Source organism: Maylandia zebra, linkage group LG6 (genome assembly GCF_041146795.1).
Source record: "Maylandia zebra isolate NMK-2024a linkage group LG6, Mzebra_GT3a, whole genome shotgun sequence".
In the NCBI taxonomy this organism is placed as follows: Eukaryota; Metazoa; Chordata; class Actinopteri; order Cichliformes; family Cichlidae; genus Maylandia; species Maylandia zebra.
In genome coordinates this window covers 34,825,034-34,966,409 of record NC_135172.1, presented here as the reverse complement: position 1 = coordinate 34,966,409, position 141,376 = coordinate 34,825,034, and the positions used below count along the sequence as shown (strand labels likewise).

The 141,376-nt window shown below is 39.3% G+C and overlaps 10 protein-coding genes and 1 long non-coding RNA gene across 23 annotated transcripts in view; 8 read left to right on the top strand and 3 right to left on the bottom strand.

Moving 5' to 3' along the window:
- Window positions 1-7,711, top strand: part of LOC101470450 (somatostatin-like receptor F_48D10.1) — a 9,214-nt gene extending 1,503 nt beyond the window's left edge. Inside the window, exons 2-5 of the mRNA XM_004539043.3 lie at window positions 1,795-1,935; window positions 2,061-2,333; window positions 4,281-4,427; window positions 5,635-7,711. Coding sequence (XP_004539100.3) covers window positions 1,795-1,935; window positions 2,061-2,333; window positions 4,281-4,427; window positions 5,635-5,835 — 762 coding nt within the window. The 3' untranslated portion in view covers window positions 5,836-7,711. The remainder of the gene's footprint in view (window positions 1-1,794; window positions 1,936-2,060; window positions 2,334-4,280; window positions 4,428-5,634) is intronic.
- A 22,474-nt stretch (window positions 7,712-30,185) lies between these two features.
- LOC101470745 (lipopolysaccharide-induced tumor necrosis factor-alpha factor homolog) lies at window positions 30,186-36,259 on the top strand. Its single transcript, XM_004539044.5, has 6 exons — window positions 30,186-30,232; window positions 32,517-32,582; window positions 34,060-34,212; window positions 34,362-34,415; window positions 34,561-34,711; window positions 35,496-36,259. Exons 3-6 carry the CDS (start codon window positions 34,065-34,067, stop codon window positions 35,599-35,601), a joined length of 459 nt encoding a protein of 152 aa, XP_004539101.2. The 5' UTR covers window positions 30,186-30,232; window positions 32,517-32,582; window positions 34,060-34,064; the 3' UTR covers window positions 35,602-36,259.
- Window positions 36,260-58,349: 22,090 nt separating this feature from the next.
- On the top strand, window positions 58,350-68,248 carry LOC143419044 (uncharacterized). Of its 3 annotated transcripts, none has more exons than XM_076885125.1 (4): window positions 58,350-58,354; window positions 65,073-65,432; window positions 65,641-65,788; window positions 67,355-68,248. In XM_076885125.1, the coding sequence occupies exons 2-4, from the start codon at window positions 65,078-65,080 to the stop codon at window positions 67,458-67,460; spliced, it is 609 nt and encodes a 202-aa protein (XP_076741240.1). In that variant the 5' UTR covers window positions 58,350-58,354; window positions 65,073-65,077; the 3' UTR covers window positions 67,461-68,248. The 3 variants fall into 3 exon arrangements, with proteins under 3 accessions (XP_076741240.1, XP_076741238.1, XP_076741239.1); XM_076885123.1 differs by lacking the exon at window positions 58,350-58,354 and adding an exon at window positions 63,719-63,957 and having other exon boundaries at window positions 65,069-65,432; XM_076885124.1 differs by lacking the exon at window positions 58,350-58,354 and adding an exon at window positions 63,732-63,957.
- A 6,021-nt stretch (window positions 68,249-74,269) lies between these two features.
- gprc5bb (G protein-coupled receptor, class C, group 5, member Bb) lies at window positions 74,270-85,339 on the top strand. Of its 4 annotated transcripts, none has more exons than XM_076885119.1 (5): window positions 74,270-74,359; window positions 74,462-75,012; window positions 75,789-76,899; window positions 81,981-82,093; window positions 82,217-85,339. In XM_076885119.1, the coding sequence occupies exons 3-5, from the start codon at window positions 75,789-75,791 to the stop codon at window positions 82,259-82,261; spliced, it is 1,269 nt and encodes a 422-aa protein (XP_076741234.1). In that variant the 5' UTR covers window positions 74,270-74,359; window positions 74,462-75,012; the 3' UTR covers window positions 82,262-85,339. The 4 variants fall into 4 exon arrangements, with proteins under 4 accessions (XP_076741234.1, XP_076741237.1, XP_076741236.1 ...); XM_076885121.1 differs by having other exon boundaries at window positions 74,283-74,359; window positions 74,555-75,012; XM_076885122.1 differs by lacking the exons at window positions 81,981-82,093; window positions 82,217-85,339 and adding an exon at window positions 77,570-80,089.
- A 1,615-nt stretch (window positions 85,340-86,954) lies between these two features.
- Window positions 86,955-92,167, top strand: knop1 (lysine-rich nucleolar protein 1). The gene is made up of 7 exons (XM_004539047.3): window positions 86,955-87,058; window positions 87,444-87,518; window positions 87,683-87,751; window positions 87,834-89,234; window positions 89,323-89,400; window positions 90,452-90,520; window positions 91,656-92,167. The coding sequence occupies exons 4-7, from the start codon at window positions 87,876-87,878 to the stop codon at window positions 91,959-91,961; spliced, it is 1,812 nt and encodes a 603-aa protein (XP_004539104.3). The 5' UTR covers window positions 86,955-87,058; window positions 87,444-87,518; window positions 87,683-87,751; window positions 87,834-87,875; the 3' UTR covers window positions 91,962-92,167.
- Window positions 92,168-93,312: 1,145 nt separating this feature from the next.
- exosc1 (exosome component 1) lies at window positions 93,313-98,868 on the bottom strand. Its single transcript, XM_004539049.5, has 8 exons — window positions 98,742-98,868; window positions 97,449-97,564; window positions 97,189-97,263; window positions 97,002-97,090; window positions 95,444-95,477; window positions 95,276-95,326; window positions 94,743-94,827; window positions 93,313-94,386 (listed from the first exon to the last, which is right to left on the bottom strand). The coding sequence occupies exons 1-8, from the start codon at window positions 98,767-98,769 to the stop codon at window positions 94,280-94,282; spliced, it is 585 nt and encodes a 194-aa protein (XP_004539106.1). The 5' UTR covers window positions 98,770-98,868; the 3' UTR covers window positions 93,313-94,279.
- A 1,885-nt stretch (window positions 98,869-100,753) lies between these two features.
- On the bottom strand, window positions 100,754-103,916 carry pgam1b (phosphoglycerate mutase 1b). Its single transcript, XM_004539050.4, has 4 exons — window positions 103,534-103,916; window positions 102,451-102,725; window positions 102,159-102,339; window positions 100,754-101,410 (listed from the first exon to the last, which is right to left on the bottom strand). The coding sequence occupies exons 1-4, from the start codon at window positions 103,670-103,672 to the stop codon at window positions 101,241-101,243; spliced, it is 765 nt and encodes a 254-aa protein (XP_004539107.1). The 5' UTR covers window positions 103,673-103,916; the 3' UTR covers window positions 100,754-101,240.
- Window positions 103,917-107,178: 3,262 nt separating this feature from the next.
- pi4k2a (phosphatidylinositol 4-kinase type 2 alpha) lies at window positions 107,179-113,916 on the top strand. The gene is made up of 9 exons (XM_004539051.3): window positions 107,179-107,683; window positions 109,486-109,686; window positions 109,774-109,905; window positions 110,291-110,444; window positions 110,590-110,651; window positions 111,888-111,987; window positions 112,226-112,359; window positions 112,476-112,535; window positions 112,664-113,916. The coding sequence occupies exons 1-9, from the start codon at window positions 107,345-107,347 to the stop codon at window positions 112,823-112,825; spliced, it is 1,344 nt and encodes a 447-aa protein (XP_004539108.1). The 5' UTR covers window positions 107,179-107,344; the 3' UTR covers window positions 112,826-113,916.
- A 2,104-nt stretch (window positions 113,917-116,020) lies between these two features.
- Window positions 116,021-119,528, bottom strand: LOC143419043 (uncharacterized). Of its 2 annotated transcripts, none has more exons than XR_013099013.1 (4): window positions 119,514-119,528; window positions 118,733-118,963; window positions 117,431-117,877; window positions 116,021-116,538 (listed from the first exon to the last, which is right to left on the bottom strand). It is a non-coding gene; the product is annotated as an uncharacterized LOC143419043 (long non-coding RNA). The 2 variants fall into 2 exon arrangements; XR_013099012.1 differs by lacking the exon at window positions 119,514-119,528 and adding an exon at window positions 119,371-119,474.
- An 863-nt stretch (window positions 119,529-120,391) lies between these two features.
- Window positions 120,392-126,930, top strand: si:ch211-284e13.5 (uncharacterized). 2 transcript variants are annotated; one of them, XM_012917725.4, is made up of 3 exons: window positions 120,392-121,281; window positions 122,358-122,696; window positions 125,504-126,930. In XM_012917725.4, the coding sequence occupies exons 1-3, from the start codon at window positions 120,720-120,722 to the stop codon at window positions 126,091-126,093; spliced, it is 1,491 nt and encodes a 496-aa protein (XP_012773179.3). In that variant the 5' UTR covers window positions 120,392-120,719; the 3' UTR covers window positions 126,094-126,930. The 2 variants fall into 2 exon arrangements, with proteins under 2 accessions (XP_012773179.3, XP_012773176.3); XM_012917722.4 differs by having other exon boundaries at window positions 125,501-126,930.
- A 1,413-nt stretch (window positions 126,931-128,343) lies between these two features.
- Window positions 128,344-138,516, top strand: zfyve27 (zinc finger, FYVE domain containing 27). Of its 6 annotated transcripts, XM_076885117.1 has the most exons (15): window positions 128,344-128,451; window positions 128,537-128,715; window positions 130,115-130,352; window positions 130,473-130,543; window positions 130,640-130,826; window positions 131,861-131,956; window positions 132,264-132,376; window positions 132,656-132,774; window positions 133,175-133,246; window positions 134,215-134,235; window positions 134,404-134,424; window positions 135,814-135,955; window positions 136,068-136,114; window positions 136,238-136,319; window positions 136,434-138,516. In XM_076885117.1, the coding sequence occupies exons 3-15, from the start codon at window positions 130,117-130,119 to the stop codon at window positions 136,502-136,504; spliced, it is 1,278 nt and encodes a 425-aa protein (XP_076741232.1). In that variant the 5' UTR covers window positions 128,344-128,451; window positions 128,537-128,715; window positions 130,115-130,116; the 3' UTR covers window positions 136,505-138,516. The 6 variants fall into 6 exon arrangements, with proteins under 6 accessions (XP_076741232.1, XP_076741233.1, XP_004539114.1 ...); XM_076885118.1 differs by having other exon boundaries at window positions 128,378-128,715; window positions 135,817-135,955; XM_004539057.4 differs by lacking the exon at window positions 134,215-134,235 and having other exon boundaries at window positions 128,379-128,715; window positions 135,817-135,955.
- Window positions 138,517-141,376: the final 2,860 nt, after the last annotated feature.

The window sequence follows — 141,376 nt, the reverse complement described above, 5'->3', positions numbered from 1 at the left end:
ACCGAAGCATGGTAATATGACCGCTCCTAAAGCGAGAATTAAGCACTGGTTTAATGGCCATATTGGTAGTTGTTACAGATTAATAACTACGTTCCTCTACAATCTTTGAACAAAGGTATTTTTTTAAAAGAAGGAACAACTATAAACGACAAATGTTACCAGTAAAACAAAAACTGTAAATAATAATAAGAAGAAAAAGAAATAATAATAGTTACAAAAATCCAAGCTAAATGTCACAAGAGGGTTTTTGTGAAACATGTTAAAAACACTGAATTTTCAGCACTGTTAATGGTACTATTTTTTATTTCTTTTTATAAAGTGTGTTTGACCTTCACGACTGTTTGCTAAAGTAAAAAAAAACATTTGACAATAATATGTTCGACTGTTCTTTTGGAGACTACTTGGAGTTCTAGCTCACTCCCTGGTATTTCTGTATTTGTGTTAAGCTAAGCTAAACATAATTCCCCATTCTTTGAAATATTCATTCACATAATGCAGTGCAATGCATTTCGCTTTAGCAATGATTCTAATTGCAGTATAACAAAACAAACAAAAAAAGCAGGAATTTGATGGAGGTACTCAAATCAAGTGGTTCCCAAATAGTGCAACCAGTGCACCATGAGGCACCATCATATTTTTTCAAAACCATATGTTATGATTATGCAATATACAACTGCACTTCAAGTTGAATGAGTTGTTATATTATCATGTCAATCTTTTCTGTACACTCACTGAGAGGTAAATATAATATCCTAAAAATTCTTTGAACGAACGTGTCTGTCGGTGCACCTTGGATGAATTACCAGATAATGAGAAGCATTACAGTCTAAATATGCCCTGAAAGCACGGAGGTCAACAAATAAGAAAACTAATTCCTTTCCAGTATGGTCCAAACCACCACATAATATCTCAAATGTAAGATGTCTTACTGCTTCTGCTGAAACAATGGTGTCAACAGTCTACATGTGTTATCTGTCATGAGAATCTGGCTAATGCACATTTGGTTCCATGCAAGATAAAGAGCTACGTGCCAACTTAACCTCCTTTCCGAGAAAATCTTTTCCTACTTCAATCAATATTAACTGAAGGCACAAAGAACATTTGTTTATGGTCTGGTAAAGTATCCAGTGAGTCAAGACAGCTAAGTCAAATGCTAGTCAAGTGGTACCACCACACCGAAAGTGTGATGCTAGGTCTAAGTGCTGGAAATTGGCAGTCAAAAGTGCCTTTATTTGATGATTCAATGTGAAATAAAACACTATCAAAATGCCAGCTGACATGGAAGCTGTTTATTCCACAGACATGAATACAAGTGTATTTGCAAAGATGCACTTGTGTAAAGTTTATGAAAAAGAAAAGTGTTTCTGCAACAACAATTTAAACGAGCAGACATTGTTAAGCTCAAAGACAGACAAAGCTGAAATGGCTTGGTATGTGCAAAGGAGGGATAGTGGATATATCGGACAAAGGATGTTAAACAGGCAGCAGTCATGCAGGAAGAAAAGAGGAAGACTAAAAGATAAGATTCATGGATATAGTGAAGGAGAACGTGCAGAGGGTTGGTGTAGCAGAGGAATAGGGTGAAATGTGGGCAGGTGATTTGCTGTAGTGACCCCTAAAGGAGGAGGAGGATGAACAAGAAGAAGTAGAAGATGAAGATGATGATTGACATTTAAAATTAATGGATGTGATGGAAAGCAGTGGATTAACTTCCAGATTTTGTTGTTGACTGTCTGTCAGATTCCGATTCAATTCTGAATTTACTTTATTTGTTCAATATTCATTTTTCTTTAGGATACATTTAACTCCTGCAACATGATCTGGCCAGAGCCGAAGGATGTGTGGTCAACAGCCTTCATTCTCTACACTGCCACAGTGGGTTTCTTTGGACCACTGCTCATCATTTGCCTCTGTTACCTTCTTATTGTCATCAAGGTAGATATTTCATGAAGCTCATTAAAAAGCACATTTTTAAGTTGATATTCTTTTCTCAGTCAACAGAAAGGCACGATTTCCATCCTCGTCATTATAATTCAAATCTTTTTATTGTTATTTTGCAGGTGAAGTCCTCTGGGGCACGGGTTGGTTTCTCTAAACGCCGACGCTCAGAGCGCAAAGTGACCCGAATGGTGGTGGTGATTGTGGTGGTGTTTGTGCTCTGCTGGCTGCCGTTCTTCATCATCAATATGGTCAATCTGGTGGTCATCATCCCGGAGTCCAGTGCCACTGCTGGCATCTACTTCTTTGCTGTCATCTTGTCTTATGCCAACTCATGTGCCAATCCGTTTCTCTATGGTTTCCTATCAGACAACTTTAAACAGAGCTTCAGAAAAGTACGTTGAATTTCTTCTCACCATAGCAGTGCTGTTAAAGCCCGCTAATTAGCATCTTACATCTTGTTTATCTGATCTCAACTCATTGTGTTTGTTAACTGTTGAACTGTTGTGAGCAGTGATTTTTTAGAAGGTAACATCAATTTCTACAAACTGCATCAGTTTGACAGTGCTGTATAAGAATAGGAATATAATCATAGTTTAGGGCTCTATCTATTGCAGCTTCGTTTTACTTTAAATTATGTTTTCATATCATTTTTCATCTACCAATCACAGCAGGTGATTCAACACTGCTCAAAACTGTGGTTACTAAAACATGTCCACATTTTTTTTTAAAGAAAAGAGATGTTTGCCTTTAATTTAAATGTCATTAAATTCATAAGAAATGTTTCTCCCACATTTTGTGAAAAACAATCATTTAAAAATTATTAATTTTTTATTAAAATAGTTTTTTCAGCAACCATCAGTCTGGAGCAAAGCTGGCATGTATTGTGGTATCCAGTTTAGATGTCCTGATAAATGTCTATCATCAGAAAAATATATATATCAAAGTTAAAGTCAAAATATCCAATAAATTAGAGTTCAGCAATAATAAAGAATAAATCTACAATATGATTTTTTGTCATTTTTTGGATGCTGTCATATTGTCAATAAATTTCCCAAAGCTGATCCAAGTGCAGAGAGAACATGCCAGACTGATAACAAGAGAAACAAAATCACTCGCTAAATTAAAAGACCAACTCCAAAAACGCTAAAAAGCAACACATAGAAATCCCTGGGAACTAAGGGAGAAAAAACAACAACTTGAAAAAGTGTGAAGCAAAATAGGCTGAATTTATACATGCTGGAGAAAGTGGCGATAAGACAGAGGTGAACCGTATTAAGATCAAAACAATACTGAGCGTGTGAAAAGGAATAAAAGAGCTAACCTTCAAATTTAAAAAGGAAGGTAATCAGAAAATGTCAAGAAAACAAAGCAGTGAAGAATAAACTCACACAGCTGGGTGAACACAGAAACACAAAAGAAAAAGCGGAAAACGAGCAACTTGACAGACACATGCCTGTCAGCTATGATTATTATACACCCCTCCTCTAAAACCTTAAAGAAATGAAAGAATATACATGACTAATTTCACATAACTAGAATGAGTTTGATGGTTCAGACTATCAGCACAAAATAACAACGTTATTAATAAAAGTATTGCTTTAATTTAGAAACAAAAATAAGAAAAAATTTGGTTTAATATCAGTGTTTTCACTTTGTTCTCCTTCGTTTGGGCTTGGAAAAGGATAAAGGCTTAGTTTGACACTCCCTACTGAGTGTCTGTGTCTGCAGTTGGTATGGACACCTGTATGTACAAGAAGAGGTTTACTGTTCTGCTTTTTGTCTCTCTGTTTCCTAACAGTTGCTGCCACTGAGGAAATGTTGTTGTTTTTCACTATTACCTTGCTTATTGCAATTCTCTTTCTCACTGCCTCGGAAGCCTAGACTACAAATTATGTGACCATGTTGTTAAAATGTTTTGTTGCAGGATTAGTTAAACTCTGTCTCCCACAGTTATTAAACAGTGAAGCCATGAAGCTAAACTCAGTATTAATATTTTTCGAATACAGAAAACATGAAAAAATATGTTTTAGTGAAATATGTGTAAGTAGAAAAAAAATCAGTGATATGGTTTCACTTTTTGGTTCCAGTGCTGCTATCTAGGATTGTTTTACCCCTATGGTTGACTCATCTTTAGCAGTATTATTATTCTGGTTATAGAGTGCAACATTTTTATTTCAAGTGTATTACAATCCTTTTTTTCTGAAAAAACAAACCTGGATCCAGAATACTGTTATTTTCTAGTCTGTACACCTTCAACAGTATGTTATGTTGCAGAGAAGGCTGATGTGTAGCAACCCTCTAAAGATAATAACAGCACTAATATTGTCATGACCCTTCAGGTGCTGTGTGTGAGGACCATGAGGTGCGTTGCCAATGATGTAGATGATGGTGACCCCAGTGTCCCGCGCACTGAGAAAACCACAGCACAAGACTGCATCCTGCTGTCCCCGCGTAACCAGGTCTATCACGATCCCCAGAGCAGCCAGGTAACCAGTGTGTGTGCTCATGTGGAGCTGAGGTGATGGTATGTATTGCATAATGGGAATTAAAGGGATTTGGAAAAATAAAAAAGAACAGAGATTTAAATCAATTTAGTGCAGCACTAGATCAAAAGAAAGGCATGTGTTATTTTTGTTTCACTAATATTAGAAGAACAGTGGAGACTCTCTGCATCATAAGTGCGTCACTTCTGTATTAATCAACAGGCAGGTGTGTGCATTTGTGTGTGAGAGCAGCTAATTGAAGGTTTGTGAATTAATGCTGCTGCAGAGGCAATGATTAGAAAAAATTCTGAAAGTGCCAGCGAAAGTGATTAGGTTTAGAGGAGGGAAAGAGGGAAGAAAAAGCTCTGACTCAGTCTGTGCAGTGTGGCGCTTCATGGTGTCCATTTAGATAACTAGTACAAGAGCAGTGAGGTGCATTAGATGACAGAGTGGCTCTGATGAGGCTCTTCCAGTGCTTAATCAGCTTTTCAAGGTTATATAATGCCAACTTTCTCCAAAAGTTACAGAAATTATGGATGCGCTTTGTGTAGGTCCCTTTGATCCAAAAGAGGAGAAAACATGAGACTAATAGGTATGACAGGAAAATACACGCAGGCAAAATAAAGGGAGACGTGGAAAAGAAAACATAAGAAACAAAAGTAAACGGTTAAAACTGGAAAACAAAAGAAAAAATGTTATTTAAATCACACCAGGGACCAAATACATAACAGAGTGCCTCTGACTGAAAGGTGGTGTTTATAGATTTTTATGCCTCATACAGATGATGATGATGATGAAAACAGCAGATCTAGTGTGTCATATAAATCAATGATGACAATTGTGAAAAAAGAAATCGCTTACAGTTTTAGTCTTTAAACGTTTCTCGTGGCTCATAATGGGCCTCTGCACACATAAGCACAATCGGTCTGTGTTGCTTGACATATCTATATATTTTTAAGATTTTGACCATTTTACGAATAAAAAATCTATTTAGTTTCAATAAGTAAGAACCCACTGATTTTTTTTATTGCAGTCTTGGAGATATTTCATTTGGTTGAGTAAATAAAACCCCACTTACAAAAACAAAAGATCAAACATCCACCGCGTGCATTCATGTCATGCCTCTTTTTTTTTTTTGTAATTTCTCTATTGTCTTCCCCTTTTTCATGTTCCCATCTTGCGCTTTCTTTTGTTCTTCTTCTCTCTGAAGATCTCACCTCACCCGCCGGGCTCACCAACGACTCACACTGCAGCAGACCTGCACCGCTCCACCCCTGCATGTAAGTTTCAGTCCACTTACCCAGGAACCGGACCGGCCACTACCACAGCAGCCTCGATGCTAAACTCTGTTGTAACTGCAGCTGAACCTCCCACAGTCACTGCCCTGACCACTAGCTTCTCCTCTGGTTAATTAGGGCCACATGAACAGTAGCAGAGAAACTCACACATGAACTGAGAAAGAAAAACATATTTTAAGGATTAAGTGATCGAAGTGGCAAAATTGATGCTTTTCTGCCTTTTTGTCAACTATTTTATTACTACCACACACACTCATTCTACATCCATTATAGCACATTGGTGGAAAAAAAATCACAACATTTTTGTTTATCAAGACCAATTTTGTTCCTTTCAGCAGCCTGACATAAGTGCCTTTCCAGCTATAATCAACACAGCTCCTAAAATAAACATTTACACCTTACTCCTTTCATTTTATGTTGGTCATGTAACACTGAAGAATGTATTTACCTATCAGTACCAAAAAGCCTCTTAGGACTTATTTCATTTGGTGGATGTAATTTCCTGCAGGTAGCAAATATGAGGGGTTTATTTGAGCATTATAGGGTCCTCTCTACAACAGCTTTAATCAAACAGCGCAGTAATTCATCATATTTTCTCATTTCCAACTGCTGCTTATTTCTGCTTTCTTACTTAAGTGGATAAATTGTGATGATTGAATCCGACGTCTGTATTTGCTTTGCGTAAAAGTCTTTTGTGATCTCATTTGCGTACCGTTGAGAAGTTTAAAAGAAAAAGGAAACAAAATGAAAAACGGCTCGCTTGTCTTTTCTCAAAGTAAATGTGATGCTTTGGCAGCTCTATGCTTCTCTGTAAATATGTAGCCCCCCTTAAAGCTAAAACGCCTGACATTTTTGGATATATGCTTCTTGCATTTTGTTTTTGTGTTCATGTGATGTGTGTGCACAGTAAAGATAAACTTTATTTGATGAACTGGCGATACAAGGTGTTTTGCAAAAATTACCAAAAAGAAAAATAGAAAATACACAAGAGAAAAAGAGAACAATAGCAATATTATTCACAAGAAAGGGACACATTTAAACATTAAAAAAGACCTTTCAACACATTATGCAAATATGAGTCTGTACAAGTGGGTTTTTAAAAGCTTCTGGATTTGACACAGCTGATCTGAAGGAGAAGGTATAAAAGTCTGTTCCACATTTGTTTTAAGCCCTTTTAATAGGAACTGATTCTCTGATGTCAGGAATCTGGGCACAGAATAATAGGCTAGCATGTAAACAGAGCCATTCCAGGTAACAGTCTGGTTATTTGTGCCTGTTTTACTTTGCTCTACCTAGTGTATGTATTTATTTTTTGTCTTTGCAAGAGTTGCGATGTAGCAGCATATGTTGTTATCAGCGCTGTTGGGTGTAAAATAAATGCTAGAGTAAATCAGATGAGACAGGAGACACTGTGTCTTTGGCCTTTGCAATTGCATCTAGATCATCTTAGGTACAATTTAAACGCTTAAAGCAAACTTTAAAGAACAAGTTTGAGCACAGCTTCTCCTTTAGTGGTAGTATGTCTAAAGTATTGATGTATTATTATGTATGTATTGTTTATACATTTTCTGGCTGCCATGTCTGTAAAGCCAACAACCAGTGACTGAAAACCAGTATATTGTTGAGAATATTCATTAATGCAATTGAATACTGTAATACAATAAAATAACTCACAGTAATGGGATTCGTTTACTGCAGTAGACAATCTCGCTGATGGATTGTGGGTGTTTTCCAGTCACTTTTTCATTATGTACAACGAAAGAAAATTCATATTAGTGGCACAAAGAGTGTGAGTGTAATGGAGTGGAGGCAGTGAATAATGTAAACTAATAGAAGCAATGGAATAACAAAAAAAAACCAAGGCTGATGAAAAAGGCTTTTACATGCAAATACAGCAAATGTGATGTATATTTCAACTGATATTTATAGCTGTTCAGATGTGTCATTGCTATGTGTTTTTGGGCTTCTTTTGAATAAAAGATTGTGATTAAAAACAGAGAAAGAGAGTCTGTTGTTGATACTCAGACACACTAATTACACTCAGTTATATTTATAAAGCACTTGTTCACAACAGGAGGCAGCACAGTAGTGCGGTGATTAGTACTGCTGCCTCACAGCAAGACGGTCCTGGGTTAGAATCCACCATCTGTGCGGAGTTTGCATGTTCTCCCTGTGTTTGCGTGGGTTCCCCCTGGGTACCCTGTCATGCAGGTATTGGGTTTAAATTAACTGGTAATTTTAAATTGCCCATAGGTGTGAATGTGAGTGTGTATGGTTGTTTGTCTCTCCGTATTAGCCCTGCTACAGACTGGGAACCTGTCCAGGGTATACCCTACCTCCTGTCCTATGTTACCTGGTATAGGCTCAAGTCCCCCTGTGACCCTGAATTGGATAAGTTGCAGAATGTATGGATGGATAGTTCACAACACCAGTTGTTTCAAGCCACTTATAAGGACAAGACTCCACAATATTACCTTTGTTACGACCCGGCTCAAAGCCGCAACATAAAAACGGAGATGAATAACAGAGTGTTAGTGTGAAGAAGCTTTATTTTAAAATGGCATAGCAGGTTGGCTCAAATGGCTGGTACCACCAAGGCAAAGACTAGTGAGCTCTCTGGACGCTTGCCTCAGGTATGCTTTTATCCACACCTGACTAGGTGTGGCCAGCACCAGCTGAACACACTGAGCAGATTAGAGGCTGCAGAGGGACGTAACAACCTTAATGAGCAGATGATCCTTTGCAAGCAAAGACATGGTGACAGTTGGGAAGAAAAACTTCCTTAAAGCAGGACGAGAGGTCTAAAAGAACCATGCTTGTAGGTCTGCCATTTGCCATGAGGGTAACAAGAAGACAGAAAAGAGGAGCATAGAGAGACTCTGACAACCATAAACCTATTAGTTTATGGACATTATGGAGAAAAATCTGTACTTTTAAGCAGGCTATGAGAACCCCATCAACTAGAGTCTTTACAATCTTGTAGATTAACATTTATCTAAAGCTTGGTCAGATTTTTACACCCTTCATGCCACACCTGAAAAACTGCCACAAGATCTGTATTTCCATACTCTGCAAAGGTACAGTGGGGCAAAAAAGTATTTAGTCAGCCACCGATTGTGCAAGTTCCCCCACCTAAAATGATGACAGAGGTCAGTAATTTGCACCAGAGGTACACTTCAACTGTGAGAGACAGAATGTGAAAAAAAAATCCATGAATCCACATGGTAGGATTTGTAAAGAATTTATTCGTAAATCAGGGTGGAAAATAAGTATTTGGTCAATAACAAAAATACAACTCAATACTTTGTAACATAACCTTTGTTGGCAATAACAGAGGTCAAACGTTTACTATAGGTCTTTACCAGGTTTGCACACACAGTAGCTGGTATTTTGGCCCATTCCTCCATGCAGATCTTCTCGAGAGCAGTGATGTTTTGGGGCTGTCGCCGAGCAACACGGACTTTCAACTCCCGCCACAGATTTTCTATGGGGTTGAGGTCTGGAGACTGGCTAGGCCACTCCAGGACTTTCAAATGCTTCTTACGGAGCCACTCCTTTGTTGCCCGGGCGGTGTGTTTTGGATCATTGTCATGTTGGAAGACCCAGCCTCGTTTCATCTTCAAAGTTCTCACTGATGGAAGGAGGTTTTGGCTCAAAATCTCACGATACATGGCCCCATTCATTCTGTCCTTAACACGGATCAGTCGTCCTGTCCCCTTGGCAGAAAAACAGCCCCATAGCATGATGTTTCCACCCTCATGCTTCACAGTAGGTATGGTGTTCTTGGGATGCAACTCAGTATTCTTCTTCCTCCAAACACGACGAGTTGAGTTTATACCAAAAAGTTCTACTTTGGTTTCATCTGACCACATGACATTCTCCCAATCCTCTGCTGTATCATCCATGTGCTCTCTGGCAAACTTCAGACGGGCCTGGACATGCACTGGCTTCAGCAGCGGAACACGTCTGGCACTGCGGGATTTGATTCCCTGCCGTTGTAGTGTGTTACTGATGGTGACCTTTGTTACTTTGGTCCCAGCTCTCTGCAGGTCATTCACCAGGTCCCCCCGTGTGGTTCTGGGATCTTTGCTCACCGTTCTCATGATCATTTTGACCCCACGGGATGAGATCTTGCGTGGAGCCCCAGATCGAGGGAGATTATCAGTGGTCTTGTATGTCTTCCATTTTCTGATGATTGCTCCCACAGTTGATTTTTTCACACCAAGCTGCTTGCCTATTGTAGATTCACTCTTCCCAGTCTGGTGCAGGTCTACAATACTTTTCCTGGTGTCCTTCGAAAGCTCTTTGGTCTTGGCCATGGCGGAGTTTGGAGTCTGACTGTTTGAGGCTGTGGACAGGTGTCTTTTATACAGATGATGAGTTCAAACAGGTGCCATTCATACAGGTAACGAGTGGGGGACAGAAAAGCTTCTTACAGAAGACGTTACAGGTCTGTGAGAGCCAGAGATTTTCCTTGTTTGAGGTGACCAAATACTTATTTTCCACCCTGATTTACGAATAAATTCTTTACAAATCCTACCATGTGAATTCATGGATTTTTTTTTCACATTCTGTCTCTCACAGTTGAAGTGTACCTCTGGTGCAAATTACTGACCTCTGTCATCATTTTAGGTGGGGGAACTTGCACAATCGGTGGCTGACTAAATACTTTTTTGCCCCACTGTAAATGGCCTGTATTTGTATAACGCTTTACACAACCAGTCATCCACACATTCACACACTGGTGATGGCAAGCTACATTGTAGCCACAGCCACCCTGGGGTGCACTGACAGAGGCGAGGCTGCCGGACACTGGCGCCACCACCTCTGACCACCACCAGTAGGCAACGTGTGAAGTGTCCTGCCCAAGGACACAACGACCGAGACTGTCCAAGCCAGGGCTCGAACTGGCAACCTTCCGATTACAAGACAACCTGCCAACTCTTGAGCCACGATCGCCCCATCATGATACATTGCATAAGTATGATGATAATATAACCTCATGTTTAAATAATGAAGAAATGGTACAAATGATATCCTTGCACTGAACAAGCTCAGCTCGTATGTGCAGGTATGTGTCTTCTTTCCCTGAAAGGTCTGTGGAGACAGCCCACCTAATGACCACAGACTGAATGTCAGGTTAAATCTCCTTCACTACTTACAGTAATGCCTCTGACTCAGTACCACAGCCAAATGTACAATCTCTTTATGGCATAATTTTTTTAATTAAACATTATTCTAGTCCCCAAGGACATCACAGGCATGACTGTTTGTGTGCATTTTGATGGCAGGCGATAGACGTTTTTTTTTTGTTGTTTTGTTGTTTTTCTAATCTGCTTCATTATCTCAAATACACAGCTCTGAGACGAAAGAAGAATAGATGAACAGTGGGCATCGCTTGTTATTCACAGACCCATTTACTAAGCAATATCAAGTAACAAGCACAATAATATTTATAGGGTCTGTATGTATTATTGTAGGGTCTACCTTTTTTTTTTTTTTTTTTTTTTTGCCTGTCCCGTTTGGCTCTTTTGCCATCAGAATTGTTGTCTAAAGGCAAAGAAAGATGCCCAACGGATTTACTTTACCAAATTGACCATCCCAGCCTTGCCGTAATGGTCCATTTGATTCACCTTTTATTGTTTATTTTATTTTCACTTACTGAATACGGGACAGACTTGACTGGGGGAAAGAAGGGGAGAAAGAAAGAGGGAAAGAGAAACAGCTGAGAAGAGGGACGGGGGAGAAGGGCAAAAGACAAAAACCAACAGAACGGGCAGAAAAAGAAAAGAAAAAAGAAAAAAAATGCATATATCAATCACCTGGATCACCTGCTGAGAAAGAAAAAAGAAAACAAGCAGAAGAGAACAAGAGTAATAGAATAAACAACATCACAATGATATATGGGAACATGACAGTAAATACTAAATATTAAACATTATTGTGCAGCACATAAGATCAACAGAACACAGTGTGCTTTGAGGTAGGAGCCAAAAAGGGTGTAGTTTGTGGGTGTGATCACCCGTGTGTACACCTGTGAGCATGGACGCGCTTGTTTTTTTTTTTTTTTTTTAAAGGTTCCTTCATGTAATGATCTGCTAGAGGGTGTGGGGAGCCACTGCCCCGTCCTCCAGGGTATGAAGCAAGTATGGAGGAGATCAAAACTCCAGACATCCAGAGGCCCCCAGAACACAAGAGACCAAGGAAGACCAACAGAGGGGCAGCTGCGCCACTGTCCCAGAAAGAGCTGAGGAGAGTCCCAGATGAGGGCTCACTCAGCAGCCGCGGAGCAGAAGCCAGGGGGAGTTGCAGTGACGCGCCCGTGAGCTCCGCCGGCAGCCAGCCGTGCCTGAGTGACCGAGCCCCAGGCCGAGAGGCCGGGGGCACCCCACCTCCGAAGTGGCCCGAGCGAGCCCCAGGCTCCAGGCCCCGATAAGCGGCCGCCAAGGAGTGAGCCGGTGTGTACCTGGACGCCCATCCCCGGACACAAAGAACCACCAACGCACCGACACCTGAGGGAGTCCGCCACTGGCAGGGGAAGTGGTGGTAGGGGGAGATAGGCCTCCAAACCTTGGAGGGCCTAAGATGTCCCCAGAGAGGTGGCGCCTGACACCCAACCTGACATATAGACACAGAAATACAGGCACACACATATACAAACATCCATTCCCACCCTCATGCTCTCATATGTAGGGTCTACCTTACAATATAAAGTGCCTTGAGGTAAATAAACTCGAATTGAACTGAAATCTAGAAAATATCTTGTTTTTTGCAGCTTCCCATTCTAGTGGTTTTTTGATTTATTAGTTCAGCTGTGAGCAGAGTTTCGTTCAAAATTCACTAATTTACATCAGATTTAATGGGCAGACCTGCTGCTGGCTATAAAATAATTAATACGATTTTGGTGAGAGCTGATTCCAGTGGGAGACAGGAACATGAAGTAAAAAGAAAACTGTTTCCAAGGAGAGATGTGTAAAATTTAAATATAAACTGAATTCACTTGTGAAATTGGAAATGATTTAAATCTTAGATTTAATTAAAAATGGTCAAATAAAACATATAAAGGCAAAAAGCCACCAAACCTTTCACGAATGGCTATGGCCCAGGGCTCTGAGATTGAATTAGGAACACTTAGGAATTTTAATTGATGACTGGCTCTCTTTTTTTCTCCACCTCACATTCAGCAACAGGGGAATAAATAAGTCTTAAGAGTCAAGTCTTGTCTTTGTTTTGTGCCATTATAGAGACTTGCTGCTTCCACTTTTGTCAGTGCTGCAATAAGTTTTATTTACACGTATGAATCTTTGCAATGCTTAGATATGCTGGTTTCAGTTTCCCTGTAGCATAAAGATTCATCACATACTGTATCTTAGTGGCCTTCTGTGTTAGATGACACTGTCTTATCCTTTCAATTCAGCCATGGATTCAGTTTTGTATTAAATTTAGTTTTAATTCAACTCAATTCAACACAATTAAATTTTTCTTTATATAGCGATAGCAATGCTTCTGCTGAAGAAGTGCTTATATTAATGCTTATATTAAGTCCAGGTTTTATTGTAAGTGGAAATAAACACTACAATTTACAAAGTACAAATAAATTCTTATTTTGCCAGTCTCTCTTAATACAAAAAATTAATACAAATTCTAATAAAAATAGAAATAAAGAGAGAAAAATACAAAAGGAAGTGGAAGTAATAATAATAATGATAATGAAATTCATTAAAAGACCTGAGCTTGAAAGACCTGAGCCTGATTACTTATGCCTGTGTGCAATTTTGCAAACAGATAATCAACAAATAGCCGATAATAATAGTGCACTAACAATGAACAGTAGTGATGTGGTGGGATAGGAGCACTGCTCAGTGTCTTACTCATGGCCTGTGGGGAAAAGCTATTTGAGAGTCTTTTAGCTTCTACTCAAGGCCAGAAGTGTGAACAGGCCATGTTAAGAGTGTTTATTGTCCTTAAACTACCCGTTTCTCTCTCTCTGGTCCGAAATACCAACTTATGTCATGTGTATAAGTGTAAGCATGTCTTCATTGCGTTTTATGTATTCATGTTAATGTTCAGTGAGTGTAAGCTGTTTCTTCATTGCCTCTGTATGTTATAATCAGGTTTAATTCATGCATCTTTTCACTGAGTTCTGAATTCAAACTATCTCACTTCTGATTCTTTCCAAAAATAATTTCACATGTAACAATTTGTGTATGTGTGTTTTCTATTTTTTGTTTACCTCTTTGTTGTGATCTGGTGGACATCTCTAAACCATCATGAGTTCAGGCTTCAATTTAAACCCAATTATACCCTGTATTCTCGCAGTCGTACTCCTCTGGGCTTCACCTCTCACTGGCCCCTGTGCTCTTCTCTTCACAGTGTCCTTTGTGGCCTTAAATCTCCAGCAAACACAATCTGTTTCTTCTCTGTTTCTTTTCAGTATTTTCCTTTTAGATTAAGTCCCAGCCTGGCAAAATATCACATTCAGTGCCTTCAAACAGTCAAGTCACACTGTCCTTACCAGCCTGCAGTTCACCGTGCATGTTTTCATCACGTGGTTTCTTCCATGCTGCTGCTGGTGTCGTCAGTGTGGTTTCAGTGTTAATGGTTCAGTTGCACTATCTTTTGCCTGCTGTTAATTCTTCAAGTCCACGACGTTCTGTCGGTCTTCAGCAGGAGATTAACTGTCCTTTGAGCTTCTTCTCAGGATGGGGACAAAGTGAGAGGTCAAGCTGTAAAATTTTAAGCCAAAACCTGGCCTGTTTTCCTCCCAATTCTGTTAATCTATGGTTTTGCCACTGTACTCAAGGTTCCAGGTTGAGAGGAGTCCACCTGTATTGACACACTAAAGCATACAATTAATATCCTTTTCATTTCTTTTCTTAAAACTTCCATTTGCTTCATCTGCCTAGAGTTTAACTCGTCTGTTTTCTCTCTCTGGGTGCTCACTTGTCACAGTGAGTCTCCTTTTATGGGCAAGTTCCTGTGACACACACCAAAAGCAAAAGCCTGCGCTTTCTGTCTACTTTGCACAGAGTGTACTCAGAATCAACAGAATCAGCACATACACACTTAAGATTATATTCAAAAGCATTTAAGATTATAGATTCAACTCAACAGTTTAAAGTGGTTATAACTGCACCTGTAATAAAGGCTAATTGGGTGCCAATATGTTTAAACATCTAACTACAATATCAATGCTGTAGATTATATTATTAATGCAATGGTAATGATGATGATTATTAACAATATCAGCAAAATAATTTCCCTGCTCTCCACAGTACCACAGAGGTTGTAACACAGAGGTTTGGCCTGCCTTGGATCTGAGTAAACAAATGCCAATGTTGCACACACACACACACACACACACACACACACACACACACACACACACACACACACAAGCTGCTTACACTAATTCATTAAAAAATGAATGAACCCTAATCATAACCTAATTATTACACTAATACATTTTGAGTCTCAAAAATACCTTTAAACTCTCAGGGATGCAGATTTTGTACCCATAAGGCCTGCTGGTCCCCACAAAAAAAAAGTAAACTTCCAGTTTTTGATCCCCGCAAAAATATGTAAACCTAGTAGACACACACACACATACAATTCACAAGGTTTACACAGAGTCACAGAAGATGATAAGATTTCATTAATTTTGTTGTTATGCCTCAAAAATGAATTTATAATCTCAAAAGGTTTTGTTTTGGGTTAGTTTTGGAGTTTGCACAGGCTGGTACAAGTCTTTATCAAATTCTCAAAATGGATGATTTCACAAATAATAAGCGGTTGATCTGTGAGCACGCAGGTCTAATCATAATTTTTGACACTGGTGTACAGATGTAGTTCCATACATATGTAACACACAAAGCAAAACAAATGGAACAAAAACTGTGTGTTAGTGTGCACATAAATGCAGGCTGCTCAAGATTTCTCTACTGTACATCCACAGTCACATGATACTGCTTAGGTTGCAGACAGAAAATATCAGGCTAACAGGACAGAAGCAAAAATAAATATGAAGTCACTATAATAATAACATAATTGCAGCACAGGTAGCACAGAAAGAACAGATATATACAGAAATACATGAGATATATGAGGAAACTCTTGCTGTGAACTCTACCTTTCACTTCAGAAGTTTTGTTCCTATATTTAAAACATGGAAACTGTTTCATTTATACAATGAAGTCACTGTTTTCAGTTCCTAAGGAGAACATCTGAGAACAAATGAATGTTCATTTGTATGAAATGGGTCTAAATTATTTATTGCAGGAGTAGACACAGAAAAGACAAGAAAAGTTGTGTGTCAAAGGATGATGGAGTGCGGATGAGGCTGCAGAGCAGTGAGGGAGGCTTTGGTGATGGCTGAGAGAAAAAACCCCCCAAGTAAACTGAAGGAAGTCAGAGGATGGAGTCAGACAGAGAGGGGAAATGCAAGAATAATCAAGATATAGGCAATACATGATTGTTTGAAGAAGAACAGCCATCTGCAAAAGAAGAAAGCCTGAAGGTTAGACTGAAGTGGTCTGGCATTGCAGAAGTGGCAGAGCTGTATATTTGTAGAGCGCTGCATTACGGAAATAAGGTGCAGCTTTTGCAGTTGATACTTGTTCATACTCCTTGATCTGCAATACAAACAACACAGACGACAGCAGAACCAAAACAGTAAAACTGCATGTTGTGTATGAGCTGAAAAAAGCTGAAATGCCTCTTGTTTAGTGTGATAGTAATTCTGTGTGGGTTCATCACTATGAGTGACCCCTTTCATGTTGCATACTATTTGTTCTCAATGAATACATATTCTCCTCTTAAAGCTTTAGATGGCACTGAATTGTTATTTTGCCTCATTTCGTTGTGGTTACATAACCTTATTTGAATTAGTTCAGCATCTGTTTTCTTTTTTAATTTCAGAAAACGTATTACCTCAAATAACAAACTCACTTTTTCTTTCGAGCTTCAAGGTTGCAGCCTTCTTTCTTATCTACACTGAACAGGAAGCTCACAACTTCTCGAATCATTCGAGCCATTCATGGCTGTGACTTTTACAACCATCTTTATCTGCACAGCTGACGACAGTAGTCAGTGATTAGCGTTACAATGACTATGACTATATATGACTTTTAAAGAAACACAATTACAGAACATGATTAAATTCCTCCTTTTGAATACTGTTGAGAGGCAATGAACATGACTATATGTAAGTTTTCATCTCAGCAGTCCATCATGTTCAAACTAGCATCCAGATTCATTTTGGTTTACAGATTCTTTCACTTTAGTCTTGAGTATCTTTCACTATATCCTACATATGGAAACACGTCCTAGTTTAGCACAAACTCAGCCATAAGTCATACTTCATAGAGCAAGTTTAATTACCATACAAACAAATCTGCACTTTTTTCTTGGAACCTGCTAAATAATCACTCAAATTACTGTTGTAGATAAAGTGAAGGTTATAAAGAATACAAAATACAACAACAAGATGATAGAAATATAATTATAACAATAAAAAAAATAGGCTTGTGCTCAGAATATGATTAATAGCAGATGGATAGATGGAAAGGTCTGTGAAAAAAAATTATGGTTTAGAAATTTTCTGCTGTGTTGGGTTGTACATACAGCCATGTGGAACTGGACTGATGCTACCGATATAGGATCTATGTTCATTCAACTAAAAATTTTTTTTTAAAAAACCCTCAACTTGATATAATCTCCCTCCAGGGTTCTGTAGGAAGTGTCAGTCAAAGTATCCTGTAAGGGTCAGGGATTAATTTTCTCAATATAAAATCTCTGAAATATAAAATATCTATTTAGAGTTTTGGTGTGTGGTGCACTTTTTTGCACACCTTAAGTTAACATTCTTCTATCAAATGTGCAGAAAAACAATATTCTTCTTTGTCCTCAACTTTTAATCAATAAAACTGCTACAGCAATTCTTAAAAAGTCTGCAGGCAGCCATGAATATTGCCTTAGGCTAACAAGCGCAAAGTCTAATCTGATTCTGGTACATGTCAAACATATCTGGCACCCAGGCGTACTCCTTTGGCATGCATGCAGCAGTTTGGGATGTATAGGAAGAGAGGAGAGTAAGAATCAGTTGGAAATAAGTGGGAGTCAAGTCAAATGCTCTGGGGGCTGAATAATTAAACCACTACAGAAGAGCCAGAAACTGCAATTTCTTGGGACTGGCTCTAAAAGTAAGCCAATCTCGATAGACTCCCATTTTAAAATGTTCATCTTCAGCCATGAAAATAACATGTTAGAGTCTAGTTCCAAAGCTAAAGTTAATTTACCTTACAGTTTTTACTGTAAGGTAAACTGTATGTGGATTTTTTTATGTTTTGGGGTTTTTTTTCTGTTCTTTTTTGCTCTTCTTATGGATTATGTTATGGCTAAAAATTAGAGTGTGCTTTGATGAATAGTATTTGAGCACCTGGTTGTACCTGATCACTGTGGGCTAGGCTTTTCGGTCACTGAACTGGACCTCTGGACCACGAATGTGCCTTTTGGAGGATTTTTTTATATACTGCATTTTCCGCTCTATAAGACGCACTTAGAATCCTTTAATTTTCTCAAAAATCAACAGTGCACCTTATGTATGAATTCTGGTTGTGCTTACTGACCTCGAACCGATTTTATGTGGTACACGGCGCTCAAAATCTGTCAGAAAATGTTTTAGTACGACTTTGGTAAGCTACGAAGCCACACCGCTTGATGGATTGTCGGAGCATTGTACTGTAGTCAGGAGTCTCGCGGAGTAATCTGGGTTCAAAACTCAGTCAGCTTCAGGTCTCAAATTCAATCAAACACTGCAGCATCACTGAGAGGTAAAAATTGTCTATATTCTTTCATCTTTAATAAAATGATCAGCGTTGCTGCTTTACCAGGTGTAACAATTAAGTTTAACATCCAGGCATCCATGAAAACAGAATTTATTAAATTTAACGGAGTTAGAAGTTAGCAGGAAGTTAGCTTGTTAGTTTCCACCTAAACATGATATAGCATGTTCATGACTGAGAGATTTCTGAAAAAATTAAAACATACAGCTCTGCTATCACTTCCAACATAAATGAAGACAGAAAACTAAACAGCAGTGATGTTTGTAGGGTTACTGAAGTTGGGCTAGCTGGTATATAATGATGTGCTACGTGATCACTAGCGACACAGCTATGTTAGCATAACAAACACAGTGAAGCTAGAGGACGAACCCTAATTTTTCCCCCCACTCGTTAATGAGAGGGTTCCCGATGGTTAAGGACAGAGGCAGTCGCATGGCAGGATGCTGTAAACGGACCAAACTTCAGTCAGAAGAACAACTGCGATAATCCATCCACAATATGAGGTTGGTCATTAATATACTGCAACAACATGGCAATAGGGCAGCTGCAAGAGAATTCAATATTAATGAATAAATGGTACGGAAGTGGAGGACCAAGAAGAAGAATGAGTTGAGTAAAATTTTATTTATCTGACTCTTTCATTTATAATCCGGTGCGCTTTATGTATGAAAACAGACCCGTTCATAGACAGTGCGCCTTATAATCCAGTGCACCTTATGATCTGAAAAATACAGTACCCTGCTATGAGGTACACCCCATCCAAGATATGCTTCAGTCACAGCTACATCGGTAAGGCCTGTGGAAAAATCATAGTTAGTTACCTCCTGCAGTGATAAATTAAGTACTTTGGCTGGTACATACTTGGATATCACATAAAAGTTGAGGTTTTGCTCTGAGGCAGTACATACCACTGTATTAAACTGCAGAACAGCACCCATAGAAAATATTAGTTTGTTCCCTTATGCTAGCACAAAACCAAATATCTACAGTCAAGTAAAAACTTTTTTCTTGTACTCACCCAATGACTGAACATAGTAAAAGTAAGTAGTGTAGTGATGCAGTATTAGTGAATATGAACATGTGTACAAAAACATTAAAACATTTTCTTGTTATGCTGATAGTAAATGCAAATATGTTTACCTTCTTTTCAAAATGTTAAAGCATATCAAGGTTAAATATATCAAAAAACATTTGCATTCGAAATGATGAAGACAATTTACTGCAAGGCTGCTGCATTAGTAACAATTCAGTGATTTATATAGTGACATGAGGTTATATTTTAGAAATGATTACCAGCAGTAACAGTGAAAGAAGACATTACATTTCTGAATGCTACAATGAAAAAGGTAAAGAGCATGTAAATTGTAAATACGTGTGGACATAGCCTTAATCTTAAAAAGGCAGAGGAGCTCTGGGAGGCAATTAACATGGCTCGAGACCAACCTTCTCACACCCTGAGTGAACCGCACTTTAATCATCATTACATAAATATTGCTCTTTGAATGAGACAGAAGACAGAAACCAAATTAAGTCAGCTGATCCTGAGAAAGTAATCCAGTGCATTCCAATGAGGCCATGCTTCACAGTCTAGCGGTCATACACCAGGCTGATTTCATATTCCATCTAATCAGGTACTTATTCCAGCTCTGCAGCGTGAACACGGTTAGATGCCAAGCAGGGAAAATCCTGTTATTGACAACAATGTTTGTCAACAAGAGATGGCTGTGATAGAGAGGAATAATTCAATGCAGAGATTATATGAGGCTCATTACGGCTTACAAAATAGTGTGAAATTACATTAACTGCAATAACAGGCCAGTAATTGTCTAGGAATGTGCAAGAGAGAGAAAAGCAGGACTGAGTTTCTTCCGAACATAAATAAATGATCTTTTTTCATTTAATCTGTTTTTTGCTCAAAGCGAAAATTTTAACTTCAAGCAAAAATATTAATCTTTAGCCATAAAAAACAAACAAACAACATACGTCTCAGTAAAAGATATTTTCATTTCAGATTGAATCCTGATATTTTTCTGGATTATTTTTTAAATAAATCATTCATTTTCATAATGTTGCCTTCAACATAGTGAAAAGGAACAGTGATATCGAGTGATTACACAAAACATGCTTCAGGGGTGTATGAAAAATTGGGCAATATGCCAAATTAGATTAAATTGTCTGTCTTAGACTCTAATTGCATTGCATGATGTTTAGTCGAATGGTTAAGAGGTTGTTGTTGTGTTTAGACAATGTGTAAAGCAAACAAAAACATAATTATGTTTGTTGTATTTGTACTATCTACTAATCACTTATATATTTTCTGATGCAAAGATGCAAAGATATTGTGCTGTGAACGACTGGAGTGACTGACTGAGCAGGTGAATTAATTACTAATGGTTTAATGGTCTATTGTTGTGTAGTTGTAGCCTTCCATGTTATAATTGCTGTTAACTTAAACACTTAATTAAAAAAAATCATTAAATAAAATATATTGAAATATTTCAAGCCATTTGCAATGTTTCAGTATTTTACAAATAATCTGCATTTTTCTGTTGCTCGGTAAATTAACCTAAGTAATTGAAATGTATTATTTTTGCTGACTTATTAATGTGCATGAATTCACATGAAATAGGTTAAACAGCTTTACAGGATTATAGATGAGTGATTCAGCTATACCTGGCTTGGATACAGTTGAAACAAAAATGCACTTTGTGTTTAGAAACCAACTGTGGAAAACATAAACTACTTATTGATCATTGTTTTTGCAGTACACAAGGAAAGGAAACATGAAATATAACTTGTTTTCATTCACTACTTTTTTATGGTATGGAAAAAGTAAAAAGTGTATTAATTCTGCGTAGTCTGTGGTTTCTTGAACCAGTCCTTACTTATCTAGCTATTTTCAGGTTCCTAGGGGACTTTCCATAATGCACTGAGCATTTTTACCAAAATTTGTCTTTTTCCTGTTTATTCTCTGTGCTGTCCTTTTTTCTCTTTTTTCCCCCCTCACCCTCAGCCTTACCCATACTTAATCCTGGTTCTGGTCCTGGTTCTGCTTGAGATCTCATCCTGTTTAAAGCGAGTTCTTCCTTCTCACCACCCCCAAGTGCTTGTTCATAGGGGATCAAAGGATTGTTAGCATTGGAGGTCATTTACCATACAGTGTAAAGCACCTGTAGAAAACTGTAGTAAAAAATTTAATTTTATTTAATTTTTGAAACATGTTTTTACTTAAGTTTAAGTAGAGAGAAAACATGTTTTTGAAATGTTTATGAATCATATATTAGGAGCCTGTGTTTGCTGGCACGTTTAGACTTTGTATTACCCTTTTGGAGGCTATCATTACTGGAAATGCACAATTCAATTCTTGTCAGAGAATGAGATGAGGAAAAGAGGAAAGGAGGATCAGCGTGATGCCGGGTAAAGTGGAGAGGACTGAGAAGAGCAGCGAAAAGACGTAGAAGGACCAGTACAGCTTGCTATGAGGTTCCAGGGGGAAGGGAGAGAAGCTGATGCTGTGAAGCTGTGATAAGTGCAGACCACCGACAGCGTGGCCTTTGATATCACAACACACCTGCTCCTCATTTTGTTCCCTGGCAGACCTCGCTGTCTGGAACAAAAAAACTCATAATCTCAACAGGAGGTCTTCGGCTTTTAAACAAACAAGGGCATGATTCTGCACGAATACATCGTTACACAAATATAAACAGAATGTCTGCAAAGGCTTCAGGCTGACTTTCTCTTCCCCACTCTCCTTCTCACAGCATAATCTCACAACTTGCAAAAGAGTGCAAACACCACAGTGATGCTAACAACTTCTATTAATAGTTGCACACAAAAAAGTTACTTTCTGATTTAATGTCCAAGGTTATATGTTTATATGTATATCCATCCGTTACTCCTCACAGGCACAAGAAATTCTTCACTAAAGTTTCAGCTTCAGTTCCTCTTTTCTATTTTTTGAGACACATGACACTCGGTGAGACGTTTCATCACTTTGAAAGGTCTGATCACACCAAAAAGTGACAGATTTATCCCATTCATCTAATGTTTTTGTTATAAGGATGCCAACTGAAAAGTGGTTTTGCCAGAAGCCTGGGGACATAGGAACACAATGGGGACAATAAACTGCTGTTATGAAGCCAGGATCACTAAATTAAGTTGCTGTACTACCTTGTTTTCTCTCTCTATCTCCACTTTGAAATGTTTTCAGTGGTTTTAAATTCAACATTGTTCCCCATATGCTCTTAGATGAAGAAGCTTCCACCTCCCCCGCTTCTCCTCTTCTTAGTTGGTCATTTTAGAGGTCACCATAACCACAGTAGATAATCTGTCTCCATCTCTTCCCATCCCTAACAAACTCTTCTGTCACACTAACCCTCTACATTCCTTCCTTCACTACATCCGTGAAGGATAGGTATCCAAAGCCTTCGTGATTTAAAAAAAAAATAAAACTGATGTGATCGTTTGGGTAAACGTCTCTGCTGTATAATAAAACAGAAAGAAAACATCTGTGAACTTATAAAGTATGTCTGTCATGTTTGGGGTCAAACATTAGACCACCTCTTATCCAGAAAACCTCAGTGCCAACCCTGCACTTACTCTGGTGCTCAGCAATACGCCCATCAAGGGTAATGGTGCACCCAGTTCCCTGGACCATCATTAATCAATTCTAGGACAGAAATTTATTCCGGATTCAAAGCCCAGAGGTCCTGTGAGTGCAGCCATTTCAATGGCGACACAAATGTTACATAGAGCAAAACATTTGTAGTTTTTTTTTTCTTGGAAGGAGTTTACCATCAGTCATTGAATAATCTGTAAAACCATATTTGTCATCTAGTAATTTATAGATCGCAGACCACAAAATATCCTAGCTGTAATGAGGAACAGGACATTAGTTCTTTTTTGTGTTTGACTTTAATGTACACGTGTTGTTTTTTTTACTCACTGCTAGTGCTTGCAATCATTATGCTTTGCTTCAATTTGAATTTGAACCCAGAAAAAACGCCCATTGTCTCCGCAAGACTTGTATGTCAAACATAATTAATCATTTAACAGAAAGATCAGTCTTCAAAAAATGTCATCTGGAGGTTTTTGGAAAATTATTGCAAAATCTGGAAGGACTACCAGTTTACCCCTCTCCTGTGGTTTACACCGAAGACCCACCCTAATCATATATAATATATTTAAATGAGATAATTGCATGTCACATATGTAATCAGGAAATCCCCTGCTCAAAGTGAAACAAGCTGATTTTGACATTTTAAAGCTGTTTAAATGCAGCCTGACATAAAAAAACCCAAAAAAAACCAAAACAGGAATTGCAGTGCAGTCTGTCCATCACATGCACTATTCTGTTTCAAAGTTTATTATGGCAAACACATTAAAAATAAATTATGCTGGTGCTTCAGTGAGTAACATACAGCAGCACAACTACTAATTGACAGATAGACAGGTAACATCGTCTATAGTTCACCTATCAGCCTACATGACATGCAGAAAAATGAGACCACACAGAAGATGACTCATATGCTCTCTTTGTCACATCTCTGACAACTGCACACTCTCTTAGTCCCTTTGTGTCCGTCACTTCATACAACATCTGTTCACTTATTGATGATTGGGAGGGGTTTTTTTCTGTGGCAGGAGCTGGAACTTCCATGCTGCCAAGTATAGAAGTGAATGCCACAGAAAGTGTGGGGAGGAAGAAGCTCATAGCAAAAGACAAGATGACAATTCTTTGAATTGAGAAATCAAAGAGAGGTAAGGAAGGGATACTGAGAGGGATGAAACAGATGGGAGTATTAGGAAGATGACAGAGTGCCACTTTTTTAGATAAAAATGAAAGGTGAAGTCTAAAAGGGAGCTTAGATAGAAAGGTAAAATCAGGAACAACTGTGCACATTTGTTTTTGTGTGCACTTGTATTTACCTTTTCATAATTTTTTAGTCAGTTTGTCAGACATTAAAGACCAAAGGAGTGTCATTTCATCACTCCTTTATCTCAATCTGTTGTTAAACCCATACGCAACATGTCTTACATACAAACACACTTTGTTTAATATTAAACACGCCGTCTTATATTATATTATTCATATCTCTCTCTCAGATGTTTCTTCAGTCAAAAAGCCTATCAGAAACCTAATGGAGCACAATACTGGCTGCAAAACTATCAGTTACATACTGAGATGTTCGGTGTGTCATTTGCCTTTCCTGCTTTGTGTGTTTGCTGGTGTGGGTGTCTAAGCTTGTTTGTTATTAGAAAAGCAGAGCTAAAAGGTCAAGCAAATCAAGCGTACAGAACAACTCGGCCCTCTTGTGCTAACAGTGCCAGCAGGGCAAGGAGCTTCTATTGTGTTATTTTCATTTTGATGCTACTTAGAAGGAAATAATTTTCAAGCTGCGTCGTGGCTCATTGTGAGAGTATTTGTCTGGTTACACGGGCCACTGTGTAAACATGGAGGCATAAGGCTTAGAATGACTAAACAAAAGGTAGGAGATGAGAGAAACTATGGCTATGGGTGAGTTAAGGTTTTGCTATCATTCATTAACTTCTCTTCAGGTGGCTGGTGTTCAGTTTTATCATTTCCACCAAGAGGTATGCCATTATGGTAATGTAATGTAATGTGAGACTGGAGCCAATATAAGAGAACTATGAAACCCATTTTGTTATGAATGGTTTTTAAATTGCTTTGATTTCTTGCAGCACTTTCACTAATTTATGACATTTTCACCATCTGTTCTTACTGTGATGCTAATTATGTACAAAACGCTGTATGTTAAAAAGCCTTCATCATTCCTGCTTTTTGTCCAGTTGTTTTTTCCAATTCTGCCGACATGAGAGAAAGTGATTTTTGGTAACAGACTGTCCGTGATTTACAGATTTTGAAAGTTCAGTTGTTCGGTAGCTTTTCTGCAGCTTCTAAAAACATCAGCAGATGCTGTTTCACAAATTATAGGTGTTACCTTTTTTGAGCGATTCCTGCTCTCTTCCTGTTTATTTGTGAGTGAAATTCATAATACAATGCTATATATTAAACCTAAAAAGTATTTATTGTGTCCCAATACTTAACATATGTTATTCTCAGATATACCGGACAAATCTAAAAGTGTTTTTTTTTGTTAGTTTTGACATCACTGAAGTCATCCACTCATTAGTGATTCTGGAAATGGTTAAAATGTGAAGATTCACCAGGCAAACATTTCCCATATTAGTTCTACTATTTGCATCACATTTCTGTATTTGATTTTGCAGGATGTTTGTCTATTTGCCTTTGCTGTTTATTTGTCTTTCCATTTATGTGCATTTCTTATATTTTAAGCTTTTTCAGATCCTTGTCCACATTTCACTCCTCAAACTGCCTGCCAGTCTCCGTTACATCTCCACCTCCTGCAACATAGCATCCTTTCCTGTTACTTAATTAGTCTCCAGTTGACTGAGAAACCGTAAAATGTATTTCTCACCATCTTTTCTATCAGTAACATGTGTAAATCATTAGTCCAGTTTTCTTAGAGTCTTAGCATTTTGCTGCTGGGTCAAGTATCTGCTGTAACATTTTTTAAAAAAGGCACTATTACCGCAAGGACAATGTTTGTTTAGTAGCTGTTATGCTGTTTTATTTAGGGTATTTTTCTAAATAAAGAACACATTCAACAGTTCTTTTCCATTGGATTTTAAAGGTTTAAATTATTGACATTAAAGGAATGAGAGCATGAACTGCTGTCAGTCTCTCTGTGTTAGCCTTAAAACCCTTCCAGAGTATATCCTTCCTGCCTGCTGAGACCCTGAACTGGATAAGTAGAGGAAAAGTTGATAGATGGATGGGCAGAAAAATCCAATAAACTAACTAAACAAACCAAACATAGGTACTCAAGAGGGGAAGAAAACAGGGAAAGCTACAAGGTGAGAAATAAAGCAGGAAGTAAACTGGAAAACAGACTAACACACACCAACAGGAAGATGAGGTACTTTTTTCAGTCTCAATATACCACACTGAAGGATGTCTCCATTCCTAAAGTGGTGCAGGAGAGATGAGAGAGAAGGCTGTCTGGAGGGACTATAATTGAGGATGCACTGATGTATCCTTTGTGCAAGTATTTTCGCTTTGAACTTGTAAAAGGTTCATGGGACTCAGCAGGAATAGACAAAATGACAAACAGAGGACCTTTCAAACTAGGAAGTGGCTTCTTTTAAGATATCTAATCAAACTTTCTACCCTTAACTGTTGTGTGTGGTTTAAAAAAGGTACAACATCTGGTCACATTGTGTCCATGTTGTGAATTAGAGCTAGGCTGTGCTTCATAAGTACAGGCTTGTTAATTAAACTTCCTGCAGAGCGGCATTGCCTGCTCAGCCTCTACAGATGGCAACTATAACCTGGTGGACTTTGTGCTCTGGCTTGAAGGAGAGTGTAGAATGTCAGACAGTTGTAACACAAGCTAATAACCTGCAAATTGATGCTGCTCAGGTGTAACAGAAAGAGATCAGCCGATACAACGAGTGGTTTCCCTATACAAAGAGTGGCATAATTGCATCTAACCAATTAGTAGTGGCCTGTATCAATGTAGCAAACTTCAGTGTTGTCCCAGAGTTCATGAAATTCAGTTTTAGATAGGGCATTATTTGACTCAATGACCTATGTAAAATGGGAGACTTACTTCCTTCTACATTAAAGTTGTGGAAACCACCCTTCTGAACCTACCATCACACTGAAGGTAGAAGCAAAGTCAGGTATTGGCTGATCAGTCTTGGACCTTCATAAGAAAGACCTCCTGAAACTACAAATGACAAATGAAAAAAAGCTCAAAGAAGAATTGGAACACTGCTAATGGACCATCAGTTACCCACACAGGATTAAGCCTGGAGGAAAGCTGTCAAGTGTTGCAAGGGTGTAAGAATCTGTATAGTGGATGCCATCCCTGAAGGAAAAACATTTACTAGACCTAGTAAGTCAAGAAGACTTAACTCAATTACTTCATTAATCTTCAGTTTAACACTAGAATTACTGAGCCTTTTTTTCCCTGGTACAAGTCCCTACTACTAGATTTACTAGTCCTGCGCAAATTTGCGTAAATTCCCCCGACCCTAACACCTCTTGGCACCCCGCTGAGATTTTCACAGGTCTTCAGCTCCATTGTTCTCCTGCTTTTGTTGTGCAAACACACCCTCCCCCAACCCCCAACCATGAGAGATTCAGGTCTTTCCTTCCCTGCAAGGCTACTTTACCTGCAGCGTACAATACACCATGTTAGTTTCTATGTGCAATATTTCTCATATGCAATATTAGTTCTTGTCAATCCTTGTCACTACATTGCATACCTGTCCATAAACATCTATACACAGAGTTGTACATACATTTATATAGCCACACCTTACATAATATGCATAAAGTCTAGTTATACACACACACACACACACACATCTATATCTACATATATATAGATGTGTGTGTGTGTGTGTGTGTGTGTGTGTGTGTGTGTGTGTGTGTGTGTGTATATATATATATACACACACACACACGCACATCTATATCTACATATATATAGATGTGTGTGTGTGTGTGTGTGTGTGTGTGTGTGTGTGTGTGTGTGTGTGTGTGTGTATACACACACCAATATTTTTGAATACACGTGTCCATATTTATGTTTCCAGATTGTTTGTATAGTGCACTTTCTATACCGTGCTCTTTGTACAGTTTTTATTTAGCCGCTTTTGTCTTGCACTGTCCACTGTTTTGCAATGACAATGCAGATTTTGCACTTGTGGGACAAATAAATGCAGATTTGCTCTGTGTGTGTGTGTGTGTGTGTGTGTGTGTGTGTGTGTGTGTGTGTGTGTGTGTGTGTGCGCGCTAAAGGTTTGAAGTTCAAGTTCAAACCAGACCATCCACATTTGTGTTCATGGCTTGGCTCAATGTGAACGTTATTGTCTAGACAAGGAAAAGAGGCAGATTATTGGGATACAGCCAACACCGGGTTTATGGAGTGGGTGGGGTGAAATGAAACAGTGCCTTCAGTGAAATGCTTTGATAATTTTTAACACTCTCATACTTAATTAAAAAGAAGTTCTATAACGAATCTGTTTTTTAAAGGTAAGGCATAGCCTACATTACCAGCTGATCCACATATTTTTGACAAATCCTCTACTACGTGACAGTATGCAGCTGCAACATGGAGATGTGGATCTCCAAACTGTGTGGCAGAGCAACCAAATTGAAAGTAATGTCAAGTTAATAAGCAACTTCAGCTCACGTTCATATATTCATATAATGAATTGTCGATTCCATCTCTTTCCTGACATTTTGTGTCACCTCCATTCTCAACAAAGAAGAATATATTTTTGTAAATTCTATTTTCCTAACTGGATCTCACTCCAAAGGTAATTAGCTTTTTGGCCTGTGTTGGTATTAGGTCTTCATTTTTCATAATTAGAACGAACCAAGAGGAGCACACACAAAATAGAAAAAGATGCCCTGGAGTACAGCAGATATTATTTTATTTCTATTCTCTTTTATACCAAAGACAGAAGCAATGGTGCTGTCTCCTCAAAGCTATCATCTTTATATGCTGAAAGAAGACTGTTTTTATTTCACAAACACACTGTTAACCCTTCAACAAAATACAAACAAAACCTTACTGGTTAAAAGGTGATGACTAAAATATCATTTTGTGTCCATAATATTCAAGGTTTATTGATACAACATTGGTTGTAACATCTTTTATTACTTACATTTCTTCTTGAGACACAAATCCCTTTGGGTTCTGCCAAATCAAACTTGTGGAGCTACCCACTGTGTTGACCCCCCGAATAAGGGAGCAGCTGAAGGTAGCTTTATTCTGCAATATCTCAGCTATGACCTCTATATCTGTACTCTCTATACTGAGAGAAAAAAAGGATTTTTTCTCACAGTGTCATTTTTAAATAACACAAAGCAACCTTAATGTGTGTCAGCCACAGTTTTTAGAAACCTACATTTGTGACCTGTCCTGTATGTCTTTGTACAATAGAAGGAAAGCCTCTTTGTGACAGTCCTAATGCCTAATCCATTGTTCCAACCTCTGATGTAACTGACACATCATGACTGCAGAAAATAGCTCAAATAGATGGCTCTGCAAACTCACATTAAATTTTGTCATGAGGACAAGAGAGAAAGAATTTCACCGCTCACTCAGAGAAACTTTTATAGAAATACGGGTGCAGGTGAAACTGTAACCATGCTCACTTTACCCAAAAGACTAGACACAAGTCCTAGTGTACCCTGGCTTTCACCCTATGTCTCCATCCTCCCCCAAGATTCTGAGTTGAATAAGTGGTTAAGTGGTGAGTAATGTGTAAACAGGATTTTAGTGTAGTTAGTCAAGAGGAGGGTAGATGCATCGTAAGATAATATTTGGATTATTGCCCAATCTTTGTGGTCCTGTCTTGTAGCAGTGCCCTTAATTAGTGTTTACAACGAGCTCATATAGTGCCCAGCTTTAGGCAATCATGTTCTAATGTAAGTTATTGATCTATAAAGTAATTTCTCTTAGATGCAGTGGCGTAGGAGTCGTGCACAACAAGTGAAGATTGTCAATACAAACTGACGACACTGAATGTACTTAATTGTTTCACACCTGGGGTACTGGCCATGTTCCAGCAGCATATCTCTTTGTCCACTGCTTCTACCAAGTGGGTAAGTAAGTAATATTGCATGGAGTAGCTTTCAGTTATTTCTCTCAGCTGCAGGCTGTTCGCAACATTTTTATGGGAGCTACGATGCAAAACTTGCTTCAATTAGAATATAACATAAAAGTAATCCATCCATCCATCCTCATCCGCTTTGTCCGGGGCCGGGTCGCGGGGGCAGCAGCCTAAGCAAACATAAAAGTAAATGACGAAAATAATTTCTAATAAAGATCAGCAATGTGGATTTAATAATGATTACTTTCATTTCTATTTCATTTCACTTAATTTTCCTGACAACTTCAGTCTCTTTCACACACCTGTTTCACTTTTGCATGTGGTAGCCTTTCTGGATTTTATGTCACTTTTCATTTCTCATCCTGCTGTGTTAGTTAAACTAACAACTTCATTCATCATTATAAAGTATTTGATCTCTAAGGACGTCTTTTACAGTGATGGCTGTTTGATAACTACCACACCAAAACTTTGAGAATTTGGTCAAATTTGTCAACATAACAATCATGAGGATGCTTGTTATATGTAATTTGTTGGACAAAGACACACTTTTTTGTAGTTTTGCCTCTGTACACTACAATTAAAAATACAACCAATCAATATATAAAAGAAGTGCAATCTGTCAACTTTAGTTCAGAGAGCATTACAAAAATGTTTGTGTTTGTGTAAATTGCCCATAGGTGTGAATGCGGGAGTGAATGTGAGTGCAAATGGTTGTCTGTCTCTGTGTGTTGGCCCTGTGACAGACTGGCAACCTGTCCAGGGTGTACCCTGCCTCTCGCCCTATGACAGCTGGGATAGGCTCCTGCGCCCCCCGTGACCCTGAAAAGGATAAGCGGATGGATGGATGAAAATCCTTTGAAGTCAATGACTTCCTGAAGACTAGAATCCATAAATATCACCAAGTGCTATGTTTTCTCTATTGTTAGGCCTTCACTGCAGCCACTTTCAGTTGTGTCATATTTGTGTATCTTTAGCATTCAGTTTTGTATTTAATAACTCAAATCAGGCGACTGATCATTGAAGAATATCAAAGTTCTTTGCCTACAGAACCTCTTGGGCTGCTTTTACAGGATACTTTATATTCCATCCTTCTGGTACAAGTACCTTGGTTACGTCTGTCCAAAGAATTTATAAATTTTTACTACCACTACTACTACTACTAATAATACTAATAATGATACTAATAATAATGATAATGAATCTTCCTCTTAACCCTCTTAATCCTCTGTGCTTGGTACCAGACAACTTTGGTCCTGTTAGCTGTAGTACACTCATACCTCTATGGATCTGGTGCTTAGGCCCTATTTTTGTGCTGCCATGATCAGAGCTTTTGTGCTGTTCTTTAAGCAGGCCTTTTTTAGCCACTGGTAGGATATCTTGATACCAGCCATTTCCTCTATCTGTCAATGGTACAGCCCATAAAGGGATGGGACATTGATTCATGACAGTTCCTCCTCCTGTTCCTCTTCAGCGTCTGTCCTCAGCTGCCTGAGGAGCAGCCCATCTCCATGTGTTTCATTCTGGATTGTGCCCTCGACACTTACTAATTCTTGCACTTCCTCTTTCCATTTCTTACTGATAGGGAGTATGTACTGATTGCTTGGATCTTATTCCTGATGTTCAGTGTATTCTTCAACGCCTGTTCTGCCTTCTGATCTGGGGGATACACAGGCACACAGGTTGCCCTGCGTGTCTGCTATTCTGCCTTCTGACAGTTCCACCCCTGCAGTTCTGATCACCTTCCCCGTTTCATTTGACCACACTTATCCTGTCCGAACAACATCTCAGTGACCTCTTTGTAGAACATTTCTAAATCTATAATTATTCCTTCTGGTTCCAAACTTTGAACATCCATGACTTTGGAAAGAGATTATAACACATTTAAGAGATAACAGCAGTCCCACTATTTTCCTTTTTTTTTTTTTGGTCATTTTCATTCTTTTTTTTAATATCTTCCTGGAAACCTAGAAGATGTCCAAATCTCCTGTAATGCTAAGAATACTTGTTGTTAACCACCATTAATATTTAAACAGAAGCTGTTATTATTTATTATTTAAGATGAATTCTCCCTGTTCACCTGTAAATGAATATGCTCCCTGTATAAAAAATGCTGGAAAACCAAACTTCATATCTTCAAAAAGCTGGAAACAATGTGCGAATGTTTCATGCTTTATGTGTGTGTGTGTGTGTGCATTCTTGAATATGTAAACAGAAATACCTGTCTACTCACATTGTTGCTCCACCTTCTTTTTGTAACATTTATTTGTTCATCCCAGTAACTCTCATCAGAGAAAGCAGCAGGATCCCGTTGGCTCACATAAACGTCTCACTAATTCATCAAGGTAAGGACCGTCTGATCTCTTCTGAAATTATGAAAATACAGAAAGAAAAAAAAGAAACAAACAATAAAAAACTGTGCTAATACAATATGAAACAAAAGGTTTCTTGTTGGTATAATATAAATAACAAACAGAACAAAATTAAATAAGTTTAATATAAATATAACAAGTAAAAGATCATTTTGTTTGTTATATATGAAAACAACTGATCCAATGAATGGTGGCTTTCTTTGTTTTTGAAAAAAAAAAAATTGAGAAAATGGAAGAATGAAAATGAATAAAATGTAAAAAGTAAACACAATTACACAAGTGCCGTTTTATACTTTGCTGTGATTTATAAAACCATTTAACATCTGGTGATGGAATGTGTGTTTATACCACTTTTAAAGAGGCACTGGCTCCTCGCATAGGAAAGTTTTAACTTTTATCTTCTTATCAACTCACTGACAGGTTAAATAAGATCTGTTTCGGTGGTGTACACTTTTACATTTAGTTCTTTGTAGGTGACCCATTTTAGCAAGTGCATTTTCTGGATTGCAGATGCCGAAATGGCACAATAGGTGCAGTTATGAAAACATATGCAAATAACACCCTGATCTCTGTGACCTAAAAGATTTAGGATTATATTTAGGAAAACACATGGTAAGAATAAATACAAGTCAAACAATTATGTTTGGTGATTTCATAAATATATTTAATATAAATATATACTCCTAAGAAATAATTCTTTGGGGATGTTGAAAAAGTTTTTGAATTTTAAATGTAATTAGCATAAAAGGTAATTTGTATCTTTGGAAACAATAGTTTGACAAAGAAAAAGTAAACGTAATATGTCAATAATTTACATGCAATGTAAAAAACAGAGAGTAGGAGATGAATTACACATTATCACCATTTCATGCTACCATGATGACGGTTTTCGTCATCTTGCCTGCCAAAGCATGATTGACTTTTGTTTTTTCAGTGATAAAAAACTACTGCATTCCATGCAGGTGGTGTATTAGTTATGCATACACATCTGAATGAAAAGGATTGTTGTAAGACAGGTGCATTGTGTTTCACCCTTTACTTTTGATTACAACCAGAAGAATTCAGGTCAGTGAGTCTATCTCAGCGGTCATTGGGCAAGAGGGCGGGCACTTCCTGGACAGGCTGCCAATCTAAAGCAGGATCGGTGCATAGAGACAGAAAACCATTTATGCTCATATTCATACCTATGGCCTGTTTAGAATCATGATGTCCTTTGTCTGGAGAGAGTTCTCTGGAGAGAACCCACAAAGACACGGGGGGAAGATACACATTCCACACAGAAAGGCCCAAAGCTGAATATGAACCCAGGAGCTTTTTGCTGTGATATAATTCACTGCTTTACAATATTTCAGCCTTGTTGCCAAGTTTTCACTCTTCACTCTATTTCATTTTCAGATTACAAAGCTTAACTGTACTTTCTATTTAATTTTCCCCCTCCTCCTATAAACAGACACTATGGAGGTACCCAAAACAGGTTTCCCAGCACCACCGTACCCCGGTCCCCCTTTGGACTACAACGCTGTTCAGCCTGTTGTTCAGCCTGTTGTCCAGCCTGCGTTTCAGCCAGTTGTCCAGCCTGTTGTTCAGCCAGCTGTTCAGATTGGTGAGAGATCAGAAGCTACCAGTCATTTTATTTAAATAGTTCGCCTGTATTGCTCTTTTATGATTTGCCACTTTAGTCGGTGTGGTTGAAGGTTTTCTTCAGCTTTTGTTAAGATTGTTTAAAGTTAAATATCTTTTCTTTATGTCCAGTTCAACAGCCTGCATACCAATACAATGCACTACAACCTCAGGTTGTGCAGCCAGGTGAGCGTCTTTCTTCAGTTCAATATGAATTTGCAAAATTAAGCAAAAACTGAGATAGTTCCAAATCCAGTCTTCATGGTGTTTTAGTGAGGAAGTATTATTGTTATTAAAGTAATCAGAAGAGTGTGCTTTGTTGTTTTTGCAGTGAGTCAGGTGGTGGTGATGCAAAGTCATCTCCCAAAAGATGTTCCTGGACAGATGAAGTGTCCTCATTGCCAAACCGATGTTGTGACTAAAACAGAGTACAAAATTGGGATCCTCACCTGGATAATTTTTGGCGTATTACTACTTGTAGGGTGAGTTAAAAACCCCAGCACACATGACCAAAAAAACCCTCATACACGCTCCAAAACGTCATACAGGAGTGGTTACTCAACAACACATAAATATATTATAAATATTCTAGTAAAAACCGAGACAGTGAAAAGCAAACAGTTTACATTCAGATGTTTTACAGAGTGTGATGCACCTCAAATCCGTTCAGGTCTACAGAAAGCTTTTAAAATTAAACAAAACAAAACAGAATTTGGTCTACGCTGAAGTTTCCTTTTTTAGTAAACTAATTAAATTTAGGACCCAGAATGGAATATGTGTACAAAGAAAATATTCCATTGTATATTAGATAACTCAAGAGCAGTTTGTCAATTCCTGTTGTTCTTGTTATATAAATATAAATGGTGTAATATATATTTGAAAAGCAAAAAGCAAAGGGATTACCATAATATACGTGTTACTGTTGCTGAAAACACAGACAAAAATTACTTAATATTATCACTACATACATCATAGTTACAAACAAAACAACAAATCGTTGGCAATATGGTGACAATGCAAGACAACGTGAGGATTGTTATTGAAGTCAGTCTTCTTCTCACTGCATGCCCATTAATTCTGGTAAGCAACTAACAGATGTGTGAGTTCTGTGAGTTCAAGATGTAGACTTGTTTATCGACTCTGCCTAATCTTTAACAAACATTCAGCATAACTGATCATTCACACGAGGAACTTAAGCTTTATGTTAAACCTGTGTAATATGTGATGTGATCATTATTTTGATGCCATTTTGTTGGTTCAAACCAGCTGCTGGCCTTGCTATGTGATCCCCTTCTTCGTCAAAGAATGCAAGGATGTGGAGCATTCCTGCCCCGCCTGTAACAGCGTAATCCACATCCATAAGGTCCTATGAAGCAGAACTACAGTTTACCTTCTACTGGACCAACAGCAGCAAGGCAATATGTGTTTTACCTGTATATGTACTGAACATACTGATAAAAGCTATACATATCAGCAATAAAAGAGCTTTCTTGTTTTCCAGGTGATTACTTGAATCATGTTAAAAAATATAAGTTAATTATCAGGATTGTTTTTATTTGTTTTTTTTAAACTTGTAGTGAGTGGTGTGGTCTTGGTATGAAATACCTCAGTGATGAAGTGAAATGAAGGATTATATGTATTAAATGAACTCTAGGGGACTTTTTTTTTTTTTTTAAATATTCCTACGAGTGAAATTTGTATATTTTTCCACCTAAAGTTATTATCTTGATTTTCTTTTTGATGGCATATTGAATGTTTTTAATCAAATTCATATTAATTAAATATAAAAAGACAGCAAAACTGATAACAATACAACAGAAGATAACATGTCAATATTGACCAGTGATCATATTTTAGTCTTTTAAAAACACTGGACACTTTTCATGCAACATAAACTTTAAAAAAAATAAATAAATGTATTGTCACCCAATAGGTATTACCTAAATCACTCATACAGTTTCTCTTGGCTTAATTCTGTTTACATTTAAGTCTTTTTAATTACAATAATAATTCACTGTTTGTAAGATGGAATCATGATCTACAAATAAATAAATGTTTAATTATCAGTGAAGTGCAACATTTCTTGACTGTATAACTGAAGACTGCAATAAAGTCAATAAATATTCCTTATATAAGAAAACAGGTAAATTTAAGTTTTAACCCAACATTTACTCTTTACTACTTTATTTGCTCTTTTATAAATGAGAAAACAGATAAATAATTTGATGGGTAATATTGGTAAAGTAAGGCATAAATGTAAAAGTTTTTTTATTCAATAGAGGGATGTGTGTGTTTTTGTGTGTGAACTGATTGGTGCAATATTAAAATATAATTTATATGCGGGTCTGGTTACATAAAAGGTTATTTGAGCTTCACCTTTAAACTCTGAGTAACCTTAGCCAAAATTATTTTGTACATTAGGCTAAAATAGTTTGATCATCAAACATTTTAGTGCAAAAATAACAAACCCACTGGACTCACAATATTTCCATGCTTATTTACTGTCCGTCTGTTTTAGTTACTTAGACAAACTAGCCTGTTTGTCATGTTGTTGGGTTGTGGACCCAGCGTTTTATGTTGTTGTTGTTGTTGTCGTCGTCGTCGTCGTCGTCGTCTGTGAAGGTTCTCAGTCATGCAGGTCATCGTAGTCTACAGTGTTGGGTAAGTTACTTTAAATTAGTAACTTAGTTACATTACTAGTTACTTCTATCAAAAGTAACTCAGTTACTTCAAGTTACTCGTTACTTTCAAAGTAACTAGTTACTAGGGAAAGTAACTTTGGTTTTACTCAGAATTCTCTTGTTAATGTGTTGCTTCCATAACTTTGCCAGTCTTCTAGCTTACTTTCTTGCCACAAGTGCACTGTGCCACCTACCAATAGAAAGGAAAAAATAATGTGCATATTTCCACGAGAGAAATCCCAGGCCTGGACCATCATTGACCGCTGCCATGATTCCAGCCTACGTCACAGCGTCATGTGCGCTTTTTACATCCAACACAAAAACTGCAGTCGTGGTGCTTTCAATTGTACTCAGAACTCGGAAATTCTGCCTTCCTAATGGGAAGATGTAGGTTACACCAGACTGCAGATGAGCTGCTTACAGGGCTGGACTGGGACAAAAAATCGTCCCGGGTGTTTTGACTAGAGACTGGCCCACCATATATAGGAAAAATCATAAAGACTTTGAATGAAAACAAACACTGTTGTGACAGTGATGAACACTGTTTTGATGGTATATATGCATCAATCTATCAATCGTTTGTTGTAAGATTCAGATAATTATTTTTTAAAAGCCAGATATTTTAAATGAGAATAAGAAAGAAAAGTATTTCTTTGTGCCCCCCTCTCCCTGTTAATGCCCTACCTGCCGCCTTGGCAACACTTTGCTAGACCTGCCCCTGCACAGTTACCAGCTGTCAGCTACGTAGAAAACGGATCCTGGTGTTATTTGTCTCTCAGAAACAGTTCATAACTTCCCTTCAACTCATTTATGTCACCTATAGGGTAAACCTGTTTCTCCATCACCTTCTCAGCCCTGATGATTCAGTAAGGACATCTCCTGGTTTCATTTTCACGTTTTCCTCTCACCACATATCATGACCAGCAGCTTTTACAGCTGTGGCTCCAGCAAACATCAGCTGATACTAGAAATTAATATTAAATAAATTTTAACAACAGCTGATCAAGCTTAAACGTGCTGCTGTTGTTTAGCGCGATATCCGCTGGTTTCTTCTTTCTGGCGCAAAGTGGGCGATAAATAAACAAGAGAGAAAAGCCGATCAGCTGATCATTGATCAGTTTCATGACTGAAGTAGAAACAGGAGAACCAGGGGAGAGAATGAGAGAAGAAGAAGCAGCTGTGCAGCGTAAACACAGAATAAATCCAGCTTTGTGTCTTTTTCATTCTAGCTGAAGTACGGGACAAACTGTGCTCCCTTTCACCTCAATACGAAACGCATAATATTTTCTCTGAATACGAGACGATTCTGTTTTTAGGGGACGGTTGGCAACTTTACTAACTAACCTTATGAACAAAATAAAGTTCAACATCACTAACATCATAGCACCCACCCAGCTGTATAGTAACTCCGTCATGCTAGCTAGTACGCAGTAGGAAAAAGTCAGCATAATGAAAATAAACTGCACCTAAACTTGGTTTATATCTGACACAGATAGACTGCAGGTCATAACTTCTTACCTGAAGTTCAGTTCACACCGGCGGGTGTGAACTGAACTGACCGGCCCAGGATGTGGCTTACTCACATCCTGGGCCATCTGACCTCAGGAAAACGCCTCAGGAAATCACATCACTGATGGTGGATTCTGCTTTGTACAAAGTCAGGGCCCTGTTACACAGGGCTTCCTAATCTGAATCAGAGTCTGAAGACAATGAAGAGAGGAGGAGGCTCTTTGTCTTTGCTGGCTCCTTTGTGGTGGCATCTTTACACTGTTCCTGCAGCAGGGCCTAAAAGCTGGTGCAAACCTCTTCTAGCTCTCCCCTTGCAAGACACTTTAAATCCTCGGGTCAAGCACAGTAGCTATCTGGAGCCACTGATGGTTGAGTGTAGCTACACGTTGGGATACGTCCTTTGTGAAGGCAGTCTTAAATTTCATCATGTAGTTTGAGTCATCATCTGAGACATCCATGGTGTAATGCAGGTGGCAGAAAGCAGGTAAAATCACTGAACATGAGACATATGTCTCACCTCTAAGAAGTTCAGTCACAAACCTGTAGTAGACAGTTCAAGAAAGTAATTATTAATCTACACGAAAACTTATCAACTGTAGAACTTTTTGAAGAAATGGTAACAATAAGTTGTAAAAAATATTTTTATTTAAATAAATAAATAAATAAATAATTTTTTATTTATATAGCACCTTTCAAGACGTATGCAGCACTTTGTGATTCTAAGTCATAAAAAGATTTAAAAAGAGAAAATAAAACAGGCAAAAAATTAACCAAAAGCAGTTTTAAAAAGGTAAGTTTTGAGTTTTGAGTACCTGCATGGATGAAGGACAATTGCCAGTTTTTGGAGTTTTATCAGCTCTGATGGATTTAAAATGACTAGCTTTTGATTTTGTTTGTCTAAAGCAGCTAAAACAGCCTCTTGATTCTTTAGTAGATGAGAAACCATAACCAACGTTCAATTCTACCGTATGGAAACATCCTGTATGAGTGGCTCTTTCTCAATCAATCAATCAATCAATCAATCAATCAATCAATCAATCAAAATTTATTTATATAGCACATTTCTAAGACCGAAGTACACCAAAGTGCTTTCCAGTAAAATCGCAGTACAAATAAAATCACACTAAAATATAAATTACAAATATATAAAATATAAGATAATTACATAATCTAAATACAGAGCCAGATGTAAATTACCCTAATTCGCCTTAAATGCCACATCAAACAAATACGTTTTTAAACGTGATTTAAAAGACTGAATGGAATCTGACGCGCGAATATGAAGAGGGAGAGTATTCCATAGCCTGGGTGCAGCAACGGCAAAGGCACGGTCTCCTCTGGTCTTCAGCCGAGACCTAGGTTGCACCAAGAGCAGTTGGCCCGATGATCTTAGTGCTCTCTGAGGGCTGTACAGACAGAGGAGATCAGCTAAGTAGTCAGGTGCCATATTGTTTAAAATTTTATAAGTAAACAATAGAATTTTAAAATCAATTCGATATTTGATAGGAAGCCAGTGTAAATTTTTCAGAACAGGGGTGATAGAGTCAAACTTTCTAGTGCCGGTCAAGAGACGTGCTGCGGCATTCTGGACCAGCTGCAGACGCTGCAGAAGAGAAGATTGTAGACCCAAGTAGAGTGAGTTACAATAGTCCAGTCTTGACGTAATGAAAGCATGAATGAGTTTCTCCATATCTTTGTGTGCTATGTAACGTTTAGCCTTAGAGATTAGGCGTAGTTGATGAAAGCTAGTTTTTACCACAGTAGAGACCTGTTTGTCAAGTTTGAAGGAACTATCCATGAAAACTCCAAGATTCCTGGCAGTATCAGTAAGGTAGTTAGCAACAGGCCCAAATGTGCCAGTCAATTGTCCCAGAGGCATATTTCGGTCAAAAACAATAATTTCTGTCTTCTTTCCATTTAAAGTAAGAAAGTTACGTGATAACCAGTCCTTGACATCACTCAGACAGTCAAACAGAGGATGTGGTGAGGATAAAGCATCCCCAGTCAGGTGAAGGTAGATTTGAATATCATCAGCATAACAGTGAAAAGAGACATTGTGTTTTTCAAAAATGGAGCTCAAGGGCAACATATACAGAGAAAACAACACAGGACCCAGTACCGAGCCCTGGGGCACACCACAGCGGAAACGGGCAGAAGAAGAGGAATATTTTCCCATCGTGACGGAGAACGACCTCTCAGAAAAATATGATTTAAACCAAGATAAAACATTTCCTTTGAGGCCTACTACATGTTTCAATCTTGCCAAAAGGATATCATGATCAACCGTATCAAAGGCTGAGGTCAAATCCAATAGTACTAAGACCGCAGAGCGCCCAGAGTCAGCAATTAAGAGAATGTCATTAAAGACTCTTAGTAGGGCAGTTTCGGTGCTGTGACGCGGTCTAAATCCAGACTGAAATTTATCACTTATACCGTTTCTCTCTAAATAGGTCTGTAGTTGCCGAAGCACTATTTTCTCTAAGACTTTTGACATAAAAGGAAGTTCAGAAATCCGCCTGTAATTAGCTAGAATGTTACGATCAAGGGTACTTTTCTTGATAACAGGTTGCACGACTGCATGTTTAAAGACAGTCGGAACATAGCCAGATGACAGTGAGAAGTTCATTAGAAATAAAATACAAGACCCGATTGTATTCAATGCATCCTTAATGATACGAGAGGGAATAATGTCGTGCAAAGAATTTGAGCTTCTCAGATTATTAATTATTTCCTTTAAAGTCAAAAATGACACAGGTTCGAACTGTTGGAAAACCGTTGAACATTCAGAAGCTGGGGCTTGATTTACTACCAAAGAATGTGTGGCCCTTAACAATGAGATTTTATCTATAAAATAATTTAGAAATTTTTCGCAGAGGGCCGGGGAGGCACCCATTGAAACATCCGAACAGGGATTAACCACTGAATTAAAGATTTTAAACAGGACTCGAGGATTATGGCTGTTATTCGCAATAATGTTTGATAAAAAAGAAGTTTTTGCCATTTTGGCAGCCTTCTGGAATTTAGACCGGCTCATATGCAGGATGTCAAGGGACACCTGAAGATGATCTTTTTTCCATCTTCTCTCAGCTCGACGACATTCACGTCTAAGAGCGAGGATGGATTCATTTAGCCAAGGTTGGCGTGAGGTTTTACGGCGTCGAATCTTTACTGGAGCCACAGTATCCAAAATAGAAGTACATATAGAGATGAAAGAGTTGACTACGCCATCAACCGAGAGAGGTGCATTACTGATGTCTTCATAACAAAAATAATTGGCAAAGGCCGCAGAAAAAAGAGCAACAGCCTCAGAATTAATCGGACGTGATAGGCTCGGTGGACCCTCAGAGTTCAGTTCCATATTGCATGACTGAACATCAAACATAACTGGGAAATGATCCGAAATCCCAGCATCATTGATGTCTGTGATGCAAATGTCCAGTCCATATGACAATACCAAGTCCAGCATATGCCCTTTAATGTGGGTTGATTTCCTCACCCACTGAGTAATATTAAAAGAGTCAATAAGGGCAAGAAAGTCCTTAGCCAATAGGTCCTCCTCGCAGCATAAATGAATATTAAAATCACCACAAATAAGTACACGATCATAACTTAAGAAAATAATTCCTAGAAGATCAGCAAATTCACGGATAAAGTCCTTGTTGCGCTTCGGAGGTCGATACACCACCGCACAGAGGGTCCGGGGGGAACCGGACAACTCCAGTAGTTGTACTTCGAAGCTGGAGTGCAAGGTGGGAGGCAGTTGCCGCACTCGGAATTTACTTCTAAAAACCGAGGCTAGCCCTCCACCCCTGCCCGCAGTCCTAGGAGAATTAAAGAAAGCACAGTCCAGTGGAAGAAGTTCCGAAAAGGAAGAGGACTCACCAGGGCGAATCCAGGTCTCTGTTAGAAACAGGACATCCAGCCTTGATGCAAGAAAAAAGTCGTTTACAACGAAGGATTTGTTCACCAGTGACCTAGTGTTTAGCAGTGCCATACGGAGCGTAGCCTCGTTGACGCTACTGGGAGCACGTCCCAGCCGACGAAGATTACTGTAATCCACACCTCCTCCAGAGGCCCGCTTCCAGCTCCATACAGGTGGACACTCAGCTGGTAGAACCGAATGGGCTTGCTGGCCAGCATAGCGAATCCATCGATGACGACACAGTCTGAAGGTATGCTGGGAGGGCCGCAGGTTGTCAATAATGGAGCAGTAACCAATCACTCCATGTGCTTTTAGGTAAGCTTTAATACGAACGCGAAAACCACTCCGCTTACCCCGTTTCCTATATCGTTTCTTGTGCGGTGTAAAAAGAGGCAGGTAATCCGTGCAGGCGGGAGTATGTGGTCGAGACTGGGAAAAATTCCCTAAGTTCCAATATAGATCCGGCTTTTGGTGATTCAAGGGTCGAAGATTTAAAAGAGTTTGTCGATCATAGGCAATCAGGGCAGTAACATCCGGAAAGCATATAGAAAGTAATAAAACAAAGAGAAAACAACACTCAGGAAGACGGACCCAAAGACGGCTTGCCGTACACACTGGTGCCATCTTGCGCGGTGTAGTTCCTCCATATTAGCAGGGCTGTCTTTAATGCATCTAACTTTGCTTGCTTTTCAGTGTAATAAAGCTGCTGAATTTTACTCGGAATAGTGCTTCGACACGGCATTTGGAATGTTGGATCACCTGACGCTAACTGTAACACATTTTTTGACGCCCCTATCTTCTACCACTGATAGTGGTCTACAGTCCAGAGCAATCCATTTTGCGAGATAATTTGTAAGTTTGTCCGATGCTGACTTACTGATTTTGGTCCTGAAGCCAGTCATTTCATCAAGTTTGGGCTGCTGACACCTTTTGTTGGTACTTGGACTGCTACCGCTAACAGCTCCCACAGTTTCTCTGTTCGCTGCAACATGTTTTGCATTTAAATGCTACCGTAAGGTTGAAGTGCTTCGGTGGTATGCATACTCCCTTTTGTACAGTTTGCACAAAACCACGCTTTTATCAAGGCTTCCGTTGAGTAGTCTTTTGAAATGAAATTTACCTCCGATCAGTCCTAACAAGGCTTCTTTGTAGCTCAGATGTGTGCATCAGTTTAATCGGTATACCAGTAAATCGTGCATTGACAGAAGTTCCCCTTTGCTTGGAATGCAAAGTGCAATTAAATGTGTTATTTTTTCAAATTAATTAATCACAATTAACACATTAAATTTCCACCCTTAATTCAAACCCAGGACCTTCATGCTATGAGGCAACAGCGCTAACCATCGTAGAACCATGCTGAGCTTCACTGCTTTAAAATCCTTCAATGTTTTCACTCACTCGAAACTGTTCACTGTAAGCTAACAGTTGTTGGAAGAGATCGGAAGAGGTATAAAGCTAGTCTTACGAGATTCCCCACTCCTTTTTGAATGTGCCCGTAGTCACTATTGACACAGATTAGGATCAATGAGTTCCTTCAGCATGTCTCTACCCTGTTATCTTCCATCTCTGTCTTCTTTTGTCTTTTGTTAGAACACTTGCAATGCTTAACAAAATTATTAGACTACCACCCAGTGTAAGGGTTATGCCACAGCTGCGCACTGCAAGATGCCAAGTTAGTTATTTACTTCCATTCCTGATAAAAAAAAACCCCCAATAGTTTCAGGGGTTTAATATAATGCTTGATTATAAGCATTATATAATAATGCTTAAATTTGTTGAGCATTGTAAACGCTCACTGGGACAGAATAGGATGCACACATACAAAAGACAACATGGTTAAGTGCTGGTTTGTCAAACATTTTCAGGTCATGGGCAAATAATTTATGTTCTCTATTAAGTTAAATTCAAACTATGTGATATTGGCGCTATAATGGCAAGGGGGATTTGTGACAACAAGCATGAGAAGGAATGTTTAAAAGATGATATCAAGACATGATATGAATGTTTGGAAATGGCGGCATTAACAAAAAGACAGGAGGTGGAGATGGCAGAATTTAAGATTCTGAGATTTCCTGGTGGAACAGGATTAGAAATTTGTGTATCAGAAGGACAAGTGAGCAGCTTGGAGACAAAGAAAAGCAAGGTTTAGATGTGTGCAGAGGAGGAATAGTGGATAAATTGGGCAAACAATAATAAAGATGGTGTTGCCATGCAGAAGCAAAGAATAAGACCTTAGAGAATATTTGTGGATGCAGTGAGAGGACAGTGACAGCAGAGGATGCAACGGACAAGGTAGATGCAGATGACCTGCTCTACTGATTGCTAAAGAGAGCAGCCGAAGTTATATTAATAATAATAATAATAATGATAAGAGGAAAGGGTTTATATTGAACCATGAAGGGATTTGAAGGAAAGGTGTTGCATAAAACAAGCTAGCATGTAAGCTTTGAAATAGCAAGACTTAATAAATGAATTAACTTCCAAAGTGAGACAATTTATCCTGTGAGCCACAAAGTTAAATTCATATTTTCATCTAAGTCATCAGAGATGTGGAAAATGGCTTCTTTAAGCTTTGATTTGCTCATTTTCGAGCTCTCTGATAGGCCATTATTGGATGTATTGACCAATAGATCTTCTGCTCTTGCTCTTGACGAAGGCGGTCGCACTTTTCTCCTCTCCTCCTCTCCCTTAGCTTCCCTGCTTAGCCTCTTATGTCCTTGTCTAGTCTTGTGTTTTTTGTATTACTTTTCCCTGGAACATTCTCTCATAGTCTGTTCTCTAAAACCTAAAAGAGGAATTATGGATTGGATCAACTGGTCCCTAAATGCAATTGGCACCCCTTTCTCAACAAGAAGTCTGGGCTTGGGTGAGCCTGAGTGCTGAAGATATCGACCTATTCGGAACCATGGTAACAGGGTTCTGGCTGATCGGAGCTGGCTTGGCCCTGACTTATCGAAGAATTAAGAAAGCGGAACCGGCTGTTCAAACCCCACAAGGCTGCCCGCTGGGATTGGAATGATGGGATGGCGTGAGTTTCTCAAAATGGGCTCACTGAGTGCAGCACGGACAAGATCTTGGAGAGGCTACGGCTGCTGTGAATACTCAGAATAAGATCTCTGACTGCAGACTGGATACATCTCATAAGGGCTAGCTCGGAATAACATCTCTGGGCGCAAATTGGATGACATCTCGGGGAGGCACACACATTTTTTTTGTGTTAAGATTTATACTTGTTATACTTATTGTCTCCTAAATTGCTAATGTGCAGAGCGGCTACTCACATTAGTAAGCTAACCACCACATGGTTTGTGCATCCATTGTATACACCAAGAGATATGTAAATATGTTCATACTCTATAAATACAGTTTACATGTGAATGTTCTGTTAAATAACAGAGTATATTGTTGTAGGTATGAAGTTAAAACTTTACATTTAGGTTCATATGCATTTATAGTAGAGCTATAGAGTTTTTTATTGTCATTTGCTGTCCTCTAGTGACTTATTTAGAGTAAAACAAACTGGGAATTTTTTTTTGTATAGCAACCGTCCTACTTTCTATCTCAGTGATGCCTGCAGCAAGAGGGAGTGTCTAAAGTAGGGTGACCATATTTTGATTTCCAAAAAAAGAGGACACTTGGTTCAGTCATGAAAAACTTTAATAATACTGTTTGTTTAAAGACATTTTTAACATATTTAAATGACGTCATCTCTGTGTGGTTAATGAATGGGAAAATTAAAAATGTCATATAGACTTTTACAAGTCAACAAGTGGGAAAAAAAACTTAAAAACTTCTGTAATTAAATTATGGTATGGAAATAATGCCTCATCTGTATAAGAAAAATGACCAGTGAGCAGTGAGGTATTGTGCAATAGTTTCTGCATTCTTATTTGGGGTGTTTCTAACCCCAGTTCATTTTGTTTGCACGCAGGGGCGGTCCTAGCCTGTTTGGTGCCCTGGGTGAACACTGCCTCGCCCCCCCCATACTGAATTTAAGCGGATAAATATTTTATATAGAGAGAATATACAAATGATGCAAATGGCTAACAAACAGCCATTATATTTCATCAGACATTGAGAATAGCAGACGAATTAGCAATACACCTCTTCCAAATAATGGCTAATTAATATCAATGCTGAATACAGTCCAAAAGATTCAATAAGCCACATCTGTCATGGAAACAACTGTCATGTTTCCATGACAGGAAACACACAGGCTGTGTGGCAAGCGGGAATTGGATTCAAACACAAACTCATGGGAACAGAACTTAAACTCAAAAGCACAGCTTTATTGCTGGGAAACAGGCAATACAACAACAGGAAACTAAACTGGGGAAAACTAATTATAATATGCACAAGGAGACAGAGAGAATCACACACAGCTATGAGGGACGACGCGACACAGAATGGGGGAGACTCGGTCATAAATACCCAGAAGGTAACGAGGAAAGTGGAAGCACATGGGGAGCACAGCTGGGGATAATTACACGTGACAGGACAGGAAAGACACGGAAACTGAAAATGCTAACACCAGACACAAACCTTAAATGCAAAACAGGAGGTACACAGAGGCAACCTGGAGGGAGAGAGAGAACAAGGAGCAGCACAAGGAACACAAGGCACCGGAACTAACATCCCAATATAAACACAGTTACACAAAGGGAGACACAGAGGGCAGCTATACGAGGGAACCCTATTAAATACACAGGGAACCAAACAGAATACAAGAAACTCAAACTAGGACACTAGGCTCTGAATAAACTAGGGTAACAAAGAAAACTTAGAACATAAATTTATAATACTAAAACACTGAGGCACAAGAAACTCAAAACACTGGGTCTAAAGACCCAGGGGTCCGTTCTTCGTACCTCGCTTACTACATCCAAGATCAAATGACACATCCAAGATCAAATCATCACGCCAACTTTGAGCTCGCTATTCCGGTTCTCCGAACACACCTGTTGTTGACGATTAGTATAGCTGGATGAAGTAATGTGAGATCACTGGGTGGCTTAACAGGGGCTACGCATCGATAGTAGAAACATTGATCGGCAACCCTTTGATTGGTCGGCGAAAATGTCGAAGGAGCGCGCTCAGTATTTTTCGGCAGCAGAGCAAGAACTCTTGATTGAGGGATTTCAGGAGTTTCAGAGTTTAATTAAAACGCAAGGGAACACTGCAAAGGCTGCAAAAGCAAGGAGAGAGGGCTGGCAGAAAGTTGCTGACAAATTAAACTCGTAAGTAATTTAATAATAATAATAATAATAATAATGGATTGGATTTATATAGCGCTTTTCAAGGCACCCAAAGCGCTTTACAATGCCACTATTCATTCACTCTCACATTCACACACTGGTGGAAGCAGCTACGGTTGTAGCCACAGCTGCCCTGGGGCAGACTGACAGAAGCGAGGCTGCCATATCGCACCATCGGCCCCTCTGGCCAACACCAGTAGGCGGTAGGGTAAATTTATTATATTATATTACCATTCACCATCCATCCATCCATTCACTTCCGCTTATCCTTTTCAGGGTCGCGGGGGGCGCTGGAGCCTATCCCAGCTGTCATAGGGCGAGAGGCGGGGTACACCCTGGACAGGTCGCCAGTCTGTCCCTGTGTGTTAGCCTTGCGACAAACAACCATTCGCACTCACATTCATTTGCACATTCACACCTAGTGACAATTTGGGTTATCCAATTAACCTATCCCCACAAGCTGCATGTCTTTGGACGGTGGGAGGAAGCCGGAGTACCCGGAGGGAACCCACGCAGACACGGGGAGAACATGCAAACTCCACACAGAAAGACCCCGGCCTGATGTTGGAATTGAACTCAGGACCTTCTTGCTGTGCGGCAACAGTGCTAACCACCGTGCCACCGTGCTGCCAAAATTATATTACATTATATCCTCTTTCACATTAGAGCGACGACAGGACCCACTAGAACATGGGAACAAGTAAAAGTGAAATATAAGAATATTCTACAGAATGATAATATTTATCACTTATATTTAGGGATGGGTACCGGTGTCCGGTGCCATGATGGCACCGGTTCTGACATAAACGGTAGTAACCAGACCGAAAAGCAGCGCACATTTCGGTGCTTTATTTCGGTGCTTTTTTTTCCTGAGCTGTGATACACTTTAGATTCTAGCCAATCATTTTACGTTTCCGAGGATAGTAGGCGGGGCCAGGTACGTACATTCTGTTAGAGCAGAGCTACAGATTAAAAATGTCCAAGGCGAAGCGGTCAAAAGTCTGGCTGTACTTCACAGCAAAATATGCAAACTCAGCAGCCTGCAACAAGTGCTTTAAGCTGATACTGTGATACTGTCAAAGGAGGTAACACCTCAAATCCGATGAAACACCTGGCGACGCATAGCGTTTTTTTTAAAAGCCCAGAAATGCGCCGTATTTGATAGCTTGCTGCGAGACCTCACACCGAGCACATCTACTGCCGGTGGGTTGCCTGTTATGCAACATCCCCCAAAAACACGAAGAGGAGAGTCCTGGCCCCTAGCCCTGCCAGTGTAGCAGAAATGATGACGGATGATGGTGGCAGCAGCAGCCGTTCTTCTCTGCGTGAGTAGCTAATTTACGTTGAGTAGGCTAACCACGTTATTACATTAATGCATGTAAGGTGAACTAGCAAACATCATCATAGCTACATGCGGCTGTCTTCTTGTTTGATGGCAGATACTCCCTTCACCCTGGCCAAAAAGGCTAAAATGACCAAAGAAAAAGTGGAAAACAGTTAAACATGAGAGGTTTTTGGACAAAGTTTGTGTTTTTTCCATTGTTTAAGCACTGCTTCCAGCCAAGAGTGATACCATATATGCCCCATAGCTGCAGAAAAGGCTAACATTGTTATCTTTTTACAAAAAACAGCTGAACATGAGAGGTTTTTGGACCAATTTTGTGTTCTCCATTCTTTAAGCACCGGTTTGAGCACCGGCACCGTTTCAAAAGTACCGATTTGGCACCGGTATCGGATAAAACCTAAACGATACCCATCCCTACTTATATTGCTTTTAGTCTCTTGAAAAGAGACCCTGAAATAATCTGTTTGTTTATAACAGCAACCAAGAAAAGGGCAGAGCAAAAAAAGACAGGTGGTGGTCCTGCACCCCCTCGTCAACAAGTTGGTTAAGTAAATAATATCCTCACGGGAAAATCGATATCTCTCTATGAGCACACTGTCGCGCTGAGCTAAAGGATCCTGTCTATCCTGCAATATACGCTGAATTCTGAAAACTCTCCTTGTCAATCTTGCACCTTCCGCAATGGGTGGCTCGCGTATACGGACAGGACATGGCTGCGACAGACTTCCCAAATCCACCTTCGCTTTTATAGCCGTGGTCTCTCATCTTGATTACATGAAGTAATTTACTATTACTACTCTAAAATATGAATTACATCTGAAATAATCAAATACATGGAATGGAATGATTAATAGTACATTTCCCTTTTTTTAGGAAATGAACTGTATGTATCTGTATGAAATTAATAAAAGTATCAAGTACTGCATTATCTTTAGTTACATTGATAATATTTATTTATGGTAAAACAGTGGTAAAATATCGCTGTTGCTTTTGTATAAATGAAGCGGACATACCTGAGTGGCCGCGATCTAATCCTGTTTACATAAAGTAAGCCTGCTCCCGAGCAGGTTTACGCTTACGGATCTGTTGCTATGACAGCAAGTCCCGGATGAGCTTCGGAGAACTGAACGATCCAAGATCACGCGAAATCGTCAACAATCAAATCCAGCTAACTTACTTAGCGAGCAGGGCCGTGCAGAGAGGTTTAAAGGGGCGGGTGCTCAAAGTTAAAAAGGGGCACATTGAACCAGGCTGAATAACAACAACACACATTCATCAAGAATCTAATATGGGAAGGGCAGGGCTGTGTTGATCTGAGACTGTAGACATTAAAAAGTCCATAGGAGAGATGGTAGCAGATTAAACAAGTGTCATGAGATAATAACAAAATGCAAAGATTGGTGACAGCGCTTGGAACCATAAGGCAGCAAAAAACTGTGAGAAATAATTTAGGCTCTGCCTGTGAATCACTCTTTGCTTCTCTTCTTCCTTCCATCCCATCATTTCATATATCACTCTCCACTTGCTATGTGGGAACAAGGCACAACTTGCTATTGCAATAAACTATAATCTAATTATCCACACCTAACAACTCTTCCACTTAATCTATAATAAAATGATGACAGAAAAATGTTATAGCACTGCCTTTAGTAGCCTCACACAGCTCCTACTGTTTCCTCCTCATGTCCTTACCAGGCTTGTCTGGACAATGTTATATCATGAGTAATATTTTTTTTTAAAATCCATCGAAATAAAACACACATGCACGCACACACAGTGACATTTTAGACCTTCTTCAGAATACTGTATATACTATGGGCATCATGGTGCTGATCCAGAATCCTTACATATTTATTACTAGAGCTACAATAAGGAGGGGGAAGTAATAAATATGAAATAATGTATTTATGATGATTCCATTTGTTTCACTATCCACTCTGTGCAGGGGCAAAGCTTATTACATCTTTAAACTGTAGAGATACAATAATTTTACTGCTGTAAAATCCAACTTTTGTCTTATTTAAAATATAAATCTAATATAATCTGCTTCTTAATGTATGTTCTTTAAAATACAGCTTGTGTTTTTAATATATTATAATTATAATAATGCATAATTATGTGGACATGCATATTAGATCGTTTTTAGTGAAATATAATCCCCCCAGAAAGGCAGGAAAAGCCCGGAAACTTACTTTAAAACTAAATATGTTCTAAATACTTTAAAACTAAATATGTCCCCTAAAACGGTGACAGAGCTACAGACCCATGACAGCCTTACACAGGTAGCCAGCAGCTATGACCAGCACTACTTGTGCAGTTAATAAAAGGACAGGTAATGTTTGTCGCGCTGTTGCACACACGCACGCTCGTTTGTTTCAGTTCGTCAGTTGCCACAAGACAGCTTACCAATGTGTACGTAATAAGCTAATACTCCTGGGTGCTATACACTACAGTGTACGCTGTACACCTACTTACTGGTTTTGTCGCATCAGTCTGTGTCTCTGAGTTAACTTGTGTCTCTCCTACAGCTCCGGACCGCTAAAAATGCGCGTGCTCTTTGTGAGCTCGTTCCCGGCTCGTAACCAGCGCGTTCTGCCGTCAAGGGCGATCATTGGTTAAATGTGATCATGTGACTGATGCAAGCCAGATCCTTTTATTTAGCAAAACTGTGATTAATAGTTAAATATTATTGTTGAGGGGCACAGACAGGACTCCGCACGCACACACACATAAAAAAAATAATAATTTTTTAAAAAAAAGTTGCCTCAACAAAAGGGCACTTTGGGCACCCATCAGGAAAGGGGCGGGTGCTCAAGCCCCTCTAGCCCCCCCCTCTGCACGTGCCTGTTAGCGAGGTACGAAGAACGGACCCCAGGAGGACTCTGACAACATCAGTGTCTACTGTCTATCTGCTGTTTACTATCATGGCCAAGTGGCTCACAAAGGTAAACAGAAGTTTTCCCAATCCCTACTAATGAATGTTATCTTTTTTTCAGGACACATCTGCTTACCGGTATCTTTTGCTTGTTTCAAATTCAAATTCAAATTCAAATTTTATTTGTCACGTACACAGTCATACACAGTACGATATGTAGTGAAATGCTTGGACAACTGCTCGTGACCTAAAGAGAACAAAAAAGGAAAAGGCTATGAATAAGATAGGAAATAAATATGAAAAATTAAAAAGGGTAAATTTAACTAGGAAGGAATAAAATATAAATTAAGGTTAAAAATGAAATAACTGTACAACACAAATTAGAATGAAGGGTAAATTTAACTGGGAAGAATAAGATAAAGATAAATATATAAATTAAAGTTGAAAATAAAATAACTGTACAACAAAATACACAATACACAATATAGAACTATATAAGAATGTATGAAGGAATCTAAATATAAATAAATATATACACAATAACAGCAGCTGTACAAGTATTAACCGGAAATGAAGAATATAGTGACCAGTGTTGTGCAAAACCAAAGTCCAGAAAGTCCAGTGTGTGTGTGTAAGAACCATATGTGTGGGTCAGTACTGTGTGGTGGTGTGATTGAGAGACCGTATCGCCTGCGGGAAGAAGCTCCTCCTCAGTCTCTCTGTGTTGGTCTTCAGGGAGCGGAATCGCTTTCCTGACCTCAACAGAGAGAACAGTCTGTTGTTGGGATGGCTGAGGTCCTTCACGATCTTCCTGGCCTTGGTCCAGCACCGCCTGCTGTAGATTGAGTGCAGGTCAGGGAGCTCGGAGCGGATGGTGCGCTCAGCTGACCGCACAACCCTCTGTAGAGCTCGTCTGTCCTGCATGGTGCTGTTCCCGAACCAGGTTAAGATGTTTCCCGCCAGGATGCTCTCTATGGTGCACGAGTAAAAGTTCCTGAGCACCTTGGAGGGCAGTTGGAAGTCTCTCAAGCGTCTGAGGTGGTAGAGACGCTGTCGGGCCTTTTTCACCACGGTGTTGATGTGACAGGACCATGACAGGTCCTGCGTGATGTGAACTCCGAGGTATTTGAAGCTGTCCACTCTCTCCACTGGGCACTCGTTGATGACGGGGGTCTGGTAGTTCCTCTCCTGCTTAGTGCTGAAGTCCACTATCAGCTCCTTTGTCTTACTGACGTTTAGAAGGAGGTTGTTCCTCTGGCACCAGTTCTCCAGATTCCTAATCTCCTTCAGGTAGGCCGTCTCGTTGTTATCAGAGATCAGGCCCACCACGACGGTGTCGTCAGCAAACTTGATGATGGTGGTGGAGCTGGTAGTGGCCACACAGTCATATGTGTACAAAGAGTACAGCAGGGGGCTCAGAACACACCCCTGGGGGGCTCCAGTGCTGAGAGTGGTGGAGGCTGAGACATGTCCGCCCATCCTTACTGCCTGTGGTCTGCCAGTTAGGAAGTTGGAGATCCACTGACACATAGATGAGCTGAGTCCCAGATGCTCCAGCTTGGTGGTGAGTGTGGAGGGAATTATGGTGTTAAATGCAGAGCTGTAGTCTATGAAGAGCATTTTAACATAATTCCCCCTTCTAGTGTCCAAGTGAGTGAGTGATGTGTGGAGGAGATGAGAGATGGCATCGTCTGTGGAACGATTTGGACGGTAAGCGAACTGTAGTGGGTCCAGTGTGTCTGGTAGTGAAGAAATGATGAAGTCTCTGACCAGGCGTTCAAAGCACTTCATCACTACTGAGGTGAGGGCTACAGGGCGATAGTCATTGAGAGAAGCAGGGTGGGGTTTCTTCGGGACAGGAACAATGATGGACTCTTTGAAGCATGTGGGGATCACCGACTGAGATAAAGAGATGTTGAATATCTCAGTGAACACAGGAGCTAGCTGGTATGCGCAGTCTCTTAGGATACGACCTGGGATGCCGTCTGGTCCTGCTGCTTTCCTGGTGTTCACTCTCTTGAAGGCTCTCCTTACTTCATGCTCGGAGATGGCGAGCACGTTTCCGGTGCTGGCAGTATCTTCCTGTCTGCAGCCGTTAGCGCCGCTAACACTAGCATTGTTGGAGACCTTAGCTGCAGCCTCGAAGCGAGCATAGAAAGTGTTCAGCTCGTCTGCCAGAGTCACGGCCGCGTTCGTCATACCGGTTGTTGGTGCTTTATAGTCCGTTCTCCTCTTCATTTCTGTTTTTTTCTAAACTGAGGACCTGATGGCTTTGACCTTTTCTTGTCCATCTTCCATCAGTAATTGCACTCTAGTATCAACCCCATCCCCCAACTAGAGAATCACCACAACATAAACTAACAGACTAATAGACCTACACATTGGGTTTTTTTCCGGGCTTTCACACAGCCCAGGAAAAATAATTAATACATAATGGGCTTGGGTTGACAGCATTATGAATAAAATGTGCACTATTTGGAAGCAGCCCGCCCCCTCCCCTTTCGGTTGTTTGTGAGACCTCAGCACAGCAGCAGCAGCAAGCAGGCACACCGAGGGCCATCGCGCTGACTTTGGCAAGGGCGTAGATTTGGTTTAGGCATTGGTGGGGACGGATGATTCAACCACTGAACCCTGCCCTGTTTCTTATTTTTGTCCTTTTTGTCTTTGCTTCTTGATAAAAAAGGAGAAATATACTTGCCTACATATGCTATTCTGCATGCTTTTAAACCATTTAAAATTACAATTCATAGTTTTATATGTGAATTATATAATGTTAAATTACTATTAAACAAATGACTGACTAAGTATTTTAGGCTTTAGTTTACTTCCACATTCCATATAAATCAGGTATCATGCTAAAATAAAAATAGCTTCAAATACAGTCATGACAATAAAAGAATATGACCTTAAGGACTTAACAACATTACTTCAGTTACACCAACATCTCTTATACATTAGCACAAAGGGAACACTGATTGACCTGGTGGTTTATGTCCATAAAACTACTCGTCTAAGATTACCACAAAGTAACAGATCTCTCAGCAAAATTATGCAACATTTTAGGCACTATTGCCCCGATCAAATCAGTGAGCTGGGATGTTTTATTCTAAACATGAACTACTGTTACAGCAACAGACATTGACTACATGTCCCACACAGCAACTCAACGTCCTCTATGTGAAGCAGCCAAACACATGCCTGCTCCTCTCGTTAACTGAGATAAACTGCTGGCATATTGGTTTTACATCTATACTGTCCAGTCTCTCCTGGTGGACATACAGCAGCATTGTTTAATCTCATTTGAGTCATTGTTGACCTTAGCCATGTTTTTAGTCTTCTGAGAGCACTGAAGCTTCTTTCAGCCTCAGTACCTGCGTTTTATCCTGAGATTAAAATTATTATTCTGTGCTTGATGTGTCTCACCTTTGGCCCTGGCTCTTCCCCTCTGACTGCACTAGGACATATTTCCACCTGATAAAATTGATTCATGCCATATAGAAAGTGAGACATGTCAATTCAGATTCTTTGATTCATTAGTGTATGTTTGACAATTTACATCAGCAGCCTAACAATTGTCATGATAATAAATACTAGTTAATCTATAGCACCAAATCATCAGCCAGTCACCTGTGACCTCGCCTCTTCACCTCTGTCCGAGCTACAACATGGCAGAGCTGCCTCTGTCACCTGATGAATAACAGTGAGACATTCCACATACATGCAGTCACACATGATCTTCAAATACAGTCATGAACCACCAAGTCATCATCCAATTTCACCTGTGACCTTGTGTCACCATTACTCTCTGAGCTTTGTGTTGGTTCTTCTGTCACCTGACAAATAGGACATACATGACAATAAGAATAAAATGTGGAGCTGCTTCAGTGTTTCTGTCACTTTGTGCAGATCTCGACTCATCAGTAATGTTTGCAGGGTGAGTGCATTTTTTAAACAATTTGTGCAAACTGCACTACAAGGTGGAATATTTGCAAAATCATGACTACATGATATTTTGTCTCAAAAATTAACCCTATGAATATGTCAGTGCCATTAGGATGAAATTATTGTGTCACCAACATTTAACGTTAGACATATAATTTTAACAGCCTCTGTAAACTAATATCCTGGCTGCTCGAGGCTCCGTTTTCTCTGACAGTTTCAATCAAAATTAGAAATGCTGCTCTGAGACTGAGAGAACTGATAGTGCTGCCTGTTGTGCATTTAGTTTCCAAAACACATTATTCATGGTTACATACAATTTTAGACTGATGTGGGCCAAAGCCCAGCATAGCCTGTAACATTATTATGACGGACACATTTTATGAGTGAACTTGACTTTAAGTGACTTACAGGTTTCTTTGAAAAATACTTTCTTATATCCAGGTCAGAGGCGGAGCCAGACATTTGAAACACCCGGGGCTTAGCCCAAAGAGTAGTATGCATGTGGGATTTTTTTTTTTTTTTTTTTTGGGGGGGGGGTGTAGAAATGACTGAAAGATTAATAGGCTCTGTTCAAAAAAGAATGACTTCATATAGGGAAAAATATATATCACATGTGCAGGACGCCTTAAACTAGTTTTTTAATTAAGCAGCAAGGCAGAACAAGGTCGGGCTGTATCAAGACACGAGGACTAAACCCCAATTCAACCAGACCCAGAACTGATCCAGAATTAAAACAGGACTACAACAGTTCAAAATCAGGACTACTGAGGACTTAACCAAGACAGAACCAGAATCAGAACTAGATGATAGCACTAAAAATCATCATAGACCTGCACTACACTTATTTTTTAATTCTACCAAAGTACACTATTTAGACTGAGAAAAGTTTATATAATTATTTATCCTCGTTGTGCAAACAAGCTGCATAACTTACTAAATACAGAATTTGAAAAATAACAAACCTAAAAATAAACACTAGGTACGAGATACATGAGGACCTATGATACGGTGATACTTTTGGTAAACAACCATTTGACTAACATGTGTGTCTCACCTGCTCTTGTTCATCTGTTCTGTCCTCGTTCTCCTCTCTCTCCCTCTTTGTGCTGACAATCATCAAATATACAGTTGAAACCAGATATTTACTCTTCAGATAAAAACACTTTTTTAATTGTAACATCAAATCAGACTAAATGTTTATTTCTTTAGATTGATAAATATAAAAACATATTTGTTAACTTTCAGAGTAAAGAGAGAAACTATCTGTATTTCTTAATTGTAAATGGCACCAAATTGTATTCAAACTTGAGCCACACTTATGGAGCTCCACAGTTCTTTTCCTGGTGTTTTGGTTGATATCTCTTGATTTTCCCATGTCAAAGAAACAGGCTCTGTGTTTTGCCTTATATGCATCCACAGCTGTGCCACCAGTTTACTCACATGGACTCTACTAACCTATCAGAAGCTTCTTCAGCTCAGAATGGAATCGTCTGGAGTTTTCTTATTAATTAACAATAAATTTAGTGTACATGTACTCCTAAATTTGATGAAAGTGATAAAAAATAGCTCTGTCTCTCTTTATTCTGAAATTTAACTAATTCAAAATATATTTCAATATTTATCTAAAATAAAAGTTTACTCTAAATTGATGTTGTACAGTAAAAATGTTTTATGTTTTCTCCCTAAAGTGTATGTAAATATCTGGTTACAAATGTGAATATCCTGCTGTGTACTGAAATCCCTCTTGTTTTGCATAGAAATATACTGAACAACATACAAAGCATAATATATAAAATAACATTTACCTGAGTTTTTTCTTTGAAAGAACCCTCGAATGTCCATTCTTATGTTTCAGTACATAACTGAAACCGATTTAGTCGGGGAGGGTAAGAACTGAAAATATGAAATAAACACACGTAAGCTAAGACTCTAAAAAAAAATAGCATTTGTTCGGCTTTTCATTTTGCCATTTGTTGATTCACTTGAAGAGCAAGTAACGTAATATTGGTCAAGTGATCAGTTTCATATCAATCTTTCGTGATGCACCGTCATATTTACATTATTTGTACGGTACGAATGATTTGCTTTGGTACCTGGTCAAACTTAAGCTCTCCTTAGTATGGCTGGCTCCGTCTCTCCAACAGCGCACTCACGGGCAGCAGCTGCCCCGCCCCCTCGCTCAGTCGCTTAGTGCCTGAGCTTGGATCATACCAATATCAGGGGGGGATTCACGCACAGTCGTAAATTCCCACAGTGTGCACTATGTGCTTCGAATATTGTGTGTACTTTTTGTTTTATACAGTTGTCAGCCAGACATCTAACTATGAAAAAATTACCCTCCAAAATACCCCGGGCTTCTGACAAAACAACCCGGGCTTAAGCCCCGTAAGCCACCCCCCCGCTCCGCCCCTGATCCAGGTTCTTCCTCTTTGCTGCCGTCCTCCTCGCAGCGCAGGTTTGCCGCTGCTAAAACTAAACAGAGCTCCCTGAAAGGCTCAGCCAATCACACTGGCCATATTTGTCACATGACGTAGGACTCCAGTAGAGGACGTAATTGAACTCTTTCTGCTCCGCTGGGTGAATGAGACGCTGACAGGTCGGTTTTTCTTTCTATCGGGATTGTTGTTCTTTACTCGAAGAGATCAAATTATTGGTGGGGACACGTCCCTTCCGTCCATGCCAAATCTACGCCCTTGGACTTTGGGTTAAAAACTTTAATCGTATAATCGTAACGACGGCGTTAACGTTGACAGTCCTAGTTTGTTGGTTTGTTTTTATTTTGGTTTTTTTCAAGCTGGTTATTCGAAGCCCCTCCAGCCAGCCAGAGAATCCCCCGCCGTCCCGCCCCTCTCCTCCCTGTGTGTGGCAAGCAGCAGGCGCACCTCGCAAACGGGCGCCTTTGCTTCCCGCAAATGGGCAATAGAAAACCGATCGGTGCCCATGCAATCCCCGCAATGCGCTGGCGTGATGTCGGGGCAGCGTGGGTGCGAGCGACTTTTTTTTTTTTTTTTTTTGCCACCCCACCAATATATCAAAAACCGCTACTGTTTGCACGCCACTATTCTTCCAGTCAAAGTACTGAATTATGATTGGGAATATTTTCTCTGCTCCATGGTTACTTCCGTCTGTAGAAATGCGACAGTACTGGATTTCATTACGAGTGACTTTACTGAATGTGGCGCTATCACACCATTGACAAGAGCTTCAGTCTTGGTGCGCGCATTGCTGAACTTTTTAGCTGTGTTAGAGTCTGTAAATGCTTTTTTAAGCAATGCACTAGTGCAATTCATGGATCTGTAGATATTGTGATGCTTCACAGTATGAATTGCCAGTGCAATCTGCTGCAGATACCACAGCATCCTCGTTTTCCCAGGTGTAACAAAGAACTCAGTCAACTTATAGATTTATTTTCATAAAGCCTTTTTATGTTTTTCTGTGTCCACGTGAACAACAAGATCTCCGGCACCTTTGTTAGACACACAAATGTATGTGCCAGCTCTGAACACGGTGCACTCCGCCTCCAATTTATTTCGACCGGGACGGTACGAGGGAAATTTCTTTTGCAGTTCGTCTGAAAAGATGCACTTGCTCTTTGACATCTTTGAAACATCACCAGGCACACTGCTGCGCGCTGTCTGTCCCGTCTGTGAGCGCAGAACATATGGGTTCTCCATAGGCCTACAGAAAAACCCGGACATTTTCATCAATCTTGAAAATCCCCCCGGACAGAATGTGAAAAGTGGAGACGTCCGAGGAAAAGAGAGCGGCTGATCACCTTAGTCTAAAGGAGCCAGGAGATTTACAAGACCATATGTAATTCAAAGCTTTAGTAACCTTATTTTTCAAATTGAGATATCTATATAATATAGATAAATCATTTTTATAGTTAAAATGATTAATATATATATATATAGATATATATTTGCAGGCAATTAAAAGTATACAGCAGTCAGTAAAACTTTGGCCACTGAGCCGATACTGTTAGGCTGGACATTTAATTATTATTAACATTAATTATAAACATGATTGATTAACATCAACCTAATCAGAACGTTTGTTATCTGCAAGTTGCATTAACACACAGGCCAAACCTCACTTCTGAGAATGTTGATATTCTTGCTTTTCCTCATTGCAGCCACCGCATTCCCCTTTAAACACACATACTTACTCATTCACCAGGACCATGTAGACACACACACACATACCCATGAACGCACACCAAATGTATCTTATCCAGGAGTTACAATGATACAACATTTAAGAAAATATTTTCTTCAAAATATGTTATTTTATTATGACTTTTTTTTCGATACATGTAGCTGTAATCAGTCGAACCATTAAAAACATTGCAATATCTAAAAGAGAAACCAATGAGCATTTTATTTTAAAAGACTAAACTTTTTTTTTCTCTTTTGAAGATGTATTAGTGCTCATTAATAACTTAAAAGTATTATTTTTTTCATCTAATTACTTGATTAATCATTGAATAATCAATAGAATAATCAGTGTTGTATTTGAAATGGAAGGAGGAAAGACAATGTAAAAGAAGAACAACATGAAGAAGACTTTCCCTCATAGTCAGAGCCCCCTCAAATTTCAAGACAAAAATCTCCCTCTGGAGAGAGTGTGGTGTGCCTTCGCCTCTCCCACCAGGGCGTAACTGGACTTTGCTTCCCTGCCTCTGAACCCACCCTCAACACACACCTGTGGCTCACTCATGCTGATTCTGCTCTGGCTTCTCATCACGAGTATTATTCCTTGCAGACTACTTAAGATGGCAGGAGATGTTGCTTCCTCGCTGGATCGTCGCACTACCTAGCGTTGGTGTAGCCTAGTCTAGAGTTTCCTCCTAGCGTGGTTTTCCTTTGTGTACAGGCCTACTGGATTCCCTGCCCGTCTCTCCTGCTGCATGAATTCCTGTGGACGTGTGTGAGTGCGCATAAGCATTCTGGATCGGACTGCCTGAGTGAGTCGCGGACTGTGTAAAAGAGGAGCGTGTGTGTGCCTGCCCTGGACCTTCCCTCACCTTCAGACACCTCCCCCCCGGAGCCCCATGTTGCCTGTTTACCAGTTCCACTGTATATATGTATATATCTTCACTTGGTGACATTGTAAATAAATCCTTCTCCATCTCTCTAAACTTCAGAGTCCTGCGAGTGAGTCCTCTGCCTAACAGACTGTGACAGTTAACACCCAGGAGGTCACTACACCAAAAAGCATTTAAACACATACAAGATTTAAATAAGGCAATGGCGACAATGAAACACAGGTCACTGAAGTGTTGCTACCCACATCATAGTTAAATGCAATCTGGACCCAAGCAGCAGAGACTGTTAGCAAATAAATATGATAAGAGCGGATAAAGTTTATACCACTGATAATAACAAGATAATTTCACTTGAGAGAGGGTATCCCTCTGACATGTAATTGGTGCCAGCAGACCCTTTATACTTATGCATACTGGATTACTTATCTGCCAACCTGCTGCCAGGCCAAACAGATCAAACCTGTGCCCCACTCACTGGCCTTTGGTGAGAAGCAGCAGGCTGGAGTGGGTATCTTGGTATCCCTCAACTTGCTGCCTGTACGTTGGGGGTTTTCCGGTGGACGAGAGGGTTTTTTCCCTGCAGAAAACGGGTCCTCACTGTTGTCTGTGCTTACCATTTAGAGTACCTGGCCTTCTTGGAATCACCGGGTGGGGACTCTATCATTCTACTTGGAGACTTTGATGCTCATGTGGGGAATGACAGTGAGACGTGGAGGGGCATGACTGGGAGTAACAGCCTGCCAGATCTGGACTTCTGTGTAAACCACAGTTTGTCCATAACAAACACCATGTTCAAACATGAGGGTGTTGGGGTGTCCATAACATACTAGGTCATACATTAATGATTGATTTTGACACTCAGGTGAACAGAGATGCTGAGCTGTCAACTAATCACCACCTGGTGGTGAGCTGGATCAGGTGGCGGGGGAGGATGCTGGACAGACCAGGCTCGCATGAAAGTAAGGTCAGGATACACTTGGAAAGCCTGGCAGAGACCCTGGTCTGCAAGACCCATGTCCCTCAGAGTGTTCTGTGGGATGTGCTTTGGAAGTCTGTCCCATTGCTACAAACCATTTGATCCTTATATAACCATTGCAAAAGCTTGGTCCACATAGCTGGTAATAAGTCGAACTCGTTCCCGGTGGGCGTTGGACTCTGCTAGGGCTGCCCTTTGTCACTGATTCTGTTCATAATTTTTATGGACAGAATTTCTAGGCGTAGCCAAGTGGCGCAAGGCTTCCACTTGGGCAGTCTCAGACTCTTGTCTCTGCTTTTCACAGATGATCTGGTTCTGTTGGTTTCATCAGGTGGTGGACTCTAGCTCGCACTGGAATGGTTCGCAGCCGAGTGTGAAGTGGCAGGAATGAGATGGTCCATGGTCCTCAGCTGGAAAAGATGAGGACTTCAACCACCTGGGAGGGGCTCAGAGTACCGCTACTCTTCCACATAGAAAGCAGCCAGTTGAGGTGGTTCGGGTGTTACGGGGTAGACGTAGTTAATAAAGTTAATGCTTTATTCTGTCTTTCATAGGTTTGGTTTTATTATATGAATGTTTGTATATAATTTGCATACATTTATTTTAAGTTTTTTTTTTTACTTCCTACCTACACGTTATTCAAAGCAGCACACTGCTTACACTGCATAAAAAATGGGAGGGGAGGGCAGTCAGAGGAGTCACAAAGCATGTACAGAAGTACCACGAGTATGAAGAACCTAGCAATTCATCAGAGCAACAAGATGGATAAGCCAGACACAATCCCAAGGAGATTGGTCCTGGAATGGTCTGTGGAACACTCCGTGGAACTGGAAAGGGAAAGGGAGGGCTGGGTTCTCTGCTTAGGCTGTTGCCCCCACGACCCAGACTCAGATAAGTGAGTCTGGGTTGTGGGTCACTGATTTATCCTTATTTAAGGACTTCACTGTCTTTCAATTACATTTTTAACCTTTGCATTCCATGCCCATTCAGGATTTATGTTACTTTTAATTTCTTTCTTCTTTACTTTGATTAAGTAAACATTCAGTGGTCAAAAATTACTTTAGTAAAAAAGATATGACAAAAAAATTCCTTACAAGCTTACTGATTTTGGGCTTCTGTATGACTGCCATAAATTAAAGGAGTAAAAGTACTGACTGAATGATCTACGGCAAATGCCTTTCTAATTCCTGCTCATAGATAAACACAGAATTTAGATTACTTTCAGTAGAAGTTTCATGGTTATTGTAGTTCACTAAATTTGGTTTAAATTTCTTTTGAGTAACTAAAATGAAATTTCAACTCATAAAATTAAAACCAAACATGTGGTGATTTGAGTTTTGGTATTTGAACATTTAGTTAAATTTGTCAACATAACAAGCATATAGGTGCTTTGTTGAATATGTTTATTAAAAAATGGGATGCAGTCAGATCCACAAACACATGGCAAAACATAGAAGAGCCACATCAACAGGACAAGACTCAACAGGACAAAACTGAGACACAGGACAAGACACTCTTTTGAGGATGCCAATGTTCACATTTTGGACCGAGAAGACAGATGGTTTGAAAGACGAGTCCATCTATCTCCACTGTGAATGACCGTTGTTGAACAGGGGTAGTGACTTATAACCTCAGCTATCAACCACCTCTAATGCAGTCCTGACATACTGTCCCAGGTGCTTGAACCTCCGCTCGCACCTTGCATTAGATGACCTCATTAGGTCACATGATAGAACGGGCCGTCTCACAGTGGTTTCATCCTTATCTTCCACCGATGATAATGACCCACACCATTTTTCACCCCTTTGCTCATGTGATGACGCTCATGATTAGTAATTGGTATCTTTAAAAGTTTCACTTCTCTCTATGAATGACAGATGAAATGTCTTCGCAAACTTAAAGAACTCCTTTTGCCTTCTTTTCTCAGGATCCTAAGATCACAGTGTTGAAGTACATCTCAGTATGTGCATGTGCGCACTAAAGCAAGACAATGACATTTAGAATTTTACAAAAACACTGACACACCCACCTAATCACCTGCCTATTCATAGTGTTGCTGCTCCACCTTCTTTTCGACGCAGTGCAGTTGCATTTGTGTATTTAATACAGTCACTGTCACATTGAGAAAGAAGCAGGACCACACTGCCACCCATACACCTCTGACCGACTTATCAAGGTAAGAAGCATGTGATCTTTTCTCAGGTTAAGAAAAACATTCAATCATATAAGTGGAGAAAAAAAAGAGTAAGAAAAAATTAAGAAGCTATAATGTTAAAGCTATGAGCAGCGTGTTTTTTGTTGGTAAAATGTCCCTAACAAACCTTTTTTTTTCTTCTATTTTATGAAACAAGGTTATAAAATTTAATTCAGGTCAGTTATAACAGTCTTTTTTTTTAGTCAGTGGTACATCTTTGGGCCAGGTTTATGAAACACAACAATAGGTGAAGTTTTTTTTTGTTGTTGTTGTTTTTTAAAAATAAAATCAAAAGGCAGGTGGCACGGTGATGAAGTGGTTACCATTGAGGTCTTTGGGGTGTTTCCTGTGTGGAGTTTGCATGCTCTCTTTGTGTTTGCATGGATTGTCTCTGGACACTCCAGTTACTTCCCACAGTCCAAAGATATGTGTGGGGTCAATTTTCAGTTGACTATGAAAAAAAATGGATCCACAGTCCATTGAAAGTTGTTTACTTTGTCTTTCTGAATTGAAAAAGAGTCATCTACCAGGTAATGAGCGAGTCAACGTATTAAAGCTGAACCTTTGCAGCAGATAGTCAAAAATAAATAAATCAATAAAATTAAAAATTACTGAATAAGACTCTACTTGAATGCAACATATTTCGAAAAGAACACTAACATTCACAGAACAAGATTTGCATTTTTATCAGGGTATTTTTTTTTAAAAACACATGCAAATGAAGACAGCACCATAACAGATTTAACCAAACATATAAAACTCAAAGGCATTTAGTGATTTGATGCAGAGAAACAGGACTTTTAGTCATGTGAGAGTAGGTTCTACAATTTCCTGTAAAAATTTACAGTGCTACCAAACCTGCTCACTTGCATATGTTGAAAGAGTGTGATGTGATTCATTGCTTCAACCTGATAAGCAAGTTTTCAAACATTGGTGAGAAGGGATTCCAGGTTTCAGTCTCGACTTAAGCCCATTCCTCTTGACTTTGGTGGTTTAACTTTTTTTCACTTTGTTTTATTCAGAGAAAAAAAATTGGATTTCAGAGCTTTACTGTAATTTCTATTTTCTATTTTCTTCATTTCTGTTTCTATAGAAAGACACAATGGAAAAGGGATTCCAAATCCCAGCACCACCATACCCTGGCCCCCCTCTGGACTACAATGCAGGAGTCTTCCAACAAGGTTACCAGCAAAGTGTCCAGCCTGTTGTCCAGCCTGTTGTCCAGCCTGTTATCCAGCCTGTTGTCCAGCCTGTTGTCCAGCCTGTTGTCCAGCCTGTTATCCAGCCTGTTGTCCAGCCTGTTATCCAGCCTGTTATCCAGCCTGTTGTCCAGCCTGTTATCCAGCCTGTTGTCCAGCCTGTTATCCAGCCTGTTATCCAGCCTGTTGTCCAGCCTGTTGTCCAGCCTGTTGTCCAGCCTGTTGTCCAGCCTGTTGTCCAGCCTGTTGTCCAGACAGGTGAGAAATTAGAGGTTACTAGTCATATAGTATATTTAAATACTTAAATACAGTGCTCTTAATTTATGATTCATTAATGTTACTTTAGTCTATGTGGTTGAAGGTTAAATCTGAATTTGGTGTCACAAAATTCCAGGTTTAGTGGAGTTTTAGTAAGGATGTATAATTATTAAAGTCATTTTTGGCTGTGTTGTGTTGTTTCTCGCAGTTAGCCAAGTGGTGGTGGTGGAGAATCTGCCAAAATGCGTTCCTGGACAGATGTTGTGCCCTTACTGCCACACCAATGTTGTGACTAAAATTGAGTACAAAATCGGACCATACACCTGGTTGGTTTGTGGCCTATTAGGAGTCTTCTTGTGAGTCAAAACCCCACTATACTCACACATACACATGAAGAAATTTGAACACACTGCAAAATGTCATATAAGATTATTTTCTCAGCAACATTTAAGTAAATATCAAAGTTTTTTGGTATTTGTGTGTGACCTGTTTCATCAAGTCATCATTATACCAGATGGCCTGATGAAGGTAGGACAGAAAATCTGTAGTTTATCAAACATTTCAACAAAATTTGATCAAAATATTGATTTAGTCTGCCTCACAGAATGAAGGTAGTTTAATGGTAGTTTAAATTAATCAACACCCTCAAGTGATAACTGTCAGAATCTAAACAAAGTAATCCAGGTCAAAAACACTAGGAAATCAAAATTCAACTAATCTTAAAGTAAAACAAAATGCGAGGTAAAACACAGCAAAGGGTAAGGGGGAAACTATATAACTATTAAATAAACAGAGTATAATGAGGGAACAGGCAAAAGGTGGGAGGAGCTGAAACCACTCACAAATAATTAGACATAGGAAGTAGAACTAAATACAAAAAGCTAGGGACAAGATGTTGTCAAATGAAACAGGAATCAACTAACACTGACCTGGAGAAAGACTTGTGGATTTGAAAGACAAAAGGCAAAAAACAGAGACAAAATAGACACAATAAACACAACGGCTGCTCAGGAAAAAGCACAAAGACAAGACTAGGACATAAAAAAGAAGTTTCATAAGCAAGAACCCAGTAACCAGAAATATAGAAAACAAAACTCAAAAGCACCAGGAAATGCTGATCTCAGAACAAAATAATACAGAGAATGAGCTTAAATCATCTCTGAAATCCAAAAGATAAAACCGCAAGTCCACCACACTCAAAACTAACCCAAAACGCTGGCTCGAAGACCCAGGACCATGACAGAAAGTTAATAATTTTCTCAAAATGTAAATGATCGCACTCACTGCTTTACTCACACTCTGGGTCATGTTGTGACATATGACATATAGTCTACAGTTAATCCAGAATGCTGCTGTGAGACAGGGACCAGAAAGAGAGAGCATATTTGTCCCATATTAGCTTCTCTTTGAAGAATCCCTGTTAAATTGAAATTAATATTCTTCTCCTCGAATACAAATTCTTAAATATTCAGACTCCGTCTTCTCCTTCTTAAGACCTTATAGTACCATATTATCCCTATGTAGCACCTTGCTTTCACACTCCAGGCTTACTTGTGGGTCCCAGAGTTTTTAAAGATTTAATTGGCAGCTATCAGGCTGTTTCCACAAAACCAGTCCCAGAGTCAATTTGGAAGACCGACACTCTCTCTGCTTTTAAGATTAGACTCAAAACCTTTTTCTTTTTTTTAGGATAAAGTTTATAGTTAAGACTGAATCAGGTGATCCTAAACCATACCTTATTTATACTGCAACATGCTCAGATTGCTGCAGGACAATGACACACTGGAGTTTGTGAGGCACTGAGTATTTCTTATTCACTCTCCTCTCTTCACTCCCCAAATTATTATTAATATTCAGTCTGTAGAATGAATGAGTTGATGGGCATATGATAACCGTTTTGATGCTATTCTTGTTCACAACAGGTGCTGGCCTTGCTGTTTCATACCGTTCTGCGTCAATGATTGCAAGGATGTGGAGCATTCCTGCCCCTCCTGCAGCGGCATTATCCACGTCCACAGGCGCATGTGAAGCAGAACTGCAGTGTATGTTCTACTGAAGCAACAGCAGCAGGGCATCTCTGTGCAAACAGACATCCTCTGTAACCCTGTGCTCATCCTGTATACCTGTTTCCATGTTTTAACTGTATATAAACTGAACATGCTGAATATGTAGCTATGTAGAAGAGCAACAAAGAAACTTCCTTCCTTTCCTTTTAACTTAAGAAATCACCCTTTAAGAAATCACTTTATATAAGTTTACTGTGAAAATATGAGTTAGTTATCAGGACTGTTTTTTTTTCTTTTTTGTTTTGGTGACAGTGGTGTTGTCTCTGTATCAAATACCTCAACGTTAAAGTGAAGGAAAAAAGCCTTAAATGAAGGCGTGTGGGTTTTTTAAAATAACATACCCACAAGTAAAATCAAATTTAGATGTTTTAGCGTTTAAAGTTATTCTTTGATTTTTCATTTAGATGACATATTGAATGTTTTCATTTAAATTTCTGATATTTTAAATATTAATATAACACTGATGACAAGATTAAAATGTCAGTGCTGACTAATTAACATTAGTCATTGTTTGCGACATTGTTCCATTTTTTTTTTACAAACACTGGAACTATATTTTCACATTTACATTAATAAATAAATTCACATTTTTACCTTTTTTATAGTTTTTACCTACAACAATCATGTGATATGTCTTGATTTATCTGTTTATATTAAAAACCTTTACCGAAGTAACTGACTTGCTGCTTGTTAGATGTAATGATGATCTAGAAATAAAATTCAAATATTAATATAAAATAAACATAAAGGCATTTATCACTGAAGTGCAAAATTTCTTGACTCTACCACTGACATTTGCAATGGGTTTTAAGTCAATAAAATTGTTACTGAAGTAAACAAGCAAGGATATGTCTAGATCAAAATGTAAGTTTTTGAATATGCAAACAATGCAAAATATTGTTTGTTAAATGAGCAAAATAGAGAAAAATAATTAGAAGAGCATAATCATTTGAGTGAGGCATACATTTTTTCATTAAAATTAAATTAATAGGGGTATATTTTCACATTGACACCTATCACAGAGTGAGAAGTGTCAAAATAAATTCATGGTATGGGATATAGTGCCTTCCATCTGCTACATTCAAAATTGTTATTTTTGTACAAGTTTATATCCTTGCTTGTTTACATCTGTAGACCTCTTAAACTTTTCTTTGGTAGCCCAGAAAGAAGAACATTACAATGATCAATCCGTGAAGACACAAATGCATGGACAAGAACCTCTGCGGTGTCGCTTGACAAAACTTGTCTGATTTTGGCTATGTTGCTGAAATGATAAAAGGCAGTCTTTGTTATCTCTTTTACGTGAGACTCGAAGAAGAGCACCATGTCGAACCACATGCCCAAGTTTTTTACCTTGTCCCTGCAATTTATGACACTGTCATCAATTTTCAAGATGAAATTTTGGGACAAGTGCTGAAATGTTTGTGGTCCGATGACCATCAACTCTGTCTTATCAGTATTTAGGAGCAAGAGATGATCTGATAACCAGCCCTTAACTGCAGATAGACAAGATTCTAGTTTAGAGACTTCAGCACAATTTTCAATGGTTAGAGGAACATAAAGCTGCAGGTCATCAGCGTAACAATAAAAAGTTACATTAAAAGAACATAAAAGAACACCAAGAGGCAGCAGATACATAGAAAACAGCAATGGTCCAAGTACAGAGCCCTGAGGGACCCCATGCCTCACTGCACAGGTCTCGGGAGAGAGATCATTTTTAAAACCAGCAGTCTGAGAGCTCCCAGACAGGTAAGATCTCAGCCATGATAAAGCATTTAGCAGGTAGAGGATCCAAAGAACAGGTTTTACATCGAGCTGCTTTTACAACCTTAGTTAATCCAGACAGAGAAATAACCTTGAAGACAGAGAACAGTTCATCAGCACCAACAGGTAAAGCAGCTGAGTAGTCTAATGTACAGCTCGAGGAGGGAGTAATCTGATTCCTAAGTGTTTCAGCCCTGTCTCTGAAAAACATAAGAAAGTCATGAGCTGTCAAATTAGAACAGCAGAGAGATGACTTACTCTCTGTAAGTTGCGATACTGTGTTGAATAAGAGTTTTGAGTTATGTTTATGACTCATGATGAGATTTGAGAAATTTGAAAGAAAGAAATTTGCTTTCGCTGCAGACATCGCTGATTGAAAAAAAGACATTGAGTCCTTCCAAGCCTGGAGAAATATTTCTAGTCTGGAAGATTGCCAGCGACGCTCTGCTTTTCTACAATTTCTTCTCAAATTCAAGAGCTCCTCATTTAACCAGGGCATAGGGTTCCTTTGTTGACATTTTAACTTCTTTACAGGTGCAACAGAGTCCAGTAGAAGAAGTGTAATATTAACGTTCGCAGTCAAGGTGTCCACACATAACTCCTGGGTAAAAATGGGGTCCAACACATCAGGTAAATGTAATTTAACTCCAAGCAATGCTTCGGGGCTAATATGACGAGATGATCTCAGGAGTAATTTTCCCTTGTCAGAAGCTGAAGATTTAGGGATTAAAATATCAACTAAAATTACTGAGTGGTCTAAAATAGGTAAAACACAGTTTTCAGTCACCGATACATTCAGTCCATAACCCAAGACAAGGTCTAGGGCAGGGGTCAGCAGCCTTTAAGACCCAAAGAGCCATTTGGACCTGGTTTCCATGCAAAAGAAAACACTGGGAGCCGCAAATACTTTTTGACATCTAAAATGAAGATAACACCGTATATATTGTTTTATACCTTTATGCTTTGTGTGAACAACTAAGGTGTGTTGCTTATGAAATCCATGAAGTGCTACAGAGAAAATTACATTTTGAACTCTTAAAAAAAATATAACAAAAGGAAAGACACCAACCTGAACTAAAATGATCCATGTAGCAAACAAAAACTGTTGTGAGCCACCTCCCTTATATCGCCTTTGGGCTTTTGGAGCCTTGACTTGACTTTTAAAAATAATTCGAAAAAAAGCACTATGCTGCTGAAAAATGAAAAATAGATATTTGCAAAATTCTGCCTAAATATGTATTTTACCAGGTTAATGTGTGTGGCGGGGCGTCGTCTAGGGTGTGGCCTTTACATGTTGGCCCAGACACAGATTGTGTGAAATTTGAGGAATCAATTACATTTAAGAAATCTTTGACCAGGGGTTTATCCTCACAACACAGATGAATATTAAAGTCCCCCCATATAAGAATCCTTTCATAGTGAGCGATAAAACATGTCAAGAAGTCTGAAAATTCCGAAGGAAAAAAGTCGTTATATTTAGGTGGATGATAGATGACTATAATTAGAACCACGGGACAGCTTAAAGTCAGGAGTTGGGACTCAAATGAGGTAAAAACACCAGGACTTTGTATCTGTTTGCACTTAAAACAGTCAGTGACATCTAATGTAATGCCAGTATTTGACACAGTGGGTGTTGATAAAAGAGTATTTTCAGGAGGAGCTTTTAGTATCACCATTTAAACTCCTGCATACACACCATCCACCCATGTCAGGTACACTCCTAGTCTCCTGACTTTAACTCCACTTCACATATTTAAACTTCTTCAATCAACTTCTAAACAAGCAGGAAGTTAACATTTGATAAGCAGGATGATTTGATTATAGCTGCCAGTGCAGAGCTGCTGTTGTATAATATTAGTGCATTTTGAGTATGCTTAAAAGATCATTTCTACCTTTTCTAAATAATAACAGCATCAGTGATAATATAGTATAGTATATAAGTATATTATAGTTCACTGTCCTTATTATAGTATAATAAAAACTGAGTCCTTGCAGGTTCAATGCTGTCTTTTCATGTATGTTTTGATAGCAAATTACACTATTGATGGCCATGGTTTTATTGTTAATAATTACAATGTAAATCTGGGTTTCCAGCCATGTGTCCATCCATGCTTTCTTAGATGACTATATTTTTAAAGACAAACATATTTTGCCTAATCAATGTGCATTTTACGGCATATATTGTAAGGATGCTGAAGATAAGACATTATGTCATTCCCATGGGAGCCCCTATATGAAACATAATAACTAGGGTTCAGTGTGGCTCTGGACTGAGAAGAGACCTGAGGTGGTATAAAGCTGGAATATGCCTCTTTTTTGGAATGTGACAATAGACACTCCTAGATTAACAAGATTAGGACTGATGAATTCTGTTAGCGCTTCTCCATTTCTGTCGTAAATGCTCACAGGGACAAAACAGGAAACACATGCAAACTCTAAATATCAACCTGTGAAGGTTTGTCAAATATTTTAAGTCTGTGGCAAAAGATCTATTTATTAAACTGCATTCAAACTGCATGATGTCATCTTAATTATCATGAGGTCAGGACCAGTGTTGGTCAAGTTACTTGAAAAGGATAATTAGTTACTAATTACTGATTAACTCTCAAAAAAAAAGTAATCCCATTGCTTTAATCATTACTTATTTTCAAAAGTACTTAGTTACTTAGTTACCTTTCAAAAAACATGATAAACAACCTGAATACGTAATAAAGCAACAGACCTTTTAGCACAGTTCTATTTTTTATGCATAATCCATCATATAAAATTGAATCAAATGGAAAGCCTCTTGTTAAAAATTGTTTTATTAGTTTTAATTTTTTAATTTTATGCACATTACATTAAGCAAAAATTAAATTATATGCAACAGTCTTTGGCTTGAAGAAATTTGTTTAACATTTAGACCTATTTTCTGCATATTCCAGCATATAAAATAAAATAATGTTTTGTGTTTACACTCGCTCTTTCAAATAGCTGCAAGTAAAACACAGCAAAAAATAAATAAAATCAAAGATTCAGTGGCACTAGGTCCTGTTGCTATTCAAGCTATTTTCACCTGTTTAGCAGGAGTGGGGTGGGTGCCCGGTGCTGCAACAGTCATGTCAGTGGGCGTTTCTCTGTGAATTTCACATTCCCGTGGTGGCTTGCTAGGTGCTTGCACAGATTTGAAGTTTAATTTTTTGCTGTAGAAAGTCTTCTTCCCACACAGAGTGTACAGTAAACGCTAATGTTTTTGTCACTTTTTACAGAATCAAACTTAAAATATACACAGCTACATTCACACCTGAAAATATCTTAAAAGTTTATTTTGTGACCCATAAAGACTAATATTAAAACTACGTAGCTGCCTGCATTGTTGGATACTGGAGCCGGCTGGGCCAAGCTATGAATTCTGGAATAGGTTGGGCCACGACGGATACACCGTCTCGTCCTTCAACTGCGACCTGTGAAGGATGCAGCCTATTTTGCGAGATCTCGCATAAATTTAGCTTTACTGTTTTTTTCTCCAATGTCCCTTGCGGAGCTCCGTAGCAAGCATCTACGTCCCCTGTGGGATCATGCACTAACAGCATGAAAAAAGACTGCACATACAAGGAAGCAACTGCCTGAAAATTGGATTCATATTTGACACTCTGTTAAATGTAGAAAAATAAAATTAAACAAGCTTTATACAGCATATTGTGGTAATTATTGAGCTTTAGAGGCTTTGTATATATTATGCTGTAATGTGTCTGAAATTCAGATGATTGTTTGCATTTTCACATCAATCAAAATGCCATTCTAAACTACACTAAATGACTGCAAGTTGTTACTTTGTGTTTACTGCACAGACGTGACCTTTTTTAATGGTACCTCAAGGACAACTCGTTTATTTATAATGTTTAGGGTAATGCCAACCTAGGTAATCAGGTATTATTACTATTTTATTCTAGTAACTTTTAATCATTTTAGTAGCAGGATTAAATGACAATGAGCTGCACAGAAAAAACAATTCATCATCACTCTATTCATCTATAATTATAAACTTAAGCTGCTGCTTGCCTGCATGTGAGGGCTCATTATCTGGATTACACTGACATGATCGACTCAGCATGACACTAGTGTGCATACTTGTTGTCCAGCACTGAAAATTAAGCTCGTCTAATGGCCACTTGAAGCTGTCTCCAAAACAGTTGATCCTCGTAGACTGCCGTATTAAATTAGAGCATAATAAAGAAATGTATCAAAATAAATAAAGTTTTGATCTCGGCAGATAACTTACCAAATCTTAATAGCTGCATAAAGTTATTATAGTTATGGAGATATTACCTTTAACTGGCGCTTCCCCTCAGCTCATTCAAGCACAGAATCTTGGTGCCTCTTGGAACATTTTTAATGCTCCCTGCTGACCAAAGACAATGGCTTTCTATATTACCAGTCTGCTCAGGAGGTCTGTGCAACATTTCTGGTGAGCAGTATTTTGTTAATAGTAATAAGGAGGTATGTGGGTCTGTTTATTGAGTCTATGGATGCAGCTTGCTAGCATTAGCAGATGACCTAGCACTCCACATTATGCTCACTTCCATGTAATCAACAAGGTCGTGACAGAAATCCTCGAATTAAGACTTCACAACTTTACAAATCATGGCTATGTCCTTTTTTATACAGTCTATGCTTTACTTATTTGTGTACCACAAACCAGCTTTGTTTTTTCCTGCCTGCTCACTATCACTGAGCTCATACATCTGTCAGAACCAGTTTCTCACACACTAATCCAAACTGGCTCAGTGACAATGGTAGCTGCTCATTATGACTTTCCCAATGCCGTGTCCCTTTCTAACATCACATGCAGGGTAAAGGATTAATCCTGTCTAAGCAGACTTGGCTGAATCATGTCTTCCAGAAGATTATGCAACACTCTACTAGAATAGATACATGGCCACAAGGCTCACCTGTGTAGACTGACCACATGACACCCATCATTTTATATCATGTTGACACATGCAAACCATCAATAGACATCTTGCCACCTGAAAAAATAGCTTTGGTATAATTTATTGATGAAAGATGAATCTATACCTCCCACAACTATGGGTGTGCCGAAGACTTTTACAAGTGGTAAGAGGAAGACGTGGGAGCTTGAATGTGCAAATTAGTGACTAATCCTGGGCTGACTGTGAGATGTTTGTGTACTGCACTTATTTCCTATCTTCTTCCTAGTTATACAGGTGCATCTGCAAATCATACTCAACATACTCCCAGTGTGTGGGTGAACGAAAGTAAGCTGGGATTGCATCTCTGACACCTCCACAGATTCAGCGTGAAGCAGGGAGAGAGAGCGGCGCAGACATGCAGACAGAATGGATAGAAAGACGACAGAGGGAGCGAGAGAGTGAGGCAGAGAGTGAGAGAGACGAGTGAAAGAGACAGAAGATATATTTGACTGTGTGGGTGTGTGAAGTATCAAGGCATGCATCATAATTGTGGATTCTTCTTGGAGCAGCTGGACAAGTCAGTGCATCAGCAGGACATTTACTGGTCTTTCAAATTGTGTTATTTTGTACTTTAAAACAGTGGAAGCTGTGAGCACAGACAGCGACATTTTGAAAGACAAAATGGAAACCGACTTGTTTCTGCTGCCTCAAGGATTTCATTAACAGGGAATACAAAATTACTTCAACTAAGTGAAGTGATGCCAAAAATGATTTGTGGAAAATTATGATACCTCTGCACCCTCAATAATAGGAAATCAAGTGAAGACTTTATCTGAGGTGAGTTGGAGATTCTTAGAAAAATCAAACTGTGTTGAAATTTTGATGATGTTTTGTTTATTTTTTTTATTTGGTTTGTGCTTGTGTTCATTATGTGTATTAACTTATTCTTGTATTTCAGTTTCAGACCTTAAAAGGACATTTCTGCCTTTGCTTGTTTACAGTTTGAGGGTTAAAACTTTTTTGTACAATGTTGAATTGATTGGGTTTATACTGTGATTGGAGTCATTCTAAGGAAACCTTTTAACCAATGTGATTCTCAGTAATCAGTACAAACACTGAGTCTGTGTGTGTGTGTGTGTGTGTGTGTGTGTGTGTGTGTGTGTGTGTGTGTGTGTGTGTGTGTGTGTGTGTGTGTGTGCATACTCCTATGTTTTTCTGTGATTTGGGGTACTGAACTCGACTTCTCAAAAGCCCAGTGTGCAATGTAGCCAGCCCACGCTGTTTCCCGTTTCCATGGAAACTATTGCCCAGTGCTAAAAGCAGGTCTGTCGTGTGGATTGAATGCGCGAGTATGTGTCTGTGTGTGTTTGAAACATCTCACACAACAGGTATATTGGATGTTAACAGATATTGACTGCTGTTTCTACGGTGTTGTGAGGATGCAGTAGGAACTAATATGCAGAAATTTACCTTCACACTCACATCCCTGCCTCCCTCTTCTCTGGAGCTTTCACCCCAGTGTAACCTTCCTGTACTTGTATCTTTGTCTCTTTCTTTTAACCCTTTCTCTGTCTCTTCTCACCAGTACACTGTTTTCTGTCTCTGTCTCTAAGATGGCTCTCAGCCACATTATCATCTGCCTCCTGCCACTCATTTGCTATGGGTCATCCCACCCCTCTCCTCCGCCACCTCCTCCCCGGGGATGTAGTGTGGATGTGGATCCTCCATACAGGGTGCTCTGCGACCTGGAATCAGTCTGGGGTGTTGTTCTGGAAACTGTGGCCTGCAGCGGTGGTCTCACATCAGTGGTCCTCGCTGTGCTCCTGCTAGTCAAGATGCGCTCCATTTCTGATCCTGCCAAGCGCTCCAGCCTGGGGCCTCTACTCCTGCTTCTGGGCACACTTCTTGGGCTTTTTACCATCTCTCTGGCTTTCCTGGTGGGGAAGAACCAGGCGCTCTGTGTGGTTCGAAGGGCCTTTTGGGGACCCCTTTTTGCCCTCTGCTTTTCCAGCTTACTGGTGCAGGGTGTGAGGCTCAGGAGGCTGGTAGCTGGAAAGGCAAGCCCATCTGGCAGCTCCCTTGCAGCACTCGGTCTGGCCTTGGCCTTGGTTCAGGGGATAATCTCTGCCGAATGGGTGCTGCTGACTGTAGTTAGGGAGGGTCACCCAGCCTGTGAATATCCACCTTTAGACTTTGCCCTTACCTGCAGTTACACTTTGGGGCTTCTTCTCATAGCCATGGGTCTCTCTCTTGGGGTGGTGCTGTGTGGTGGAGAGCTGGCAGTAGATGGAGGAAGTGGCAATGACGAAGACAGAGAAGGAGATAGTGAAAGACGGAAATGGAAGTGTAACGCAATCTGGCTCGTCCTGTCCAGTCTCGCATCAGCATTACTATGGGTGGCCTGGCTGGGGTTTTACCTTTACGGCAGCCAGACGTTAAGGGGAAGGGGGAACAGAGAGAAGGGAGGGGGGAATAAGGATGCAAAAGTGTTCGATGAGCCTGCACTGGCTGTCGCCCTGGTTATTCAGGGATGGCTTCTGCTCCTGTTCCACGCTGTCCCAGAGACTCACCTGTGTCTCCTGAAAACTTCACAATCCGACACGCAAGACTTCTTTGACACCAGTCACACGTCTCCTCCTTCACATTACGGAGATGAGCTCCCTGCACATTCGCACCGATCCTTCCAAGAGAACCAGGCCTTTTCAATGGAGGAACACAGTGCAAGTAAGCCTATGTGACGTGTGTGCATGTCTATACCTGAGTGACAGAGATAACTAATCTAACAAAAAAGGGAACTTATTAGGTCATAGTTTCAATATGTTAGGTTGAGAGCAAAATACGTTTAGCATTTGAGTGTTTTACAGTAAATTATGAGACCACTGTTGCTAGGCAACTGGCAACAAAAATGGGGACCGTGACAACCTTATGAAGAGAAATGAAAAAGGAGAAAACAACAAAAGTAATTCATGTGGTTTGTCTTTTTAAAATCTCAGACATGTTACATAAAATTGAAATAAATCGTTTTAATTGATTGAATACATTTAATGTTACAGTTCCAAATTACTTTTATTAATAATTTATAAAAGAATATTAATTAAAATAAAATTATGTTAGATCAATCTGAATATCAATTAGATATAAAAATTGGTATCTTACAACCACATTTACATTTTTCCCATTAAAACTCTTTGAGCCTCTCACGAGTTCATGAAAACACAAGGTTAACCAAAATATTTCAAGTCAAGCGGAGACTGAAAATGAAAAATCTGATGGGTACATGGTTATGGTGCATGACACACTACTGCCTTCTTTGCTGCTTGTCAATCCTCTGCTTTTAATCACCTTCTTTTTTTTTTTACAGTAATAACTGAACTAATCCTACTTTGAATTGCAGGCCAGTTTTCCATTCATCATACATGAAAAAAACTACATCACCATCCAACCATGAATGGCAAGTAGTCTTATTTACAGACAGGGAAGCTCATTTCTAGGTACTGTATGGGAAGAATCCAATTAAACCTCAGAAAATGTCTGATTTTTCAACAGGCTTTTACTGCAGTACAGTTATGAGTCATCTCACTTTGATTGCTCGCTATATTTATTTGAAGCGAGATGCACAGATGAAGAGCTAAGCCTCGATAAGCCAGGATAAACAAAGAGTGAAGGGAATAGAAAGGCACATGCAGTCTCCAGCATGATGATGATATTTGGTGATCCTTTTAGACTTCTTAATAGGCAGTCAGATCTAGAAGAAAGAGAAATTTAAAAGAGAATTTAATTTGTGGTTGAAAGTAAAAGGTAAAGGTTTCTCTTAGTTATATAACTGATAATGTAGTCTAAGCTATGTTTTAAAAACCGTGAGTTTGTAAGGGCAGCTGGTGAGTGTGTGTAATACCTAAAAATGATCCACTTCTCAGTTTATGAAAAAAACAACAACAGAAACCCCATACAAACAAAAGAACCAAACAACAATAAAAATACTGCTTGTGTCTCATTCCCATTCGCTGCTCCATATTAAGTCATGTTATGTAGACGAGTGTGAACTGAGCTCAGTCGCAAAATGGAAAAAAGAAAAACACCACCAACAGCAAACACTCTTGGACACTAATGGTGTGACTTTCTAAGTGCCAATTTATTGCATAATTGCTAATGCATCATTTAAATGAAAGATCAAAATCAGCAAAATAAATAAATACTGCTAAGCATTTTTGTGATTAAGACATAATATTACTGAGCAATACTAACAAATCCTTTCAAGACAGTTTAAGTTACAGCACTGCTCTCATTTTTCTTTTGATGCAGTATTTGATAGTATGCGAGGGCTGGATGGTGACCTTCCGTTGTACAGTTTCTTGTGAGGCACTGTGGGATACGTGTACCTTTGCACTGGGGCACATGGGAAATACAGTTCAGAAGAATTTTGCTAAAAAAAAATCTCAGTCAAATGAGAAGTTTGAGTCTCATTCTATTGTTACATGTTTTATCATTCACTATTAAGGTTAGTATATGTAGTGAATCATTCTGGAATTTCTGACACAGTCATAACATTTATTAAAAAATGATTCACAGTTTAGCAGGTCTTTACTCTCCATCCAGGTCTCCATAGACAAACTCTGTGCACCTACACATGTAACCAAATGACTTTTCAAAGTAGTATTACTAAATCTCTAGGTTAAACTATTGGTTTTGAGTTTAATTTATTTCCCCTAACATAAATGAAACAAATAAAAAACAAAAGACAATTCAAACGTGTAAAAATGGAACATACTGTAGACTAAGAAAAACTTAGATTCTTCTTGAATTGTTGCACTTAAATAAACAGTAAATACAACATAGCACAGATATTTAACACAAACAAGTTGTGCATTATCTTATTGTGCCATAAAAATGATAACACAGATCTTACATTGCTGGGAAATGGGAAATGTTTTGTCATCTTTTTGTTTCAGTGTCTGTAATGTGGAATGTATTCATGAAGAGAGAAAAACATGGGATTCCACTTACTCTCTACAAACCCAACCAAAATGCAGATCTGCACATTTTATGGCTTATAAATAATACATAAGGACTAAACTAATGAGGTCACATTCCATGAGGAAAAGCTAAGTAGGAAGTGATTCAGTCATAACCATACAGGTGTTTTTATATACTCCAATCAGACCACTGCTCAGGTGAAACTGTAAAAATGAATGCAGACAGTCTAAACAATGGAAATAAAGAAAGAATGCAATGTTTGCAAAACATGCTGAAACTGAGAATTTAAAAAAAGTACATGCTCATTTTTGATTTGATATTAGCTACGCCTTTCAAAAACACTGGAAAGGGGCTTGTTTATCAAACCGTTCTTCATCAAGCACATGTCTTTTAAGTCGATACACGATACAGACACAAGACAGTGCAGACACAACACTGTATCTCCAAAAGTTGATTCTGTTCATCTGGACGTAGCGTTTTGTGGGAGAAACGCTTCGTCACTCATCCAAATGACTTCTTCAGTCTCAGCTGACTGCAGGTTTCCCCAATCTTATAACCAGTACATTTGCATAATGACTGAAACCAGCCCAGTGAAGGAACAATGGGCTGGGAGGTCAGTTCCTTAATCTTAATTGTGCAAATTCTCATGACCATTGATCAACAGCCACTGACCAAAGCCCACTGACCAAAGCCCACTGATCAATGGCCATGAGTACCATTCACACAGAGTTGGGGAATGGCTGCAATCACAGCATTGTAAGGTGGTGACAGATGTACCCTTAGGCCCCTCCTCGATTCAGAGATGGTCTTTCCCTTTTCACGTAAATGGCCTCCTTGACTCCGCGCTCAAACCAGCGTTCCTCCCTGTCCAGGATGTGTACATCCTCATCCTTGAAAGAGTGTCCACTGGCCTGTAGGTGTAAATAGACTGCAGAGTCCTGGCCTGATGAGGTAGAGCCACCTCATCAGGCCAGGGAGGAACGCTGGTTTGAGCGCGGAGTCAAGGAGGCCATTTACGTGAAAAGGGAAAGACCATCTCTGAATCGAGGAGGGGCCTAAGGGTACATCTGTCACCACCTTACAATGCTGTGATTGCAGCCATTCCCCAACTCTGTGTGAATGGTCCTCATGGCCATTGATCAGTGGGCTTTGATCAGTGGCTGTTGATCAATGGTCATGAGAATTTGCACAATTAAGATTAAATTAAATTAATTTAAATTAATTAAATTAAGAAGTCACTTGGATGAGTGACGAAGCGTTTCTCCCACAAAACGCTACGTCCAGATGAACAGAACCAACTTTTGGAGATTTACTTACCTGGATGACTGAGCATGCATCAAGACACAACACTGTACTTGTAGTGACTTCAGAAAGTTGCTAAGAGACTGAGGTTGGGCTGCTAACATGTCTGACTTACTAAAAAAATTCAAAACATGAGATCCTGCATTGCACAGTGAGAGATGTTAAAGTTGGCAGTTGTAATGGTCTCGCAACCAAAGATAGCCTGGGACAAAATTCTGACAGTGTTAGAAATCAAGGATAACTATCTCACAATTTCACGGTAGCTGTGACCTACTTCAATTAAATAACCAGCCAACCAGGAATGCAGCTGAAATGACGCACTAATCAACTCAACACCAGCAGTTCCTTTTTTTTAAATACAGCATGTCAACAGCTGCCTTTGTGAAAGCAACTAAGGGAATGTAGTGGAAACAAATAGCAAAGCGTCATAGCTCGTGACAGAGCAGTTTTCATTAAGCACAGAGTCTACATGAACCAAACTTGATTTCCAGCCCAGGTATATTAAATCCATGTCACATAGTGCGGCATGAAATGAACTTATACAAATCAGAACGCCAGCAAATTTAAAGTGTTCAGTCTTTGCAGGAGACTTAATATGAACGCTAACAAGAAGAAACCTTGGACGTCACTAGACTGAGTATGAGCAGTCATCTGCCTCAATCTGTCTATAAAAGCAGAGTGAAACAAAGGGCACTGAGCAACAGCAACAGTATGTACTGAGCAGGTTTGTAAGTTACTGCAAATCAGAAACATGCAGGAAACAGAGATGCCTGTAGAAAAGAACAGAGGCAGAAAGGACAAAGACAGAATCAGTAGGCATGAAGTAACTGAGAAAACAAGTGTGGGAAATAAATGCATGACATGAAAAGAGAACAGAACAAAGAAGGCAACAAAACAAGTGTTCAATTAATTCAAATGAGTCAAAATGTAGAACTGAATTCATCTTCACTTTAATTTTGTCTGTCCGAACGATATTATTCTGACAGCCCTTCTAAACAAGCCATACTTCTTGTCTTTTTTAACTGTGCTGTCAAGAATTTAAATATTTTGCAAGTTAACTGAGTGTTGTAGAGTCTGAGATGCAGCTGTTTGTTATTTTTCCCTCTAAGCACTACACGGCCTTACCTTGGGGTGAATTTACTGGGATGTTTGCTGGGAAGATTGTGGCACCTGAATGCTTCAGATCAACAAACCACCAACCCATGTGGTTGGTGCCACACGAACCAGTGATCAACAAATCAAGTGCATTTGATTAGCAGCAACTGGATGCCACTTACCCTTTTAATTCTTATGGAAGCAGTAAGGGTGTACTTAGTGGCTGACACAATGCAGAGCCCTCTGACAAGTTTCTCTTTCACATGGCTGTAGTTTATTCATCCAAATAAAGATCACAAAAAGGTATATGATCAGTATGAAAGTTATACTTAAAGTCAGCTGCTTGGACTTTCAAGGTTATGTAATAATTATAATCAGATGACACATTGGTTATTCTTAGTACCAAATGCATCTTTTGTGTGTGTGCGTGCCAGCTCTCCGAAGCGGAACATACCACGGTAGCCATGGAAGTATGCGTCCTGGTATCGCCTTCAGAGGGCATGTCTACCAACCTACCGAGATGGCTCTAGTGATGAACGGTGGTACAGTAAGTATGCCATAAACACAAACTGCGTTTTTGCCTCTAAATCACTCTGGAATAACATGACTGTACAGTAGATTAGATACAGTAGAATGCTGTACTTTCTCACTACTTGTTCGTGTCTTATAGATGCCCACAGCCCCAGTTAACTACACTGGACGACGGTTATGGTAATATACGGGGCAAATGTTGAAGAGGACACACTTCAGTCACATTTTTGAGGGAAGAAGTATTAAAGACGGTACATATCACAAAGAAGCGACTTCATAAGAGATAGCTATGTTTACTGTGTTTGTGTTTTTTGCCACACATGTGCAGATTTGGCATTTTAAAAAGAAACTAGTGGTATTTTTGCCTACATTTTCCCGAAGGCTTTTTTGATGGATGTAAAGGAACAAGAGAGGGAAGAGAAAGCGACATCTCTCAGTAAAGTGATATTTTTCGATGATGCATTTTTCGATGAACACGTGTAATCTGAATTATAATACATACACACAAGAACAAGAAGTCTATTAGCACAACTAAATGTTATATTTAAAGTGTTTTTTTTAAATTATATTATATTAAAAGAGACATATTGAATGACCTGTTGTTAAACCATGACAGAGTTGAGCTTAGAGGAAGACTTGAATGTGTTGAGGTAAACTCTTTTGCCTGAGCAGCACCAAACCAGTGCTGCAACATTCTAACTTTTGTTTATCAACCATGCTTACTTCATAAAAATGCACTTTGTATGTCATTTATTATTATTATTTTTTTTTTGTTTGCATTCAAGCTACAACTACAAATAAGCTGTTAGGATAGGTATGTAAAATACCTGCTTACACCCACAATGCTTGCACAGCCTCTGTTTTTCATCCTGGAAAGTCCCAAAGGATTCGCATAGTGATTTTCTCTCTATCCCTCGCCTTTCCAATATAAGTACTGTTGGGCAGTTTGCCACATTCACAGTGTTTACTCATAAAGGCTTTGTATTCAGCAGATCTCGTGCAGGGCTGTGGAGGACTTTTATTTTAAAAGGTGAATAAAAACTCTACAGCTTGTGGATTGTTTTTTTTAAACAAGGTTAATTTTTAATAAGCCTATGATAAAAAGCCATTTAATACTGCAGCACTAATCCTGCAGTATTAGTAAATAGGGTTTACTGTTAGTGGCTGTAATTTTGCACTTTATCAGCACTGATTACATCTGGGAATTGTGATATTTGACATTACTGGACATGCATGTAAAAGCACAGTTTAAAGGTAATGTATTTTGTCAAAACATAAGTGTTTTGTTTTCTAGAATTTTAATAACTGTATACTAAAGAAAATGACCAGTTGTTTGTGTTTCTAATAAATTGGCATTGGAGAGATCATTGACAAAACAGTCTCACCCCTCTAAGCCAATAAGTCAGAAAATTTACATTTAAAAATAAAACAATTTCTGGACAATCAAGCAAATCCCGTTGCTGAGGAAGGCCAGGTATGTGTAAACCTAAAAGAAACAGGTAACCGTTTCTGTGGTCAGACTGTTTTGTCTTGCAGAGTTTATTGTGCATTATCAACATTTTTTAGATGTATGATAAAATCTTAAAAATGGCAGAAAAAGTAAACCCTTTGGAATTAAAAATCTAAATTTTTTTTATTGGGTTTTTATCCATTAACTGGTGGTGAGAAATAAACAGCTGTCATTAGTCTTCATTAAACATAGTGAATATATATATTGACAAAGGAAAAATGATGAACCTTGGATCTTATACCTCCTTAAACTGTCATATAACGATGCTCCTGGGTTCATTTTAGGATTATATTTCACTGAAATCATTCTGTAGTACACTGGTTAATAAATTCATTCCAGAAAGCCATAAAATGTATATAAAAGATGGCTGTAGCTTCTGAGTCTGATAAGTAAAGCTAGTGCCAAAGTGCCTTAAACATGGGTTCTTTCTAACGGTCAGCAGGGGCCCTTGATGTTGCAAAAAGAAGTCAAAATTTATAAAAGTCTGGGCTCCCTTGATTCCCACCTTTGTAAGAACTTCCCCTATGAGTTTAAGGTCTTAATCGGTTGTTTCACATTTTTTGACTACAACAAAACATTAATTTTGTGTATTATGGTCCCACCTCAGTCAAAATGACAACAAAGCAGGCTTTATGGTATGTTGGCAAGACAGAGATGATGATTTTACTTCAGGTTAGGCTTATTGTTCTCATTATTACCTTCTTACCTAACCTCTACTAGACTTCAGCTTAATACCACCCATCCTTACATTATACTGAAGCTTAATGGTGGTGATCACTTGGTGGAGTCCCAGGCGCAACAGAAACAAAAGTGGCCCAAAATGATAACACTATGTGGGATATCACATGTAAGTTTACATGTAGGGTTATTTTGATAATTCCAAAGGGTTTTCTTGCATTTTCTTCCCACTTTACAGTTAAACTTTAAATTCCATGAAACAAAATGAAAAGATTTGGCATAACTGTAAATTTAACTGGAAACCTTTGATATTTTGGGCCAGATTTGCTGACGTATTGCACAAGCAGAAATTGGGTTTTGGTGTGAAAAAAAAGTAACATCAGTATTAACAAAGACATTGCAGTAACAAGATTGCATGTCAGAGGTGGGATTTCAGAGATTTTTGTGACCGATCCAGTCGTGATATTTTACACTGAAAAACAGCATATCACATTTTTTGCAATTGATATTATAATGAACTGAAAGTGGGTGTGTTTAGATAACTAACCACACCTGTAAGTGCTATTTGGGGATCGTGCTCACGCACTATTTTGTCCTGTTTAGTAAATCAAGCCCATTTAATTACAATGCTGAAAAGTTTGTGTTGAATTTAACCTATTAAGACTCAGTTAACTTTGAGACTGAATTCTGAATCCAATCCTGAACAAGTTAGTAAAATGAGGTTGAAAAGCAGGTCTCACAATGTTCTTCTCTAATCTTGAGACCATTTCTTCTTACTATAACACTAAACAACTAAACTGTGAGTGATTTTACTTTTGTGTAAAGCCTTGTGTTCTAATATAGTACAATGAAAATATGATCATTGTAGGATTTTTTTTAATGTATTAAGCCTATATAACTGATTTTTAAACATGTACTGTAGTTGTTCCAAATGTGAAAAAGCACTGGTATTTCTTTTTTGAGATCCTCTTATAATGATAGCTCTGTCACTGTTTTATGGCAGCATAACATGAATGTCTGTAATGTGATTTGCACAAAGTGACTAATACATCAGTGCACCTATTCTGTTAAATATACCCTGGTGTTGTTGTTTTTATTGTTGGGATAACTATAAAGTCAGGTACTACTACATCTAGTTCAGATGTATCGTCGTCAAGTGTTCAGTGCACTGTAACTGAATCACAAATAAAGAAAGAAATGGTGCAACTGTTTTAACACCAAACTGGTTTCCAAGCAACACTTCAAGCATATAAATGTATGTTTCCTGAAAAGATTATCCTTAAAATTGGTCCACATATTAGTCCACACATTCTCCTTAACAATCCTGATCTAGAGTGTATTTTAAAACTTAATATATATGCAAATCTGCTTATGATACTTAAGCTATATCATTAGCTTTGAGTGTTATTTAGTAGGACTGAAACTACTGATATGAAGGCACACACATCCCCCTTCTCTGTGTTATGTTAAATCACGAGCCAAGTCATATCACATAAATAGCCAAAAATCCTCACTGCATGTGGGAGTCTTCTAAAAATAAGTAAGCTTTCAGTAGTAAGAACGTCAGGGACCTGCAAAAGCATGGCCTGCTGGATGATGGAGATGGAGGAGGATTGCAGCTAGCTACTAGGAGCAGAGCTGGATTCGGATGCGGGGGGGTGAGCCTATGTTTAGAAAGGCTTGTAAGAATGCTGGACACAAAACATGAATAATTAAGTGGCTTGATTTTATCATGCGTTAAAGAGATGTAAATTACTAATTTACTTAAGGTGCCACATCATTTCAGACCATTTTAATCCCTGGTTGTAACAGAAGTCAGCAGGGTGAATTCACTGTTAAAATAACAGGGATTTCGCTGCCAAACTCCCAAAATTTCTCCTCAAACTATGTGTTTAAGTTGTGGATCCTGCTTTGAAAGATACCTGTTTTTTCGACACAAACCCAGCCTCAGGGATCACAAGCCTGAATAAATGGGAGGGTTACATTAGGAAGGACATCTGGTGTAAAATGCATCCTTCCCCTGTGGTAAGTAAGTGGCTTGGAATAATTGAGCTGTTATTTGTGTCATGAACAAAGTGCATTTGAAGCTCAATGATATTATCTGCTGTCACAAGTGTATTGTCAATACTGGAATGTCACCCAAAAAGGGGGAAGTACAACTTTGACAGGGGCACATTAGGCTCATCTCACTCCCCTTGCCATTTCATAAGAAATTCTGCCACCTGCACAAGAAATTCAGCACACACAACCATATCTAAAATCCCACTATAAAAAGTATGCATAATAACCTTAAATACACAGCATTGTTATTTATTTTGCAAGTTTCAAGTGAGATCATGCTTTAAAGTCAGCCTCAAATCACAAGACATGTTTCAAAGAGACGTCTGTTAGGCGTTGCTGACTTGCATCGTCACTTTTCCTCAATGACACTGACAGTAATAACTTGAGGGTATTTAACATTATCATAAGCAAATCATACATCTAACTACATACGTCTGTTTAAATAAAGACAAAGTAATTATGAGTTCTGAATTTGGTCCTACTTGGGTTACAATTGAAAATTGTGCATATTTTAGTTAATATTTTTTAATCGTTTTAATGTTGATGGTTAACACAAACAAAAACAGTGAAAATTAAAAATTAAACAACTGTCAAACTGTTTAGCAGCTCACTTACGTGCACGCTCGCCTCCGTTGCTACGGACTCCTTTCTCGTCTCTAGCAGGAAGAGAAAAATCTACTTCCGGGTCGCGAACGTAAAACGCTACCCACGTGAATTGTAAAAGTGTGCAAAGTAAGTAAATCGCTTTTGAAGTTTGTATTTTACAATATCCGATGCGCTTGTGCCAAAATAGTGTAATTGTCTGACTAATTAAACTGTTCAGTTCTGGATCGGATTAACTTTTTTTTACTGTAAGCTCCCGTTGGCTAATAAGCTAGCGTGGCCAGTTACCTGTAGCGTTTTGTGCATAAACCTGGTCTTCTTATCTTGAATCAAATCGCTTAGTTTTGTTATATATTATATATATTATTTTGCCTTTAACGTGCATATTCAAACACAACACCTGGTGTTTTAGTAAAGCTTTAACTTCATTTTTTTTCTAAATATTTGAGACCATGGACCGGTTAGCTTAGAGATGTGTCTGAATGGATGCTGATATTTCCCTTTTATGTTTCAGACGGATTCCGATGAGGACGTAGTTTTTGTTTCTGAAAGGTCCTGTCACAAGCCCATTGAAATCACAATTGATCAGGTACTGATTATCCAACCTAATCGGAATATCTTATTCTGACTTCTTAACGCTACAAGGCGACAAAGTAATCCAGACTTGCTAACCAATACACAAAACAGTGTTGCGGTGGGGTTGTCCATTTTTATTACAAATATTTATGTCCAGTTCTGATTGGTTCTCTTCAGGCAAAGCGACTGGCCCTCCAAAGAGAAATTGATCAGCAGTCCCGACCCAAAGAGCCAGCCAAACCTTTGGTTAGTGTTTACTGCTCTGTCATTCACTGTTCCACAAACACAGAATAGAAACTTGAAGTAACAGTGAACTTTCTCTCACCAGTCAAGCAAGAGACCTGTAGCTGAGGAGAGGCACTCAGAAATCATGAAAATGAAGATGGAGGAAGAGAAGAGTGAGGAAAATAATATAAAGAAAGAGAAGAAACACAAAAAAGGAAAAGCTGATGATTCCAGCCTAAAAGAGGTGAGAAAAGAACAGAAGAAAGGCAAAATGGCTGATGCTGTGGGGATCGAAGACGGGTCTTGGGACGGAAATGGTGAGAAGGAAAAAAATAAGAAAAAGAAGGAGAGGAAAACAGATTCTCTGGATGATGTCAATGACTCTGAGGTCACTGATGGACAAGATGTCACCAAAAAGAAGAAGAAGAAGAGGCTGCTGGCAGATGGTGAGAGTCTAGGAGAAATTACACAGAGTTTAGTAAAAGAGAAGGAAGTGGAAAAGAAAGAGAAGAAGACAAAAGGAAAAAAGAAGTCTACACAAATTAAACAAGAAAACATGGTGAAAGAGGAAGAGGAGCAAGTGGGAAAAGATAATCTGCCCAAAAAAGTCAAGAAAGGGAAAAAACAGGTTTTAGATATGAGCACAGAGGAGACTGAGGTGAAAAGCAAAGAAAAGAAGAAGAAAAATAAGGTGTTGGCTGATGGCGAGGCTTATGTAGAAACTGCAGATACTTTAGTAAAAGAGCAGGAAGTGGATAAGAAACAGAAGAAGAACGTAAAGAATAAGTCTACACAAATAAAACGAGAAAATATGGTAAAAGAAGAGGAGGAAGAAAAGCAAGTGGAACAAGACAGTCTGCCCAAGAAAGTGAAAGATAAGCAACATGCTTTAGATATGAGCACAGAGGCGACCGAAGGGCAAAGAAAAGAAAAGAAGAAAAAACAAAAATGCCCTTTAACTGTGGAAGGAGCAACAATAAAGAAAGCTAAAGCAGCTGAAAATGGCATAAAGTTAGAAAAAATCGAACACGAGGACGTAAAAATAAAAAAGAAGAAAAAGAAAGAAACTGAGACTAAAGAAGAAAATGGAGTAGAAACAACAGAGGTTAAAGGCAAAAACAAAAAGAGCAACGCAGCATCAGACAAAGTTAGAAAAAGTGAAAAGCAAGAGAAATCAACAAACAGTGTTATTGTTACTACTGATGATGAAGTAACGACAGAATTTAAGAAAAAGGTAAAAAAGGGTAAATGTAAAATAGCTACTGTGGAGTCTACCAATGCAGAGGAAGAAGAGCCAAAGAAGAAGAAAAGAAAAAAGGTAAAATGTGAAGAGGAAGAAGACAAACAGGAGGTTCAGGGGGATGAGCAGAGTGGCGAAGCTGGTGACAAGAAGAAGAGCAAAAAGAAAAAGAGCTCTGCTAAGGTGCAACGCACGAGCAACTCTGGAGTTGAACCTGTTGCTAAAAAGAAGAAAAACATCAAACAAGAACGGGAAGACCCAGAGGTGAGTGCGCTTCTCTCAGGTTGTTAGCCGTGTGCCTGGATGCTTTTTATTTGGTATGAACAGTGTATGAGCTTTTTATGAACTGTAGTTTCAGGAGTCTCCCCAAGTCGACGTGGTTTTCCTGTCAGAGAGGAGTGGAAACACTGATGAGATCACCATCAATCAGGTCAACAGAGCTCTCGTTATCGCTCCGTAGATTGATGTGTGAAACTTATTGCCATAATCAGGAATTGGCATGTTTCAAAATGCACGTAGTCCTTCAGAAATTTAGGAAACACTGTTCTTCTACAGGCCACTTTTATATTAGCAGCCCTTGTCACATCATTATTATGTACTATGAGCAAGATGTGACATATATCACGTAAGGTCCAAGGAAACACATTCATTCAAGTTGTTAAACTGTAGTTTCTGTCTGACGTCACTGACCACTGAGTCAGTGGGTCATTACTTTCGCGTCAGCTGCACCCCTGTCCTGGCCTCGCTGCACAGGCTGCCTGTGTCTTTTAGAGTTCATTTTAAAATTCTTACGTTTGTTTTTAAATCCTTTCACAATCTTGCCCCACCTTCCCTCTCTGCACTTCCTGATCCCTGCACACCCTGTCAGTGTCTCAGGTCAGCTGACCAAGATCCAGTAGGAAGCGCAGAAGCGACTAGGCTTTTTCTATCGTGCCCAGTCGCCTCTGCAGGTGGAGAGGCCCCTTCACTGTCTACTTTTAAAACTCGTTTTAAAACACTTTTTCCTTTTTTTTCTTTTCTTTTTTTAGCTTTTGTTTTAGTTATTTGAGCTTTTTTAAATGTGTTTTTTATTTAAATCTTATGTATTTTTATTATTTAGTTCCAATGTACAGCTATAGGTGTCTGTTTTTAAGCGTGTCCACAGTAAAAATAAATTACAAAAATAGGAAGTTTTCTGGGAATCAACAAAAAAAAAATCCACTTTATAATTACAGGAGCAGCATTTTTTTTATCATCTTGAAAAGCGGAGACAATGTTTAAATTACTCTTCTTCCTCATATATTGAGATATCTCAGAGATTAAATGTGCAGTTAAATACCTTTACACTGTCAGAAAGGGTATTTTAACTTAAGCTCAAAGTGGGTTGTATGTGGCCCACGATGTAAAATGAGTTTACCAGAGCTAAGCAAATCAGAATGCTTTTTGTGTTTTATGCAGTGTAGTTTGATGATTGTTTTGTTTTGTTTGTTTTTGTCTTAAAGGAAAGAAGACAGGCTTTACAAATGGAGATCGACAAGGCCTCTCAACCTGACAAAACAGTCAAACCTACGGTCGGTATTAGTGTTGTTTGTTTGTTTTGTTTTTACAAAGAATACCACTATGCAAACTCCCCGTGTCTTAAATGCCTTTAAATGAAGGAGCACTTGTTTGTCACAGCACGTAGCTCAGCATGTTTGATCTGGCAGAGTTTTTATGTCAGATGCCCTTCCTTGTGCAACACCAATGCATTTTAATGAATTAACATGGCAGATAGACTCAAAAAAAGGGAATGGTAAACAGAGATGAGACATACGGGGTTATCTAAGGAAGACTCTGTTGTGGGTGAAGATAAAAATAAAACAAAAAACTTCTCACAATGCTCACATACGTCTTTAAGATCAGTTCTACCTGCCAAATGCCCCCATCTTTTAAAACAAATAATCCCAAGTTTCTAAGGCTACGTCCACACTAGCCCGGATAGATTTGAAAACGGCGTTTTCGTCTGAAAACCCTGCGCGTCCACACTGGCGTTTTTAGCCGTTTTCACAGAGTTGTGCATCCACATTGAAACGGCTGAAAACTGTTATGTTCCGGTACTGCGCATGCGTGAAACGCAAGACGATTCGACCTGCCTCATTTCTGTCTGCCGCTTATTTACTTTCCAGCTCTTTGAAACGTGGCGGCAAAATGTTGAGGAAAAGCACTGAGTTTTTTAAATGGACTAACAATGAGGTGGAGTTGTTGCTGCGAGTAACACAAAAGTACAAAGTTGCAAAAGCGAGAGAGAGTTAAAGAATTTGAAGAAAAGCTATCTGGAGCATGCACAGACTGATATTAATCTTTAATAGGGCTGTCAAAACTGAGAGCAAACAAAACAACTGCTGTATAATGCCCTCCGCTGTCTTTGTTTAATTGGTCACATGACTGCATCACATGACTAACATGCGTCATCGTTTTAGAAAGTCTCCGCTTTTGCTGTCCACACTGCGACGTGAAAGCACCTTTATCAAATGCATGCGTTTTTAAAATGTTGCGTTTTCCATCAGCGAAAACGCCGTCTCGGTGTGGACGGGAGAGAAAACGATGCGTTTAGTGTGGCTGTAGCTACAGAATTATAGTCTTCAAGCAGAAGAAGGTTCTTAAATGTGGAAACTTTACTCCTGAATGCATTTCTAATGTTTATGAACTTTTGTTTCTGTTCTGCAGGGTTTGGGCCAGTGGAGCACGGCGCAGTTCAACAGCTCTGAACAACAGCAGAAGTTCCTCCGGTTGATGGGGGGCTTTAAAAAGGGTTTCCAGCCGGCGGCGACGAGCACTGGTGGAGCAAATATGGCACTAGGGAAGGACGCGCAGCAGCAGTTGCAGCAAGGCCTTCTGGGGGAGTTTGAACGAGCCCACTCGCGCAGAATGGACTTTAATAACAGGGGGGCGGGACTTGGGTTTACTGCACCGTCCAATAAGAAATTTTCAATTGATATCAATACATGTCGATCAGTTCGCTTTGATGATTGACGAGTGAAGATTTGGTTTTACAAAGCTTTTGTACATAGTGTTTTAATTGGCACACTTTTTTGTTTAATCAGCTTTACTGTAGAATTGATCCTGCAGAAAGTCAAATGTACACTGGTGAAAAAAAGAAAAACACATCGTTAGTTGTATATACTGTATATTAAACATTTCTCCAACAGCTGGAAAACAAGCGGCTGGTTTAATGTGTGAGCAGCTCATTATTTTATAACAGTTTGTGGGATTTTATATAGATTAAGGATTACTGTTTACTTTGTAAAATAGTGAAACATATACGTTTGGGGAAAGATCACAATGAGACATCTACACTTACTGATTACTTTGTTAGATACACTTGACTGTTAATGCAACTATATCTAATCAGCAGATCACATGGAAACGACTCAACGCATTTATGCATGTAAACATGGTCAAGGCACCTGCTGAAGTTCAAACAGCGCATCAGAATGAGGAAGGAGGGTGATTCAAGTGATGTTGAGTGACGTGATTGTTTATGGGAATTTTCCTGCATAACATTTCCTGCATCTCTTCAGATTTACAGAGAATGGTGCAGAAAAACAAGTATTCAGTGAGTGGCAGATCTAGGTGAAAATGTTTTGTTGGTTCTTGCTGCAGGCAGCAGTAACTCAAATAACCAATTGTTACAACTGAGGTATATATAAGAGCATTTAAATCCACAAGATGTTGAATCCTACCCAGGCAGTCAGTCACTACCAGGTCAGAATCTGGAGTAAACCACATGAAAGCAGAGATCCATCCTCTTGTATCAGTGGCTCAGGTTGAATGTGACGGTGAAACAGTGTGGGGAAATAATTTCTTGGCACATTTTGGGCCTCTTAGTACCAACTGAGTATTGTTGAACATGTCCAACCCTTTATGATCAGAGTGTACAAAGATAACATCAGGCTAACACACCATTTCCAGAACTCAATCCAAAAGAGCACCTTTGGGATGACACGGAATACGGGATTCACCATCATGGATGTGCAGCAGAGAAATCTGAAGAAATTTCGTGATGATGTCATGTTAACATTAACCAAACTCTGAGGAACGGTTTGAACACCTTGTAGATTCTATGTGAAAAGGAATTAAAGCACTTGAGAAGCCAAAAGGGTTGATGAACCCAGTGCCAGCATGGTGCACCTGAGAAAGAGTTCGGTTAGAACATATTGAGTTAAATGTGTTAACGGTCTGTTTACAAAAGCATGGGCCACAAAATTGTAAAACACAGAATATAATAATTGTCAAATGATTTTAATTTGCAAAGCAATGTGGAAGTAATCAAAATTCTCATTGTGATCTTATGAATGTGTGTAAAGAGGAAACCTTGCACAGATGGTTTGGATAGTCGTTTTATTTCATTCTTGCACATCTTCTGTACAGTAAAGAAAGAATAAGAGAAGTCCAGTATATATCAAAGAAAATGTTAGTATTACTGCTTTCTTGTATTTCGCTTATAATCTTTGAGTTAATATGCTGGAAATCAAAAATATCTGACTATCGTATGCAGTACTTCAGTATTCCATTCTTTTAATCACATTTATTTTACTAGAAACTGAAAAGTTTTAAAGGAACAAAAAAAAAAAAAAAAAAAAGAGCTCAGTCTTTTCAGCTCAAAGTCTTTCACTTTTATGAACGTGGCCAATCAGGTTAGTTGCATGGATATCTCAGCAGAAAAACTACATTGCTACCTATGTAGTATTTCTGGTTGGATCAGGATCACTTTTCTCACCTCTCCAGATATAAAATGGATATAAAAGAGTCCAGTTTTGTCTTTATGTCAAAGATCCATCCATTTATCGACTAACCAACCCGATGACCTGCCACATTTCTAACTGTAATACTTAACAGTAAAACTAAGTGACTCCTGCATTTGGCTAGTTGCTCAATTTTCAGTTTTCAGGTTTGTGACAGTTTGGCAGCTGCAATGCAACACGTTGAGTGAACTGATACAGTTCTAATATGATTGCTGTCAGAAAATTTAAAGGCAATTTTTCACACCCACATTTCTGGCATGTGGATTTAACAACACCTGCTATTGTTTGGAATTTAACCACTTTTTTCTAAATTGTTCTGTTCAGTGGTTTTAATCCAACACAATGAAAAGATGACTAAATAAACAGCATGGACAGATGAAAGACAGCTTTCTGCAAAACACTTAAGACACGCGAAACCAGAAGTAATCTGTGAATCATTACTCAGATAGCATCGAAAAACAGAGCTGGGAAGCTACTTGACAGGAGTGACTGAAGGACAGACGGGCGGGGTTGTGCGTTCCTTGTGATAGGAAGGAATTTCCAGACTCATGCTTGTAGGTACTCGGGTTGCACTCGCGCTACTTTACGGAACTCTTTGGCGTGCGTAAGTGGGCACTGCATCTCACACCAGCTGATGGGAACCATCTGAGCACCTGGGATACAGAAAAACAGAGTGAAAAAAAAAATACATCAAGATTACATTATTAACCAACAATAAATTACTTCACAGCTAACAGATTAGTGAATCAGACATTTTGATACTTAGGCACAATTATAATTCTGCAAAAAGCAGTGGTAGTTTAAAAGAAGACTGATACATGTTTCTCACATGTGTTGTCACAGTCTTCAAGTGGCAATAACAAACCTAACAAATGCTTTTCTGTAGAAAGATAATCCATCAGATAGCACCACCTTGTGGTCCAACAGGGTGCTAGTATTCTGTGCAGCACGGTGCTGGAATTCTCCAGCGCTTCAAGGCCAATGGCCATATTATGCATTTGATATTTACCTGCTTCACTGTGTGCAACGACCACTCCCAGTTCATTTTCTGCTGTTGTCAACAGGTAGTTAGACTGAACATCACCAAGAGAAATCTGACACAGTCACGTCAAGGTTTATCAATGGATACAAATCAGGATTTAAAAAATTCTTATTCCAGAAATGGAAAGGTGAATTTGTAAAGGCAGATGATGAAACGTTTACATGTTACACATCACGTTTTGTTTTTGTTTTTTAAGCCGTGTCTTGGTGACCTGATGTGTTTCCAGGAAGGAATAAAAGTTACATATGACCTGCATACTTTCCAGTCATTCATCGTTCACTCTTATTAACATTTTTGGCACAGGGGTTATTTTGACTGTGACAAATATTCTCCCTCAAGCACATTTTGAAATGAAAAAAGGAAAACTTGTTGTTGACAGTCTCAGCCTGGGGAATGAATTCAGAGTCCACAATTATGTAAATGTTGAAAAAAAGAAAAAGAAATGACAAGCATGCGCTGGTTCAAAACCACCAGTGACGGCATAATAATGTGAAGGATACAACTTTTGCCAAGACGATGTCACCGGGTCTGAAGCTTTTGTATGTCTCTACCTGTAACAAGGAAGAAAAACGGTTACAAATAAACATGTCACCTTATTTTAATAAAAATTATTATATGCAGAAGAAACTAATGAAAGATGTGAGTGGAAAACAGGAATTCAAACAGACCTTGTCTTTTTCTGTTGCACGCACATCTTCTTTTCTGTAGAGAAACAGAGAGTGAGTTTGTGTTTAGGCCAGAATATTATGTCCATAAAACCCTGCCTCACGCTGGAGTTAGATCTGTACGGTAGCGGCTATGAGCATTTTCTACAACCACCTCCTTAACCCTCTCGAGGCAGGCGTTGCCGATTTGCAACAGTTAAAAACTAACAACCTGATTACCCCACATACATATTTTATGAGTTTTTTTTACTCAGAAGTACCACTGCAGGACTTGGTTGTGCATTAGCAACAAAAAGTTTAATTTGAGCCTGAGAGGGTTAAAACAGGTCCTGCTTTTGGCCGCCTCAGGCCCATCTCACATGATTAGCAGTCTGAAAGTTTGGCATACATATATTGGAGTTTAAGTAGAGACTTTAATGAGTTTATTTCGTTGTTTTTAAATCAACTCATCGGTTTGAATTTGAATAAGACTAGCTGGGCTTCTTCATTCTTACCTACCTGGTATTTCTAACAGTTTCTTTACAGAATTAGCTTTAGTGAAGGTTACAATTGAGCTTCTTATGGCCTCTGACAGTGGACACATCTCTGTGACCATAACATTTTTTACAGCAGTTAGAGCATGCTGTAGGTATTAAAGGTCCTGCGCTGCAGCGGTTTGAATCGTATCTAAAAGACTGCAATTTGTTCATGTAAATGAGAGTCCTCTTCAGATAGGAAGAATAACTATGGCGTTCCACAGGGTTCCATTCTAGAATTCTGTTCACATTATACATGCTTCCCGTAGGCAGTATCATTAGAAGACATAGCATACATTTCCGCTGTTATACAGATGACACTAGACTTTATCTATTCATTCATTTATCTATTAAGCCAGATAGCGCACACCAATTTGTTAAACTACGAGAATGTCTTAAAGACGTCATTTTTGACCAGGATATGTCCTTCAATGAACATATTAAACAAAAATGTAAGATGTCTTTCTTCCATTTCCAAAATGAGAAAGATCCTGTCTCAGACTGATGCTGAAAAACTAGTTCATGCATTTATTACTTCTAGGCTGGACGACTGTAATTCATGATTATCAGGATTTCCTAAAAACTTACTGAAAAGCCTTCAGTTAATACAAAATGCTGCAGCAAGAGTACTGGCACGGACTAGAAAGAGAGATCAGATTTCTCGTATATTGGCTTCTCTTCATTGGCTCCTTGTTAAATCCAGAATTGAATTCAAAATCCTGTTCCTCACATACAAGGTCTGGAATAATCAGTCCCCATCTTATCCTATTGGCCACCCTTCCTGAGCCTAGTTTTGCTGGAGGTTTCTTCCTGTTAAAGGGGAGTTTTTCTTTCCCCACTATCGCTAACGTGCTTGCTCATAGGGAATCATATGATTGTTGGGTTTTCTCTGTTTTCTTTGTGTTATTGTAGGGTCTTTACCTTACAATATAAAGTACCTTGAGGCAACTGTTATTGTGATTTGACTCTGTATAAATAAAACTGAATTGTACTGAACAGTCTCCAGTATAATATTAGACAAAAACTGGCTCAGTTTTTGTGGTTACCTGATAGTGCCTCTAAAGCGGTCCTTCAGCGGTGTGGAACCTACATAAAGGATGTGGACTTTGGCAAATCTGGGATTGATGCTGGTTACCTGTTAAATGAAAAATAAATAAAACAGATTGTAAACTGTGCACGAATATTTACTCAGAACATCCAGCGGTAGTAACAGTTTCTTATTCTATTGCATACCTTACAGGTGACTATTGCGCCTACATCTGGCAGCAGTTGTGTTTCTGTTTCCCTCACGACTGAAATCACTGGTAACTAAGGAGACAAAATAATCCCAGTAGAAGTTATCCATATGATGTACAAATCACTTAAGACATTAACAAAACTAGTTCAGCTCACTCACGTCAACAGACATTGCAAAAATACCTTTAGTCTGGCATTTGTACTTGTCTCACTGCTGAACAAACTTTCCCCTCCCCTGTCTTACCCACACCCCTTACCTCCTCTCCCTCATTCTTCCTGAGCACATAGCCTGCTAGTGACGAGTATATGTAGCCATGTCGCAGGTATACTCCTGTGCCAGGAATACAGTCTTCCGCGCTGCATAGTTTGTCACCTAAGTACAAACAAAAAGACATAGATGTTGTGTTAGTGTTTGGGTTCTGGAGATGCACTGTTCCTTCTAAAAAAAATGAATTAAAATAAAAACATTGTTGCATGAGTCATCACCAAAAATAATCTTTATCTTATGCTTGGCTCCATATCTGAACCCAGCCTTTTCACATCTCCATCAACCATCTTTATCTGACATCTTTATCAGACAGATTGAACATCCTCCCTCTCTTGAGGACAAAACAAAGATCCAGAAGTACCGTAGAATAAAAACTGAAAATGAGCTACTGGCTTACAGGGATGATCTGTACATATCATTATTTAAAACTTTGTCCATGTTTAATATAAGCATCCAGCATTGTAACAGAATATTTTGTTACAATTGTCAACATAGACTATATAATATATAACTAAAGAATAATAACAATAATAATAGTTTCCCTTATTTTGGTTATCATCTGCTAACTGAAACGGAGAGACTGAGGATGCTTTGATGTAACAGCATTGTGGGACTAACAATGTATCTGCAACCCTTAAGCACAAAACACATCATGGACAATAAGATTAAAACACAAAACATAATTTATGTCATGTGACACATTACTACCCTTCATTTTTCTTGCACTACAATTAATTATCTTGCTACTTTGCGCTTTTTCAACCGTAATTAGAATGAAATTAAATGCTACTCCTGCTGACAACTCATTTAAGGTTCACTACTGCCATGCGCCGGATAGACATGCAGCTTTCCCACGGGTGTGACAAAACAAAGCTTAGGAATGCGTTATCTTGCCCGAGGAGATGGGCAGGGCTGCGGATCGGGTCTCATCAGCAGTGGAAAGCCAAAGTCAATAACTCACAGCCCTGCAAATACGGTAAAAGACCATGATACGGTAGAGCTGAAAACCCCGACTCCATCTGACAGTCAGCTGATCCAACAGGTGATTGATTATAAAATAAGTTACTACAGCGTTACAAGTACGGGAAGCCAAAGCCTACTCCACGCATGGCAGCTGGAAATAATCACCAGGGTTTCACACGCTCGGAATGCCGTTTAACTTCCTTTTCTAATAGAAAATGACGCTAAAGCTGTTAAATCTGTTTACATATCCCAAAATACAATCTACACACCGGTATATTTAGTTTTTAAGCGCTTTTAGAGACAAAATTACGGGACTTACCGGGAACGCACAGCTTCATCGGCGACATGTTTTCGAGAGGTGAACGTAGGCAGCCTATTGGTTAGGACGAAGGGCTTGGGAAGATTTTGATTGGTCAGAGTCACTAGCGTCAGCGGAACAAAATGCGTTGATCCGCCATGATTGTTGAGCCACACATGGTCGGGTACATCATTGAATAAGTTATACAGTGGGGCAAAAAAGTATTTAGTCAGCCACCGATTGTGCAAGTTCCCCCACTTAAAATGATGACAGAGGTCAGTAATTTGCACCAGAGGTACACTTCAACTGTGAGAGACAGAATGTGAAAAAAAAAAAAAATCCATGAATCCACATGGTAGGATTTGTAAAGAATTTATTCGTAAATCAGGGTGGAAAACAAGTATTTGGTCAATAACAAAGATACAACTCAATACTTTGTAACATAACCTTTGTTGGCAATAACAGAGGTCAAACGTTTACTATAGGTCTTTACCAGGTTTGCACACACAGTAGCTGGTATTTTGGCCCATTCCTCCATGCAGATCTTCTCGAGAGCAGTGATGTTTTGGGGCTGTCGCCGAGCAACACGGACTTTCAACTCCCGCCACAGATTTTCTATGGGGTTGAGGTCTGGAGACTGGCTAGGCCACTCCAGGACTTTCAAATGCTTCTTACGGAGCCACTCCTTTGTTGCCCGGGCGGTGTGTTTTGGATCATTGTCATGTTGGAAGACCCAGCCTCGTTTCATCTTCAAAGTTCTCACTGATGGAAGGAGGTTTTGGCTTAAAATCTCACGATACATGGCCCCATTCATTCTGTCCTTAACACGGATCAGTCGTCCTGTCCCCTTGGCAGAAAAACAGCCCCATAGCATGATGTTTCCACCCCCATGCTTCACAGTAGGTATGGTGTTCTTGGGATGCAACTCAGTATTCTTCTTCCTCCAAACACGACGAGTTGAGTTTATACCAAAAAGTTCTACTTTGGTTTCATCTGACCACATGACATTCTCCCAATCCTCTGCTGTATCATCCATGTGCTCTCTGGCAAACTTCAGACGGGCCTGGACATGCACTGGCTTCAGCAGCGGAACACGTCTGGCACTGCGGGATTTGATTCCCTGCCGTTGTAGTGTGTTACTGATGGTGACCTTTGTTACTTTGGTCCCAGCTCTCTGCAGGTCATTCACCAGGTCCCCCCGTGTGGTTCTGGGATCTTTGCTCACCGTTCTCATGATCATTGTGACCCCACGGGATGAGATCTTGCGTGGAGCCCCAGATCGAGGGAGATTATCAGTGGTCTTGTATGGCTTCCATTTTCTGATGATTGCTCCCACAGTTGATTTTTTCACACCAAGCTGCTTGCCTATTGTAGATTCACTCTTCCCAGTCTGGTGCAGGTCTACAATACTTTTCCTGGTGTCCTTCGAAAGCTCTTTGGTCTTGGCCATGGCGGAGTTTGGAGTCTGACTGTTTGAGGCTGTGGACAGGTGTCTTTTATACAGATGATGAGTTCAAACAGGTGCCATTCATACAGGTAACAAGTGGGGGACAGAAAAGCTTCTTACAGAAGACGTTACAGGTCTGTGAGAGCCAGAGATTTTCCTTGTTTGAGGTGACCAAATACTTATTTTCCATCCTGATTTACGAGAAAAAAAAACTTGCCCCCCCAATCCCACAAACTAAAACAATCTCTCACATTTTCGATTGGTTGCAGTTTACAAAACTCGTTATCAGAGTCTCGTGTGAAACGTGTTGATCTATGGATGCATACAAGAAATACAAATGTGTTTAACCAACAGAACAGCTGCTGAAGTAGCAGTTACTGTGACAGAAAAGTGTGAATACAAGGACTATCACATAAGGCAATTAAAACAAACTTTTCATTTCTGCTAATTGCATTTACTTAGTGAGGGAACTGGATAAAGTGCATTTCAATATTTGCCTTTTACTGAGACAAATTTCTCAGTTACCATATAAAAAAAAAAAAAAGTGCAGTTGTCCTGGAAAAAAAAAATGACATCACACACAGTACACTGCATAATGACTCACAACATTTATTAATTTTTAAGCACAATGCCACAGCAAACAATATTCAGCAGTCTAGAGCAAGTCTGCTCACACTTTAACATAGCCAGTGTAACTGTAGGTTTTTCCGCTGCGCTTCATCTACATGGATTGTAAATTGGAAAGAATACTTGGAACTCTGCTGGGGTAGTGCGTTTGCTGGTCCCTAATTTATATTTGGTCAGTGCTTAAACCACATTACAACTTATATCCACAGTCTAATAATGAAATGTGTGTTTCAGTATGTAACAAAGTAAAGAGCAGTCAAATTAAACATCAGATTGTACATTTTTGTGAAAAATGGGTGGTATTAAGATAAAGTGCACATTGTGTGTCTACCTGTGCTCAAGTCTGCGATGACATAAACAGTAAATGACCCTTTCAAAACTGGATGGGGAAAGAAAAAGAAAAAAAAAGCAGATGATTGATCTTTACTCCCAAAGGAAGGACAAGTCTATTTCTTGGCTTTTCCCTGAGCAGCTACAGCTTCCATGGCTTTCTTTACAGTCTCCTCATCTCCCAGGAACTGCATGGGTCCAATAGGCTTCAGGTTCTTGTCCAGCTCATACACGATGGGGATGCCTGTTGGCAGGTTCAGCTCCATGATGGCCTCCTCTGACATACCTATGAAACAATGACAGACACAAAGCTGTAACTCATTTCAATGTAGCTGCTGCTGCTTTAGACCGCGTTAAAATGCGTAACAGCGGATGATAGCTTTGTTAGATAAACACATGATTGTTAAACTGTTACATTAAAATTCACAACTTAAGAACTAAAATAAACCTGCTTGGAACACAAAATACTGCCTATCCCTCAGCCTGCAACTAGATCAATTTGAAAATCTTAGGTGACTTCCTTCTTGAGTTATTGCATTTACAAGATTTTCAGAAAATGTGACCTATGACCTTGACTTTGAATTCAAGGTCACAGATTCAAACTCAAAAAAATTTAATAGCTGCTCCTATGGTGCTGCTCCTGGTGACCTCTGACCTTGAGGTCAAGGTCACCAGGACTCGAACTTGCCTGAGATTTTTAGTAGATGCCTCTATGGTATAATTTCAAAAAACAACACTGTGTAACTCTCAAGTTATCACAGTCATAAACTTGGATGTCTGCACTATTAGGAATGTGGCCACCTAGACCAATAACAATCTGCTAGTTAACCCACTGCAACAGCTAATAACTCTACACTCTTGTCTATAAGTTAATTTCTGACTTCCCTAAAACCCAAATGGATGGATCAAATATTGGCCTTTATGAAGGTTTAGCAGGTAACTCAATTCATTGTTGACTCATAGTAAGTGAAATAACACTGAAAGGTGTTTTTAGTGCTGAGAAATGTTTCACAAGTTTCTCCTCTACTCCTTACCCTCCAGGTGCTTGACAATGCCACGGAGACTGTTGCCATGGGCAGCAATCAGCACCCTCTTTCCTTCTTTGATCTGTGGCACGATCTCCTCGTTCCAGAAAGGAAGTGCCCGAGCAATGGTGTCCTTAAGACTCTCACAGCTAGGGAGCTGGTCCTCTGTCAGGTCAGCATAACGTCGGTCCTACAGGGAAAAAGAAGAAGTCGGTGTTGTCAAAATAGTTTCAGCAACGCAGGGTTACATTGAAGCAATAACGAAAAGAGTCAACTTGTCATAATTTCCCCGAGCGGTTACCTTGCTTATGGTCTGATAATAGTCATGTCCCTCATCCATAGGTGGGGGAGGAATGTCAAAAGAACGCCTCCAGATCTTGACCTGGGCTTCCCCGTGTTTGGCTGCCGTTTCAGCCTTGTTCAGCCCAGTCAGACCACCATAGTGACGCTCGTTGAGGCGCCAGGTCCGGTGGACGGGCAGCCACATCTGGTCGATGCTATCCAGGACAAACCACAGAGTGCGGATGGCCCTCTTTAGGACAGATGTGTAGCAAATGTCAAACTCATAGCCAGCATCTGAGGGGAAATAGAGATGACATTTTGAGACGTGTATTTCAAAACAGTTTGTCATATTTTTCATGAAGGAATACTACTGCAGCTACCATTCACAGGATCAAATAATAGATACCTTCATGTTTTATTGCCCTTCTTTTATCAGTTGCATGTGATTTTTCTTGGTCAGGGGCCGCAAGGCACTGGCAGACTTAACACTGCAAGATGTGCCTGTTTGGGATTTTTAGGTCATAAAAAAAACAGCAGGAGTGTGTGTGTGTGTGTGTGTGTGTGTGTGTGAGTGAATCCAGCATGATGACTCAGCAAACAGTAATATTCTGCCCTCTGGAAACAAAAGCATCTTTGGCCTGGTTATATGCTCCAGTTTTAATTCATATGCTCATTTCTAAAAGCTATGGATTTTTATTATTATTTTTGATAAATACAAATACACTTAAGATCGTCAAAGACCAAATTAATTATATTATGACTCTCCAAAATACTTCTGTGGTTAAAGAACACCACAAATAAGAATTGCTTTCTTTGAATGAAAATTAGAGGCTATGTTGCTGCACCAGGAGGCGCCAAACCGTCTGCCCCGGTGGGAGAGAAGCTAATGGAAAAAAACTCCAGTAGCATTTAATTTGAAGCAGTGACCGTGTGGCCCAGCAGACTGCGGGACAACCCGTGAAATGACTCCATCCCTTCTGCCGCACTGGGCCTACCACCGGTTTCCCCATTCAACAAAGTTGCGTAAGCACCGGCTTGCTGTGGCTTAATCCAGTGACCGAGAGAAAGCCCGATTAGGCCTTGACATTTTCTGATACCGTACCTTTCAAGGCCTGTCCTCCCCTCTTTGCCTCCTGCTCCCCGGTCTCGCTCAGGTCCGCGTCGAACCAGCCGCAGAAGCGGTTCTCCTGGTTCCAGCAGCTCTCTCCATGGCGGATCAGGACAATCTTGTACGCAGCCATCCTCACACCAATGTCCTCTACGCTGTATTTCCGGGAACTTCGGGGAAAGTGACTCCTCCTAAAAGGCAGCAGAAGCAACGGTCTCAGATTTAGCCGGGCTTCACCGAAACCCCAAACGTTCCTACAAAGCAACAGGCGGGTGATTGCTAAATGTGAGCTCGTGTGATGGAAGGTTAGCGAGTAGCCCAGTTTGACAGCTCTCAAGATTTGAGTCCTCTTCCTCTCTTCCTGCTAGTTTCCACCAATCAGAAGGCGTGCTGCGTTCAATGGAGGAGGGGAGGCAGGAAGATGCGCACAGCGGCACGTCCACACCGGTGTTTGTGCATCATGTTAGCACGTGCCTGTAAAAAAATCACGAATGATCATTTTAATCGTTGAAAAAAAAAGTCATATATCGCATATCCTCACTAAGTTAGAAACATATATTCAATTCAGTTTAATGAGTGGCAAGAGAAGAGAGCAGAGGGAGACACATGGGAGAGAGACGAAGTTTCAAATTTGTTACTGTTGATTAAATCCAGTTACTGGTTATTGAATTTATACAATATAAATACACGGAGAGCGAAAGATTGATCATATTTAAGATAGAACCATTAGTCAATGGTAGCATCTGTGAAACATGATCCAAACATAAGACTGTGCCATAATCTCAAAGCTAGTCTACATAGTTTCTGTTGCCACTGTCAAAAATGCGATAATCGGTTACTTTCATAATTCTTTAGGTCACTGTAGACAATTTACTTAAATGCATTATATTCAAAGATGTTATAGATATTTGTGCACTTTATTAACATGAAGGAGACAATTTTAGAAACACCACTAAAGCACCACTAGTATCATATTAATAATAAACACTATAGCCTCATCACATATTTAGACACATATAGATTACCAGTAAAAGTAAAAAATGACAGCAGAACTATTGTGTAAAATCTAAAACACCTGTTGGGTTATAAAAATCAATCACTGATACAAAAGGTGAGTCAGTTTTGTCACTTTTTTTTTTCTCTTTTAACTCCCAGACTCCCATTTGACAAATAAATTATTTATATGTGATTACATGATTTATTATTTATCATTAATATTTTAAAATTAATATAAAATCGTTTTAAACTGAGTATATTTAAATAAGGAATCCTTTATGGTTAGAAACCCTGAGATGTGAGTTGGGTTTTCCTGTTACTCATTGGAATTTTCAGACATTCATCACACTGAGACGTGGTAGTCGTGTGATGAGTATGCACTTAGCGTACCCGCATTTAAACCACACTTTGTCTTCAAATGTTCAGTGTGACTCTAAATTCAGAAAGGTTCAGATTTTAACACCCCCTACTCAAGATATTAAGCCTTCTTCTTATAATGGATAGCATCCATTCTAACAACAGGAGCAAAGGGTGAGAAGTGGCAAATGAGTGCACATATACCAGCAGATTCACATCACTTTTAATGGAAACTATACCATCTACAGGTAAAAGACATCCCCCACTAAAAATTTAGAGCATATACATTTGTCTTTTCCAATAAAGCACGGAGAAGGCATCTCCCTGTCACCCCTGTAGGGGGTGCTATGTGTCTCTTTCTCAAGCCTCTTGGCCTGAGCGTTTGAAGACTGTTGTATCTCAGCAGTTCTGAGACAGGACAGAGACCTCTGATAGAATCTGTTAGAGATGCTCTTCCAGCTTGGAGTTTGCTCCAAATGCCTTTATTCTATTCTATCACTCGAACCACTTTGGACTTCCACGTCTGTTCCAGTTTTCCTTTAGCCCATGATGCTTCTTTCTTTTCTTGTGCTCCTTTTTCTTGATGTTACTTTCAACCGAGATTGCCACATCTGTCACAGCTGCAGTCTTCTGTTCCTTGTCAACCATCACTATGTGTGTTTGGTTGACCAGCAGCTGTTTATTTGTCTGGAACTTGAAGTCCTACAGTACCTTAGCGCTGGTGTCCCCAACCACCTTCAGTGTCATCTCCCATCAGGAGTTGAAGACTTCTAATTCACATGTTTCACACATTTTCCTGTACACTATCCGTCTCAGTGTATACCATCTCAGCTTGCACATTACATCGTGCTATATGCTGTTGGATAGTCTCCAGGGCACCTTTGCACAGGCTAAAACTTGGGTCTTCTTGGCTGTGGTAGACTCCTGCTTCCATGGATCTTGGTTCTGATGATGGCATGATCAGACCCTCTGTGCTGTCCTTTAAGTCAGCCTTTAAGCCACTGGTAGGATTTCATGATGTTACCAACTTCCTCTATCTGTCCATGGTACATCCCACAAAGAGGTTGGTCATCCATGATAGTTCCTCATCACCATTTATCATCCGCTGCCTAAGGCATTCTGATGTTATATGACTCAACAAGGACTGAGAACACTCCTACACACATGTTCTCAGTATAGATATGATGGCTAACCAACCAGACAGAGTAGCGGTGGCACAGTGATAAATGTAGCTATACCAAAGGAATCCCAGATCTTAGTCCAGGAAGGTGCAGTCCTAGGAAAAGCAAAGATACTGCACGGGACCCTCAAAGACCACCTGCAGGGTGAATGGGGAATCTGTGTTTGTGCATGCATGTATAATTGACTGGGGACAGGGCATTCTTTTTAGTTTTTTTAAATATACCACAAGTATGAAAATAATTTATTTTATCATTGATGGGAACGGGAAACATGTCTACATGTAAAAGCTAGGTACGTCAGCCCGATGTCACCCAGAAATGTCTCTAAGTGTAAACCAGAAAAAAATACAAAATAATGATAATGATGCTTTGTATAGCTGAATCCTTAATTGCAAGAGGTTGCACAGGATATGGAACTGTATATTCTCATTTGAAACAGATTTTTCCTCCGGATGCCCTGCCATCGGGTCTTCTGTGTGTTAGGTGAAGATGTTAACGAACTCTAGACAAACAAGACAGTAAATCATACATGTGCATGATAGTATAAAATAAAAAGAATTAAGAATAAATTGTTTAAAAATAGTTTTAAAAATTCCATAGAGTCTAGTTTTGTTATGTTTCAGTATCTTGAACTGTGACCCATTGCCTGATTGTTAAATGTTTTTTTTTTTTACATTTAAAAATATCACCAGAAATCATTAGAAATGACACGTCCAATTCCAACTTTCCATGACTCAACTTCAGTTTCCATAATTATATTATGACACTGATTTATCCAATTCTCCTAATTAAATTGAAAGCGCTTTCATGCAGTACTTGAATCTAAATATAAGTCCTTTTTTATCAGCCTGGCAGAATTTACCGACATCTACAAGTAAAACTGTTATAACCCAGTCTGATAACATCCTAAAAAGGCCCCGTGATAAAAACACAGGACGTGTTTATCAAAGGCTTTTTTGTGGGGTTAATTGATTGGGTTAACTTTTCTCTCACGTGCTTTCCGTGGGCGGAACTATTCTGTCCAATCACTGCAACAGATTAGCTTGCTGAAGTGGCTATTTGCACGCTGATTGGTTACAGATCAAAACACTTCACGGGTCCCGCCTCTTCCCGGAAGCTGACGGTCATCTGATTTTTTTTTTTCTTGTTCCTTGTTAGCAAGCGTCAGTGCTAGCTAACAAAACATCGATTCCACTTTCTTTTCGGTCTTCTATTTCCTCTCTGCATCCATTATTAGGAGTTAAAGGAACTTCTCGTCTACCTCCCAAGTCATGGACGAGACGAGTCCGCTTGTCTCTCCGCTCCGGGACTCGGGTGATTTCACCTACTGCCCCACGGAGCCCACCAGCCCCCGGGGCGCGTTTGGAAGCACGCCGGGCTCCGTGGTGCGCATCACGGCCGGCAGTCCGGGGCGCAATCGAGAGAGACAGCCGCTTCTGGATCGAGACCGTGGAAACACGCCACGGGAGGCGCACAGGAATGAATTCCCAGAAGATCCCGAGTTCAGGGAGATCATCCGAAAGGCCGAACGAGCTATAGAGGAGGGGATCTACCCCGAGAGGATCTATCAGGGTTCCAGTGGGAGCTATTTTGTCAAAGATTCACAGGGGGTAAGAAGACTTGCTAACTTAAATCTGCCTCTTAACTGACCGGTCATTTGAGGGATTTGTGAAACCCGAGAGGTTGTTGGTGTTGTCTGAAAACACTTAAGGGTGTTTTGAGAAGTGTTACTTGGTCCCAGGAAAGGCCTCGTGATGACTTTGCAGATACACTGTAAGTCTAGATAAACTAATTATCATCCAATCGAATAGCCAGATACTGAAGAGAATTGGAGGTTGGTATATGAATAATACAATGCAACAGAGAAAGTTTAAATAAAACATAGCCCGAGATTCCATAAGAGGGGCTTTAGGGTTTTTTCCTTCCTTCTCAGCTCAGGTTTTCTTCTCAGATATTTATTTTCTCTAAGTACTTTACCTCTATTTCACCTCCACTACCAATTTGTAATCACCTAATGTGCTGTGACAGAAGGGTGAGGTGTCCACAGGAAACCCAGGCACAGTGACAACATGCGAACATGCAACCCCAGCTGAAGTTGGAACTTTGAATTGGTAACCAGTGCACCACTGTCCGTGCCAGTGTAGACTTAGTTCTGACTTAATTACTCATAATCACAGATGTCAGTGGTTCCAACACTAGGTCCAGTAATGCCAGGACTCTTTATGCACCAAATCAGTGAAAAATAGGTTAATTAAAAACACACACACAGACACAACCCAAATGGACCTGGGGTATTCTTTTTATTTTACTGGCCACACTGATGCTGTTTTTTAGCTTATGCATTGCACATCAGCGCACCCTAAATAAGACACACACTGCAGGCCGCTTCCAACAAATATATCTGTCTTCAACCAAAATTATGAATGTTATATACCAATTGCAAAACTCCTATAACAAATTACTTGCTTTCTTCTAAAATGCTTTCATCACCATTGTTACTGTAAGTGTGTTGACACATGTTCATTATCTACATCCCAGTTAGTGTAAGTAATCTGTTAGCGACTCTGTATCTGACCAGCTGTCCCGGTGACAGCAACACATATTCAAATAACATACATGATTTTTAGGCTTCTTTTTTTTTTTCAGATGATACTCTAAAGTTTCATGATTGGAGCCAGCTTGAGCAGCTCACTGACACCTTCCTCCCAGTTTCTCCCAGTGTGTTAAGTTGTTTAAGAAAAGAGAAGTGTGCCTCAAGGCATCTGAGATGGATCCACACAAATGCATTTTCCGTCTAATCACACCAGCTTTATTGTGCTGCTTGTTAAGGCTGAATGTGTGAGGTTTTTATCCAGTGACCTGCTGCTCCCATTCACCTCCCATTCTCCACCTCTCCAGTTTCCTTAGTCACTACCGTGATTAGTAGTCATGTGCTTGCTCCCTGTGAGGATATAACTCTTCAGTGACCAAGGTTTATGTTGTAATTGCCGCATGAGATACACTATACGCACCATGTAATGTAACATGTGACTTCTATAAAGAATTATAACCACCATACCAAAAATCTGCCTTTTGCCTATCCTGTGAAACTGTCATCCTGTGTAGCTTTTAAAATAAGTTTAAAGGTTCTAGTTTCATTTCAGCCATAATATGGTTTCAGTATACAATTTCAGTTCATGTTGTTAATGGCTTTTATTATTTAAACTACAGGATAATTCTGCTTTCTGTTATTCTCTATTCTGTGTTGGTGTCAGATTTAAAAAACAAAACAAAAAAGAAACACATTGTCTTTGAATTTTACTGTTTGTCTCATACATATATGTAAACCTGCCCTTCTTACTCTATCTTCTCTGCATGGGCCACTTTATCTGCAATTTATTTTATTTTTCTTCCATTCTGTCTCCCTTTGCAGAAGATAATTGGTGTGTTCAAACCTAAAAATGAAGAGCCCTATGGGCAGCTGAATCCCAAGTGGACCAAGTGGCTCCAGAAACTGTGTTGTCCGTGCTGTTTTGGCCGTGACTGTTTGGTCCTGAACCAGGGCTACCTCTCAGAAGCTGGGGCCAGTCTGGTTGATCAGAAACTGGAGCTCAATATTGTTCCCAGGACCAAGGTATAAACTCTCAGGGCAGTGTCTTCACATTACAAAGGTCAGTAAAGAAAAAATTTCCCTCTTTTTAATCAGAATTTCTACTTTTAGGTGGTGTATTTGGCAAGTGAAACATTCAACTATAGTGCCATAGACAGGGTCAAGTCTCGAGGAAAAAGGCTAGCTTTGGAGAAGGTGCCTAAAGTGGGCCAGCGCTTTCACAGGATTGGACTGCCACCCAAGGTAATCTGGTACATTGGTTTTATGCAAGTCATTTTATTCAGTTATTAATTTGTTTATTATTCTACAAATATTCTTAAATGTATTCTTACATTTCTATGAAATGTTCAGTTTCTCTCATCAAGAGATTTAAGCTTGTTTCTCATGAAATAATCATGTTCATCATTATTGATTAGCTTATAAAATCAAATGCCGTTTTAGCTGTAGTGGACACAATATCTATGTTTGGTCATCAACCCACATAAATATTAAAAAAAACTCCCAGGGATAAAATACCATTTTAGGTCATTTCAGATGAAGAGTTGTAGGCTTTTTAACTTTCTTGGGAAAATGATTTCGAAATCTATCAGAAAATCTCTAATTTGCAGTACTTTTTCTGCTTCAACAGGTCGGTTCTTTTCAGCTCTTTGTTGAGGGATACAAGGATGCAGATTTCTGGCTGCGAAGGTTTGAAGCAGAGCCTTTGCCCGAAAACACCAACCGGCAGCTCCAGCTGCAGTTTGAGCGGCTCGTAGTCCTCGATTATATTATCAGGAATACAGGTACGTACTCACAACCGTAAGTAAACGAAGCAGAGTGAACTCATTTATCACTGTTGAAAACATTTATTGTGCTCATTGCAGAGCGTGTAGTGCTGCTTTGGTTAGGATTGGGTTTATCTGAATTTGAATATTTTTTGCATCCCAGACCGGGGAAATGACAACTGGTTGCTGAAGTACGACTGTCCCATGGACACTGTTGGAAACCGGGTGAGAAACACACACGAAAGCTTAAGTGCAAATACATTTAGAGTTGTAATATTAATTTTCAGAAATGCTAATTAAAATATAACTGTCAGGAAAAGCACAGGTAGCGATTTACATTTTTCCTGTAGGCAAAACATGTTTCCCACACAAACATCAACCAACCAGCTGATCTGAGCATCTTTTTATTCTTTTTATAAAATAAAAGACAATAACCTACTGCTCAGTCTAAACTACAGTGAGGCTGAGAACATGAATGTAGTAGTACAGGATGTGGTCTTAGTATTGTTTCATGTTGTAGCATGCAGATGGAGAAAGGCAGATGTCTCTTAAAGTGCTGTTTGATTATTGCAGTTGGATGCTACAACATTTTTGTAGTCAGGCAGACTTGCTGCTAACCTAAAAACAATATTATTTTTTAACTGCAGTTTCATTATCTTAGTAAGGACACATAAATAACTAAACATAACAGATTTTATGGAAATCTGTCTATGTTTCATGTATCTGAAAGGAAATAAAAATTATCGATGTTGATATAGATTACCGATATATCCGATTTTTAAATCACCAAAAATCAGTATCAGTATTAGCAGATGAGCTAGCATTAGCTTACATTAGCAAGAAAAAAGACGTCTCACTTTTGAGCAACAAAATCAAGTGAAGGTCCCTCAGTGAATCAACCCTGTTAGAATTAAATGAGAATCTGTTCATATATTTGCAATAAATAAATGAATCGTTAACATAAAGAATGAGAGTGGCATGCTGTTGCCTCACAGTAATAAGGTCCTGGGTTCCAAACCATTAACCAGCTGTGGACCAGCCTGTTTATTGTCCCCGTGCCTGCTTTAATCTTCTTGGGTTCTCTGGCTACGGTCCAAAGATGTTTATGTCAGGTTAAGTGGTTATCCTAAATCAGCCGTAGGTGTTAATGCAACAGTCAGTGGTTGCCCCTCTCTTTTAGCCCTGCAATAGACTGGCGATGCATTCGGGCTGTACTTTGCCTTGTGCCCAGTGACAGCTGGAAGAGTTACAACCCATGTCTCAACAGTGAATTAGATAAGTGGATGAAAATGGATGGATGGATACGTGAAAAATGCTAAACATTGCAATTTTAATATTGTTAATTTTTTTTTTTTTTGTTATTGTTTTTGCTCATTCTGCATTGTGAAGGCCAAATGCTTTCTCCCGAAAAGGTCAGTAGTTAAATATGTATTTGTTATATTTATGTTTTTATCTGTCCAGGACACAGACTGGGTGGTAGTAAAGGATCCTATCATCAAGTTGGCAGCCATAGACAACGGCCTAGCATTCCCCCTGAAACACCCTGACTCCTGGAGAGCTTGTAAGCACCGTTTAAACCACTCATTGTTCAACTTAAGAACATTATTCTTCCCTTGAGAAAAAGAAAGAGCTTTTTATTTTTCCTTTTTATAAGTACGTACATTTTATATACATTGACTGTATCTTTGCTTGTTTCATTAGGTTTTAATTAATTTTCTCTTCGTTTTGATTTCACAAATAATTGCTGAGCTCTTTACAAGCAATATATTCAATTAGAATGTTTCCTTGTCCAATCACAGACCCCTTTTACTGGGCGTGGCTTCCCCAGGCCAAAGTTCCTTTCTCTCAGGAAATCAGAGAGATAGTGCTTCCTAAACTCAGTGACCCAAATTTCATCAAAGACCTAGAAGAGGACCTCTATGAACTCTTTAAGGCAAGTCATCATTAATTTTTGTGGCATAGACTGATGTAAGTGAGAGAAGTTTGAAGTGAAAACAAGGATGGAGAGGATGGCTATGGTATATACATGTTATCTACTGTGTCTCACAGAAAGATCCTGGTTTTGACAGAGGACAGTTTCACAGACAAGTAGCTGTTATGAGGGGACAGGTGAGTTGTCGTTTCTGAAATTGTCTGTCTAGACAGCAAAACCTAATGGTGAGGACAAAAAGTGGGAAATGATTCTTAATATATGTATGAGTTTAAGATGTGACAAACCTCTCAATTTGCATCCCAAGATCTTGAACCTGTGCCAAGCCCTGAAAGATGGTAAAACACCCCTCCAGTTGGTCCAGATGCCTCCAGTAATTGTTGAAACAGCCAGAGCTCCTCAGAGAGCAAACAGTGAGTCTTACACGCAGAGTTTCCAGAGCAGGAGACCCTTCTTCACCTGGTGGTAGAAAAGAAGCAGAAGAAGAGAAACAACAAGGAGCTGGAGCGAGAAAAGCAATTGAGAACATTAGTGTTTGGATGAAGGACACTACAGAACCTGAGGGCACAGGTTTTAATTTTTTTTTTTTTTTTTTTCCTTGAAATGGAATTAGTCCTCACATCTCCCATTCTTTCCTTATGGATAATTCAGTAGCAGAGTGTGAGTTGGTGAATGTTAAGAAGAGGCCAAAAGAGGAAGAATTTCATAACGTATCTTCCCTGTTTTACTTATGTGCCTTTTGTGGAGGTCAGCTTAAAAACTGATGATGTGATGAAGATTTTGTACCTTCTTGTGAAAGATTTCAGTGAGGTGACTGTTCTGTTGGAATCCTGGGTGCACACAATGTTTGTTCACGCACACTCGTCAGAAGCCTCTCATGTTGTTGTTTTTTATGGGAAGTGTTGAAGTCCATGTTTTGTTTGCTTTTTTCCATATCTCTCATCCTTCAATATCCACATGTATATTCCCTCCCACAAAGTTCAAAACCCCGGGTTGGTGAAAGCAGTTGTGCCACTAAATCGTTATTTTATTTTACTTTATTTTTTAACAAATAAGAGAAGTGTTCATTGTGACCAAGTATGACAGATTCAGGAAACAGGCACTCAGTGGTGTGCATGCCTTTACACAATGAACATCGACCATGTGAACTGGTTTCACATGGTTCCTCCTAAGATCAGGATCTGCAAGTCATCTTGGTTGATGTAGAAAAGCTGAGGTACTTTTGGTTTAAGAACTTAACTGTTTGTTAAGTTAAGGTAAGTGTGAGTTTGAGTGGCTCGTCTAATGTGTCTACTCCCTCTGAGGAATTGAGTCTTTGGTGAAGAAAACAAAATTACTGCATCTGTAACTAAACAAAGGGGAGTGGTGGTTGCTCGTCCATCAGCTCCTTTTGTTTTGGACTCTTGGTTTGAGTTGATTTTCTGTCTCCAAGGTGGACCTAAGTAAACAAAGAAGTAACTTTCTGCTGTATTGAACTGACATGAAATGTAATGCACTGTATAATTTGTATGTAATATTTAATGACAGATTATAATTAAAACATATTCCATTAATACAGGCGATTTGTGCGTTTGTGACTGTTGATTATAATTGATTTTATTACAATACAAAAGAATAGAACAGCCCTTTATTGTCATTGTACATGTACAATCAAAAAATAAGAAGTGCAAGAATAATTTGCTCATGTTCAAGCAGAACTAAAGTTTGTTAGTGTTTCAAAACTATACTTTCAGTTTATGGCTTTTTTTCTTTCTTTTTTTTAATGGATAGAAATTTTTTTTTAATCATGACTGAGTCATGAACAAATAATAAACTTTATTATTCTGTTGGATTTGCACTGAATTTTTTAACTGAACAACCTTTAACACCGGACTAGCACACTTTAATCTGACAACAGTTATTCATGCGTATCGAGTTGCATGGAGAGGGAACCACAGGCAGCACTTTTGAAGTCTATTTTGCATTTTGGCCTTGTCTTTAAAATTGTTCCACTCTTAATTAAGACTCAGTGCTATGCTCAGTATCCTTTTCTGTTGACAGTTGATATAAAATCAGGACCACTTCACTGTTGAACTGTTTTTTTAATGCAAATAACTAATTATCCAATCGCAGGCAAGCAACTCATCGTGCATGTAAACATAGAACAGACGACCTGCTGAAGTCCAAACTGAGCATCAGAATGGGGGATAAAGGTTATTTTAAGTAATTTTGAACGTAGCATGGTTGTTGGTGCCAGATTTTTTTTTTCCACACAATCATCTGGGTTTACAGAGCATGGCAGTGAGCGGCATTTCTCTGGGCGAAAATGCCTTGCTGGTGCCAGAGGTCAGAGGAGAATGGCCAGACTGCTGACTGCTGAATCTTGAAGCCGATGGGCTAGAGCAGCAGGAGACCGAACCACATGCCACTGCTTCAAAGAAGAGGAAACTGAGAGAGACAGGAGAAGATTGGAAAAGTATTGCCTGGTTTGATGAGTTGCTTTTTCTGATGCAACATTTGGATAGTGGGGTCAGAATTTGGCGACTCAACCTTGGTGGTGTAATGGAGTGGGGGATCTTTTGGGGAATCAGCCTACCTGAGTAGTGTACCCATCTTCTGTTGGCTGCTTCCAGCAAGACAACATCCCATGTAATGAAGTTAAGATAATCTCAAACAGGTTTATTGAACATGCCAATGAATTCACTGTACTCTAATATCCTCCACGGTCACCAGTTCTCCAACAAGCAACCTCTGCATTGCAGTAGAATGGAAAATTCACATTATGAATGTGCATGCAAAGCCACAGCAACTGTGTGATGCTATCATGTCAATACTGACCAAAATCTCTGAGGAATATTTCCAGCACCTTGTTGAATCTATTTCACGAAGAATTAAAGCAGTTCTGTAATCAGGTTCCAACCCTGGTGTGCATCGTGGGTTTGTCACACGTAGTGACAAACCCACAGTAACCACCCAACTTTCTTCAGCTTGTTGATTTATTCATTGTTTTCACTGCCAGTTTTAATGATTTGGTTCATTCTCCTTTGTCCCCTTATTCTCTGGGTTAGCATCGCACTTGTTTGCAGAAAAGAGCACTGATCAACCCACAGTACACTCTCTCCACCACCCATCGACAAACACAATTAGCACCCAGCTGGTAAATATATTGGGGAATTTAGCAACTAAGATTTAGCAACCAGATAGAGAATGTTGTATTTAAATTTACCAGATGGCTAGAACTAACTGTAAATTCATGCTAGTGTGTTGTAAATAGGCAACTTTACAATATGGTACCTTTTTTTCTGTTGCTGAAAAGCTAATCCAGGGTTTGAAATGAATGTGAGTGAATTGTTTTATTATTTATATGTACATTTCAGACATGCAGTTTGTGGGGGTAGGTTAATTGATCAATCTAAATTGCCCATAGGTGTGAATGCAGGAGTGAATGTGAGTGCGAATGGTTGTCTGTCCCTGTGTGTTGGCCTTGTGACAGACTGGCGACCTGTCCAGGGTGTACCCCACCTCTCACCCTATGACAGCTGGGATAGGCCCCAGCGCCCCCCACGACCCTGAAAAGGATACGTGGAAGCGAATGGATGGATGGATGGATGTACATTTCACCGCTAACTATTTATTTTAAATTTATGATTGCTTTGATATTCTGTGACACATTGAAATATCCATATAAAAGTATTTCCCTCTGTTTATTCAAAAATATTTCACTCTGTGTATAAGAATTGTAGTGTACAGAACAGCTCATTAAAAAACCACAACAACAACAATAAAACTGTTCATTCTAGCCTCTTTCCAACAACTCTCTTTGTGAGTAGACACACATTTGAATTTCCTATAATAGATTGTCCTTTAATTTGCATGCAGATTTACCACAGTTCATAAAGTTGTGCTAGTGTCTAACACGTATAGTGCATGATAGCAGAAGCGCGTACTTCTAAACAAAATCAGCCTTCAGTTTTGTTGCATCTTCATCCAAAATCTAGTTTTTAATAGAGGATGCGATGAAGGTAACGTTCAGAGTCTCTGGCGTCCTCAAGCCTTGTCACCCCCAACCTCCATGATGAAGGTTTGAAGGGATTTTGACTATCTGAGATGTCTTCCTCAGTTGGCAACAGAAATTCTCCTGCACTTGGAGCTTTAGTGGTTTCTTCATCATCAGCACTAAAGTCAGATAATGGCTCCTTAATCCTGGAACAAAGATAAATAACTCTTGGTTAGGCAGTTAAATACACTGTCACAAAGACACATTATAATTTGAGGATCTGAACATTTCATTTGCTGTTTATATTCTAAAATTCTAATTCCTTTGCAGTTGGCCTGATGGTTTGATACTAATGTGTATGGTACTCTAAAGCAGAAATATAGCCACAGACGAGCTATAATGAGAGAACAGCCATAAAGAAAATTTGTAGGTTGCCACATGGAAAAGAAGTTAAATTACAACGTAACAAGTAAAAACGTTATTGACAATTACTTTTACTTTATGGTTGTAGAACAGAATAAAGTTACAATGTCTCTTTATTTCTCCAGAAATAGAAAAAAAGCCTTTCAGCAAGTGAAATGAATATGTCATTTGTGGCATACAAAAAAGTGTCAAAAATAAATTGTCACATTAGACATTTAGCATGAGAAAACAAGCTGAACTATACAGTCAAACAGAGTTTCACAACTTTAGCTCACAGCGTTGTCAAAGAAGTAACACTGAGTAATTCTGTTAATACTGCACCACTCTGTCGCCGACCTTCACCACGCTGTGAGACTTTATTATTACTCTAAGAACTCTTATTTCATCTCAGTGAGGAATGTAGAAACAGATGTATGACTGTGTGTGTGTGTTTGTGTGTGTGTGTGACAGAATGCAGGGGAACACACAGTCATGTGAGGTTTAAATGAGTTTGTTAGACACATGACAATTGTTTGCTGCATTTAGGCAGGAGCTTGTGTAACCCAAAGTTTAACTGGTGACAGCATTACTGATACGAGGGGGAAACAATTTTCTACAAATAAAATCTAAAATCATTATCTTCACACATCCTGTCTTTTCTTATTTTGTGTAGGAAAAGACAAAACAGACACAAACCTGAGATATCCCAGTGCTCTGTTCCACTTGTGATCTTTCCGTCCCTCGACTCTGATTCCTGCTTTATTCCTTGCTCGGACTCTCAGTCCTACCAAGGCCTCGGCCAGCCCTGTTTCTTCCCCTTCTTTCTCATCCTTTTCTTCATTTGCTCCTGGCATATCGTCATCTATCCCCTGCCACACCAGCTTCGCCCGATGCTCAGCATTTCTCTCCCCTGACATTCTGAACAGCCTGTGTAGCTGATGCATGTTCAAGCCTGTAAAAATGTTAGAGCATCCAGACTTTCGGCTGCGTCGACTGGAAATGTTCCACTGCATAAGGAGACTTTCCTCACTGGAGCTGGATTCCAGGGAATCTGCCATGTCACACGGTTGGAGAATTTCTGGGTTGTTATATAAGGGCACGAGGATGATGATGTGAACCCAATGTACGGGCACTGCTGAGAGTCTGGAAGATAAGGTAAAAGAGAGAGAATTAAAAGGAGAGAGACTAACCTGGTCAAACTAAGGATAAGGATAAGGATAAAGAGATCACGACCACAAGCTTTTATCCAGCAGACAATTTCCATGACTGGAGCCAAAAAAACTATTTACCAACACCATCCTTGTCTGACAAACTCTTATCTCATTACTCATGGGTATTGGGTTAAGTACAGTATGTAGGGAGTTTGTTGGGCACATTACAACTTACACATTGTACAAACTCATGTACTTGCACACATCCATGTGAAAACACTTATGTGGGACTGCAAATAGCAAATTTCTCTTACCAATATATTTTTTCAGTGACTTAACTGGGCCATAAAAAGTCAGATTTTCTAATTGTTTAATTGTATTAAGTAAAACCTGAAAAAGAATAAATCTGAGAAGACGAAAACGACAGAATTTTGTATTTTTTGCTAAATCATGACAACATGTGTTCAAGCCCCCTGTAGGCTTTCAAAAAACATGCATGTGTATCTTTAAAAAAAAAAAACATTAACAAAACACCACCTCATGTTTGAAGTGGGTGACTTCAGGTCTTTTTGCTGTTTCAGGAGAAACTGGTATTTTTAAGATTAGGCTAGCTTTTTGCTTTTTTGCTTTTGTTTTGGCTGATGAGAACTGATAAGGAAATTGGAAGTTTCATAGGCTATTCACAGCCTAATAGTTCTATGCGTCACATTGTTGTGACAGCCAGTCTCCATGTCATATCTAAAGCATCAAAAGCCCCAAATCTACATCAAATAATTCTCCATTATCATCTTGACAGTGTATCCCAAATATAACTGTAAACTACAAATGCAATAATAAGGGTGCTTACCTTCAGTCTGAGTGAGACAACTGTATGCACTAGGCCAGTAGACAGACAACCTGATTAATGAACCGGCATCCAAAGTGTAACCTTCACACCGGCTAATGCCCAGCCGACCCACTTCACAGGGGCGCGTCAGTGGCACGCGGTGTCACGAGGAACGTAAAGGAATAATCAAAGAGTAGGCTAATCCATTAGTGACGTTAGTGTTTGTGCGCTCACCTCACAGCAAGAGTCAGCCTGTAGCATTCAAAAAGAAAAACAATAACCAACAGAGCAAACATTAACCCCACCACATGGATTTGTGCTTTTAATCTCGCACAAATCCATGTGGCGAGATTAAAAGCGGGGTTATTTTGTCTTAAAATTCTAAATAGCCGTCTAATTAACCTTACAGGTATCTATGCATGAGAGCTGAACATGAGTGCATTGCTTGAGCATGAGCTTCAGGATCTCCTGAAGAATATTGAATAGATCAAAATGGTCTGAGGCATCATAACTGTCTTATTTGATAAGTTTATTTCAAGCCTCTTTTATGCATTTCTCCCATCAACGAAATTTCAGTGGTACTTCTATCTATACCTTCCTGTTATTAATGAGATTAATAAAGTGAAGTCGTTAATAAAACCCACGCAAAGCAATTTTACCTGTAAAAAAAGTGAGTGCGCCATTATTAACTTATTTTAGACAAGCTGAACTAAAGCTAATACCTCCTACGATTAAAGCCACTGAAATTACTGCCGTTATCCAGTCTCTGTTCAGACGTTCAACATCATTTAATAGCACATACCACGTGACCCATTGTTCCTACCATTCGGCAAGAAGCCTGGTGGAAAGGTAGCAATTAGCAATGGCTGGTTTAGAGGTAATGTAAAGTTTTTTATTCATATACTCTCATACGGCCCTGACTTATATAAACTCATAACGCTCCATCTTTTTATTTATTAATTTATTTATTTTTACCGTGTAGGAGGTTGATTGTAATTTAAATAAAACAGAAATACATCAAACTGTATATGCTTATAAACACTGATAAAAGGAAGCACTGTGACTGTGGAAGACCCAAACCCTGAATTTAGAGTTTAATGTGATTGTCAACAGGAAAAGGACAGATTTTAAAAGTTAACCATTTACTTAAGATAACGAGCATTTAGTAGATCCAAGATTCTAGCTTAACTTGCTCGAAATACCTTAACTATTTACTTTCAGGATGTCGCTGACGTTAAAAAACAAAGCTCGTTTTCTACAGCAGGTGTAGAGCACCTAATTAAGACCAATTAGCAGGCGTGTGAGGAGATCTCTTTAAAAACTCATAAAACGCCTGGTGGTTATTTCTCTTGCGTGTGACCAGCGTTTCCTTTCAAGACCAAACATGCGTGGGCTTTTTGCTGGATTAAAAGCTGGCCGGGTTCTTATACCCGGGTCAGGTATTCAACAAAGAGCAACTTACATCCATGGCAAACCGCCCAAAGATAAAATAGGCGCTGTCGTAAGTAGACGCTAATTCCATGTCTGTTGAATATGTTACAAATTTTGACTGGTGGTAACAGAAGTAACATGTTGTTGTTCTGCAGCAATCTGCCTTTGTCTTGATGGTGATGTCTCTGGCCATCCTAGGGCCTTCTGGTTGGATTCTTTCCCGCCTAGACCATTACAAAACCCGTGACTGATGGAAGACGTCCCAGGAGCAGTCGTTACACCTGTGCTTGCCCTTAAAAGAGCATAATTTCAGATATTTCAGTCGTTGCTGAGATAATAAATTTAGGTTTCTCAGTTGTACTTTGTCCTTTTTTTCTTTTTTACCAACAAAGTGATGCACTTCGCCGTTTGGACCACTAGTTGGCACATAAGCAATTGTTGGCGGAAGTAAAACCTCTCACTTTGCTTATAAACGAGCTCCATCAGTACAAGGGGTCCATTATTGGGGAAATCACGTGCTCATCAGGGGTTTTAATATTAAGTCATTGCACAGCGTTAGTGGGTCGTTAAACGCACCATGAAGCCGCAGCTGTTTGGGACCAAAGAGCGACCGTGCGTAACAAACAAAACCAGCGCGGACGCTGCGCTGTCCTTTCAAGAGGAGCTTGTAGCTGCCATACACGGAGCATTTGAAGTGGCCGTGGAGATCGCGGTTCGCGAGGTGAAAAAGCTTGTGGCAGGTCAGGTGACGAGCGACATCTATGAAGAGATACGACGAGAAAACGAGTCCCTCAAACAAAGGCTGCAGAGAGCCGAAGCTAAGCTGGACTCTGCGCGCAGAGAGGAGAACTGTGGAAGCCCTCTTACTACAAATCAGCTCTTCGGTGCCATAAAATACACCGATCAACCGCCACACCCCAACTGCAGTCAAATAAGCACAAGTGCTGTGGGCAGTGTGCTCAGCCGCACAGAGGTCAGAGGTGACACTACCCCTGCGGGTCACAGCGGAGCGCATCAGCCTCGTGACACCCACGATCTACATTTGAGAAGACCCGACGAGCGCAGATCGCGCGAGGAAGAGAGAATAAATGACGCAGCTTCAGATCCAGAAAATGAGGCGAACGATGGATACACTAGAGGTACTTGTGAGACTTGTTCTCTTTCATTACTGCCCCAGTAATTGCCTCAGCATCCTAGTTATATTTAGATCACGATGTGTGCACAGAAACTAACAGCTAAACTGTTAATGCATGAGGATGAACATTTTTCACGCGTTTTGTAGACAAGTGTGAAACCAGTGATGCACAGTTTTAACAACAATGTTTTACTAGCAGGATTGCTGAAGTGCAAACAGTCACCTTTTTGCTATTTTAATTTTTATTTATTTATTTTAACACAGTTAAGATTGCGGCCAATGCAAAGACTTAAACAATATACCTGTTGGTTTGTGTGTGAATCCACCAAGTGCAAAGATCTGTGCCACACCAGATGTTTGTGCACAGCAAAATCTCCAGTGCTGATTTTCTAACACTGGGATATTTTCCAGTGTTAGAAAATCAGCACTGCTCAGTGTTAGCCATTGTTAATTTTCAAAACTGACTAGGTTACTTTTAAACATATAACACTGTCAAAAGTGTTAATTTAACACTCAACAGTGTTGTATTTAACACTCAGAGGTGTGGACCCATATAGACACTCTCTAGCGTTAATTTAACACTGGAGATTTTGCTGTGTGGGATTATGATACGAAGGGCACCTCGGTGTGAACCATATATATATTTAATTTTGTGTAATATACTGGGATAATTATAATAAGAGCTATGTTGTTATATTTGTAACATATGGTATTATTTCATTTAGTAAGAACAGTAACAAAATAAACTATCTTGGAGCAACTGTGACCACATAATTTCCTCTGGGATTAAAGTATTCTGATTCTGGCTTTTGACCTGTGCCCTGATTACATGCCTGATGGTTTCAGACTAGAGAGAAAAGAGGCTAACGCTGTAATGATTTCCAAACATAAAGTTCTGGATCCTCACATCTGTTTTGAGTTCTGTTTTTAAAGTAACTGTTTTTGGAAACAGTTGCAAAGGTACTGTGCTCAAGCTCCATAGAAGGCTGACTTTAAATTTATTTTATAATGTATGGAAAAATTGTCTTAGTTTTCTAATTTAAAAGAAATCATTAAATGCTTGCATCTCTTTATTTGCAGAGGTAACTGAAGAGATTTCTCGCGTTTGTATGGTGAAGATCGAACGTATGAACCCAGTATGTCCAAACCAAGCAGCTCAAGATGGCATCTCACCACCACTTCCCAGCGTTCTTGGCAAATCCACTCGAGAGCTGGTTACTCAGGTTACTGTAAAGCAGGAGAAGCCAGAAGAGGAAACGCATGGTTCCTCTTGCTGTTTGGATTCCTTTAAAGTGGAGGATTTTAGCCTGGAGAGTATATCTGGAGTCCAGTCCAAAATGTTGGAGTGGAAACCAGAAGTGCAGGATATTCAGAGCCAAGATTCAAACTCTCAGCTGTCCAGCGATGGGCTCGATCAGGGTAAGAGCGAAAACTGCCACAAAGTATTCCCTCTGTTACAACAAATAAGGTTGAAATTAAGATCAGATTTGCAATATCTAACAATGACATACTCACCTAAAGTGGAAAAGTCTTTGAAACTGCATTTACCTCATGGGAGGGTAAAATGTTTGAGATTCAAGAGGGCTTAAAAAAACCCAGGCCTGTAAACACAGTTAACACATTGCAGAGCCTTCTCTCATGAATTGTTTAGTTTTACAAATGTACTGCACTGACATTTCCAATATTCAGATTTAGAAATGTGGAATCAACAAGAGTAAATAGACATTTTTCCTTGTGATCAAGTTGCTGAAAGATCATCCAGGGAAATTTTTGTCATTTTTGGAGCTGCAGGCCAGTCACATTTGCAGCTAGATTTGATCATTATGGGAAATTATTGTCTGTTTCCGAAATTACTATTAAAACTGGTAGATGGACTATATGCCAACTCACCATGTGCTATTTCACTGGGTGCAAAATGATTAGCTGTTCATTTTACTTAGCATTAACAAGCATTAAAGTTGTGCTTAAATTATATGTGTAAGTCCACTTACGATGTAATTAAAATAGTTTAATCTCAAATGAAGCAATTGTAATGCAAATTAGATGGTAAATGGTAAATGGCCTGTCTTTATATAGCGCTTTACTAGTCCCTAAAGCGCTTTACATATCCAGTCATCCACCCATTCACACACAGGTGATGGCAAGCTACATTGTAGCCACAGCCACCCTGGGGCGCACTGACAGAGGCGAGGCTGCCGGACACTGGCGCCACCGGGCCCTCTGACCACCATCAGTAGGTAACGGGTGAAGTGTCTTGCCCAAGGACACAACGACCAAGACTGTCCAAGCCGGGGCTCGAACCGGCAACCTTCCGATTACAAGGCGAACTCCCAACTCTTGAGCCACGATCGCCCCTAAGGTTAATTAATGTGGTATGTTTGAGCCATAGATGCAATTATGCCATCACTGAGCCAATCTATAGTATTTCTGAGTACTTGTGTACACATATTTTGTTAAATCCACAGCATAGAAAAATGTTGTTAAAGGTCTTTGACAGTAAATATCTTACATTGCTATTGTCTTTTCTGTTTATTCATTTGAATAGGCTGTGAATAACTAAAATACAGACAGACTTGCTGAGGATTTGGTAGAGCTGTGTGATCACACCTCTCTATGTTAGTATCCAGCAGACAAACACAACTATATCTCTGTGCAAGAGACTGGATCAAGGTGACAAGGAAAAGTTGGTTTAAGCTCTAAACAAATGGCAGGTGCAGAGAGCATGACTTGTAGTGTGAGTTTGGGACCTGTAGTGTCCTGGCTACTTCCAGATAGTGGAAAACATATAAGACTCTTTTCTTCCCACCGCCACAAAAAGGAATGCTAAGGGGATTGAACCAAGTTGGTCCTAAATTCTGAGGGATTGTTGTGAGATTTAGCATTTGGAACTCTTAGGTGATGAAGGGAGCAGACATTCAGCTGATGGAAATAAACCAGAACATGCTTGTCTAATGGTATAACATGTAGAAGAGGCAGGAACTCTTAGTGCTGCTTCAGAGTCCTGTGCTGCTTGCAGCTTGCCCCGAGTCTGACAAGCATCTACAGGAGTAAGCAGTGCTCAAGCCATGCCAGCACAACAGGAGCATCACTGGCAGCTGCTAGAGATGACAGCAGATCAGACGCAACAGAGGGAGATGACTTCTAGTCACCTCCCACATCCCATCATGTCAAAGCAATCAGTGAAGAGAAAGACCTACCAGCATTCTTTCTGACACCTCAGATCATCGCACCAGCAGGACAAGCAGTACTTTCTGTGCCAGCAGTTAACTTCACCAGCCCACAGTCCATTCTGACTGCCACCATAGTGGAAGCTGGACAAGCTCCAAGGAAGCTGTATAGGGAATTGTGAAAGTGAGAACAAATGTTTGGCCAGTTCTGCCCTTCTGGGACTGAGCACAGCCAACACGATGACAGAATACGGGCTTAGTGAAAGATTATTTTTTTTATAATTTTATCTCCTGAGTTTGTATAATTAAATTAGACATCATAGTCATACAAGAACAACAGCAGTTTCCTGTTTGTGTTCAGGTAGATAGAAATACTTTCATTCATGACCCAGAGTAGTTTTTGTTTTTCGGTTGGCATTGTTACTTTACATTACAAAGATTCTGGGTTTGAAATTTTTGGGATGTTTTTAGTGTTCTGGCACCGATACAGCAGTTTCTTCACGTGGTTCAAATACATACATGTTCAGTTAACTAGCGATGCTGGATTGAGTTTATCTGTGCATGTGAGATAAACAAAAAGTTGGCGGTGCAGGGAAATGAATGGGTTTATTGGCTTGCAATGTAAAATGATCTAAGTTGCTAGTGGGACAAAAGTTCTATATAAGTAACAGACAATTTCTCATTATCAATAATATTGATTGGTTGTGCACCCAGTATGCAATAGAAAATTTGCCTCATACCCATGTGCCAGTCAAATAGCACAACATTTATGCTTTCCTACTGTCTAGTGATGCAAAATTTTAACATCTGGACTTCCAGTCAGGCGGCTAAATGTCAGATTATTCCTCAGATTATTCTAAAGGATTCAAAAAATGTTTGCTCTATATAAAAACAATGGTCAATCTACTGACTTAAAACACTTATTTGTTTACATGTATTATGTATGTACTACATGAATTCTGATCTTTAAGGCTAATGAAGTTTGTGTAATTGAAAAATATATTTTTAAAATAATTATTCTACAGTGTAATTAACTCTGCATGTTATGTCTTTCAGCAGCTCATCCTTCAAACCCAGCCTCCACCCTTCAACCGCCCACAGATCTTCCATCCCTCCCTGCAGAGTTCTCCAGTATCTTCCAGCTGTCCGAACCAGCTCCTGTGTCAGAGGCCGCTCCACAGGTTTACCCAGTCAATGTTCGAACCAGTCATAAACTCAACCACCCCGTAGCTACCCTCTATGCCTGTAAGTCCTGTGGTCAGACTTTCCATCTGCCCAGCTTGTTGCGCCGACACACTGGCCAGTGCCAGCTAAGGTTCCAGCAACGCTGTCAGCAACCTGTGGCAGGAAGCAAGAGGGCCAGATTGCAGCTTTACCCACCGGGTTGCAGCCCCTTCCGCTGCACAGTGTGCAACCGAGAGTTCAATCGCATGGAGAATCTCAAGACCCACCTTCGAATCCACACAGGAGAGAGGCCATATACCTGCTCAGTCTGCTCAAAGTGTTTCCGTCATTCTGGTGCTTTAACCAGGCACTTCCGCATCCACACTGGAGAGAAGCCTTACATCTGTGGACAGTGTGGAAAGTCTTTTCGAAACTGTGGTGGGCTCAAATTCCACCAGCGCTCTCATAGCAAGCAGCTACAGTAGTGTGGTTCTTGAGATTGGAATTTTGTTATGCAATATGCATAAGTTGATTTTATGCAAGGCTTAATATGTTTAAATTTTATTTTTATGTTAGCAGCCACCTATCAGTCCTGCCTCTGCTGAGTAAAATGTCAAAGAAAGACGTTTAATATTTTCCCATGCACACGTGATATACAGGCACAGCACGCTCAGAAGAGTCATGTCTAAAAACAAGCAACATTCACAATACAGGACGCAAATATTTACGTTTCTGAGGTGCGCCATGCTCAGTGGCCATAATCAGTCCCTACTGTATATTGATATAACCCGAAATGACTCACCAGTATGAGGTCTCTCTGTGCAATCCACTTTTTTTTTTTTTTTTTTTTTTTTTAAGACCAGGTTTTCCCTTTGAGACTGTTGTTTCAAAAGAAATCTTACAAAGCAGTATCTCAAGTTATAGATACTGCAACGAGCATCTTAGGTCACCTGTCAAAAACTAAAACTATCTAACTCTCAGACAAATTTAAATGCTTTTATGATTACATGGTGAAAAGAAAATAAGCTCCAGGAACTGTAGCTCAGTGATCACTGAGGTCAACATTTAAATGCATACGGTATATGTCAGGTCAGTAGTAAGTGCTGAAAACTAAATGTGTGTGGAGCCTTTCAGTGTAATTCCAAGTGCCATTTTAATTATGTTCGTGGTATTGAAGAAACTACTGGTTGAGCCAGTATGTGTTTATGCCAATCCCGTTTTTATAATTGTCTGTGACTCACATATGTACTACTGTATGTCTCTTATTTCGACTACACTATGTAAAATAATGTATATGGACTAATAAAAGTAGTATTTAAAAGTAGAAAGTCACAAAGTGGATCCTTTTTTTTTTTTTTTTTTTTTTTTTTTTTTTTTTTTTTTATTGTTTGTTTAATCAGTCACCTGATCTTAACCCAGTAGAGGAGTTTTTCAGTTAACAACGGGGAACTGTACGAAAACAATTTCCTAAACAATGAATGAATTAAAGTTGAAACTTGTTATTTATTTATCATCTTTTTTTTTTTTTTTTTTTTTTAAGCTAAGGTAACTAATGTTTAAGGTTAACAAAAGAAATAATGTGTCATTCAAGTCTCTCCCAGACTAAACTAGCAGCATTCAGTTATTCACCGGTTAGGTCGCCGGTTCGATCCCTGGGCTCTCTGTCCTGGTCGTTGTGTCCCTGGGCAAGACACTTTACCCTACTTGCCTACTGGTGTTGGCCAGAGGGGCCGATGGCGCGATATGGCAGCCTCGCTTCTGTCAGTCTGCCCCAGGGCAGCTGTGGCTACAACTGTAGCTGCCTCCACCAGTGTATGAATGTGAGAGTGAATGAATAGTGGTATTGTAAAGCGCTTTGAGGGTCTCGAAAAGCGCTATATAAATCCAATCCATTATTATTATTATTATTATTTAGTGTTTCATTTGATTGTTATTAACTGCTCCACTTGTCTTGCTGACACTTTTATATCATCTTCCTCTTTTTTCTTCTTTCTTTGCTCATTTGCAGAAGGATACTCCTTCATTTTTGCTGAATAGCTTTGCAAAATTGCAAAACCTTAACTTAAGCTTCCTCTGTTATTTCTATTACATTCTGCCTGTGTGTTGGGATTTAAAGCAACAGTCTAAATTCCACAGCTGCTATTTAATCTTCATCAACTGCTGTACAGTAAATGTGTGGTCAAGGACTGACTGAAGCTCTTTAAACCAGGTGAGTTTTACTTTGTCATGACTTCAACTTCAACATGACTTCAACTTGTGTAGTTCCATCAGTGTATTTTGTTTAACTGTTTTACTTTCACTAATAATCAACAAAAACCTATTTCCACATCTACTGGAGCCCCCCCCCCCCCTTCCAAAAACAAAAAAGCAAAATCATCCTTTAATTAGATGTTTTGGTATGAAAACTATTCTGATAAATCATAACAGTCAAAACTCTGACAGTCTGAATAATTTCTGCTTTAAAGGTCACAAAGAGACATTATTATTATTATTATTATCATCATTACTCACAAAATTACTTTCAATATAAAATTGAAATGTATGGAAAGATTGTCCAAGAGCGCAGATGGTGGTAAAATTAACAAATATAATTGTTTTTTTTAAAAAAAAAAAAAAAACCCTAATAAAAGAATGTTTATTATGTTCTTGTTTTACAAAGGAGTATTCTTAATTTAAAAAAAAAAAAAAGTGGGGGGGGGGGGGGGGGAACTTGACTGATCAGTCTCTCTGCGATCGACTGGTTTGGACACCTGCCATTGACCATTTTCTGTTATCAATTATCAGGCCTGGATTAAACGAGGAAGCAGACGCTCTCGCAGCTGAACAGAGCTAGCAAGGCAAAGGTAGCAGGTCCAAAAAAAGCAAAATAGCGGGTTGACTCTCTATGCCGACACGCTGACAGTTTCAGAAATCGCCTCGTTGTTCCAGGTTTGTGCTCATGCAGGAGGACAACCGGAGCCATGTTGACTGAGCTGCTTGAATTTGGAGGCTCTTTCTTCCTCCAGGCTGAAGATGATGGTATCGGTGGGACTCGCTAGTTTCGCCTGAGCTCCTTTCAGCACCGCCGCCGCCTCATAAGTTGGTTGTTGTTGGAAACCGAGCTCGAGGTAAATGATCTCCTTCGTATTTAGTAGCTAGTGTTAGCAAGGCTGACATGCCGGTGTCGTGCTGCTATTGTACAGCACAGCGCTCTCCCACCGGCACAGGACTTGAGTTAACTTTCCGGTTTGACCGCATCTCGCAGGCCACAGCAGTTAGCCCGGATTTCCCTCCTTATGGTCACGATAAAGAAATCGATTTTAATAGATTAATCAGAAATAAGTAGTCCTCATGAAAGCTACCAACATATCGTAACCCTTGGAAGGAATCCACCTGAACGCTAGGTTTGTTCATTCATCAACTCGCATAAAGGAGTTGAGACTGTAAGCGTGGGTTATGGGAGATCCTCCATATAACTAAAGCGCACAAGAATAGGTTAGTGGAGAAATTCGCTCTTTCCAATAACGCTTGGATGATGGGTTTCTCTCACAGGTCTCAGGAATAGACCCCGGAAAAGCCAACAAAAGCGTCTCTGAAAACGTGGTTGGTCATAACGAGGCAGACTATCTACAAATTGAACAAATCAAGCACTGGTGTTAATCTCACTAAAGCAGTTAATTTTCTCAAGGGGGTCACAGAAGAAACAGGGACTGCTGTGGAGGGTTACACTAATACGCTTATTGAGAGATACAATTAATATTGAGCAAAACTGAGTTCAGCTTGATGAACTCAACAAAGAGTAAAAATCTCTCCAAGTATCAGAATTTTTGTTCATTCAAAACACCAAATAAGAGTAGTATTAATGGAAGGAAGCATTTTAGTGTGTTTCAGGTTTGCAATGACTTCTGAGATTATGTTTTGTGGACAGATGACAAAGAAGTCCATTTTTCTATTTAAAACACACAACTCTGTATTTGTGAATTTTAGAACAGTACTGTCTACCAGCTCTAAAACTGAAAGAGTGGTGGACGGATTGTGGTTTGGGGCTGCTTTGCTATCTCAGGAGTAGAGTGCCACAACTACAAAGTGACCAAAGTGCACAAGTAAATCGACAACACGATAGTTTAAAAAGAAAAAAAATTCATGTTTTTGGAATAGTCATGTCAGAGTCCTAACCTTAACACAACTGCTTAAGGTTGATGCATGATGGAAAATGTTGAAAATCCTCTATAAAGCCTAAAAAGATCTGATGTACGTTTTTGCTAAAAGAGATTCTAAGATATAGGAAACTCGAGGCCTGTTACTTTTCTCAGCTTGGACTTTTTGTAAGACTTTTTTTTTGTGTTATCAGTTTATGTTTGTCTTTATTTGTAAGAAGATGAAATTTCAGTAATTCAAAAGGGTTTACAAAATTTCTATTGTTGAAGCTCTAGACAGTTGGTAATATTATCACAGCAGATGCATTTTTGCTTTCGAAGTTACTCAACACCTGAATCCTGCTTGTCGTCTGTCCCTCATTCTGTCCAGGGATGGCTTTGCACAGTACTGGATCATTCCAAGACCCCTCACAGGGCACAGGGGATCGGGGGGAGCTGGTGCACACATTGTCTAAAGAAGCCCCTGGGTCTTCAGATGCCTCTGAGTTGGGAAGCCCTCGCAGTACACCAAACTTTGACCTCCTCAACATGGTTTTGTCCTATAAGAGGATGGCTCTATATCTAGAACCGGTTACAGATACAGTGGAGCTCATTCGCTTCCTGCTCGGGTGTGTATTTGTGCTTTCTGTACCCTGTATGAATATCACATAACTGCTTTTTCATAGTAATCACAGAGCTACATATTTATATTGCAGTATTCATTATGATCTTTTTTTTTAATCTCTCAGGTGGAAGATGCCACTGTGTTCTCTGCTTGTTTGTATTTTCCTCAATGTCTTCTTCTGCACAGTTAATGAAGGTAGGAGGAACCATTACACAGCCTTATTCAGCCTTATTGTTGCCCTTTGAATAATTTACTATGTTGTTTTTTTCTGTCTCCCTCTTCTGACATCAGTTGGTTGGTTCACTGTGAGTTTAGCAGCAGTATCTTTGCCGGCTGCCCTGGGTTACCTGCAGGACAGGTGTAGGGGCAGAGCCTCAGACGATGAGCTTCAGAAGCGTCGCTTTCATGCTGTGTATCGCAGAGACTTGCAGATCATTCATCTCACCAAACAGGAGGCCATGTTGGAAGTCAAAGACCTGTAAGGCAAATTATGCATTTAATGTCTTAAACTATTAGCATGTAGCGTCCAATCTAAAAAAATGAAGTCAGTGTGGAGCTGCTTTAAACCTGCTTTCGTTTAAAAGGCCAGCAGAGACAACCTGTGGTTGTCAAAAACAAAGTCCAGAGCCCTCAGCTCACTTGATCCATGCCCATAGTATACTTGTTACTAGTATGTTTAGAGTCTGAGACACTTCTTTCAGGTTTTACTGAATCCAACATTATGTTCATTTTGTAAATTATGGTCCCCCGTAATGTGCAGAAAGAAGTTAAGCAGAGTATGCTTTCAATGTTTGATGCACTCTATACTTATAAACTCTGGTTTCAAAAAGCTAAGGTCCCAATTGGAAGGTTTAGAGACCTTTAGGTGACCCCCTGGCAACCACTGGTCGCTAGGGGGGAAAAAAGTATATTCCCTTGCTGATTTGTGAGCAATTGCTTGAGGTTGCTGGCAGTCACTAGGTGAAATTGGTTGTAGAGAGGTTTACAGCGATGCATCAAAAACCTCTTTTCAATTGCTTTGGTTATTAGCAGGTTGCCATGGTTGCCTGTAGTTGACATGGAAGATGTCAGCAAACACTTGGCTCGTGTTTGGAGGAAAAACCTTTGAGGAAATGCTTAGTTGTCCTGTAGAGTTGTTAACTTTACATTTATAAAATGTAATGCATCCCACAATTGTTGATCGGAGTGAAACTGTCATTATTTCCAAACTATTATAAACTTGAATGTGTCTCTCATCACACAATATTGACTTAGAGTCCTACCTGCTACCGGCATATTCATTGTTTCATACGATTTTAAAATATCCAATTTAAAGATTAAGTTTCAGGCAAACACTGATAAAGAAGATGGAGGAAGTCAGTTTCTTCTTCCTTTTTTATTTTTATTTTTTAAGCAGTTTATAAACTGTAGCTATCGGTGCATTTCTGAGTATTTGTTCATGGTATGTATTTGCAAATCGATTGAAATGTATTTGTTCACCCTTTATTTGTGGGTCTCATTTGCCTTCACCAGGTTGAAGCAGCTGGATGACATGCTGTCCTCTGCCTGTCAGTCAGCAGAAGCTGCTTATAAAGTCTTGTACTGGGATAATCACACCAAGTCATCAAGGTCTGCATCTGTGGTCTCTCTCTTTTACACACACGCACATTCTTTTTGCTTATAGCTGAGTCATTATTGCTCAACAGCCGGCGCTCATGATAACATCAGTTCAGCTCATGCATGTGAATGAAATGTATATGTTTTAACAAGCTCTACTGTACTGATCTCTTCTGTTGTTGCCGATAGTAACAAGATATTCAGATGTGTGTCAGTAGTCACGGTTTAAAATGTCAAATGTGAACTTAACAAAGAATTCTGTTGCTGATCAATCGCTCACATAGTTTTAATGTGACTTCTCAAAATGTTCCACCTCCAGGTTCTATGGAGGGATATTAATCGTGGTGTGTCTACTCTATGTTGCTCCGGTGGCCTGGGTGCTAGCTGGACTCAACAGTGTCATGTTTCTGTGGAACAGAGACTTCTGCAGAGGTTAGTTTGGAAAAGGCTGAAAAATAAAACTAACACTGAAGCGTTAAAAACTGCAGATCTTCAAACGGCCTCTAGAGCCTGGCTCTAAAAACAGTAATAAAATACAATAGTAGTACATGGTCATTCCATACAATACATTCTCATTTAATTATGGTTAAAAAGTAAGATGGTGACTGAATTTGAGACTTTAAAAAGGGTAGTCCACAATCCAGTGAACGACCTTTAGGTGGCTACATCCATCTTTATAAATGCAGTCGATGGTCTGTTAATCTGTTTCAGTTTTATTAGAGCTTAAGAAACTGTTCCACATGAGCAAGACACAGACTTCAGAAGGGGCGTGTGAAGAACAAGAACAAGGCAATTTATTGGAGAGGACCCCCACACCAACCAGTCTAGAGGTGAGAGACAGAAGCACGGAGGACAAAAGTTTATACGGTCTGATACGACTTACACTGAAGGATTATTTGCTGTGATTTATATTAAAACCAAATACAGCTGAAAGCTTCTTACACTGAGAGCATGGGATAAACAGTCCATCCATCATTTTCCTTTCATGCCCTCTGTGTCTTTCTGTGTTAGGATTTTTACTCCAGCAAAGTCACGGACTGGGGATCACATTGATCTGTGGAATTCCAGAGTGAAAACTTCACCCGTTACATTCATGTGTGATCCCGATTTCAGATCTCTTGACCATACCACAGTTTAACAGCTGTCCTGGGTGCTCACTCTGGGATCAGCTGTGTTTCAGGAGTTAAGTAAACAAGTGCTCAGATGTTGTTTTGTGTTTTGTCACAACAGGATCTGTCCCCTGGCAGTGTAGAAGAAGCTGAGGAAGCTGAGCCTGATGATGAATTTAAAGATGCCATTGAGGTAAACGGAACACTTACACTTTAGGATGTTCTTTTAAATTACATTTGTATGTTACTTCTATGCAGTTGTAATTCTCAGATGTCTGCAGTATTATAACTTCTTCCTTATAATGTCTAATGTGATGTCCAATTTCATAAATCTTTCTAGTTTAAGTAATCATAAAATATGTTTCTGTAGTATTTTAATTTGTTTTCTTGCCAAAGTTATACTAGAAAAAATGGTTACTGCCATTTATTGTCTGGCCAAGTTGGAAGCAGTGAATTTATGGTAAATGGCCTGTATTTATATAGCGCTTTACTAGTCCCTAAGGACCCCAAAGCGCTTTACATATCCAGTCATCCACCCATTCACGCACACATTCACACACTGGTGATGGCAAGCTACATTGTAGCCACAGCCACCCTGGGGCGCACTGACAGAGGCGAGGCTGCCGGACACTGGCGCCACCGGGCCCTCTGACCACCACCAGTAAGCAACGGGTGAAGTGTCTTGCCCAAGGACACAACGACCAAGACTGTCCAAGCCGGGGCTCGAACCGGCAACCTTCCGATTACAAGGCGAACTCCCAACTCTTGTAGCTGATTTGACCCAGATTTACACTCATAGGTGGAGCAAAAAGGCCAAGTGTGTTCCACTTGGTTCACCCTGACAGCAACCGAAATGGTGTAAAGAATGGGAGAAGTTTTATCTTTCATTCCTTTCTTCTTTTGCTGAGATAAGTAATTTCTACTGAAATCTTCAGTAAACTGGAGTCATTCATTAGCTTAACTTTTCATGTAATATATAGATGTAGGGGGAAACAAATTTGGATGGTGAATTCTATAAATTTTTGTCTTGCAAAATAATAAAAAAAATTAAGAAGTTCAGTTTGAGCTTGCCGGTAACTGTTAGGGAGGAGGAAGCCTTTGTTGCTGACATACCTCCTGTCTTTATTAGTGTTTTTTCCCTCTGCTATCCTCCTAACTCAGGAAAATTCAGTTTCAACACAGGTAAGTGTTCTCTCCTTTGTTGAGAGGAGGCTAGTTCGTCATGGCCTTTTCTTTAGTTCTTGCTTTGCTTTTTGAAGCGCAGTTTTAGGTGTGGTCACGGATAGTAACACTGAATATTAGTACTTTTAGGTAACGTTTTTCTCATCTCTTGTTTTGTTGCCTGACAAGGAAACCCCATTGGTTTTGGTGGTAAGTGATTTCACTGTTCATCCCTACTGCCAGTCCATCCATCCATCCATCCATTCACCTTGGCAGGAGTTGTGTGGCAGCAATAATGCTATAAATAACATGCCCATAATTGTTGCCTCCAGTGGTTCCATTACACAGAATATTTGTATCATTATTATTCAGCATGATCACCATCATGCTTTACGCAACAAACAAATCTTTACTATATTAAATCCCCAGACTGAACGAATTCTATCAACAGAATGTGAATAATTGCCTGTGACTTTCTGTCCAAAATATTTTAAGAGAAATCAGCTGAACACTAGCTCCAGGGTGTTCTTTTGTGTAACACCAGTCTGCACGACAAGACTCAGTCAAGAATGAGTAGCGATGAACCTTTTATTTTAAAAACACACATTGTTATTCATAATAGGGGAAATGGGGTTAGAGCTAAAAAGAAATGTCTTTTAAAACGTTTAAAGAACAGAAGCAAAGACCCAAAAACGTTTCAGGACTGGTAAAATGCTGCCCCCTTGTGGTGAGGGATTTAGTTAAACACCAAAAGTGCGTTTAAAATCTATTAGCTCTTGTGACATAAAACTTTAAATAAAAAAAATATGTTGTCAAATTTAGTGGCCAATATTAGTCAACAAGGTCCATTACACCTGACTTATCTGTACATGAATTTGTTCATCAAATAAATGGATACACTTATTTGCTAAAATCCTAAACTGTTCCATTAACTGCAGGGAAGAAAGAAGTTATCCTCCTCTCTCCAAGTCTTTATTTTTTGCTGAAGTTGGATACGTGTTATTCTTATTAAAGAATAGTTTTATATTCTTTAACAAGAAAAGCTTTTAACACATGACAACTAATATCTTCATTCTGTTTGTCCTCCTACACTCTGTTCATTTGGTTCTGTGTCATTGCTGTCACTCAGTGTAGTGGATCACATTTGTAGTGGAGTAGGTTGTGCTAACCTTACTTGGTAGCCCTTGGTTCACAGACAGTTGGTACCTTTATCACATCCTAGTTATATTGAATATTAAGAGTTAAGAGAGATTAACAACATTTAATTTCTTTAATATTTCTGCTTTTGCTCTTATGGAGGTTGCGGTCCTCATGTTTGGCAGATAAATTAAGTACAGCAAGTGCGTGAATGCATGTTCTTTGAAATGTATTCTCCACCTTCATAATCATCCTAGTAGTCGTAGTTGTTGTGATCATCATGCTTAGCTTATTCATCAAACAGCTATTAGTCAGACTACCTGATTTATTTTTAATTCTAGTTTCTCCTCTGTTAATGTTTAATTTGTTTCCTGGCTTCTTTACACTTCAAAAGCTTAGACGTTATATTAAAAAAAACCATTTGTTTTTTCTATGTATCTCACTCCTCTTCGTCTCCCTAAGGAGGATGATGATGGATCCCTTGGAGCTCCCGAGTATGACACTATCTCTGAAAATGGTCTTCTAAGCCGAAATGAACCAATACGCAGCAAAGTGTCTAAACTGACAGAGAAACTGCGTAAACGCTATCCCGCAACCGTCACAGGTCAGCGAATCCTCCACTGATTTCAACCCTCTTATTTATAGCTCGGTGATGACACGGTAGATTTTCTAAGACTTACAGCTCTATTCTTGGCTGTTTCTTTCTGTCTCCAAAGGCAACTGTTCGAGCTGCAATGCCGTCTTCTCAGTTCTGAAGAAAAGGGTGAGACTGAAACCTTGTGGCAAGAATTTGGGATATATTTAGGCATCACGTCGTCATCATGGTTAATTTTATCCTATTTTTCTGTTGGGATGAGCTCTAACCCACTGTCTGTTTTTATTGCAGAGAAACTGCAGTAACTGTGGCAACAGCTTCTGCTCTCGATGCTGTTCCTTTAAGGTGCTGAAATCTGTTATGGGGGCAACAGGTGAGAAGCAGTATCGTTAAAATATTTGCATCATATCACACAATTCTGTTTCTGTTAGTTTTATTCATCTGTTCTTTGAGTTAAAGCCGCTGTCTTTTATTATTTCATCCTCAGCTCCAGAAGCACAGAGAGAGACAGTGTTTGTTTGTGCTGCCTGTAATTCCACTCTCATCAAACCACAGTGAGATGGCATGTTGGTTATATCTCCCAACGGTCAGCAAGTGTTCTCTCACTGTTTGGCCCTGAGCCCTATATTGGACCCTGACGTACATGCCTTTGTGTTCATGTTAAGGCTCTTCTGTCAAGAAACATCCCATGTGGAGCTCCTACACTCCTTTGCCTTTATCAGTTCCTCGTTAGCTTCTCTTGTTGCTTATGGGATTTCTACTATTCCTGTTGTTGGATTTTTCTTTTTTTGTGCTATCAGTGAAGGACTGGATCTTATCACTCAATGAGACTCAGCACAGTACACAGTGGCTCTAAAATCAAAGGACCTATTTACAGTCTTTCTGAGAAGGACCAATATATGCACAGTGATAACCACGACTCAGCTAGTAGTGATTGGTGGTTAAAATAAGTGAACAGGGTTACAGCGGTTTTGCTTTACAATCTTTGCCTCACAATAACGGTGATGGCTCGTGAATTTTGATATCTTAAGGACTGTTTGGCAGATTAATGACAATGTAATGCTGAAGGACCTTTCTGTAAGAACATAAGGCATCAAATCTGCCGTTCAGACTGATGAATATGATGTGGGAAAATGCTTAAGTTGTGCTTAAGCTTGTTCAAAAGTACAAGATAATGCTGAAGGACCTTGACATCCATCTGTCACCAATATGATATGATGAATTGTGGGTTTGTCCGAGATTCTGAAGGGAAGTTTGAGTTCTGAGTCACACCGGGCCACAGCCACAGTAAGCCACCTCTGGCCCCAAGAGAATGTGCGTTCCCCGACTGTTTGTGAAGAGTTGCTGGAGGTTTCTGGCTCTTGTTAAGTAAAGTTGCAAAGAGAGCATTGCAAAAAAAACTTGTGATTGCTTCTGTTGCGGGCAGATTGCTGCGGGCACTAGTAGTGTGCGAGGAAGATGCCAACTTGTTTGGAGACATTTATCATTTTAGTCTCTGAGCTGTAGTAAAAGTTGAAAAAGAACAGTGCAAACTGGAAAAAGAGAACATTTGCCTTCATAGTACAAGTTGTGCCTTACTGGAACAAACACATTTTAAAAGGGTCACCTTTCACTTTGAAGCCGAATGTTCTCCATCTCCGGTTTCTGTCACACCTTTACAGTTTTGCTGCTGTTGGCGAGTAGTTTGCGATTGTTTTCACTCCAGTCTCCTATCAACCAGTCATCTCACAGAGCTTTGACTGTTCATCATGTCTGAGTGAATAGGGCTTTAGCAGTCAATATCAGAGTGTCTGCCAGCACCTGCTTACTAACTGATTGGCACATGCACGACAGATAGTTTGCTCACATAAGATCATTTTTGAGCAAATGCTATCCTGGTAATCCTGGTCTGGAAAACTCACTGTGATTAGATTTGTCTTTTTCAGTTGATTTTCCTACCAGAGGAAGCAGATGCAGAAAAGCATAAAAAATTGAAAATGCAAAGCAAAGTCTCACACAGCATGGTTTTGTTGAAGGCAGGGTCTGAGCCGTTTTCGAAGTTGAGCAGACCAGTTCACTCTTGTAATAATCTAATTGCTGCTGCATTTCAGTTGTCATGGTTTCCTACGTGGGCGTGTCAAACAAGCTTTATTGTATTACAGCAGCACGTCCAAAGGTCCTTTGAGTCCATGTTTTTCGTCTGACTGGATCGAGTCGACCCAACTGGATAAAAATAATTTGAGTGGACCGAAGAACCCACTAAAACTGTTACCAGAACTTCACACTCTTGCAAGCAGGACTTGACTTGAAGAACTCATGTGAGGCACTGAAACCCAATATGTGGATCCTGGTGGCAACATTGTTTTAATCATGTTTCAGACACAGATGATTGTAACTGTTTGCTTTGCTTTTACTGTAATCATATATAAGCTTACTGTAAATAGTTCTAATTGTTCTATGTATGATATATTTAATTTAAAACTCCTGAAAGTGCGAGTTATTATTTGACCGAATGATTAATTATGTATATACTGCCCAGGATTTTAAAGATTAAATTATGCCGTTATTAAAATAAACAATGTAAAGATTTACAGCTGTGGTCAGTTTACATACACTCATTGTGAGCTTGCATGTCATAGTAACTTTTGAATTTTCACAATTTCTTTGAACTGTTCTTATCCCTTTTCTGACACGTTTAATTTTATTTTGAATTTTCTCTAATCCACACAGGGTCAAAATTTTATGCAAGGGCTCAAATATATGCACACGCTCCGTTAAATGTTTCAATAAATGGTGCTGAAGGTTCTACAGTGTGGTGGCGAGGCCAAGGTCTCTTAATTTCTCAAGAGTGATTGTGAATGACTACAGCTGCTAGCTTCTCTTTGCTGCCATGGTGGAGTGACCAATACTGCAATTGGAAAGTGCAAGAAACTCAGTGAAGCCTTAAATTAGAACTGGAGATTTACACAAACTGGAAAGGCCTCTTGGAGCCGTTTCTAAACAGCTGTATTCAAAGATAATCAGTTCAAACAAACTTAACAATTGGACGTATCACTACTTTTCCAAGGTCTACAAGAGACCAAAATAGTCACCCTCAGGTGAGAGAAAATTGGTTAGAATTGCTGTTAACTGGAAACTGGTGGAACACCAGAGCCACTGTCCACAGTGAAGCAACTTCTACAATGGACTGAGAATGTACCAAAAGCCCTGGTCTAAAATTATAACTTTTAAGCTCGACTGGAATTTTCACCTGCCCACAGTGACAAGCCAGATGCCTTCTGGAGAAAAGTAATATGATCAGATGAGACAAAGATTGAGGTATTTGCTTATTTATAAGGGGCATGTTTAAAGGAGCAGAAAGGTGAGGCTTTCATCCCAAAGAACACAATGCCACCTCTCAAGCACGCTTGTGGAAGCATCATTGTCTGTTTTGATGCTAATGGCATTGATGCATTGCACAAGATTGATGGAGTAATGAAAGAGAAGGACTACCTCCAAATTCTTCAACTTGACTTCACATCAACAGCTAAAGGGTTGAAAATTGTACACAGTCAAATATTCCAACAGGACAATGATCCCAATCAAAGCCCTGAACTCAACCTTACTGAAAATATGTAGACTATGCTTAAAAGCCGAGTTGGTGCCAGAAAATCAACCAATTTAAATGATCTCTACCAATTCTGCCAAGAACTATCCAGCCAAGATTATGCCAGAAGAATAAAAGAACCTTCTCGAGGTGCAACTTGCTAAGAGACATTTAGCCAAATAAAAATGTGGGTCTATGTGTATATTTGTGGCTACATGTATCACTTTGACCCTGTGCAGATGAGAGAAAATCAAAAATAAATTAGGACTTGTTTTTACAAGTTGTTGAAGATGTATGCTGTATGATCATTCCACTCTGGAAAAAAGAATAGTTCGGTCATTGAAATCAATTAAAAGCTCAAAATGAGCATGGCACTCGTGGCCATGATGAGCGTAACCACAGCAGCAATTAAAGTGACAGGTGGTAAGTATGTTCCTTTTGGCATGGGAATCATTTTATTAGCAACTAAAAGGCATTGTCATTTCAAAGCACAGTTGTACCACACTTTAAAAAAAGCATCAGAAATTTATTTTTTTTTCAAAACAGCTTCATTTGATTGATTTATTCCATTTAGAAATAAAAGTTTGAATTCCTTCATTTAAAATTTGGTGTTTAACTTTTAACTAATTTATTCAAGTATCAACATTTTCAGTGATATGCTGGTGATAGATCCTCAAAGTTGGTTTTACAAATATTTGTCTGAACTAGTGGATTAAATTATGATGTGTAAAGTGAAATGGGTCACTCCCACTGATAAACTCATAATGTTTATGCCAGAGGAAGGTTAAACAAGAAAGCTCTACTGTAAAGGGTGCAGATATGGGAAAGAAAATACAAATAACGACACTTCAAGTAAGACCTTGAAGTGACATTTGAAGTTTTAAAAACTAATTGCCATTTAGACTCATTTCGATTGTTTTTAAATGAGAGAAAAATTAGTTGTTAAATCACAAAATGGAGCTGTAATAAATTTTATTTGAAAATTTAGGATGAATGATGCTGCTTTCTTTAACATATAGCTTATAGTATAGGCTACTACTAATAATCAAGACTGCAATCTGTTTCAAACAAGCTCTCATTTCCTGAACATAAAACCAAAAAGCTCTTGTCACAGAAATTTATATTTTAGATATAGTTTTGTAAGGAAAAACTTATTTCATGAAGCCTTTTTAACACATATTATGAAATTTACATGGAGATTTTGTAAAACAAATAAAATAAAAGCAAACACCTAATTATCAATAAATGCAGTTCCTCTAATAGCCTCTTGAGGTTGCTTCCAAAGGCAAAAGCAGGCTAGAAAAGACCAAACCCAGCAATCAAAACAACATGTTTACAGTTTGTTTGAGTTTTTTTTAATTCACCTTTTTGGATTGTGTTATGCTTTAAAGTAGTTTCGACCTTCCAGAAATATGGTGGTGGCCACAATTCTAACTCTAAGGGTTCTGGATGTGGAGATGGTTGCCAGATGTCCTCTAAACTTGTATGATTGCTGTCTTATTGATTTGACTCTATATTATCATATGTCCAAAATGGCAGACAAGTTAATGTCACTTGGTTAACAGTCACATGGCTTCAAAACCTCAATTTCACTCCAAATAGTGGATGAGGACCTGCAGCATCCTATGTCAGAACACCTGTCAATCAAGCAGCCACGCCCCTGATTCAATTATCAGGTGAATGAGTTATAAAAACTTTGAACTGCTGTGAGGAGGGACACTATTGCCTCTATTTGGGGGGGGGGGGGGGGGGTCGATCCCAATGCTGGTATAGGTATCGCAATACTAGCGCAATAGTATTGATATTTCTAATTCTATCCTCCAACTTCAGTATTTAGACCTCAAACATACACTGTGAAAAATGTC

Coding starts and splice junctions, on each gene's coding strand:
- LOC101470745 (XM_004539044.5), top strand. CDS start 34,065: ATGGAGGTACCCAAAACAGGTTTCCCAGCACCACCGTACCCCGGTCCC. Junction 34,416..34,560: donor ACCTCAGGTTGTGCAGCCAG/GTGAGCGTCTTT, acceptor TTGTTTTTGCAG/TGAGTCAGGTGGTGGTGATG. Junction 34,712..35,495: donor GGCGTATTACTACTTGTAGG/GTGAGTTAAAAA, acceptor GGTTCAAACCAG/CTGCTGGCCTTGCTATGTGA.
- LOC143419044 (XM_076885125.1), top strand. CDS start 65,078: ATGGAAAAGGGATTCCAAATCCCAGCACCACCATACCCTGGCCCCCCT. Junction 65,433..65,640: donor CCAGCCTGTTGTCCAGACAG/GTGAGAAATTAG, acceptor TGTTTCTCGCAG/TTAGCCAAGTGGTGGTGGTG. Junction 65,789..67,354: donor GGCCTATTAGGAGTCTTCTT/GTGAGTCAAAAC, acceptor TGTTCACAACAG/GTGCTGGCCTTGCTGTTTCA.
- gprc5bb (XM_076885119.1), top strand. CDS start 75,789: ATGGCTCTCAGCCACATTATCATCTGCCTCCTGCCACTCATTTGCTAT. Junction 76,900..81,980: donor AATGGAGGAACACAGTGCAA/GTAAGCCTATGT, acceptor TGTGCGTGCCAG/CTCTCCGAAGCGGAACATAC. Junction 82,094..82,216: donor TAGTGATGAACGGTGGTACA/GTAAGTATGCCA, acceptor CGTGTCTTATAG/ATGCCCACAGCCCCAGTTAA.
- knop1 (XM_004539047.3), top strand. CDS start 87,876: ATGAAAATGAAGATGGAGGAAGAGAAGAGTGAGGAAAATAATATAAAG. Junction 89,401..90,451: donor ATGAGATCACCATCAATCAG/GTCAACAGAGCT, acceptor TTTGTCTTAAAG/GAAAGAAGACAGGCTTTACA. Junction 90,521..91,655: donor ACAAAACAGTCAAACCTACG/GTCGGTATTAGT, acceptor TCTGTTCTGCAG/GGTTTGGGCCAGTGGAGCAC.
- exosc1 (XM_004539049.5), bottom strand. CDS start 98,769: ATGTCGCCGATGAAGCTGTGCGTTCCCG. Junction 95,478..97,001: donor CGCTTTAGAGGCACTATCAG/GTAACCACAAAA, acceptor GTTTCTCTACAG/AAAAGAAGATGTGCGTGCAA. Junction 95,327..95,443: donor GTGCAACAGAAAAAGACAAG/GTCTGTTTGAAT, acceptor TCCTTGTTACAG/GTAGAGACATACAAAAGCTT.
- pgam1b (XM_004539050.4), bottom strand. CDS start 103,672: ATGGCTGCGTACAAGATTGTCCTGATCCGCCATGGAGAGAGCTGCTGG. Junction 102,726..103,533: donor GGGAGGACAGGCCTTGAAAG/GTACGGTATCAG, acceptor ATTTCCCCTCAG/ATGCTGGCTATGAGTTTGAC. Junction 101,411..102,158: donor CATTGTCAAGCACCTGGAGG/GTAAGGAGTAGA, acceptor ATTGTTTCATAG/GTATGTCAGAGGAGGCCATC.
- pi4k2a (XM_004539051.3), top strand. CDS start 107,345: ATGGACGAGACGAGTCCGCTTGTCTCTCCGCTCCGGGACTCGGGTGAT. Junction 110,652..111,887: donor TGGACACTGTTGGAAACCGG/GTGAGAAACACA, acceptor TTATCTGTCCAG/GACACAGACTGGGTGGTAGT. Junction 111,988..112,225: donor CCCTGACTCCTGGAGAGCTT/GTAAGCACCGTT, acceptor GTCCAATCACAG/ACCCCTTTTACTGGGCGTGG.
- si:ch211-284e13.5 (XM_012917722.4), top strand. CDS start 120,720: ATGAAGCCGCAGCTGTTTGGGACCAAAGAGCGACCGTGCGTAACAAAC. Junction 121,282..122,357: donor GAACGATGGATACACTAGAG/GTACTTGTGAGA, acceptor CTTTATTTGCAG/AGGTAACTGAAGAGATTTCT. Junction 122,697..125,500: donor CAGCGATGGGCTCGATCAGG/GTAAGAGCGAAA, acceptor TATGTCTTTCAG/CAGCTCATCCTTCAAACCCA.
- zfyve27 (XM_076885117.1), top strand. CDS start 130,117: ATGGCTTTGCACAGTACTGGATCATTCCAAGACCCCTCACAGGGCACA. Junction 130,827..131,860: donor ATGTTGGAAGTCAAAGACCT/GTAAGGCAAATT, acceptor TGCCTTCACCAG/GTTGAAGCAGCTGGATGACA. Junction 136,320..136,433: donor ATCTGTTATGGGGGCAACAG/GTGAGAAGCAGT, acceptor TTTCATCCTCAG/CTCCAGAAGCACAGAGAGAG.